The sequence below is a fragment of the Acomys minous genome (assembly GCF_964271855.1).
Source record: "Acomys minous genome assembly, chromosome: 13".
Classification (NCBI taxonomy): domain Eukaryota; kingdom Metazoa; phylum Chordata; class Mammalia; order Rodentia; family Muridae; genus Acomys; species Acomys minous.
Window position 1 is genome coordinate 10330820 of NC_140495.1, and position 144179 is coordinate 10474998.

The following is a 144179-nucleotide window of genomic DNA, read 5'->3' on the forward strand; positions in this document are numbered from 1 at the left end:
GTCGGGCTGTCATGTCCCTTAGATTTCTTTCTATACAACCACAGTTTCCCCCACACCCCAGGATGAAAAGCACATATTGTTGAAACGTATATACCAGTTACCCTCAAGAATACCACATAACTTGTTATCTTACCTGTTGTATTTCTAACAGTGTGTTTTGGGCTGGAGAGATGGCCCAGCTGTTAAGGGCACCAGCTGCTCTTCCAGAGGACCCAGGTTCACTTCCCAGCACCCACATGTGGCTCATCACGTCTCTCATCCATTTCTGATGCTCTCTTCTGACCTCAGGGGGCACCAGGCACACACATGGCACACAGACACATGCAGGCAGAACACTCATACACACACAAAAATAATAAAAAAGTTTAAAAATGTGCGTTTGGTGTGAAGGCTTGAGAGAGTCAACGTAGTTTTGCCTGGGATGCTTCACAGATGACATTTTCATTTACGCCTGCTCCATCAACTCAACACTGGTGAGCTGGCTCAGCAGGCAAAGGTGCTTGCTGCTGATCATGACCACCTGAGTTCCATCCCTGAGACCCACAGGCAGAGAGACCAGACTACAGCAATTGTACCCCCCCAAATAAATAAAACATATGAAACATCAAATTTATCCCCTGGGAGGCCTTCAAAAAACATTTTATGTATGTGTGTGAGAGCTGGTCCCAGAGGAGGCCATCATCACCTTGAGTTCCAGACTGTTGCAAGTTGCCAGAGAGGGTGCTGGGAACCCAGTTCCAGTTCTTTCTCTGGCTGAGGAGCAACTGCTAAGCTATTTTTCTAGCTTCTGAGGGAGGCCTTTTTAAAATGTAAAAATAAATTGCTTAAGTACCCTTGATCATACAAAACAAATTCTGTACGTTGACTACACATTCTTCCATAATGATTTGTGGCTTCACTCTTCAATTTCTTTTCCTTCTGTTCCCCTACTTGCCTTTTAAGGTCTGATATGGGACACATGTGCTTTGGTTTGGGAGGCTCTCCCTCACCACTCAAGTCCTCTCCAAGGCATCTGCTCAAACTGCTCATCTTCTGGGAGAATGCTTCTTAATTTATCCTGCTTATATGTTCTTCTAAGAGATTTGTTTTACCTTACTACCGTCGGTCCTTACCTGGCTGACTGTGGGAAGGTGGGGGCTTTGCGTTGAGGATCTGCACACATAGTGGGACCTTCAACAGTAGTTGAATTGACCCATCATACATCACAAGACCCCAAGGGCCTCAAGGTCTGGCCTCATAGGAGAAAGCATAACAGAGTATTTCACCACGGGGCTGAATAGTTATTGATCTATAAAATTAGTTATAAGTAACAAAAAATAAAATTAATTAAAAATATTTAAAAAGAAAAATAGAACACAATCTAAAGAGAAATTTAAAAGTCTTTTTGAGCCAGGTGGTGGTGGTGGCGGTGGTCGCGACGGCAGCGGGGCACGCCTTTAATCTCAGTCTTCAGGGAGGCAGAGGCCGATGGCTCTTTGTGAGTTCGAGGCCAGCCTGGTCTACAGAGTGAGTTCCAGGCAGCCAAGGCTACACAGAGAAACCCCGTCTCGAACAAACCAAACCAAACCAAAGCAAAGCAAAAAGATCAAAACCAAAATCTTTTTGAAAGTTTAACCACCACGTAGGCAACCGCCGGATCGCACCGCGCAGGCGCCGCAGAGGCGAGACCAGGTGAGCCACGCCGTGGTGGCACCGTCACGTGACTGAGCGGCGCGCCCCTTCGACTGCGCCTGCGCGGGGGCTCCCGGAAGTGGCCGGCTCGAAGCGCTGGCGGCCCAGTCCGTCGGCCCGTCGGTCCGCTTGTCCGCTGCCGGTGCCGAGCGCGCCTAGGCCGTGGTCGCTGTCCCTCCGTCTCTGCGGCCCGAAGCGGCGGCCGGGCGCTCACTATGGCGTCGTTCATCTGGGTGCAGCTGAAGAAAACCTCGGAGGTGGACCTGGCCAAGCCGCTGGTGAAGTTCATCCAGCAGACGTATCCGAGCGGCGGCGAGGAGCAGGCCCAGTACTGTCGCGCGGCCGAGGAGCTCAGCAAGCTGCGGCGCTCGGCGCTCGGCCGCCCGCTGGACAAGCACGAGGGCTCGTTGGAGACGCTGCTGAGGTGGGCGCGGGCCGCGGGCGCTCCCTCCCAGCGCCCCCGCTTCCCACCCTCCCTCTCCTCCCAGCGTCCCCCTCCCCCCCCCTCCCCCGCCCCCCAGCTTTGCCTCGCTCCCTTTGCCTCTCCCCCGCGCCTGGCCTTTCCTCTCTGACTCAGGCCAGCGGCGTAGGTGTGGTCAGCATTCTTTCCCGGTGAGAGGACTTGTATCCCTGCCCTCCCTTCCGGGTGGCTTCTGTCAAGGGCCGGTTTACCTGAGAAGACGTCGGCCACGGAATGGGTCTCTCTCTGGTCTCAGCCGTTTGACGGGTTTTCACTTTTTGCGTCTTACAACTCAAGTCTCTCTCTCTCTTTTTAACAATCGCTGTTTATGGCTTTCCTGGGCCACATCCAGATTTCCTAATAAACAGGGAAGTGAAAGAATTGGGACACTGGATCAAATGTTGGTTACTCATTACTTGAAATAAGTCATCTTCAATCCACATAATCAGATGCAGATCGACAGTTGTGAAAGTTAGGAGCCACAGTCATTTGATAGAAAACTTGAGTGGCGGACCACTCAGGGCTTGCTTAAATCTTTTGATGGGGTGTGCACCCATGCAATACATTGGTTGCAGTTGATGAGAACGCTGGTACTTAATGATGACAACGTTTCTGTGGTACCTTATGGTCCAATATCCTGGAATATGATATTGTTTCACGTAGGAGACACTTGCGTATTAGGGTGCAAGTGCAAAAATCATGAGTCAAGTAGCTTAGACGAAGATGTTCTGAGAACAGAGTTACCTAGTGACATTCCTTTCTTAGTTTTGTCATCAGTAGAGTTCCTGTTTGCCACTGTGTTTCCTTCGTAGGTGAGAGCCGGCAGTTGATAGCTCCTGCCTTAGTTACAGTGGCTCACAGCTCGGGGTAAACGTTTATCTGCTATGGAGGCAGACTTCCAACAGTTCTGCCATGAAGTTTTAAAGTGGATTTGCATTAAAGGGCCCTGAGTTTTCGTAAAACAGTAGGGAATATCTCAAAGCACTCCATTGTAGCTGCATACTGCGTGTTGTCTACGGTCATCACGTGTGGACTGTGTATTCAGCCACTGTCTCACTTTATACATATATCGTGTGTGCCTCTACGGCAGTAGCTCCCAACCTGTGGGTCGTGACCCCTTTGGGGAAGCATATCAGATGTTTACATTATGATTCGTGACTAGGGAGGTCACAGGGAGTAGCACTGAAGTCATTTTATGGTTGGGGTCACCACAACTTGAGGACTTGTGTTAAATGGTTGAAGCATTAGGGAGGCTGAGAACCACTGCTCTGAGGGAAGTGTGGCCTTCACCTTAAGAGTCTTTAGACTGAGAGTTCCAGGAATTTGCAAGTGATCTGTTAGATGCCTAAGGCACTGGATGCTTCCTTGGGTTGTCGACTTGCAAAATCTGAGTTCTGCCCACTGTGCCATCTCTACGTATGCTTACTTTTAAGGAAAGGATTATAAATGCACTATTTCTAAGAATGTTCAATCTCTCACCCTCTCCCTCTCTCTTTCTTTCTCCCTCCCCCTCCCTACTCCCCCCTCTCTCTTTCTGGGTGTGTGTGTCTGTCTTGCGTGTTGCGTGCATGCCTTGGCTTACATGAGGTCAGAGGACAGTCTATAGGAGTTGGCTCTGTGGATAGGCTTGGTGGCAAGCATCTTCCTGTACTGAACTTTTTGGTGAGCTCTGAAGAGGTGTTTATTTCTAAACTAAAATCTTTAGAGATTTTTGTTCTTATTTATTGATTTGTTTATGTGTATGAGTGCTCTACTGCATGAACACCTGCAGATCAGAAGAGGGCATCAGATCACTTTATAGATGGTTATGAGATACTATGTGGTTGCTGGGAATTGAACTCAGGACCTCTGGAAGCGCAGACAGTGCTCTTAACCACTGAGCCATCTCTCCAGCCTGAGGTTTTTGTTCTTTACAGTGTTATTTCCCATGCTGGATTTGTTTTGGGGGCCATCTTTCAGACATAGCATATTGGCTTTCTCAAGCGGCGCTAAACTTGCTTAGGTCTCCTACATTGTTAGGTATGTACCTTAGGCTAGAGTCCTGATATGTCTAAGTTTCCGTGAATGATAGAGAGACAGGTGTGGTATGCTCTGCCGTTTTGATAGATTTCCTTCCTAGAGAACTTTGGTACCTGAGTCAGAGGCGGAACTGGAGGGTAGCTAGTTAGTGGTGCCTGCTCCCTCTGTGGAAGTACATAGTCTTGTATTTGGCTCTCTAGGAGCAGTGTTTTGCCTGTGGTAACTAGTTAGCCTTGTAGGCTTTCTCTTGTAAAGCCATAGCTGATCTTGTTGTGTTGGAATTTGCTCCACGCTGGTTAGACATTTTTGATTTCCATTGACTGCCCTTCCTTGTCACCTCTCAGAACTTGTTCTAAGGCAGCCATCGCATAGTTTGTGGTCATGTAAATGTAGAATATTTGGCCTCCTCTCCCCATGCAACTGAGGTTTTGCTAGTTGACTTCAGGCAGTGGAGGAAGAGTTTTGGTGTAATGGTTTTAGTATATTCTATGCAGTCATTCTTTTATGCCTTTGAAACAAGTAATTTCATATCCTATTTCCTTCCTTGTTTACTTTCCAGAAGGGGTCAGGGTTAGGACTAATGGGCTGCCTGGTTTGTTCTGTTTTGGTTTTGGCTGCCTGTTTTTTGTATGACCTGCAAACACCACCTGGGTGGGTTAGCACTGTGAGCCTTGGTGGTCTGTGGTGTTCTGTGCTTCATTCTGCCCTTTGCTTCCAGTGCTTTTCCTGTTGCCTGTGTTCACACCACAGCCACCTAGACTTACTATGCTGCCACCCACACATTGGCTACTCTAGTCAGTTGTGGTTGGCACCCCAGTGAACCCGCCTGGAAGTTCACAGTGAATTATTTTGTTTCCCCAGAGGAGAGGAGAGTACACTGGGATTTGGGTGAGAAACACAAAGGGAGAAAGCTTTGTTTTGCTCATGATTTCAGAGGCTTCTGATCTGTGGGTGCTAGTTCAGTTGCTTTGTGCCTGGGGTGAGGTAGCTAGAGCAGATGGTGATGGCAGAGGCTGCTCACCTCATGCAGCAGGGAGGTTTGGGGAATGGGGATAATGGAATATGAAGTGGAAAATATGCACCACAGAACAGATATGATAAGGACAAGTTTATTATATAAGCATGGGGAGAAGGAAGGGGGAGCAACTCAGGGAAGGAGGGAGAGAGGGAGAGAGAGATAGAGAGAGAGAGAGACAGAGAGAGAGAGAGACAGACACAGGAAGAGAGGAAGAGAGAAACAAGAGAGTAAGAGAACAAGAGCGAGGGATGAAGTGGGTTTGTCCTTTTACCTACTGGCAGGTAGGTAATGACATCCTAGGTTGCTAGGCAGACTGGGGCAGAATGCTAACAGATAGCCAGAGAGGAGAGGGCCCTTCCAAGGCACGCCTCCAGTGAGTGATCCTTGCCATCCAGCTAGACACTACTTTCTAGTAGCCTGAATTGGGCTATAGAACTCCACAGTGGGTTAACTCATAGATGAGCATTTCCTAATCCAGGCAGCTCTCCATAGCACCACCGGCTGGAGGCTAAGCCTTGAACCAGTCAGTTTTGGGGTGACACTTCATATCCAAACTAACTATGGCAGATGCTGGCCAGGTTGGCTAGCTACTTCTTTCTCACTTCTCCTGCAGACTGCACTTTTCAGAGAATATCTCCAGTTGATGGGAGTTGAGGGGCAGGGGCAGGAGCAGGAGCAGAAGTTTCTTTTTTGTTCTGTAAGCGCTTACACACTTTTCCCTTTCACCAACAGTCTAGAATATCCTTTTTCTGAAAAAAAAGTTTGCCAATTCTTGGTCTATGTCCCGCTTGTCCTCACTATGGCAGGTACATCTTCAGGCTCTGTTGCTTCAGGCCTCGCTGGACCCTCTTAGGGCCTAGGGAAGGGAGTGAAGGCTCCGAGTCAGATATGTAATTTATTGACCTGAATGTGTAGTGAATATCTGATACTGGGCCTGAGAGTTGAGTGGTGGCCAAATAATGTCAATGTCATTTAAAAAAGAAATTGAAAGTAATTTTAAGTATAATGGGTGTTATTTTTCATTGTTATTGTAAGACACCATGGCAGAGGCAACTTAGAAGGATGGATTTGTTTGAGCCTAGAGCAGTGGCTCTCAACCTGTGGGTTGTGATCCCTTTGGCAAATCCCTGTCTTCAAAAATATTTACATTATGATTTATGACAGCAAAATTACAGTTATAAAGGAGCAACAAAGGTAATTTTATGGTTGGGGTCACCATAGAATGAGGAACTATATTAAAGGATCACAGTGTTAGGAAGGCTGGGAAGGCTAAGACTGCTGCTCTAGAGGCATGAGCTCCTCACCATCGTCAGGGAAGCATCAGGCAAGGCAGCCGGTGCAGCAGGCTGAGGGCTCACATCTTGAACCACAAGCAGGCAGAGAACACACAAGCAATCGTGAGAGACTTAGAAATCGCAAAGGCCACTCCACTGACATGCTTCCTCCAGCACAGTAGCACCTCCTAAACCTGCCAGTCAGCATCATCCATCGGGGACCGAGAGTTCAAATGCCTGAGACCATGGGGGACATAGGAGACATGGTCACTACCACAACAGTAATCCGTCAAAAGGTTTTAATACTTAAGATTTTGTTCCTAGGGGTAAGGGCCCTTTCTTACATAACCCAGCCATGTCTTTCATAATCAGGAAGCCGCCTGACTTCATCTGTTCAACTCACGTTTTGCTGATACTCCAATAGAGAGGTTTACAGGCCCAGGCTCTGCCTCCTGCCAGTGCATTGCTTCAATTGCTAATGCTTCTTGAAAGTTCTTCAGTTGGAACAGCTCTCCTTTTGTCTTCTGAACTTTGCCTTTCCTTCCCTTTTATGGTTACTAGGAATCAAATTATGCAGGGGCGCAGCCGCTCTAGGCTAGTGAACTACATCCCACATATGACCTTGGCAGTTTTGAAGAGCACAGGCTAGTTACTTTGCAGAATGTCCCTTGATAGGTGGTTTCCTCTCCCTCCTTACCTCTCTCCCTTTCTCCCTTCCTTTTTCTCTTTTCTTTCTTCTTCTTCTTCTTCTTTTTTTTTTTTGAGACAGAGTCTTTCTATGTAGCCCTGGCTGTTCTGGAACTTACTGTATAGACCAGACTGGCTTCAAGCTCACAGAAATCCTGAGTGCTGTGACTAACGGTGTGTGCCACCATTACCCGCCCCCGCAACCCCCTTTGGTAAGGTTTTGTGTCTTATTTCCTTGTGGCTTGGGTGTTTGTGCCCAGATGTACCAGTGTGCTGTGGTGCATGTGATAGCTTGGATTTTCACTACTTTGTTAAGGTATTGTTTGCCAGGTTCCTGGACCTTACAGTTAATGAGTATGTTAATAAAGGTATCAAGCTTTTATTATTATCGCTTTCTTTTACTGAAGCTGGCCTCAAACTCTCTGTTCTTCCAGTCTCTGCCTTCCCAGTGCTGAGTTTACAGCTGCACAACACTGCCTCTAGCGTATATAATGCCAGGGATTGAATCAGGGTTTTGTACATATTGCTGGACTGTCTCAACCTGTCAGTCGCCCAAGTAACGACACGGAGACTTTTTATTAATATGAAAGCTTGGCCTTAGTTTAGGCTTGTTCCCAACTAGCTTGTATAACTTAAATTAACCCATTTATAATAATCTGTGTTCTGCTCCTTGGCTCCTTACCTCTCCTCAGTACTGGTGCTTGTTTCCTCGTCTGCGTCTGGCTGGTGAATTCTCCATGCCTGATTCTTTCCCAAAGATCCTATCTCTGCCTAGAAGTCCTGTCTAGCATCTCCTGCTTTTTCTATAGGCCATTTAGCTTTTTATTAAACCAATCAGAAGGTGATGGAGAAGATGTTTACAAAACATTGAGACAGGTGATGCTTCCTAAAAATAATAATACCAAATTCTGGACAGTACTCAGCCCTCTGCTGGTACAGAAATCCACATTTGAACAGTACAAAGACAACCTCCACACAGTGCACAAGAGATTATCCCAGCAGTACATACAAAGCTTTGATTATTTTAGTATCCATTGATGGATATTATTACAACCAGATATATAATGTAGGAAAAGATTTACTAGTTGCCATTACACAGTCACCTGTTTTTAGTCATCTGTTTATTTATTTCACAAGACTGTTATTCAGTGCATTGTGATTTTTCATTGTGGTTTGATTTGTTTGTGTGTTCATCAGTATGGGTCTATGTATATGTGTGTACACTCACAAGGTCAAAAGGCAACCTTGGGTGCCATTCTTCTGGTGCCATCTACCGTGTTTCTTTTTCTTTTTGGTTTTTTGAGACAGGGCTTCTCTATGTAGCCTTGGCTGTCCTGGACACTCTTTGTAGACCAGGCTGGCCTCGAACTCACAATGATCCGCCTGTCTCTGTCTCCCAAGTGCTGGGATTAAAGGTGTGAACCACCACGCCTAGTCTTTGTTTATTTTTCTTTAAAGTTTATTTATTTACTTATTTTTTTAATTTTGTGCACATAAATGTTTTGCCTGCATATATGTCCATAAGCCTGGCTCCTATGGAGACCAGAAGAGGGCACTTGTGTTTTAAGATGGGGTCTCTCACTGACCTAAAGCTTGTAGAGTAGACTAGGCTGGACAGAGAGCTTCAGGGTCCCAGATAAGCTGAGGTTACAAGTAGGGCATCGACCTCTCCTCATGTTTGCTTGGCGAGCACTTTACTGACTCAGACCTCTCCCCAACTCCTTGTCTTACTGTTCTCCTCTTGACTGTTAGGAGTTCCTTAAAACTAGTTCTTTGTGGTTTGTTTTGTTTTGTTCTTTATTTTTCATGTCCTCATCACTTTCTGGCTTTAGTCTTTTGTTTTCCCAGTTTCATCCATTTCTCTGAGAAACACTGGTGCCTCCTGTTAGTGCAGGACATTATTTGTCTGGTGTGTTTTTTGTTCATGGCTTCAAGGCCCTCTCAGCATATATATATTAGGAAATGTATAGTACACATTTATAGTTGTTCTTATTTATCTCTACAGTGTTAAAAATATGAGTTGACATTGATACTTTTAGTCCAGTCCAGAATCACAGTTTGTTTCAGCCCTGCTCCTTCCAGGACTTAGGATTCTTTCTGCCGACAGTGAGGTAAATGGCTCCCATTAGCTTCTGTGTTTACAGAATGGCTTAGTTCTTTTAATTTGCAGCCAAACTTATTGCCACTCCAGTCAGACATGTTATTTTCTGCCTCTCATTTGCCTTCTCACAACTTTCCCCCAGAAGTAGTCATTGGAAAGTTAGTCATGATGAAGATGGGGGTATGTGGCAAAGAGTAAGTGAAAGGAAGCGGTCAGCTGTAAAGCTTAGCTTTGACCCTCCATCCTCCAGCTACTGTTTAAAGGCTCACCCTGAGTGCAGGCGCTCGGGCTCGGGGTGATTTGCTGCATTGTGTGAGAGACTGGCTTCTGTGTGGAACATACACTGCAAAGAAAAAGAAAGAAGGCTTTTGGGTTGGCAAACTTGAAATAGATGCACTTTGTGAGCTTTTGGGAGCTGCGTGTGTCAGAAATGGACATGCCTAAAACGTCTGAAAGTGGTAGATCTGTTGTTAGTTAGTTGACTAGATATGTGAACTTGTCCAATGGACATAGACTTCAGTCAACCTTTTCTAAATTTGAGACAGGCTCTTACTATATAAACATGGCTGTTATGGACTTGCTATGTAGAAAAGGCTGGCCTCACAGAGATCTGCCTGACATCGCCTCCCCGGAGATGGGATTAAAGGTGTGAGCTGTCACATCAGGCCAAAAATAGTCATCTTAATAAAGTATTGTAGGGGGCTGGAGAGGTGGCTCAGAGTTTAAGAGGACTGGCTTTTCTTCCAAAGGTCCCAAGTTCAATTTCCAGCAACCACGTGGTGGCTCACAACCATCTATAATGAAATCTGGTGCCCTCTTCTGGTGGGCAGGTGTACATGCAGGTATTGTATGCATAATAAATAGATCTTTAAAAAAAATAAAGTATTGTAAGAAATACAAAGTTTTCAAGTATGTGTTTGTTTACTTTTACTGAATAATATGAAGTTAATATTTGTCTGTGGTGGTAAGCATTCTTGTTTTTTTTTTAAAAATATATTTTATTAATTTATTCATGTTACATCTCAATTGTTATCCCATTCTTGTTCATTTTTAATTTGCCTCTTCATTGTGCACAGTTTAGTGTGTGGTATAATTGTTAAAAGATTGTGTTTAGTAACCTTAAGTGGTTAAATTGGATCTGTAGGCCACTGTAATTGGGGACAAATATTCTATTGCTGTGAGGAGACATGGTGACTGAGGCAGCTCTTATAAAAGAAAGTGTTTAACTGGGGCTGGCTTACAGTGTCAGAGGTTTAGTTCATTGTCATCATGGCAGGAAGCATGGCAGTGTGCAGGCAGACATGGTGCTGGAGAAGGAGCTGAGAGTTCTACATCTAGACCCACAGGGAACAAGAAGAAAGGGACACTGAGGCTGCTGGCTTATGCTTTTGAAACCCCAAAGCCCACTCCTAGTGACACACTTCCTCCAATAAGGCCACTCAACGAGGGTACACTTTCCAACCCCTCTCAAATAACTGCTATTATTTAATGACCAATTGTTCATTCTCATCGAAACCACCACAGATAGTTTTGGTATATTCCTTTAAAATTTATATCATTTTAATTTATGTATATGGGTATTTTGCCTGCATGTATGTGCACCATATGCGTACCTGGTGCCCACAGAGGCCAGAAGAGGATGTCAGAGTCTAGAAGATCTCCTGGAATTGGAGTTACAGATGATTGTGAGCCACTGTGTGTGTTCTGGATAGAACTCAGATCTTCTGGAAGAACAGCCAGTGCTCTTAGCTGCTGAGACATTTAAGTTGGGTTTGTATAATAAATTCATGTCATTTTACTTTGCTAATAATTAGCCTTTCTCTGTTTGTTTTAGGTATTATGACCAGATTTGTTCCATTGAACCTAAGTTCCCATTTTCTGAAAATCAGGTAAGCTGTTAATTTTGCTATAAAGTTATGATTGTTAGTCACCCATTTCCTCTCACCTGTGGTTTCCTTTCATTGAAGTCAACGATGTGTTTTTACTGTGTTTAGGCTTCTGTCTGATGTGAGTCTTGTCTTCCTGAAGATTATCCTGAGTTTTCTTCATGTTCTCAGTCAGATTTGAAGCTGTATAGAGCGTTAATCTGTATTTTATGTCAATGGGATCTGTTTATAGATGAAAACAATCTGCTCTTTTCCCCTTTGGTTTATTTTATTTTACTTTTTGAGGGTTGAGACAGGTTCTCTGACTGTCCTGGAAACCAGGCTGGACTTGAACTCATAGAGATATGTCTGTTTCTGCTGGGATTCAAGGCATGCTGCCACTATGCCTGACAAGGTCTTTTGTTTGTTTTTAGTGTTTTTTTTTTTTTTTTAAACAAGGTCTCTTTTTCCTTTCTTTCTTTCTTCTTCTTTTTTTTTTTTTTTTTTCTGAGACAGGGTTTCCCTGTGTAGCTTAGCTGTACTGGACTCACTTTGTAGACCAGGCTGACCTTGAACTCACAGTGATCTGCCTGCCTCTGCTTTCCAGAGTGCTGGGATTACAATCGTGCACCACTGTGCCTGTTGAGACGGGGTTTCTCTGTGTAGCCCTAGCTGTCCTGGAACTCACTCTGTAGACCAGGTTAGCCTCAAACTCACAGAGAACCATCTGCTTCTGCCTCATGAGTACTAGGATTAAAAGTGTGTGCCACCACTCCTGGCCCATTCTTGTACTAATGGTTTTGCAGATGACATTATCATTTGTTGAGATTCGCTTTAAGGTAGTCCAGAGTGAAAGGTGTGTGTACATGTGTGATGATGGGAAAGGCATCTGGAGTGGATGGACTCAGAAGAGTACAGGTCGAAGCTGCTGGGAGTTCGGGGTATAAGGAAATGGTATGTAGGAGTTGTGTGTGTTTGGAGGATTTCCTAATTCAGTTTAAAGATTTTTGTATTTTATTTTGATAAATTATTTAAGTAAAGCTAAGTTCTTTCAAAGTTTCATATAGGTCAAAGTTATTTTAATGTTAGGGAGAAAGCCACGTGTGGTGGCACATGCTTTAAATTCCAGTATTTGGGAGACGGAAGCAGGAGGGTCTCTGAATTCAAGTCTAGACTGGTCTACAAAGTTCTAGGATGGCCAGGGCTAGGCAGAGAAACTCTGTCTAGAAAACCAAAAACAACAGAAAGTCTTAGGGAGAGGTGTAGGTCTCCCCACTTTTTGGGAGGGGGGTACTAGCGATTGATCCTGTGGCTCCTAAGCACTCTATCACCATATTACACCCCCAGCCCTCTTTCTGCCTCCTGTTTTGAAGCAGGACCTCATTAAGTTGTTGAGGTTGGCCTTCAGCTTATGTAGCCCAGGTAAACTTTGAACTTGCCATCTTCCTGCCTCAGCCTCCTGAGTAGCTGGGAGTAAAAGGCCGTGTTACTAGGCCCAGCTAGTTTTTCTATTAGGTGAAATTTATTTTTATTCATCTGTAATCATGCGTAACTTGAATCTTTACAAAGTAGCTGTATTGTATAACTACAACTCAGATCAAGAAATAGAATATTATCTTATTCTTTTCTCTCCCCTAAAGCATTCTCTTATGCCTTAACAATTATTTTATTAGTGTAAAATTAATTGTGAAGCTTCACAGTTTCCATTTTGAATGCTACTTCTAACTGTAAATTCATTAAGTTGTATAGTTTTTGAGTCTGGTTAATTTTGGTATGATATTTTTATTTTTAAGATTTTAAAATAAGAAACTATATATATATGGCCATATGTGGTGTTGCATACCTTTTTTCCAAGCACTCAGGAGACAGAGACTGACAGGTTTCTGTAAATTCAAGACTCGTCTCATCTATATAGTGAATCCTTGTCTCAAAAAAAAAAAAAAAGACTATTTTTTAGTAGCATGTAATTGCATATATGATGTATGTGTATGTCATATCTGCATGTGGAAGCCAGAGGACAACTCTAGGAGTTGGTTCTTTTCCTTCCATTTTTGTATGTATTTTGGACATTGAACTCTGCTTGTAAGGACTGTGGTACAAGCTCTTTATCTGCTGAGCCATCTCGTTGGTCTAATTTTTTCTACTTTTGTTACAGTGCTTTTCAGTTTGACCCACCAGGAAACCTTTCAGTGCTTTATTTCCTTTCCTCTCATTATTTATAAAGGCCATAGAGGGGCTGGAGAGATGGTTCAGCCATAAGAGCTGTTCTTCCAAAGGTCTTGAATTCAGCAAACACATGGTGGCTCACAACCATCTACAGTGAGATCTGGTGCCCTCTTCTGGTGTGCAGGCACCACTGTATAAATAATAAAGAAATCTTAAAAAAAAAAAAAAAAGGACCACACAGGCTGGTTGTGGTGGATGCCCATAATCTCAGCACTCAGAGGCAGAGGCAGGCGGATCTCTATGAGTTCAAGGCCAGCCTGGTCTACAGAGCAAGTCCAGGACAGCCAAGGCTAACACAGAGAAACCCTGTCTCAAAAAAACAAAACAAAACAAACAAACAAAAACAGAAAACAAAACAAACAAAAAAAAAAGAAGAAGAAAAAGAGATTATTGGCTAGAGGTGACAGCTACACAGGTTGAGCTTTGTCTCCTTACTGGATTTTTCTTCAGTACTTAACAAAGTCCAAAGAGGTAATAAAAGTTTTTGTTTCTTCTCATTCACTTTAGATCTGCTTGACGTTTACTTGGAAGGATGCTTTTGATAAAGGTTCCCTTTTTGGAGGATCTGTAAAGTTGGGTATGTAATTTTTAAAAAAAATTATAGACTTAATGATCATTTTTACTGTTTATAGATTTTTAAAGTTGCTCTCTTAATGACTCCTTGTGAATACTACAGTTGTTTTTTTATTTTAAATCTCATTTTCTTTTTTTGACTTCAACTTCTAATCCAATGTAATTTCAAAATATTTGCAGAGCCCATGCCTTGCCAGGCACTGTCCTAGTTACAAAGATGCATGAGCCAGTTGTGTCCAGTTTGGTTGTAAAGACAGCTATCTCACTGAAATGTACTATGCATACATATGTGTAGGGTGCACCATTTGATGATGTTTTGGTCCATGGGAGACTACATGTATGATGGTGGTCATGTACGATTGTTGTCTGGTGATATTGTACCTGTCTTTGTATAGTTACATGCACAGCAACAAAATGCTTAAAGACTTCAGAGCTTATGAAGTCATTGAGGTATGGCTGTAAAATCTCATGAGAGCTCAGATGAACAATAAGTTAATTTTACCTGTAGAAAGCAGGCAATGAGTTAGGCTTTTTAGACATCATAATTAAGGTCAGAAGGTGAAGATGTTTTTAATCAGCCAGCACAAGCTTTAATTTCCTCATCTGAAAAATGCAAATAGTATTTACTTTATGGAGTTACTGTATAGGTAAAAAAAGTGAAAACATTTAGTCTTTAAATATTTCATTAAAAAAGTTTCAAAAAAAAAGTTTCAGTGTTCATTAAGTATTAGTTGCAATAAGTAATTAAATAATACTGCTACTATGTATAAACTATAATATGTGTGTACATATATGATATACCTATTTTTATAAATATTATATGATGTGCATATATTTTATATAGTAGATACATATCTACTACATAATGGCCTATATTATATATTATATAAAATATATACTAAATATTTTGTTATTACATACATAGATACACTTAAGTAAATATTTTGTATATACTAAATATTTTGTAATGTATATAATAGATACATAGATGCACTTAAGTAAATATGTGTATAGCTTTGTATAAAGGTGAGGAAGTAGGAATATTGTATATTATGTTATATGTTCTATATAAAATGTGATCAGTTTCACCTATTTGTGAACATGGATTGTGAAGAGGTACAAATATACTCTTGAGTTTGTACTTCCCACTTACATATTAATAACCAGTCATTGTAATTATTTTCCCAGGTACTATGGCCAGGGCTTCATAAGTATCATGTTACTGAGTTCCCCAGTAACCCAGTAAGGAAAGACACTTTCATAGCTAGTTGAGTATTTTGGCTTGGAAAGCCGAAGTGACTGCAGGTGAAGGGTGTGTGGCTGGGACGTAAAGGAGCTGAGATAGGAGCACAGAGAACCTGCCTCTAGAACTAGAGAGGCAGACCGTTGAGAGAGCTGTGAGAGATGGTGAGACTAGACTAGGCAGTGTACATGGTTCGAGAAGCTTTGGGCTTGGAAGAACTTTTGGGAAGTGAAATTGACTGACTCTGCTGCCTGTCAGAGGGGTGAGGAGGAGCTGAGGATTGACTCTTGAGATTCTGCCTGTTGGATGTTCAGTTTATGGTAGGTTGAATTTGGCTTTTCTGTGACCTCTGTAAGCATTTCTCTGACATTTGGAAATAGTAGATTTGAAGCTCAGAGAGAGAGAGAGAGAGAGAGAGAGAGAGAGAGAGAGAGAGAGAGAGAGAGAGAGAGAGAGAGAGAGAGGTTAGTTCTAGATTTGGTAGCAGTTAGTCACTAGTGATAAAAATTCATCCCCTCTGATAGATTATAGGCAAAAGCATATAAAAACCAGAACTATGGTGCAGTCGAGAAAAAGTGTTTGGGCCATGGAGCACACAAGAAAAGTCATTCATGGTGGAAGTGAATATTACATGTTCTCAAGGTGATGCTGCCCAGTGGTTCTGACACCTGGTTGCATGTTAGGACAATTGGGGGACGTGCTAAAGAGGAATATGCAGTATAGTGTACTTGTGCCACAGAAGGAAATGTTGGGGTGGGACACTTGAGTAACCCGCCCCTAGCTGATGGGTGATTGTGCAGTCCAGGTGGGGCTAAATGGCCTGGGTTTGGTAGGGGAACATCTGGAAGACGCCAGATTGTGCTGGGCGGGTGGAGGATGTGTATGAGGAACTGTAATCTGCAAATGTGGCTTTCTTTCTTTTCTTGTCTTTCTTGCTTTTTTCTTTTTCTTTTATTTTTTTGAGACAGGGTTTCTCTGTGTAGCCCTGGCCATCTTGAACTCACTATGTAGACCAGACTGGCCTCGAACTCATAGAGATCCGCCTGCCTCTGTCCCCCAAGTGCTGGGATTAAAGGCGTGCACCACCACTCACTTCCCAGCAAGTATGACTTCCTTGTATCAGAAAGTTTACAGTTATGTTGAGGGCCAAGGCAGCACTGTGAAGAGCTTGGAGCCAAGGTGAAGAAAAGGTTTAGTGCTGTGTGACTTGGCTGATCTGTAGCTCAAACTGAGGAGCTGATGACAGGGCACAAGGGAAACATGAGTGAGATGGTTGAATGGGAGGTCAAGTTCCTACAAGTGGGGAGCTAAAAAGTAGAGTGTAACTGAATACAGGAAGAGGAGGCAGTTTCTGTGCTTTGACAAGTCTAACTGTGTAGTTCTGACTAGCCTGTGTAGAACAGGCCACAGGGTGAACGTTGGTCATTTCTAGTAGCAAAAATTAGAAATTGAATTTCTTCAACAGTGTCTTACTGCACACTTGCTAGACTCTGCTGTCCTTTTAGAAGAGCAAGTGACCATGCTGGCATGTATGTGGTGGCATGCTAAACTGTGCGTGTAGAATACTGAGTTCTGCAGTCTGCATTGTACAACTTTGAGGTCCTTTGCTTTGGCCTACTAGAGACACTTGATAAAAAAACCTGTTCCAGTTCCTCCCTGAAGCTTGCATTCAGGCAGTCTGAGCATTTGTAGTGGCAATTTATGAAAACTTGTGTTTAAGCATGCCTGTAATTATTTGTGAAAATAGAAAAAAACTGTTTGTTTCTAAGAGATAACATAGTAGATGATTTAAATTTTTTCTTTTGTAGTTTGTTTTTTAGCAATTGTTTGAATTTTGAAAAACCGTTTTTATTTATAACTTAGTTCTTTCCTTAAAATAAACAGGGTAGAAGAAGAGATGTGGAAACAAGAACAGTGTTGGATGCTAGGAAAAAATGTGCTCTGTCAAAAAAAAGAGCTTTTTTTTTAAAAGCTGGTTTAAGTTTAGATGTTATAGGAGATACCATGACGTTAGAAAGATATGAGGCCTAATTAAAAGAACAAAAAATAATGAGAAATCTCTCAGATATGAGATAGCATGAAAATAAAATGACAGATGACAGCCTGGGCTAATGATATTTATGAGAAATAATAGACAACGCTTATCACTTGTCTGTTTAGTTGTAACACTTAATTCTTCAGCTCTTAGAAGTTTTAAAAAATACTTCTTTGGTGTCTCTCACCTGCCCCTCTGATTCCTTTTATTAAAAAAGATTTATTTATTTGTTTGTTTGTTTGTTTATTTATTTATTTATTTATTATGTATACAGTGTTTCACCTGCATGTCAGAAGGGGGCATCAAATCCCATTATAGATGGTTGTGAGCCACCATGTGGTTGCTGGGAATTGAACTCAGACCCTTTAGAAGAGCAGCCAGTGCTCTTAACCTCTAAGCCATCCCTCCAGCCCCCCTCTGATTTTTTATTAGTCTGATGTTGGTGGTTCTGAGTCTTCTTTCCCTTCTCTCCCTCTTCCCTCCCACTTCCCTCCCCCGTCCTTCCTTTTTTTATTCTTTTATTTTTTTTTTTAAAGAAATGCTAGTAATCCAGATTTAAATTTATGTAACTCAATTACTTAAAAACATCCTGTTTGGATTTGGTCATGGCCACTACTCTGTAACCCTGTGCTACTCCATGCATATTCTCCCTTAAGGGTGTTAGCTTTGACTTGCTGTAATTGTCTGCACTTACTCTGGGCTCAGTTATTAGTTGGCTTTGTTTTGAGATAGTGTTTCATGTAGTCCAGGCTGACCTGAGCTTCTTATATAGCCAGGCAGGACCATGAAGCCCTGACCCTCCTGCCTCCATTTCCCAAAATGCTGGGCTATAGAGGTGAACACCACCGTGTCACCTTGATCATTTATTTTTATTCAAGACCTCCTCACACTATTTACTATTTTGTGTTACTTTGTTTTCAGGTAGTTATTTAGAATGTGATTGGAACAGTTGAGTGGGGGTCAAGAACAAATAGAGAGGTGCTGACGACTTCATGGTCCTACTGTGTGGAGTAGATAGCTGTCATGCTGCTCTGGGCCTCTGGGCCAGGCTGCGTACTGTTCTGTGTAGGCAGCCTTCTGATTGTTTGGCCTGGTGATGTGTCTGGTGAACTATATATAAGTTGTTGGAAGTAGCTGGGAGCTATTAGGTCCCCCTGCCCCCCAAATGGTTTCTCTGTGTATCCCTGGCTGTGCTGGATTCACTTTGTAGACCAGGCTGGCCTCAAACTCACAGTGATCCACCTGCCTCTGCCTCCGGAGTGCTGGGATTAAACGTGTGAGCCACCACGCCCGGCATAGCTGGGAGCTATTGTAGATTAAAATAATTTCTTTTTTCTTCCTTTTTTTTTCTTTTCTTTTGAGACAGAGTTTCTCTGTGTAGACCAGGCAGATCTTACAGAGACAGTTTTCTATTGGTTCTCTCCTCAGATGACTCTAGCTTGTGTCAAGTTGACATAAGACTAGCACACTTTCAGTACTGTGCGATCACTTTGCCATCTGATTTTAAAGCTCTCATCTTACAAAACTGAAGTTGTACCCATTAAACAGTAGCTTTCCATCCTGCTCTTGTCTCTGAATCTTACTGTTGTAGGTGCTGCATAGAAGTAGAATTGTATGCATGCCCTTTTAAGATGTTTGAAGAAACACAATGCATAGGATTACCGTTTAACCACTTTGAAGTATGTGGTTTTTTGTAGTGCGAGGTACCTCTAAGACTGAGACACAAAACCTACTGACTCCTATCTTTGGTACCCACTGCCTTTGTACTTTGTATCTTTAAGACTTTGACTCCCTTAAGTATTTCCTGTAACTAGAATCTTAAGTATTTTTGTGACTGTTTATTTCACTTAATGTAATGTCCTATAAGTTTGTCTTTTCAAAAAAATGTGTTTTAAAAAATTTTTTAAATTTAAAATATTTTTAAAATGAAAAATTAAAAAATTAATTTAAAAATTTAAAATTTAATTAAAACTTTAAAAAAGATTTATTTATTATATATACAGTGCTCTGCCTGCATGTGTGCCTGCCCACCATAAGAGGGCACAAGATCTCATTATAGCTGGCTGTGAGCCACTATATGGTTTCTGGGAATTGAACTCAGAACCTCTGGAAGGGCAGAGTCAGTGCTCTTAACCTCTGAGCCATCTCTCCAGCCCCTAAAAGTTTGTCTAGGTGTAAGTTTCTTCCTTGGTGGTTGACTAATAAATACTTCATTGTATGCATATACATTACTTTATTTATACATCCATTGGTTGATGGTCCTCAGGTTGCTCTTTGAGTGTAGAACATAAGTGTAGAAATTCCTTGATGCATTCAGTTCTTTTTAGCTTATACCCAGGAAGGGATCTCTGAGTCATATGGTAACTTATTTTTAAATTTTTTTGAGGACTCACTGTTTTCCATTATCACTCTCAGTATTTTATATTCCTTCCAGTAAAGATTGCAGTTTATCTCCATTATCATTAACCCTTTCTTTTCTTTTTCTTTTTTAAAAATTAAATAGCCTATGTTGATGGATGTGGGGTGTGTGGAAGACCATCCAGGAAACACTGGCATTGATTCAGGATTATGTTGATGAAGGGCTGGTTTAAAGTGTGTGTGTGTGTGTGTGCGCGCGCGCATGCACATGCATGCACATAAAACATGCATTGTGGGGGGTGACGATAATTTGAGAGGTCATGAAAAGTGGAAATGATAATATTTGAATTTAAGTAATTAAGGAAAAAATAACATGAAAATGAGTTTTATATTTTGAACCTGGCTATTGTAAAAATATGGAAACAGAGAGAAAGGAGAGAAAGAATAATTGATTCATCTTTTGAGTTCTTGAGGATGGACATAATGTGGGAATATGGACAACCAGCCTGCAGTAGGTGAGCAGGCAGGTCCTGGGGAAGCCCGTGGGGTAGAGGCCATGGTACTTCTCATTTAAACATTGTTTTCTTTAGAAAAAAATAATGATATACTTTTCCTTCTCAATTTTTTCCAGCTCTTGCAAGCTTAGGATATGAAAAGAGCTGTGTGTTGTTCAATTGTGCTGCCTTAGCTAGCCAGATTGCAGCAGAGCAGAACCTGGAAAATGATGAAGGATTGAAAGCCGCTGCTAAGCAGTACCAGGTATGCAGAAAAGCAGTTCCTACACAGGGGCACACTGGGCGCAAGGAGTGATTGGCGTTAGGTGATAGCTGCTGCCTTCTTCATGACAGAGCTCCGGGAAAGTCATGCTCTTAAGTAAACTGATCCTTGCTGTTGACTTCAGCACTTGTTCTATGGCCCATGTCTGTTTTCCTCCCTGTGTACACCCACCTAGCACCTAGCACAGTGCCTGGCACATAACAGAGGCTCAAAGAACGTTGATTGGACAACAAAGATGAATATATGAAAACTTCTTATAAGTAAATAACTTCATTCAAAAAAGTCTTAGACATTTGTATGTGTGTTTTTTCAGGGCAAGACACATCCAAATTTTCAGTGACAAAATTAAGAACTTTTGGCAAGAAAATATGTTAACCATAGACTTTGGAGAAGTCATGTTTAAATGTAGTTGGGCCTGGAATGTTCTGACAATAACTATCTTAGGGAATAACCGTAGGCTAATATGACATGCTGTTTTGTGACAATTTATTATTTATTCAGTTTTTGTTTATTTTTTTCAGATGAAAGATCTGTCTGTCTATTTATATTAAAGTTTCATTAAAAAAGTGTGTGTGCGTATGGTTGAGCGTGTGTGTGGAGGTCAGAGGACATCTTGTGGGAGCTGATTTCTCCTTCCACCATATGAGTCCGATGGCTTGACCCCAGGTTGTTAGGCTTAGTGACAGGCAATTTTACATCCTGAGACATCTTGCTGGCCCATAATAGTCTTGTTAATATACTGACTTTGAGTTTTGTCTGTGTGGCTTACCAAGGTAACACACTTTAAAATTCCAGACTGATTCCCCCCCCCCCTTTTCTCAGCTTAATTTTTAAAAAAAGTAATTTTAGTAGTCTCCTCAACAATATAGGAAGAAAAATGTAAAGGGGAACATTTACTAGGACATTCTAAAGACCAGATAGAAATACTTTCCAGTGGCATTGCTGGCCCCCAGAATTTACCATATGGGGCGTCTCCTAAGCCCAGTGTGCTTATTTGAAAGATGACTTTGAGATATAGGCAGGAGTGTTTCCATAGTAAGAACAGCTGAGTAGAGGCTGGAGGAATGTCTCAGTCAGTAAAGCACTTGTCTTGTAAGCTCAGGGACCTGAGTTGATCCCCCAAATCCGCATAATAAATGCTGGCCTTGGTGGTATATGTTTGTAATCCTGTTCCCTGGGCTCTGTGGCCAGCCAGTCCAGCCTAAGGGGTGAGCTCCAGGCCAGTGAGAGGCCCTGTCCAAAAGGAAGCGGGTTGTGGGCCTGAGGATGGCACCAGGGATTGTCCTTTGGCCCACATGCATGCGCACATGTATGCACATGTAGATGCACACACTCATACACTTGTATACACACATGCACACGTGCACACACACATAGCCATTTCAATAGTGTTTTATCTCTTCATCAGTTCCTAGGTAAGTTTTGAAGAAGTGTATCTAATAAATTAAGTTTGATCACCTTTTGCCATTCACTTACTTTACTCTCCCCTGTAGTCTTCTTTGAATCTTGGTTAAATTTTTTGTTGCTCTAGAATTGGGGTGAGGCTCCATCTATGAATGAGGTGCTTTAGATCCCAGTATGGAACTGTATCTATAATTGGCATCCTTTCAATCAGCATGTAGAAGATGTTTGTGTGTAATAGTAGAAAATTAAGTCTCATTGTTAAAGATTTTTTTCCCCTCTTTTTCTAGTTTGCTAGTGGTGCCTTTTTACATATTAAAGACACAGTTTTATCTGCCTTAAGTCGAGAGCCTACTGTGGACATATCTCCAGATACTGTTGGGACCCTCAGCCTCATTATGCTGGCCCAAGCTCAAGAAGTGTTTTTCTTAAAAGCCACAAGAGGTAACTCCAGTTTCTTCTTTACTGTTGTTACATATGAAAACAAGTACTGGGCTTTTGTACAAGACAGTGATTAGAGCACAGTGGGTTCCATGTAGGGACGGGTGGTAATGGTCATTGAGTAGTTGAGCTCACTTCAGAGGGAGAGTTACCTGGAGGAAGATGGAGTGCTTCATGTGGTAGTGGCTAGTGCTCTGCTGTGGGATGGCTATGGGACTGCTGCGTTTGAATTCGTCAAGAATTATTTCTTTTAAGATTATATTTAAGGGTGTATGTAGGTATCTTCTCTGCAGGTACAAACAGGGGCATGGGTCCTTTGGGGCTGGAATCACAGGTGTTGTGAGTGGCTTGATATGGGAGCCAGGAGTCTTTCTTCATGACTGAACAGCAAGTGCTCATAAGCATTGAGCCATCAAGTAGTCCTTTTAAAACTAGATGGAGATGTAAGTTCAGGCAGTGTTCTTGGTGACTAGGAGGATGAGGACAGTAAAGGTATGTGAGTCAGTATGAGAGGTAGCGTGTACACTGCACAAGTACAGAGAAACTGAAAGTGCAGAAGTGCAAACACATTTTTTTCTAAGAGGCATCTTAGTTGGGTGTGGTGGCTCCTGCCTGTAGTCACTACACTTGGGAGGCTGATACAGGGGATCACCATGATTGTGGGATAATGCTAGGTTGCCTAGTGAGTTCCAGGGTAGCCTGGCAACAGCCCGAAACTTTATACACACACACACACACACACACACACACACACACACACACACACACACCCATTTGTGGTTACTCATGTCTATAATCATAGCAGGTAGACGCAGGCTGAGTTGGAGGCCGTCCTTGGCTATAGTGTGAGACTACTTTAAAAACAGGTGGTGTGCAGAGGGAAGAGAGAAGCAGCTTATGTGGAGACAGAAGTCATATACCTCAAAATTCCCCTTTTACTTTACAATGCAGTGTTCTCTGGAGTAGTCACAGAACTCCGTAGCCATCATCACCACCTTTTGTTAGGGTATCATCACACCCAAGAATAACCGTCAGGACTCACTCCTGTACTTCTGTAGCTGCTAGCAGCCATTAGTCTATTTCTGTGGTGTTCGCTTGTTTATGGAATTATGTTTATTTCTTTAGAAACAGGCTAATGTAGTCTTGGCTCGCTTTGGGACTTGCTGTGTAACCAAGGATGGCTTTGAAGTTTTGGTTCTCCTGGCTTTATGCCCATTGTTTTGCTACTTGTGGAATAGTTTTTGTGCAGAAGACTAATTTTCATCAATATAGATTTCTTTAGACAGACGTATAAAACTTTACTTTTGTCTTTTTTTCCTTAAGTGTGTATGGGTGTTGTGGTTGCTGAATGTATGTGTACAGCTATTGTGCTTGGTATCATTGGGGGCCAAAAGAGGGCCTACCATGTAGGTGTTGAACTGAGACTGGGTCCTCTGGAAGAGTGGCCAGTGCTCTTAACTGCTGAGCCATCTCTCCGTCCCAGATGTATACTTTTTTTTCTTTCTTTCTTTTTTTAAAATCTCAGTGCCTATGCCATCATTTAGGGGTTATCTCATTCATCTTATTTTATTTTGTGTGTGTGTGTGTGCTTGAGGGTTGGGGAGGGGAAACAATGCTGGCACATGTACGCCACTGGTGCTTATGTGGAAGTCAGAGGGCAACTTTCAGGAGTTGGTTCTCACTTTCCACTGTGAGTTCTCGCTATCAAAGTTGTGCAGTATACACCTTTACCTGCTGAATTTGTTGCTGGCCCCTGTCGCATTTATTTCAGCTATAATGATCAGTTTAACATTTTATTACAGACAAAATGAAAGATGCCATTATAGCGAAGCTGGCAAATCAGGCTGCAGATTACTTTGGTGATGCTTTCAAACAGTGTCAGTACAAAGATACTCTCCCCAAGGTCAGTTACTGTCTTCAGAGATAGTTGTTATTCTGCATGTGGGAATATTTTTATGTATGGGAAACAAGTCGAAAAGTATGTTTTAAAGAGAAGCATTTGAAGAATAGTTTTTAGAATGTTTCTTACTGTTCTCCTAGGGGATGTCTTTCTGTTTACTCTTCACTAACCCTCTTCCCCCTGAGCTGAAACTCCTCCGGGAACTTTGATTATCCTCAGTCACTGTGTCATTCTGGCTCTTGGTAGTTTTGGAAGAAGCTGGTGACTCACATTTTAAGTCATTGTCCTGTTTTCTTAAGGATGAGCCTTAAAACACAAAAACAGACATGAAGAAAAAAAAAGGAAAAGAAAACTTAAATTCATCTGATTCCTTGACTAGAATTACATTTTACCAACAGAGATAGGAAATTTGGCTTGTGATGGACATCTAGGGAAAAGCAGCTGTCCTGACCACTTGCCACAGGGAATGCTGTTTGAATGTGAGCTTTTCTGAAGGGGTAATAGAAAAGACTGTTCAGAGATGACTTATAAATGACAAAGCATGTGATCATGACAGTGGCACGAAGGATGTTTTAACTGCTCTCCCTCACAGTTGGTCAAGAAATTAGTTATCTGTGGTGGTAAGTGATGTTTTCAGGAGAATCTGTGAGTTTACATTATCCAGGGATCTTCATAAATTATGAAACTGCAGAAAAAATAGGGTACAGTTAAAAATAGACCCAAGGTTCCCGGCAGTACATGAGCAGTGGAGAGCCAGTGTCAGGATGTAGGGGTTTAAGACATTCAGGACTTGAGAGCCTTGCTGGGCACTTGTCTGGCACCTAGTGCACTGGGTCCCATCCACAGCACTGCTACAGTCTTGATGCCCCAGTTTAGAAGTTTGCCCAGGACCTTTGTGTGTTGGTACCATTACTCAGAACATCTCTCCATGTTTAAATGTCACATCCTATCACATCAATAATTCAGTCCTGTCACAGTCTAATCACAGTCCTGTCATTTCAAAGGCTTGTCAGCCATCTCTGCAGGTTGCCTGGGTCTTCCTGGAACATCTTTACCAAGATGGTGTAGCCTTGAGTACCAGCAGTTTCAGACTGCAGTGACTTTGAATTTCTCCTTTCTCTAAGTCTCCTGAGGTATTGTCACACCAGTTCTAACTGGATATCTGCAAGAAGTGCCTCAGAATGCTGGTGTTTTCCCTAGCAGACAGAAAACACTCATGGTAGTAATTCGGCTCCTGATACAACAATTATTTAGTATATTTATTGGATTTTAAAAAAATACCATGTGCTTCAGAAAAACAGTGAGATTGCAGGGTAGGATTTCACATTTTGGAAGAGCCCCTACCAGTATAGTGGCTTCTTAATTCATGTGTTTGGATTTAAGTGTATTAGACTATAGTTATTTCAAAAGTAAATTAGGACAAAGTTATACTGTATCATCACAGTTAGTCATTAGTGCATTTGTATGCCTGCAATGTACTTTTGAATATATAATACTGAAATGTTAATATTTATATACTAAGTCATTTTTTATTGGCTACCATAATCTTTATTACAGTCTTGTAGTATCTGAATTTAAGTGAAAACTCACCTTACTGTCTTTTGTCTCTTAAACATGACGAAGCAGTCAGCCCTAGAGCAGTTTCATTAGTGTATGTGAGTAATGGTGGTGTAGGCACCTGAAGGCTGGGCAAGGGTTTAAGAAAGCCTCTAAAGCCAGGTATTCCTCCACGGACTTCCCAACTCTTCCCAATGCATGCCTCCCTTTCTTCCTTGTAAACAAAATGCTGATCTTCTGATTCCTTAGAATGAGCTTTAAAAAAACTTGAATTGGCTTCACTTAACAGTTTAAAACAAACAGACAGATAAATTCTAATTTTAACTGAAAGAAAATTGAATTCACAGATGGCAATTCCTGTAAAAGCGCAAGGTCTTCTCGCTCACACCTAATGACTAACCTATCTAAACGGTTCCTGGGTGATTGTAATTTCTGTCTCCTTCTCCTTTCTCTTCCTGCATCCTTGTTGTCTGTGATGGTTTGTGTGGTTGGACTCTCCCCTGGTCAGTATTTTTATTTCCAGGAGGTATTCCCCACGCTGGCTGCAAAGCAGTATGTCATGCAGGCCAATGCTGAGTACCACCAGTCCATCCTGGCCAAGCAGCAGAAGAAGTTTGGGGAAGAGATCGCAAGGTTGCAGGTGAGTCTCTTGGTGATAAATGAGTGTCTTGGTGATATCCTTTTCCTGAGGGAGACCCAGGTTTGCCTTTAAACATTTTTCTCATTCATTGTCTTTACCAGCAGAGTCAAGTGATGGTTTTCATCTTTATATTTGCAAAAATCTTACATGTTATCTAAAAATTCCATTAAAATTTTTATTCTGTTCTCTTATTTATCCATGCTTATTTTAATGTAAAAATGTTCTAAATTGAGCCGGTAGTGGTGGAGGGGGTGGGGTGCATGGCTTTAATCCCATCACTTGGGATGCAGAAGCAGGCAGGTTTTTCAGTTTAAGGCCAGCTTGGCCTACAGAGTAAGTTCCAGGACAGCCAAGGCTGTGCAGAGAAACCCTGTCTTAAAAAACAAACAAATAAACCAACAAACAAAGAAAAAAGAAAAAGAAAAAAGTTCTAAATTAATTGTCATGTCCAAGGAGATATGTACTCCTTTACTTGTGTGGTGGTAGGCTTGTAAACTGGAGATTATACTCCACAGTTTGAGAGTGATGTGGGTTTATGGACTCTGCTCTTTTCACTGTGTGATTCTTTTTCTTTTGTATTGTATGTACGGGGCAGGTGCTTTTGCCCTTCCCTTTGCTGTGTGCTGTCTCTCTGTCTCTGTCTCTGTCACTGTTTCTGTCAGTCCTTGTCTATCTTTGCCCCCCCTTGCCCCCCCCCATGTGTGTGTCAGTTTTGTGTCGTGTGTGGTATGTGTATGTAGAGGCCAGAGGTCAGTATCAGGGGTCTTCTTTAGTCTTTCCACCTTGGTTTTTGAGAAAGAGTTTCTCACAACCAGGAGCTCATTGTTTAGTGTCTCTGGTCCCCCTGTCCCATACCGGGAGCTACGGTGGGAACGACAGGCTTTGTAACCAGGCTGGGCGCACCTCCTGATCCCCCTCCTCCAACTTCCTGAAATGTTGAGGTTCTTAGTATACTTCACCATGCTCTGCCAAATTTTAGCTGTTATGAGAAAGCTCACAATTTAGAAGTATTGAATGTAGCACGTCTTTTTAAACTCTGTTTTATTTGGGGTTCCTTAATGCCTCTACCTCCCTTCCAACCCCTCAATCGTAGGTAGGAGAGAAAGGTTAGAAGGGACAGGGAACATAGAACTCTTTATACTTAGTTCTGGCTGATTAGGGTCATAGGGTTCTTTGGGGCAATATTAATCTCAGTCACCAGGATATCCCCCAGCAGCAGACTTCTTTCTCTGTATATCTCCTCAACGCCCCACCCCACCCCCATCATCTTTCTCATCCTCTCTGTCTCTGGTATTTATGCCCTCCCCAAGTCCTTAGAATTCTACTAACTGCAGCTGGCAAAGACCACCCCCTCTGGGAGCTGCATGAGTCAGTTATCAGCTATGGACAAACTAAAAGTAGTTCTGTATCCCACACTTGGGATTAAAACAAAAACCTGTTTACATAACTGAATTTTTAAGGTAAGATTTCTCTGTGTAGCCTAGGCTGGATCTTGAATGTTTTCTCTTTTCCTGGCTTACTTTTTTTTTTTTTTTTCTTTTTTTGAGAGTGTCTCACTGTGTAGCTGAGGCTGGCTTTGAATTCCTGATACTCTTACTGCAACCTCCTCCTCAGTGCTGTAATCACACCCATACTCTTGTTATTTGATGCTGTGGATTGAACCTAGGGCTTTGTGCATGGTGGGCAAGCACTCTGTTGGTGTAGTCTGTGGGTGATGTTTTCAACTGTGTTTTATTTGATTCATTCATTTCTTTCTTTCTTTCTTTCTTCCTCTCTTTCTCTCTTTCTTTCTTTCTCTCTTTCTCTCTTTCTTTCTTTCTCTCTCTCTCTTTCTTTCTTTCTCTCTTTCTTCTCTTCTTTCTTTCTTTCTTTCTTTCTTTCTTTCTTTCTTTCTTTCTTTCTTTCTTGTTTTGAGTCAGGGTTTCTCTGTGTAAAGACAGATCTGGCTGTCTTGGACTTACTTTGTAGACCAGGCTGGCCTGAACTCACAGAGATCCGCCTGCCTCTGCCTCTCCAGTGCTTCCTTGAATTTTTTCATTTCTAACATTTTTGTTTGTTTTTTCTAACATTTTTAGTTTATTGGTTTTTCTCTTTTCTTTTCCTTTCTTTTCTTTTTTTTTTTTCTTTTTTTTTTTTTCATTTTTTGGTTTTTCCAGACTGGGTTTCTCTGGAGCCCCAGCTGTCCTGGATTCACTTTGTAGATGAGGCTGGTCTCAAACTCACAGAAATCTGCCTGCCTCTGCCTCCTGAGTGCTGGGATTAAAGGTGTGTACCACGACGCCTGGCTAGTTTATTGTTTTTTTTCATTCATGGTCTTGACTTTCTCATCTGTGTTGCTGGCTTTTTTTTTCCCCTAGGTTGTGAATTAATTTCTTCATCTCCTTGATGTGTTCTATGAAGTCATAGATCATTAAAAATAATAATTAATTTACTTTGTGTATGTGTATTTTGTCTACATGTATACCTTTGTACCATATGTGTGCAGTGCCCTTGGAGGTCAGAAGAGAGCATCCAATACTCTAGAACTGGAGTTACAGTTGTGAGCTACTATGTGGGTGCTGGGAACTGAACCCAGCAGTTCTGGGTTCAGCAGTTCTGGAAGAGCAGATAGTGCTTTTAATTGCTGAGCCATTCCTCCAGGCCATTTGTAGAAATACTTAAAAATATTTTTTATTCTTCATTTATCCTAGTATTTATGTTATAGACTTTTAATGATTAAAAAGAAATATGTGTACCAGTATGTGCCTTTGTGTGGGTTTGTGGGTATAAGTTTAGTTGCCAGCAGAGGTCTGGAGCAGGAGTGATAGGCAGTTGTGGAGAAAGATGAAAAATACCATAGATGTAAGAAGCAAGGCAGAGAAAGAGTATGGGATGTTAGGAAGTAGAAGAGTAAAACATAAGAGATTAAAAGAGATTGTTTAATAGTGAAAAATGCATAAATAAAATTGGCTATGTATAAGAAAAATAAAAATAAAAACTGGTTTTAAGAGAAAAACAATAAAATTATTACAAAACCCACAAAGACAATAAGAAATAAGCCCTTCCCCCCCAAAAAAAAGAAGAAAAAGAAAAAGGAAATTTGCCAAAAATAATTTTAAAATATTCCCAACAAAATCAGATAAACTTAAGCAGGGGGATAAAAATGGAAAATGTGATATTTTCTGAAAAGAAGACAAATACTACCCAAAGATGAAGGGAAACACATGACAAAACCCTAAGTAAATGGCACGTGGCAGTGATGTCCTTCTTCATCCTCTGCAGGGTGGCTTCGGGCGTGTCATTAGCTGACTGTGTGGGTCCGCTGAGCTTGAATTGGATAAGTGACAACTGTGTTCCAGAGCTGCTTTCACTTGAGTCACTTTCCTCTGTTTCCTACCAGGGCGTTTGCCAAGTAACTGGAGCTCTGTAGCTGTCATCTGGAGATTGCCCCGTTCCTGTGCACTGTGTAGCTGATAGTCCAGCTGTGGAGTGCCCCTCCAGTATGTCGATAGTGTGGCCAGTGAGCACAGCACTGATCTCCATCCTGGTGTACCTGTCTCATTCTTTAAAAAAACCCATTAAGCATTAACTATTGCGGTGGAGGGGTGTGGCTATAGATGCCAAGCAGTCTGCTGGAGCTTCACAGTCTAGCTGCTATGACCATGTCCTCGTGGGTCCATCAGACCCTAAGGCTGAGCTCAGCTTCCACCTTCCTACTTCTACCTGCACTGTTTGGCCTTTCATAGACGAGAGGTCTGGATCTTTGGGATGGCTCCTGAGGCTTGTGTCTCACCTTGTGGCAGGCTGACTTTAGGCTCCCAGTTCTTGCTTCTTGTTCTCAGGCCCTCAGGGTCGCTCAGTTTTATAGTAGATTTCCTCTTAAGGTGGACACCAGCCATCATGGGTCATGTCAAGTGAAAAAAATGGAGCTCCCCCTCTACTGCTGCCACTCTCATCAAATCTTGCACCTGGATTTGAGGCATTTGAGAAGTGTGGGCTTGTTCTGAAGCAGAATTGGCAGTCTTTCACCAGGGGCTTCCAGGACAGGAATAGTGTACTGTTTGAGCTTTCTAGCTGGCCTTGAATTGAGTCCATTTGTTGGTTTCTGGTATGCTTCCTCTTTCTCTCTTTGGAAGAGTCTATGTTTGTTTTCTTGACTCTTTAACACACAGAGAGGCATTTTCTAACTGCCTCTTCCATAATTGCCTAGCTTTTTTTGGTCTGTTTTTCTATCATGGTTGCCTCCTTAAAATTTTAATCACTGCTGGGCCTGATTTTAGTTTCTTTAGCATGTTATTTTCATTATTTTTGGACAGTACTTCCTTAGTAAATTTGGAAAGTTATAATGCTCTTTTTTTTTTTTTTTTGAGATATATAACCTAGGTTGACTTCAAACTCACTATGTGATTGAGGATGGCCTTGAACAGATCTGCCACTTTTCCCTTCCCAAGTGCTAGGATTAAAGGCATTTCTCCTCCTCCTCTACTGCTTAAACACTACTTGATTCATGTCTTCTTATGGATGGATGGCTCATGGTCATGCCATGTGAGATACTTTTTTACTTACTTTTGTATAATATGGCTGATTTTCCTGACGGCTTTCAGCGGCTTTCCAGCACGGTTGTATATAGGTTCCTTTGGTCTTAATAGTGTAGGAAGGAATCTTCCTTGATACCCGTGCTTCCCATTTGAGCTGTGGCATGTTCTCTGGGTGCTGTGCTCTTCTGCCTTATAATCCCTCTCTTCATCTAATACTATCTGGTAACCTCCCCTTAGTACTGGGCAATCTGACCCTTACTCTAAGGATGAGGCTCCTCACTATCCCATCTTTTTTTGTGCCTTCCTGTTAAGTTGGTCACTTGGTCTTGCTTTTGCCTTGGCTGAAATCTGTTTTACAGTGGTGCCCATTGTTTCCGATGTGATCTAAGCAGTTCCCACTAAGGATGGTGATACGTGCACTCCACTTTTTGTGTTTTCAAGATGCCTGAAATCAAGGTTCTGTTGATGGAAGTGTTCAGTAATTTACAAATCAGATTTACATGTAGTTAAGCTTGTATTTTTCCTAGTTTATAATGAAGATGTTTGTTTCTCTATAGTTTTCATATTGATCTTAGGTGTTTTAAAGTGCAGTGTACATTTTCTATGTTGTTAATAAGAGTAGATTTATTTCCTCTGTTGCTTCTTCACATTAAGGGTTGTACATCTATATTTGCTGCATGGATTTCTGTTGGTTGTTACTTAGGAGATATGCACTTTAGTAACTTTCCCGGTAGGTAAATGCACCACCTGCAACTAAGTTCATTCTCTATCCCTGTGATCTTGTCTGATTGCTTGCCATGTCTGTGATCAAAGTGATACCAGGCAGCTCTCGATTTCCACCATTGGGGATGTTACATGCTTATATTAAACATAATACCAACTTAGGGAGTCAAGAGTTTTGTTATGTTCAAAGAACAGTTCTGTTAAGATAACAAAAAGAGCTGTGCTTGGTGGCACACGCCTTTAATCCCAGCACTTGGGAGGCAGAGGCAGGCAGATCTCTGTGAGTAGGCTGGCCTTGAGTTCACAGAAATCCACCTGCCTCTGCCTCCTTGAGTGGGCTGAGTAACTCTTCATGACTCCAGCTGCTCACCAAGGGTGGCTTCTTCAGGTTTCTGCTCATGTGAATGGTGTGGAGAAGGGTGTCTCTCTGATCAGTGACTTTTGTGGTTTCAAGACCCTTGTCCTAGGGAGTCATAAAGGTGTTCAGAACTTCTTAATTACTGTTAATAGTTATGTAGCTTGTGGAAAGAACATCCAACCTTCACTAACGAGGTTATGTTAATTGGCTCCTAGCTTACTCTTACTGTCTTGGCAGTTCACTTATGTATTTATAAGGATGTCTGCTCTTCCTTTTTTATTATTAGGTATTTTGTCATGGAATTTCCAGGTTATCCTGCCAAGCACAGCACTGGAAATCCGAGAATTTAAAAAGTGCTTGGTAGGGGCTGGAGAGAGGCTCAGCCGTTAAAGGCTAGACTCAAAACCAAAAATATAAAAATGCTTGGTAGAGAAAGCATTCACTTTTAAACAAACAAACACTGTCTGTGTAAATGTTTTTCAGCACGCAGCAGAGCTGATCAAGACTGTGGCATCTCGGTATGATGAGTATGTCAACGTGAAGGACTTTTCTGACCGAATCAACCGTGCCCTTACTGCAGCAAAGAAGGATAATGACTTCATCTATCACGACCGCGTTCCCGACCTTAAAGACCTAGATCCTATTGGCAAAGCCACGCTTGTGAAACCCACTCCCGTCAGTGTGCCCATCAGCCAGAAGTTCACGGGTAGGTCTGTTGTCTCCATGCACTTCAATAAACTCATGTTTTCTCCAACTTCTTCCTTCCTTTTTTTCTTGTTTTTTGTCCTCACAAACCCTGAACATTACTTGTTTTCCCCCTGATTTTCGAGACAAGGTTTCTCTGTGTAGATCAGTCTGGCCTCAAACTCAGAGATCTGCTTTCCTGTGCCTTTTGAATGCTGGGATTAAAGGCATATGCCACCACCACTGCCCGGCTCCTGTTTTTCATTTTACATGAAGAAAATGGTGCTTTGGTGTAGCCTTTTCTTTCCTGTAGGCTGATCTATGTGGTTCGTATAAAATCTCACCTTCTTTGTCTAATACTCAGAATGTAACCTGTGTTGTATTGATGTTGTTTAAAGAGGCGTGGGACTAGACATGGTGGTGCACACCTGAAGTGCCAGCACTGGGGAGGCGGGGACAGGAATGAATTTGAGGCCAGCCTGGTCTATGTAGTGACGTCTAGGCCTAGTTTGTCTATAGAATGACTGAGACAAACAAACAAGCCACAGCTGACTGGATCAGAGAGAGAGGGAAAATTAAGTGTTGTGTCCTCTGTGAAGTTTTCAAGGGGAAAAGTAAGTAACGAAGCGTCTGTTAAGTTAAAGCCCGATGGGATATTTGAAAGAGGATTTTGCTAAGATTGGGACTTTAGGCAAGCCTTGCCATTTTGCTGGCATATTTGTTGCATTTGTTGAAATATTTGTTATATTTAAGATACTGTCACTGGGCCTGGAGGTGGTGGAGCACACCTTTAATCCCAGTGCTTGAGAGGCAGGAACCCTAGTCTACAAAGTGAGTCCAGGACAGCCAAGGCTACACAGAGAAACCCTGTCTCAAAAAACAAAACAAAACAAAACAATAACAACAACAACAGCAACAAAACAAAACCAACCAACAAACAAAAGACACTATCACTGGAAATAAAATGGTTATTTATTTGTATACTTATTCATTTGAGATAGAGGTCTCATGTAGCCTAGACTGGCCTTCAGCTAACTCACTCAGTAACCTAGGTTGGCCTTGAACTTCTGATTCTCCTGTGTTAGCCTTCTAAGGGCTGAGATTACAGGCATGAGCCATCTAGGTATGGTTACACCTAGATAAATAATTTTAAACCAGGATATTTTTAGGGTAATATTTACATTAGATCTGTGTTATAGCCTTTCTTTGATAGTATGGCTATATGTAATATATGCAATATTTGGTACCTGCTAACAGATCTCCTGGATAATATTTAAGTTCCTGGGGAAGAGTGATTATTTAACTTATTTTTATTTAATAAACAGAAAGTGTTTACCATGTGCCAGTGACTGTTAGCACTGACAAATAAGTACTTAGTGTGTCTCTCACAGCAACACTATGGCACAGGAGCTATTATAATGCCTGAGCTATGATGAAGATGCTGAGGCTCAGTTGAGTTTTTTCCTCAAGGCTACATCACTAAGAGATGATGGGCTGTGACATGCATTCTGTCTAATTGGCAAGTGAGCAGTACCACCAAGATCCCTCATGTATGATGACTTAAAATCGTCAGTAAAATGAAGGTCCAGAATGAAGCTTCCAGTGTAGTGATGGGAATTGTAGGAAGTGAGTAGTCATGTCTGTAGTTTGAATTGGTCTCATATTAATTGACTTGGATCTTCTTTTCTGTTGTAGATTTGTTTGAGAAGATGGTCCCTGTGTCTGTGCAGCAGTCCCTGGCTGTGTTTACTCAGAGGAAAGCTGACCTGGTTAACAGATCAATTGCTCAGATGAGAGAAGCTACAACTTTGGCAAATGGGTAGGTGAGCCTGGCTTTCAGAACTGACTTAGAGGTTCTCAGATTTATGTTCTGAATCATTTGTTTTTGTTTGTTTGTTTGTTTGTTTTTAAGTTTTTTGAGCTTGGAAATGAATACCAAGCAGATATAGACATACAAACATGTTCCTTTCTTGTGGTTATCTTATTAAGAAGCCTCAGGTGAACTAGAGTTGGAAGGAATAGAGTTACAGAAAAAAGGTATGAATATGATTACTATTTTGTGTTTCAAAAGATTTATTTGAGGCAAAATGAGTAGAAATAAACTCTTTTAAGATGCATGGTTCTAGCTGGGCATGGTGGTTCATGCCTTTAATCCCAGCACTCAAGGAGGCAGAGGCAGGTGGGTCTCTGATTTTGAGGCCAGCCTGGTCTACAAAGTGCATCCAGGACAGCCAAGGCGACACAGAGTAACCCTATCTTGAAAAAAAAAAAAGATTTATGGTTCTAGCCTGTTATCAGGTGGCTCAGTGTTTGCTGCTAAGCCTTATGCCTTATGATTCAGGTTCTGTTCCTGGGACCCACATGGTAGAAGGAGACTTCTGTAAGTTGTCCTCTGACCTCCATATGTGTGCTGTGGCATGTGAGTGCCCATGTGCATACTCAACAAAAATAAATGCATGTAATAAAAGACAAATGGAACCATTAGGTACTGTAAACCAGTTTTTTATTAGATTAAGAAAATATTTCCTGGTTTAAAAAGTTAGCTATAATTGACACATAATGAAACTATTCATTTAAAATGTAGTTCATTCAGTTTGATAATTGCATATAGCCATGAAAGTACTACAAAGAGAATATAACCCAAATCAGTCCTCATGCTCATCCCTTTCAGTCCCTCTGTCCTTAGTTCCTGGTGACACTCGTGTGGTCTGTGTCACTATAGATCAAGTGTACTCTGTGCAATTTGCCGTAAGTGTAACACTGTAGTATGTATGTACACTGTGTACATCATTGTTGGAAACAGTATGCACCATGCATGCCTCTCACAGTGTATGCTGCAAGTGCCATGTGTGTTAGTCATTCTGCTCGTTGCTGTGCTACAGTACCTACAAGAAAACGTCCTTGTGTAGGGAGGCTGTGGCTGGGAGCAGCTGGCTGTGGTAACAGGAGTGTCAGATTGCATCGTCAGGAGGTAGAGCTGGTCTGTCACCTCCATAGCTTGCCCCCCCCATCCACTTCCTCCACAAAGACCTCACCTTATAAAGGTTCCACAACCTCCAAAACAACGCCTCCAGCTGGGACTGGGAACCTATGGAGGACTCGGACCATTCCATCTATACATGCGGTATTTTATCACTATGACAGAACACTGTGAAAACTACCTGAGGGAGTGTCTTAGTTTCTTACCTGTTAAAGTACCTTGACAAATCTTAGAGTTACAGAGGGATGGGGTGGGTAAAGGCATGGAGGGTGCTTGGGATTAAAACGAGCGGCCTTTTATGTGTTACATGCATTTTTACCACTGTGTTTTTCTACCACTTTTAGTCATTTATTGCTTTTTCAAAATGTACATTTTCCTGGGACCAATGAGATACTTCAGTGGGTGAAGGAATTTGCCTTCAAGCCTCATGACTTGAGTTTGATCCCTAGGACCCACATGGTAGAAGGCAAGAAATGAATTCTGCAAGTTGTTCTTGGACCTCCACATGTGTGTCTTTCTCTTGATATAAAGAAATTTAATGAGAAAATTCAAATTGTTTTTTAACAATCTTTTAAAAAAGATCTACTTAAAGTATTTTATCATATGTTATATTATAAATTAATATATTTTATGTATATGAGTATTTGCCCACTTGTTTGTATGTGTGCCATGCATGTGCAGTGCCAGTGGAGGACAGAAGAAGGTGCCCAGATTCCCGGTGGCTGCCTTTACGGATAGTTGTGAGCTGCCGTGTGAATGTTGGGAACTAAGCCCAGCTGTGCCCTCTTCAAGTGCAGCAAGTGCCTGTGACAGCTGAGCCGTCTCTCCTGACCATTCTTGTCTTTACAGAGTTCTTCATGGATTTTGGATGCAAGTCCTTTGTCAAATATGTACAATTGCATATTCTTTTTTCCAGTTTTGACTTTTCATGTTTTCACTTAAAAGTGATTACATGAATTTTGCCTCTTTTTGTTGTTGATGAAACGCTTGTATTAGTACCGTCCTTCCCTCCGTCCCTCTGTTCTCCATCCCTTCCTCTCCCCCTCCCGATGCCCCTTTCTCCCTTCCATGTAGGTAGGCTTTGTGTAGACCAGGCTGGATTTGAATTCACAAAGATCCGCCTGCTCTGTCTCTGAAGTGCTGGCATTAAAGGAGTGTGCCCCCACTGCCCGGCTCCGGCTATTTCAGAGGCGGTGTAGACTTACCATGACACATTTCCTGTTTTACAGGGTATTGGCTTCCCTCAACCTTCCAGCAGCAATTGAAGATGTGTCTGGAGATACTGTACCTCAGTCTATACTTACCAAATCTACATCTGTAGTTGAACAGGGAGGCATCCAGACTGTCGACCAGCTGATAAAAGAACTACCTGAGTTACTACAAAGAAATAGAGAAATCTTAGAGGAGGTATGTTTGAAAAGATTGGCTTTCCAAGTAGAAACTGTTATCTTGGTGTCCAGTAGGAATTAGGACTCACGGGATTCAAGGGAGTCAGTGCCTAGTTGAGATCACTGCGCCTTATTTGCCTTTGGCTTCAGGAAGATTTCCATTGAGGGAGAATCATTCTTAAGGAGAAATAAATGCATGTTAGTTAAATTCATATGGCCATTGATGGCTGCACACTAGTAAACTATGGAATCAAACGACCTGTTCAGGCGTAACACTTAATAATTAGTCATTTCTTTTGTTGTGTATAGATATCAGGTTCTGTATTAGATATTAGATTTTTGTTTTTGTTCATGTAGTCCAGGTTGGCCTTGATCTCCTTCTGTAGCCAACAGTGACCTTGAACTTCTGATCTTTCTGCCTCTATCTCCTGATTTCTGTGATTATAAGTGTACACCCTCACACTCAGTTTATGCAGTGGTTGGGGATTGGACACATGGCTTTGTGTATGCTAGGCAAACACTTTACCAACCAGACCTACACTGCATGTTTCTTAGAGAACATGTGAGTTGAGTTAAGATTTTAGGGGCTGTGGTACATTTGTTAAACTAAGAAATGAGTACATTGTTTTAACATCATTATTCAGGTTACACACACATGCACACACATGCACTATAAAATTCAGTACCTTGCACCTGTTAGGCCAGCACTATACTACTGAGCTGCCTCCCTAGATGAACTTTCTGTCATGATATACCTCAGATTTCTACAGCAAGAGTGTAGTACTTTTTATACTAAGCTGGGTATGGTGCCTTCACAACTATAATGCCAGCACTGGCAAGGTAGGAAGATCACAAACTTGAGGCTAGAGTCCAAGCCATGTGCGTACCATCAGTTAGTGCTATTGAAATATTTCTACCTTATTAGTTATCATCTCTATTGGGTATAATCATTTAAAAAAAAAAAACAGGCCTGGTGGCTGTCACCTATAATTCCAACACTTAGGAAGTGGAGGCAGAAGGATTGCAGAAGGTTTGAGGCCAGTCTGCTCTATATAGCAAGTTCTAGGCCATTCAAGGCTGTGTAGCAAGACACTCAAAAAACCAAATTGATCCAAACCAAGTGAACAGCTCTCTCAGATCACAACAATTAAAAATGTTGAAGTTTTTTTTTAAATGCTAACAATGCTATCTCAAGGATTTTTGTTTCCTTTTCTAAAAGTCACTAAGAATGTTGGATGAAGAAGAAGCAACTGATAATGACTTAAGAGCAAAGTTCAAGGAACGCTGGCAAAGGACTCCATCCAATGACCTCTATAAGCCTTTACGAGCAGGTAACCATAGCACAGATGAGTTCATGCAAGTAAATTCTCACTTACTCACCATATATTCTTAAAATTTAGACTCTGTTGTAAACTCATTTTTACTGGCCTGTGTATGAATAATGGAAACCCAGTTATTTCTCCTTGATTAACAAACAGTAGTGAAACTCATCTTGGCTCACTGTGTCGAGTGGACGTAAGCTGACCCTGTGGGCCTCAAGCTTTTCCAAGCCCCATGTATATTTTAAAGCCATGCATGAAGTGAAATGTATGATCTTGTAGTTCCTTTTTGACTTAGTAATGAATCCCAGGTGGATAAAAGAAATGAACCTTAACAGCTACTTTGAAATAGATTATGCTTTCCAAGAATTCAGTTATTAAGGTTTGTGCTTTCAGTAAATAGTATCTTCATTTTGGCTAGAGACTTTATTTCTGTTAGATATTTCTAAAAATAGACCTACCTTTCTTTGAAATGAAGTCATCCTTTGAGAAAGGAGCACTTTTTCCGTGAGTTGTACCTACCTATTTTGGCATGAATGACTTTTTTCAGTGTTTGTTAGTTGTAGACAGAAACTAGACAAATGTCTGTTTTCTGTCACTGTTTTCAATACCACTAACATTAACCAAGAGACACCAAACTACCATGCTTTGGCTCCATAAGTAATTTTGTCTTTTTTTCCCCAAATGAAAACTGTAGTCTGTTGTCTAGTGAACTAGGGCTGTAGAAGGGAAGGAGGGCCACCCTGAGAGCCAACCAGAGTTTAAAATATAACCAGCCCCATCAGTCTGTTGAGTTCTGGAAACTCTTTTCCCTAGAGGGAGCCAAATTCAGAGCGGTATTAGATAAAGCTGTGCAAGCAGACGGACAAGTGAAAGAGAATTACCAATCCCATCGCGACACCATTGCACTTCTGTGTAAGCCGGAACCTGAGCTGAATGCCGCCATCCCCTCTGCTAATCCAGCCAAGACCATGCAGGGCAGCGAGGTGAGAAGGTGAACTTGATGTGGGTGGTCCTGTGTTTATAGAACTGTTTAAGCCGCTGTGTACAATGGCGTGCCAAGATCTTACTGTTTAACTTGTAAACAAACAGTGCAGGAGTGGGCCAGAGGTGTAGCTTCATGTAGCTTGCTTAACTTGCACGAGGCTGTGGGTTTGATTCCAAGTATCACATACTTATGCACACTCACACAGACACATAAATACATGTAGAAGTAAGTGAAGGTTGTCATGTCTAAACTAGCATTATATACATAGTGTGATATAATATTATTGGTTAACATTGTTATAATTTTCATTTCTTTAGTTCCTTTTGGAGCTGGGTACTAAGTTCTAGGTTCTTCATATGGCAGCAGTATTCAGTCAGTTTTTATAAAAGAAGGAGGCTTGGAAAGAATAGAAACTTTCCTTAGAGTGAAAAAGATGGGTAGCCTCCTAACTGTAATTTCTTTGTGATTTTTCTTCTGCTTTCCATTATATTCCAATTGCCTAGGTTGAAAGGAAAATTGGCAAGGTATGCATATTAGCAAATGTCAGCATCATGATATTTCTAATGATGGCAGGAAAGAACCTCTGATTAGGAAAGTCCTAAAGAAGAGAAAAAATGCAGGTGAATGTAGTAGCAGGACAGGATAGCTGCTCCCTGGTGCACAGGAAATACGCCTAGACAAGAAAAAAACACTGTTTGAAAAAGAAGCCTTTCCTGGGATTGTAGATGTCTAAAGTTGTTGATCCTCTTCTTTATTTCTTGTTGTACAGAATAATTTTATATATTCTAGCAAGACTTACTCTATGAGATACTGGGTTAAGTAGTATGAAAAATTAGCAAATGAATCATAGAGAGCCTTTATTTATCTCAGTTTGTGGTCCAGCGTGGAACATTAGTCATGTACAAAGATGACAATGATACGTATGTAATAAGTTTATAAACTCAGTAGGAAAAGCATAAGGAGTTGCCGTTGGGATTTAGACAGGGCTCTTAAATTTCAGGAGTGTGTGGCACACTGAAACAGAGGGAGAAGAAGTGAACACACGTAAAGGTAGTTCCAGGGCTGAGTTAGCCTGAGTATACTGAGAGGTGGTAGAGGGTGTGGGGAGCAGGTGCTGGGCAGCACTCCACCAGCAAGAGAGGGCTGCAGAGCTGACCATCTGAGGGACCCAGGTCTACAGGACTGACGGGCCAGGAACATCAGCTACGTGCCTGAATGTGGTCAGAGCATAAATGTTGAAGAGCAGGGAATGTAGACATGAGTATACCTCAGGGAACAAGAACAGGACCCCCCATACCCTTGCCCTGCGGTGCTGAGGGTTAAACCCAGGGCCGGGTGCATAGTCATTCGGGCATTCTACTACTGAGCTGTGCCTCCCACCCCCCCACCCCGCCCCGCCCCCCCAGCTTGCCCCTAACCCCACCTTTTTTTTTTTTTTTTTTTGGACACATGGTCTTTCTGCATTGCCCAAAGCAAGCCTTTAACTTGGGGGATTGAATCTGGGGCCTTGTGCATGCTGTAAGCATGCTATTAAAGAGCTGCATCCCTAGCCCTTTGCTTTTTTTTTAATTTTAGAGAAATATTTGTGTAGCCTAACTTCTTTTTTTATTTTTTACTTTTTTTTCTGTGCTGGGGATTGAAACCAAAGGGTTGTTATATTCTGCAGTCCCAGCCCATTGGTGTTTGGTTGATAAATTTATATGGATATTGTCTTTTTATTTCCCTTTAATGGGAAAGCAAAAGTAGTTTGTGCTAAGCAAAATCAGAGTTAGTAAGCCTTTATTTGTTGGTATTTTATTAATTTATATTAATAGGTTTTTTTTGTTAATCTTTAATGTTATTTCACATACTAAGTTATTGTATTGAAGCTACATTTCATGACAGGTGGCAAGAAAATGTTCAACACACTGTATTTATGCTTCACAAGCCTCTTTTAATTAAGACAAGCATCATGTATTATCAAAGCTGTTTCAAACTTTTACCATAAAATTTGATGATAGTTTACCCAGAGTGTTCATGGTAACAACCATTTGGAAATCAGGCATGGTGGATCTCTGTGAGTTTGAGGCTAACCTGGTCTACATAGCGAGATCCAGGACAGCCAGGCTGTATGATGAGACTGTGTTTTAAATATGTGTTTCTTGTTCTTTTTCTTTGACTCTTTTTGTTTGTATTGTCTTATTCCAACTTGTTTTTATTGTTTGCTTGTTTCTTTTATTTGTATTATTTCTTAGATGCCTGTCTTTCTAAGGAGAGGGCATGGCTCTGGACGGATGGGGAGGTAGGAAAGAGGGGAAATGGTAATCTGAATATATTGTATGGAAAAAAATTTTTTTTAAGTCTTAGAAGTATTTATTGGACATTTTTCTTTTTGATTTGAGACTTTCATATATGAGTATAATGCATTTTGATCATCTCTTTCAACTCTGTCCACACTCCGAATTCTTCCAGTGTCCCCTCCCCAAATCTGTTCTCTCAAATTTGTGTCGTCTTCTGTAATTATTATCACAATTTAATTAACTGTCCTAATACGTACTCCACATGTAAGATAGAAAATGTGGAGTAGATACACAACAGAATTCTCTTTTTCCTTTTCTTTTGTTGAGAATATCCTTCTCACATACAGTAGATCCTGATCATAGTGTCCCCTCCGCTACTCCCGCCGGCTCCTCCTGACCTTCTCTCCCTTTAGAACCACTCCCTTTTGGTCTCGTATTATAAAAGAACAGGCTTCTAAGAGAGAACAACTAAACATGACAAAATAAATATAATAAGGTGAAGCCAAAACTATCATATGAAGTTGAACATGGCAACATAGCAGGAGGAAGAGTTCCAGGAGCAGGCACAAGAGTCAGAGGTCCACTCTTTCTCACAGTTAGGAGTCCCATAAAAACACTAAGCTAAGAGCTGTAATATATATGCAGGGACCTGGTGCCGACCCATGCCTGCCCCGTGTTTGTTGCTCCAGTCTCTATGAGCTCATATGCATCTTGCTCAGTTGATTCAGAGGGTCTTGTTCTTCTGGGGTCCTCCATCCCCTCTGACTCTTAAAATCTTTCTACCTCCTCTTCTGAAGGGAGGGGTTTGATAGAGACCTCCAATTTAGACTCTCTCCACATAATGTCTGGCTGTGGGTCTCTGCATCTGTTCCCATCTGTTGACAGAGGAAGCCTTTCTGATGACTGGGTAAGGCACTGATCTATGACTATATTAGAATATCATTAGCAATCTTTTAAAAATCTATTTTCAATAAAAGATAAAAAAAAAAAGCCAAACATATAGCCATTTATTGAGTTGATAAAGTTTGGTAACATACACTTTGCCCAGAAGCCAAAGTTTGATAATAGAAATGTTTTTCTATGGTGAAGAAGTCTATTGCCTACTTCCTGTTAGTCTTTTTGGGTGTCTAGTGGTAGAGTGAAGACTAGTGCTCAGACTGCTGGCAACCTGTACTTGAAGATCCTGTAACTCAGGCTGCCTTTAGATTTGCTGTGTAGCCAGAGATACCTTGGACTTCTGATCCTCCTGCCTCTACTTCTTAAGTGCTGGGATGACCGCTGTGCTTACCAGAGTGTCTGTTGGACAGAGCCTTGTCCATGGTGCTGAGCTAGTTCTCTATCATGGGGAATCCAAGCCACGCTTGGGCACTTTATAGATTGGTAGTCTACCCTTTTCTCTTGGTTTTTTGTTTTTTGGTCTTAGATTTACTTTTATTCTGTTTTAATTATGTGCTGGTGTGTCTATCAGTATGTGGGTAGGTGCACATAAGTGCAGATGCCTCAGGAGGTTAAAGGCATTGGATCCCCTGGAGCTGGAGTTAGAGACAGTTGTGAGCTGCCCTATGTGGGCTCTGGGAACTGAACTCAAGTCTCATGAAAGAGCAGCAAGTGCTTATCATCTCTCCATCTCCCTCTTGATTTTTCAACTGGAGACTGTTTATCAACAAGTGTTGAGAGGCCTGCATGCTCATCACCATGATGAGAGCTGTGTTGTACACCAGTTACTGTGCTGAGCATGGCGACCTTTGTGGAGGGAAAGCCTTCTGGCTAGCTGGTGTAAGGCCCTGTTTCTCCTTGCTGTTCGTACCTCATATTTACCTTCTCTGAAATATTTGGGAAATTGATACACATCATGTCCCTAATGTGTTTGTAAATGTCATAAAGGGTTCCATAATCTAAGATCCAACTGACAACAAGCTTAAGGGGCCAGTCTACCTCTTGTTTGTATATGACATGTAAGCTAAGATTGGTTCTTACAGTTTTAAATGACCATGAAATAGAGACTAATGAATGTTTTTTGTTGTTGTTGTAGTAACTTAGTCAACTCATTGATTTATCTGCTGTCTGAACCTGCTGCCCCTTCCTTCATAGACTTTAATATTCATTAGAGACTGTGACCAAGCCTGTTGCCAAAGGTTACTGTCTCCTCATCTGGGAAGAAGCACCGGCAGCTTGGGGGTCTTGTTCCCTCCTCCATCCTTGCACTTCTGTCTCTGTGCTGTGGCAAGAGTGGTCCTCTACCTTCCCTGATCTGTCAACTCCATCCTACCCCAGGAATTTTACATTTGTGTATTTTTTTAGGGGCCTTCTACCCTACCATGTCTCTTCCTTAGTCTCAGATATCAGCCTTTCCTCCGTCCTTGTCATATCGTCCATCCTTGTCAATGAAGGGAGGGCTCTTAAAGCTGTAGTCACCTACTGAACAGTAATTAACATGCAGATTCAGTAAGTTGTCCTGAACTTCGTGGGACAGTAAATACTGGCAGCTTAATTTAATAAAGTTATTGGGTTAGTTGCATTTGAAAGCTGATTATAAGCAGGTGTATTGGTAATAGCAAACTTAAACCTGTAACACAGCATTTCGAGGGCTTAGTTGGAGGATGGAGAGTTCAGGGCCATCCTGGACTCTGTAATGAGATGCTGTTAAAAGATAAAATAATTGCAGCTATCTATAAGAGAGAAATAAGTTCATTAGACCTTTATGTATCTTTTTTGTTAAGACACCCAGTTTTTAAAAAAGATTTATTTATTTATTATGTATACAATGTGTTCCTACCTGCCAGAAGAGGGTTCCAGATCTCATTATAGATGGTTATGAGCCACCATGTGGTTGCTGAGAATTGAACTCAGGACCTTTGGAAGAGCAGCCAGTGCTCTTAATTTCTGAGCCATTTCTCCAGCCCTGACCTTTATGTATTTTGTTTTGATAATTTGGTAAGCCTCAGATTTCAGTTTATAAGCATATTTAAACAGTGGTTTTCTTGCTATCCTGGCCATTTATCTGTGCAAGCAGTTTAATCTATTTTTCTCGTTATCCCCTTTCTTAAAATTAGGGCAGTATTGTGCAGTCTGAAGTATAGCTAAACTAGTGTATGTGACCATTAATTATTAGGCCCCTTTAACACAAAGAAACTCTTGGTCTTTGTGTGATATTCACACAATCATAAAACTGTTGTTTGAAATTATATTTTTTTTTCAAAGACTTAGAACCATGGTATTCTGAAATAGCATAAGACTTGGTAAGTAGGATCTTAGTCCTTAATTTCCAAGGTTAGAAAGTGGTATGCATGAGTCAGGAGGTGAAGGAGGCTTTCGCTGTAAATAGAGTTGACTCTTAGAATCTCTACAGTTCTCTGCTGCTGTGTGCAGTTCTTCACTGGAGAGGAACCTGTGTCCATGTGAGGCCTTTACATCAGCTCTTACTGGTAGTCCACTAGTGGGGGGTGATTTGTTGTTTTAATTGAAAATCCCTGATTGCTCTGTTTTACCAATAAAGGCTGTGCTGAAAACCTGCTAACTCAGAGAGGCAGAGAAAGCACCCAGCTGAACTTTTTGCTCAGCTCACATCCCAATGGAGGAGGCCCAAAAGGCTCACTAGCTCAGCTGACAACCCAGGAGGAAAAGGTCAAAGAACCCAAGGCCAAAGGCTTGGTAGCTCAAAGCCCAAAAAACCAAAGGCCAAGGAGCTGAGGAGCTCAAGAGCCAAAGAACTAAAATCCCAAGAATAAATCCCAGAGGGTGTCTTGAACACCCCTCAAGTCAAAGTCCCTCCTTCTCTTTAATCTCTGTCAGTTGGTTCCTTGCGCTGTGTCTTGACCTAGAGCTAACTTTATTAAATCCTGTGTATAGATAGCTGTTGGATTAAAGGTGTGTGTAAGACTGGCTGAACCACATCTTAATCACCTGTTTACAATAAACAAAGTTCTTGGATTAAAGATGTCTTAGGGCTCAACCACAAGAAATGGATTTACAGTTCAATCTTAGAGATCACAGTGGGATCAAAGACAGATTTTTACAGTTTACAATCTCAGGGATCACAATGGGATCAAAATCCTGTAAGAGTGGTTCGAACCATCATTTAGGCCTGCTGTTTGGTGAGAGGATCTGAGTTTCTGTGCTGTGTCACACAGTGTGTCTGCAGACAGTGGTGCTCCAGCTGTGGGACCTAGCTTGTTTGCCCTTCTGCGGATTTCCATTCTTCCACAGCTTACATTCATTTTTTGGCTGATGAAACATGAGGATGATATCACTTCCTTTTTCTTCCCTCTTTTCTCATTCTGATGTTTTTGTTAGCCAGACAGTCTGCACAGAGGTTTTAAAACAAACTTACTCCATTATCACCTTAACAATGCTAGTAGAAAATTAAAAATTTTTTGTGTGTGTGTGGTGTATGTGTACATGCATGCATGAATGTGACCACATGCTTACATGTGCATGAGCACACGCTTGAGGAAGCCAGAGATTGTCCCTGGGTGTCTCCCTCTATCATGTCTTCCTCCCATTTTTTGAAATAAGGTCTCAGTAAGTCTGGAGCTCCATGTTGTTTGGCTTGACTTTCAGGGCAGTAAGTCCCTGTGTCCCTCTGCCCCTTCCACCTATCACTTCCCCCAGCGCTGGGGCTGGGGTGGTTACAGGCATGTGCTACTGTTTCCAGCCTTTTTTCTTTTTTAAACATGGGTGCTGGAGATCCAAACTCAGATCCTAATGCTTAGAACCATTGAGCCATCTCCTCAGCCCTCCTGATATATAATATTTTTTTAATAATTTAAACTTATATATCCTATTTCACCTTGTCAAATAAAAATTAGTCACATAATTAAGAAGGTAGCTTAAATTCACTAAATAAATGAGACTTTAATTTCTGATCTGTTTCATATATATATATATATATATATTTTAATTTGCCTGAGTACTTAGATTTCTAAGCCTCTGATCTGTGTAGTTGAAAATGTGTTAAATGTTTGCAGTTGTACCATCAACCTCAGGTGCCAGGTCACAGTGCTGCAGAGTGGGCTCCGCTCTGTGCAGGGATTACAAATCTTGAGTACCAGGGAATAATGGATCACTTTGATCTTCACGGTTGTTCTGAAACCCGTATTATTTCCATCTTACAAGTGAGAAGATTGCCCTTTCCAGGAATTCACCTGTAACCAAGTCCACTCTGCTGACTCCTGCTATTCCAGTGCTTTCTTTCTTCCCTTCTTTTTGAAACAGTGGTTCTGGGCATTGAATCCAGGGTCTCATGCATGCGAGGCAAGCTGGAAACCATGACCTGTATTCATAGCCCTGAATTTTCTTTTCCTGTCCATTCCACCATGCTCTCTAGAACTTAATATGTAGTCCAGGCTATCCTTGAAGTCAATAGTTATCCACCTGCCTCTGATTCCCAGTGCTGGGATTAAAGGCGTCTAATACCAAACCTAGTTTGAAATACTTTCTTTCCTGTAACTTTGACTTTGGTAGGTCTCATTTGTTTCCTATACTAAAGCTTTATGTTTTGAACATACAAAAAATGTTTAGGACCCACAGTGCAGTGCTCAGGGATGCCTTACCACTGACCATGTATGTGTTTGCTGTTTAGGTTGTAAATGTCTTAAAATCTCTATTGTCAAATCTTGATGACATAAAGAAGGAAAGAGAGGGTCTTGAGAATGACCTGAAGTCCGTGAACTTTGACATGACAAGCAAGTTTTTGACAGCTCTGGCCCAGGATGGTGTGATAAATGAAGAGGCTCTGTCTGTCACTGAGCTGGATCGGATCTATGGTGGTCTCACAGCTAAAGTCCAAGAGTCTCTTAAGAAACAGGAGGGACTTCTAAAAAATATACAGGTAAATTTATATATTTAACAGGAAGTGTGTGGCAGACCTATGACCATTGAAGATTGTCAAAACGAAGAATTCACAGAGTAAAGCATGGTGTATCTATATAGTTTGCAAAAATGAAGGGTCTTTACAGCCCAGACTGGCCTGGAACTCACTGTCACTGTGACACAAGTGGGTCTCACACTTGCCATCCTTGTGTGTTTCCCTCCTAAGTGCTGGGGTTATGAGCAGCGTGCATTCTTAATGGCTATATTCACCTGGTATGTGTGAGGCCCTAGGTTCAGTTCCTAGCACTAGAACAAAGCCACTTCTCTGGCTAGGGTGCTGCATGCTGTTTCCTTTTTATTTTTCTTGTCATGTGTAAGGAAGAATCAGAAATAGTTGGACTCCTTACTGCCTGCAGAATTGCCTGGCAAAATCATACAGACTTCACTATGCATTTATGCATCAGTTTGGACTAACAAGACTTGAGACTTTGCCTTTTTATCAGTGAATATGCAGATTTCTATAATGGTATAACGTATCCTAAAACAATTTTTGTCTTGCGTGCTTTTTGTGTTATAGAATGATAAGAAATGGTGACCATTATTGATTGTGTTTTGATATCCATTGGATTTTTTTGATATTTTTATTTAAAAGTCAAAGTAATATACTGACACAAAGCAAATTCCAGATACTGCTTGTAATTTTGCACACCAGCATTCATGATAAGCTAGTTGCAAGAGAGAGCCGTGCACTTGTTGTATTTTAGCTATTTGATATGGTCTCACTGTGTATCCCTGACAGGCTTGGTGGTTTTAGAGACCTGCTTGCCTCTCTGCCTTTCCAGTGTTGGGATTAAAGGTGTGTACACCCAGCACAGTACAAGTATTTTGATTGGCTATCAAGATGGCTCAAGGGGATAAAGGTGAATGGCAGCAATCTTGATTGCTCAGTCCCTGGGCCTGTGCAGTGGAATCCGAGAACCAGTTCCTGAAATTTGTCCTCTGACTTCTGATGTGTTCTGTGGCATATGAACACCTGCACGCATACATGTATATTCAATAAGTAATAAGTGAAAGAAGATTTAAAAATACTTTAAGCTGAATTAAATTGATAACAAATACACATTTTGTGTGTGTTTGTCTGTTTTTGTGTTTACCAAGGTCTCCCACCAAGAATTCTCTAAAATGAAGCAGTCTAATAATGAAGCTAACTTAAGAGAAGAAGTTCTGAAGAACCTGGCAACGGCGTATGACAACTTTGTCGAACTTGTAGCTAACTTGAAGGAGGGCACAAAGGTATTGAGGGCCGAGAGCTAATGCGTACAGATGGAAAGGAAAATGGGATGCTGTTGATATTTCTGGGTGGCGCAAATACTGTACTTTTGATTTGGTCTTAGTGCCGTTTGCTTTTGTGCGGCTTGTAGAGTGAGAACTCTGGGGAGGCAGCAACATCTTGGTGGGCCTTTACATTTTGTAGGCAAGGGGCTAACATGCTGCAGATAGCAGGAATTAGAGTTGTCTGAAGTCAGTGGTATCTTGTTAAGGGCTGGTTGGGACTGATCTTGGTAGAAGGGGACGTGTGGCTCTGACCTTGTGTGCTGTCGGGTGGTGAGGACTGACTTGGACCTGCCTGCGTGACAGGGTGCTTTCCAGCTGTGTCCGAAGTGCTCTCGTCGCTCTGCCTCACAGGGTTTCTGTAGTTCTCATTGCTTTGCTTTTGAGACAAGGGATTTTTAAAATGTTCAGATGTAAAGTTCCTTTCAGTTCTCAACTCCATAATGGTCATTGAGTGAAGTTGCTGTGGTGGGATGCAGCATTTCTCCTCAGTAGGCCTTTGACTAGAGAGCACTGGAAAGCCTTGGATGGGACCGTGCAGGGCCATTCATTGACTCAGGGCTTTGTACAAGCAGGTGCTGTGAGGGTTCTCAAGAGAGTCTTGGGCATTATCTGCAGTGATGCCTGCAGTTTTGTAGTTAGTACTCACCAAGACAGTAGATTTAGAGCATCATGTAATAGTTGGTTTTTGTCTAGGGATTGGGAACATGTTCACAGTTGTACAACTTTTAACTTATTGTCATTTAATATTTTGTGCTAGTATTCTCTGTAAACACGAGCTCATTAGTTTTATTTCCTTACCAATCTTAGGATATTCTTAGTACTAAGTTAACAGTTGATAGTATGAGTGTATCTTATGTGATTAATCTCAGCTTCTAGATTTAGTTAATTGATAAATTACTATTAGATTGTATTTTTCCCTAGATTGCTTTTTAACTTTTTACTTGTATTTGCTCTTTGCTTATAGTTTTACAATGAGCTGACTGAAATCCTCGTCAGGTTCCAGAACAAATGCAGTGACATAGTGTTTGCACGGAAGACAGAGAGAGATGAGCTCCTGAAGTGAGTTTGTTCTGTACATGAGACTGGACTTACAGCTACTTTCTTGTGTCTGGGGTGAACTGGGTGGTGCTGATGCAGCAGTTGCCCTTTTCTTTCTGAGTGTTTCAGAGTCATAGGGCATCTTGATCTGGGATGAAAGAATGAGAATGAGTAGAAGCCCCACATGTGGAAATACATCAGAGTACAGATGTGAAAAGGCTCAGGAGTATTAATTTGGGGAAGACAGGTGAACACTTCAGAAAATAGCACAGCCCCTTCTGCAGGAGCCATAGAGAAAGTGAGGCCTGTAATAGGGTACTGATATTGCAAGTAAGCCAGAGAAGTTGGCCCATATTTACACAAGGATACCGTATTTATGATGTGAGTATGTGAGTAAGGGAACAGAACTTAGCCAACTTTGACTGACACCTTAGGGGAGGTGCCCATACCTGGCACGAGGCCTTTTGACAACTAGAACACTGTCATCTGTGTAGGTTATCCCCAATTAAACATATACATATATATGTATACATTCATATACACATAGGTACATACATACATATATGCACTCATGTGGATATACATCTACATATATCTGTATATTTAGGAAGCTTATAAAATTGTATGGTTCTGGATGGCTCTTTCAGATATCCCTAGTATTTAGTTATCCCTCTCCCACCCCTTGCTCTGCCTCACCCTTCCATTACCCTCCCTCCTGATTCATGCTCCACCATGTCACCTGTGTCTGTTCTTCCTACCTCCCTTAAGATCTTTCTTCTCTCTTCCTCCAGCGGCCCGTTTCTAGTTTGCTGGCTTGTAGTTTCCAAGTAAACACACAAGTCTAAAGTGACCATTCCACATTGGTCCTTTCTGAATCTGGGTGACCTCAATCACTATAATTTTATCCAGTTATGACCATTTGCCTGCAAGTTTCATAATTTACTGTTAATTGAAATCTTTTAATTAAAGGCAAAGCATTTGAAAGAATTGAATGCTTTTTTCACTTGTATTTCATTTTCTTTTCACAAGAAACACTGGTGCCAGTGGTGGTGGTCGGTGGGCAGAGCAATCGTGGTATTTTTCATTATTGAGCTGTGACTTAGTAGCTTTGATTTATATCATTAGTAAGGGTGTAGGAAATTTTCATTTTCCCATGAATATGTTAATTATTGGAGTATATTAAAGGGAAAGTCTTATGTTAAGGATGGATATATATATGTGAGATATTTTGAAGTCTGACCTTTAGAGTGTTAATAGTGACTAAAAACTCTACATTTGTAAGCAGTACTTACTTACAATAAGTACTTAATCTTTTTCTTTTATTGAAGATAGTAGGTCTAATTTATCTTTCACCTGAGACCCTTTTTGAGAATGAATGTGTGGGTGGCAGGTGTGAGCAGTGGCTGTGATAAGGACAACTAATTGTGACTTCAGGACTACTGGTCCTACTGCAGGTATCATTCGTCCCCCGAGAGGCTGATTGCTATCGTGCCACTGGTGTGTGTGGACCTTAAAATCCATGACATTTTTGAACTTGAATGAGTTAATTTGAATTTACTGAGGAAACTTTGAATTTGAAGATACTTTAAATTTATCATTTAACACTTTTATGTTTTGGTGTCTTTTCTGTGAGTTTATTCTAGTGACAGAGTATCTTAAAGATTACCCTAATGACGGATGACCTAGTGACAGATTAACCTAGTAATAGTTATCCCTGGTGACAGATGACCCTAGTGACAGTTAACCATAATGATGGATAACCTTAGTGACACATTGTCCTAGTGCAGATGACCCTAGTGACAGATGACCTAGTGATAGTTAACCCTAGTGGCAGATGACCTTCGTGACAGATGACCTAATGACAGATTAACCTAGTGATAGTTAATCCTGGTGATAGACAACCCTAGTGACCAATGACCTTAGTGACAGTTAGCCATAGTGACCTTAGTGACAGTTAACCCTAATAATGGAAACCTTAATGACAGATTATCCTAGTGGCAGGTGACTCTAGTGACAGATTGCCTCATTGACAGATGACCTTGATGACCCTAGTGACAGATTACTTAGTGATAGTTAGCCCTAGACAGATGACCTCAGTGAGAGAAGACCCTATTGACAGATGACCCTAGTGACTGATGACCTTAGTGACAGTTAACCCTAATGACAGCTAATTTTCGTAACAGATTATCCTAGTGGCAGGTGACCTCAGTGACAGATGACTCTACTGACAGATGATTCTGCTGATAGTTGGTTCTAGTGATAGATGAACCTAGAGACAGATGACCTCAGTTACAGAGGACCCTAGTGACAGATGATTGTAGTCATAGACAATCCTACTGACAGAGGACCTCAGTGAGAGATGACCCTAATGACAAATGACCTCAATGAGAGATGACCTTAGTGAGCGATAATCCTTGTGATAGATGACCCTAGTGGCAGGTGACCCTAGTGAGAGATGACGCTAGGGACAGAGGACCCTAGTGACAGATGACCCTAGTGACGGGTAACCATAGTGGCAGATTACTCCATTGACAGATGACTCTAGTGACATTGTTACATTATCTTTTAACATAAAATAGTTCAGTGCCACTTATCTTTAAATAACAGGTCAAAATTTGTTCTAGAAATGTACACAATGATTAGCATAATTAGCTCTCATCTTTGTTTTATTTGTTGTTTGTTTGAGACAGATTTTCTGCTACATAGGCAGGCTGGCCCCAAATGTGCAGTCTTTCTGTCTCTATATCCCTGGTGCTTGGATATATTTTGTGTGGGCACTGATGTCATACCCTGATTGAAATGTTAGCCAAATGATTTGAATGGGTTGTAGTTCTCTGACAATTGTGCTAATAGCTTTATGTTTTGTAATTAGCTCTTGTTAGATAGGAAGCAGACTTTTTTTTTGGTTTTTGCGAGACAGGGTTTCTCTGTGTAGCCTTGCCTGTCCTGGACTCTCTTTGTAGACCAGGCTGGCCTCGAACTCAAAGCGATCCGCCTGCCTCTGCCTCCCGAGTGCTGGGATTAAAGGCGTGCACCACCACGCCCGGCCTAGGAAGCAGACTTTTAAGCCTGCTGTCCTCATTAATACATTCCTTATTTGAGTTGTAACTAAGGTGTCTGAGAAAAATCTACCCTTTTAGCTAGGTTTTAGAAATAGAATTAGGAGGCATATTTTACTTCATATGTGAAGAAAAGCAAAAAAAAAAATGGCATATTATTGGTGCTTTTTTTATGGTGTCAGTCTAACACCCTGTCTTTCATAAGGGATCTGCAGCAGAGCATCGCCAGAGAGCCCAGTGCTCCTTCCATCCCTCCCCCAGCCTATCAGTCCTCCCCAGCAGGGGGACATGCAACAGCTCCTCCAACTCCAGCTCCAAGAACCATGCCGGTGAGTAGGCCAGGCCTCTGCTGCACCCCTGCAGCTGGTAAGTTCTGAAGGCTGCAGTGCAGGGAATTGGTGGTTCCCACCTGTGGCCAGGGCCCAATCTTCAAATGCCGTCAGTGTGTAAACACTGCGGTACTCATGAATTTTCATCCTCCAAAATGGTTAGGCTGAGTGAAACACCACCTTTAGAATGGACTTTCCCCTTGCAGATGAATAGTGATGGAGAAAGTGCTCAACCATGTCCTCAGAAATGGCTGAACAAACTTAGAGCATGAGTTGCAGATTTTGAGACACCTCTGTTTTCTAAAATACATGGAAGACAGGAGGGAGTTGTAGATGAGAATGAACAGTTCCTTATGGTCTTTGTATGAACCTTGGCTTGAATTTGGATCACAAAAGCAGCCACAGGAGACCTTTCTTTCAGGTAAATAGGGAATCTTGGATTTGGACTGAATATTCCCAGTCCTAGGGAACAGCTTGATTGTTTTGGTGACTTGCTAAGTGTTGATGTCTGGAGGGCTGGCACCATGAAACTAGCAGCTTCAGATGGTTTTACAGATGCATAGGAGATAAAGTAGTGTTAATGATTGCTGAATTTCATTGCTACATGAGTGATTGTAGGCTTTAAAAGTTTTCACAGGTTTGAAGACTTTTGTAAAAAGAATTTGGGGCCTGACAGTAGGCCCAGCATTGCATCTGCCTGTTGGTGGAGGCAGCATGTGGCTAGACGGCAGCACCAGGAAGAGCGGTGGCCTCTACCCTACTACATTTTAGAGTAGTACACTCATTTTGAAGAGTATTCCAGACACTGCCCACCTCCTTCAGTTTAGTTCCCGTCGGTTTGAGGTGCACACTGCACACTCTGTATCACTGCTTGTGTCCTCTTCCAGCCTGCTAAGCCCCAGCCTCCAGCCCGGCCCCCACCTCCTGTGCTTCCGGCAAACCGAGTTCCTCCTGCTGCAGCTGCCCCAGCAGGGGTGGGCACTGCTTCTACAGTGCCGCAACAGACCCCTGGCTCTGCTCCCCCTCCACAGGCTCAGGGGCCACCGTATCCTACCTATCCAGGATATCTCGGGTAAGGCAGTGACACCCTTTGTCACCAAGAACTGACTGATTTCTAGCTGTGATTTAGTCTTTACAAACAGGTTCATCCCTTCTCTGAACCAGGCCTCATGAAATTAGCCATGTTGTCAACTTGCCTGAAATTAAAAATCCTGTTATAATTACTTATTCAAGTAGCTGAATAACTATTTCCTAGGTATCTAGGATATATATTTTTATTGTTTGTAACTTACATTTATATAAACAGATCTATTCTGTGTGAAATCTACAGTATATGTTCCCTGGCTGCCCTTATTTATGTGAAGCATATCTCAGTATCTAATAAACTGAATAGAAATGTAGACAGTTATGTATCCATCCATTCATCCATTCATCCATTCATGGTTCTGGGAACTGAACCCAGGTCCTCTGGAAGAGCAGCCCGTGCTCTGAACCAGTGTGCCATCTCTCTAGCTCTAAACAGGAACATGTTTAGAGAATTAGATTGCCTAGTAGTTAGATTGAACATTATTGTTTTCTGGGTAATGTTAAAAGTGTGATGTCCCTAGCGGGTGTGGTGGCGCATGCCTGTAATTCCAGCACTCGGGAGGCAGAGGCAGGCAGATCGCTGTGAGTTCGAGGCCAGCCTGGTCTACAAAGCGAGTCCAGGACAGCCAAGGCTACACAGAGAAACCCTGCCTCAAAAAACCAACACCCCCCCCAAAAAAGTGATGCCTTTGATATAGTTAATGGTAGGAGTGCCTTTTCTCTGTATCTTGAAACAAGTCCTTTGTCTTGCTTTTCTTCCCTAGCAGAACAAAAATAAAAGAAAATGGCTTTTGTTGAAAATTGACTTTAGAGGGATTGATTTACAACTCAATGTTTTGTTTTGTTTTGTTTTTTCACCATCAGGTATTGCCAAATGCCCATGCCCATGGGCTACAACCCCTACGCATATGGCCAGTACAACATGCCATACCCACCGGTGTATCACCAGAGCCCTGGACAGGCTCCTTACCCAGGAGCTCAGCAGCCTACCTACCCCTTCCCTCAGCCCCCGCAGCAGTCTTACTATCCACAGCAGTAATGCTGCCACGTGCTGGCTGGCTCAGGTCGGAGGGACAGGACAGCAGCTGCCATCAATGTTCTAAGCCATGCTCTGGTCACTTGAGCAGACCTTGCTCTACCGATTGACATGGATGATTTCTGTCTGTGGCTAAAAGCTGAAGGCTGGGCTCCACCTCCACATGTGATCACACTTGTGAGATTCTGCTGCTGCAGTATAAATACTAGGTATAATAGCATTTGAAAAAAAATTGCAGTTTATAAAACATTGACAATGAGAAATTAAACCTGCAAGTGAAATGTTTGAAATTAGCATACTTTATACTATGCGGTTGGGACAAAGATGGCTTAAGTACTGATATTTAAGGAAAAAAGTTTTCTTCCTCTTCTGGTTTATTGATTTAGCTTAATTTCTATTATGATATTTTGCATAATCAAGGCATTGTAAATCTTATAATTTAAAAATAAATTACTTAAGAACAGTTGTCATTGTTATGTTTTGTCATTGGTTCTCATTGCTGTCTAATTCCTTTCTGGTATTAGCCACATATTTTGTATGTTCACAGGTTAAATGTACTGTGTTGAAATGCGTGAGCAGTGCAAGTTAACGATCAGGTTCAAGGTTTCTGTACGAAAGCCCAAGGTGTAGCACCACAGTTTATCTGTCATATGCTGACTAGTAAGCTCATTTTGATATTTATTTTCAAAAGTCCTATAATGTGGAAGATACACACAATTGTTACCAAAGATTCCTCAAATAAATATAAAATTTAAAAAGTATATTTTTAATGTTTTATTGTTAGATTTTCCAAGAAAATGATGCAAATTCTGGTAATAATTCATGTCCCCCACTCATAATCTGGTTAAAATGAGCAGCTGCCATCAGTGTTGTCTGATGTGGTAAAATCATGGAGAAATTTCCCTGTGCCTTTCTAGTCTCTGGTTCCATCCATTCTTATCCTGTAATGTTTAATTAATGCACAGTGTGTTTGAACAGATCTTAACCTTTCTTTTAAAATTGCTTAGTATTTTTTTAAATTTTTGTGGCTCCTGAAAGATGAGGTTATTTTGTAATTCAGAGAGCTACAGGATAATTGTTGGGGACATGTGCTTTGCTGCTATACAGGCCTCAGTGACAGTGAGGACATGCATTCTGGACCAGGATGCTGTGCAAGCGAGAGTTGTCCTGGGTCTCGGTGGGGTCTGTCTGTGTGCAGTTTGTGCCTGCATGTTAGGTGTGCGGACAGATTGCTAAGCTGTGTCTGCTCTCTGAGTTTAATGCTGGCCTTCTCTTGCACTATCGTCACATTTAAATGGCATTGTCATTCGGTCACTGTTGCTGTCAGTGACAACCGAAGCTGGTATTTCAAATGTAAGGCTGAAGATACGATTGTAAAGGGAGTACATTGGTTTAAATGTGTATTTTAAGCAACTTACTTTGTTGTTGTATGCAGAAAACACAGTGACGTGCTAATTCAGTATAAATGACTGATTGCTGCAATATGGACATTGACTAAACCTTGGCAGAACTAACAAACATATCATCGCTCAGCTCCAATGCTCTGGATTACTCAGTGCATACCGATGGGTTTATCGAGTCCTCTGTAAATGGCATTTAAGTTCTATGTCCCCCCTCCCCCACTGAGTATCTTACGCTGACATAAGACATCCCCTGAGTTAGGGAGTTCCTGGACTGCTATCTACTTACAAAACAAACACCAAAAGAAAAGAACAGAAAAAAAAAATGGCCTGAATATTCTCTTGGGGGAAGGCAGATGGAGGTCTAAAGGAAAAGGTAAATGTGTCAGAGAACCAAAGGGAGGAGAGGTCAGGCCATTCCTCCCAGCTTGGCCCCTTTGGGAGGCCTCCCTTTTGCCAGGTCTCTAATCCTTTAAGTTGCTCAGGATGTCCCTCTGGTCTTGGGTTAGGCACCATTGATCTGCAATGCTAGTTTGCCTTCCTAAGCCTGTCTAGTTTGACAAGGACTGGTGGAAAGCCTCTTCCTGTGCCTACTGTCCTTCCTAGAAACCAGATGGCGGCCGTCACTGGGGCGGGTTTGCCAGCATGCTCTAACCCTGTGCTGGGTTTGCCGTGCTCTTCAGAATGCACTGCAGAAGTTACTATGCATGATGCCGTTTACTTGGAGGTAGAGGGTTCCACTCTGGCTCACGTATGTTATCCCGTGTTTATAATTAGACTTTCTGTTACCTTCTTAAATGAAAGTATCTGCCCACAGGCCATTTGTGCTGGCTTCCTAAGCCTGTTATGAAATGGATTATCTGCCGGCTACTGAAACTGCTGAGAAACAAGTCAGAAGTGGGGAAAAGCCATCCTACTTGGATTTCCTGTCCTCAGAGATTGATGGCTTGACCACTCGGTGCGGTCCATCCCTGAGCTTGAGAGCCATTTCTCTGCTCCTTGGTCTCTTTCTTAGTGGAGAAAAGCAGCCACATGTCACTGCACAGCAAACAGTGTCTCTGAGACCCCGGAGGCCACACTCCAGCATCCTTGTAATCACGCCCCCATCCCAGTGTAAGTGTGAATGTCACAGTTGTATTCCCACCTCTGTCCCAGCCAGCTACCTTTCTAGTCAAAACAGATTTTTTTTTTAAATTGAGATTTACAGTTTGCAAACATTCCTTTGTATACATTTTCCAATTGTATGAACAGGATAAAATAGTAAACAGGCCTCAGTTTGCTAGTGGGAATTTTTAAATCCCCGTGGCATATCACTTCTAAGACTTGATCAGTTGTTAGTTGACTCATAGTGTAGAACAGGGCACAAGCTGGACAAAACCTTCCCAAGAGGAGTTAAAATTGCTGGTTTAAATACAGACTTTAAAACTGAATGGAAGAGTAAAGAAGGAAAATTATATTTTTAACAAAAGAGAATATTCAGGCTTTATTTCTGGTATGAAGTTTATATTTTTAAGAAATATATATCCTATATTATCACACCAGAGATTTTAGATTCCTTTCTGATTACAAACATTGCCGGTAGTTGGGTTATATTTTTATTGTATTCATTTCTCTTAGGGGGAAAATTGTAAAGAAACAAAAAGATTCCAGATGAATGTATCCTAGAAATAAAAGTTGAAAGATTCTTACTTCTGTGGAGTATGAATTCTTATTTAAAGTGTTTCTCCTTCAGCTTCATAGTTTCCACGGTTGCCTTTCCAAGTGGTGGGCTGGGAAGAAATGCATAGGCCTGCAGAGGGAAGCCTGTTAAGTTTAATAGCTGTCTGTCTCCTCGTTGAATTGTTCTGGGTAAACTGTGCTTTTCCTTCATTAGCAGTTTGGCTGCAGCTCTTTGAGACGTGCATTTTCTCCTAGAGACATTTTTAAAAGTCCAATTTTGGGAACAGGTCAACAGGTTGTTACAGTATTCATTTAACTGGAAAAGGAAGGATGATGAATGTGTTGTTCTTCCCTCCCCTTCTTTATTAATGCATGCTGATGACCTAAAAGAATACGTTTAATTACGGCATTTCATACATGTGTATCACGAGCTTCGATCACGCCCTCCCATTATCTCCTTTTGTGATTCCTCCAGGGACAAGGCTCAGGAGTCACATAGTCACCCTTCTTTCTCCCTTCCACTTCTGCCTTTTTTCTTTTTAAATTAGATTATGCATATGAGAGAAAACATGAACATTTCTCTTACTTTGCTCAACATAATGAGCTCCAGGTTCATTTTCCTGTAAATGACACAATTCTTTTTGGCAGAATAAAACTTGATCAGTTGATAAGCACCAGTGCTGATTCCATGACTTGACTGTTGTGAGTAGTGCCTTAGTAAACATGGGTCCAGGCACCTCTTCTGTGTCTTAGAGTTCTTGAGGAAGATATACCTAGGAGTGCTATGGGAGGGTCATATGGTAGTTCTAATTTTAGTTTCTTGAGTTTCCTTTTCACAGCAATTGGACATTTACAGAAAACCGAGCAAAAAGCACAAGGGGTTTCCATCTCCTTCCACCCCACATCAGTGGTTCCCTGTCTATATGCCTGAATCTATACTCACGCTAACTGAAGTTCATTGTTCACATCAGGATCCACTTTTGTCCTGAAAGACAGTTTAGCCAAAAGCATTATGCAGAATAGATTTGCAGTCTCCGAAGTCCCTGTGTGTCAACTGCCTTCCCTCCCTCCCCCTTCAACCATTGGTCTTCGTACTGTCTCTCTAGTGTTGCCTTTTCTAGAACGTTAGAGTTGCGGTTGGAATGACCCACTGTGTGATAGCCTTTTGAGGCTAATTCCTGTGTGTCTGTTTCCCCCATGCCCTTTCATGGCTCAACAGCACAGCAGGTGGATTTACCTGGCCATGCCACAGCCCAGCTATCCATTCGTCTCTTGATGGGTCTTGGATACTTTTAAGTCTTGAGACGAAACATTCTTGTACACGTATGTGTGACTATACAGTTTCAGTGTTATCTGGGTGAAAAATCTCACTGCAGCTTCTAGATAGACCATAAACCACTTTGAAACATTGTCATTTCCCACAGTTTCTTTACTACTTTTGTATCCCACCAGCAATATGTATTTCTCCTCATCATTCTCAGCACTTAGTATTATCTGTTTTCTGGATGTTAGTCATTGGAATATATGTGTGTGATATTAAGTCATTGCTTTGAATTCATAATTCACTGAAGATGCTAATTGGCCTCTCATTTGCTAATATATTGATGTTTGTGGAAAATTTATCCATTTTTAAAAAAGATCATTTTGTTTTATGTGTGTATTTTGCCGGCATGTATATATGTGCACTTCGTATGTGTCCCTATTCTCCCTGGAGGCCAGAAGAAGACATTATATCTAGAACTGGAGGGAAAGATGCTGTGAGCCATTGTGTGGGTCCTGGGAATTGAACTCAGGTCTTGTGCAGGAGTAGCTGGTACTTTTAACTGCAAAGTCATCTATCTATCTGTCCCTGATCTCACTTTAAAAAGAAAAACTGAGTCATTTTCTTACTGAGTTTTAAGGATTCTGTGTATATTTTAGATGGAGTTCCATTATCAGATGTGTTTTGTACCCCCCTCCAAATTTGGTAACTTACTTCATTCCTATGTTAACATTCTTCAAACTTCAAGTATTTTATTTTAAAATGAGTATATTATAGGAATACACAATATAGATAGTAAAGTTAAGAAATTGAACTTTTTTTATTATTAAAAAACCCTTGGTAATAAAAACATCACCAAGCTTCCCCCCTGCCCCCACCGAGACAGGGTTTCTCTGTGTAGCCTTGGCTGTCCTGGACTTGCTTTGCAAACCCAGGCTCACCTAGGTTTTCTCTTCCTGCATCCTAGGAATGTTTTATAGTTAGTGTTTTATATTTAGATCAACATTGACAGTTGATAGTTTTTTTAAAAAAATATTTATTTTTATATTTATGTACATTGGTGTTCTGACTGCATGTATGTGTGCGTGGGTGTCAGATCCCCCTGGAACAGGAGTTACAGATAGTTATGAACTGCCATGTAGGTGCTGGGAATTGAACTCAGGTCCTCTGGAAGAACAGCCTGTGCTCTTAACAGCTGAGCCATCTCTCTAGCCTGAAAGATAGTTTTTCTTTTCTTTTCTTTTCTTTTTCTTTTTCTTTCTTTCTTTCTTTTCTTCTTTCTTTCTTTTCTTCTTTCTCTTTCTTTCTTTCTTTCTTTCTTTCTTTCTTTCTTTCTTTCTTTCTTTCTTTCTTTCTTTCTTTCTTTCTTTCTTTCTTTCTTTTTTCCAAGTGAAGAATTGTAGGCTGAGGTTGTTTATTTTCAACGTGAAACAGCATTCTCTCTTTTCCTGAACAGTTGTCAAGAGTTCCAGTGCATTCTTGTTGAAGTGCCGGTAAAATGAGCTCACCTCTGACTTTTAAGATCTCCAGGTTTTCTGCAGTCTGAATACAATTTACTGAGGCTTTCGCTGTTCTTTGAGCTTCATTTGTGTTCCTGTGTCTTCCCAGAACTTTCCAGCACACTGCTGTGGCAGAGACAGGGTTTTGTGTAACTATTTAGCCCAGGCTGGCCTTGAACTCCTGATCCTCCTGCTCAGTGCTGACCCCTGTCTGCAGGCTTGGGGATTCCAGGCATGTGCCTTCAGTGGTGGCCTGCTCTTTGCGCTCTTTCCTGATTTGGCCTTCCCACTATACCTGTGGTCTCAGCTGCCTCACAGTTTGTAGACACCCTGTTCCAGTTTTGCATTCTCTTTCCTTTTTGCATTCCCACTTGGGAAGTTTCTGTTGATAGCCTTTCTAGGTTGCCAGTGGTTTAGTGTACACCTCAAATCTGTATTCAATGTGCTAGCATCTTGAGCGGTGCTGGACATGGAACCCTGTGCTTCATACATGTTAGGCAAGTATTCTATCACGGAGCTGTATTTCCCAGCCCAGGTTTCAGGCTACTGGTAAGCCTGGCCAAGTCCGCTCAGTCTCTCTTACGTGGCTTTTGGTTTCCAGCATTTCCTTTTGTGTTCTTTGGCTTCCAATCTGTGTACTTATTCTTGAACGATGTCCATTTTTTTTCCCTACCAGAACTCTTAGCATAGCAATTATTTAAAGTTCACAGTGAAAGCGTTGTCTAACCCTTGCCCCGTGTGGGTCTGGTTCTAGTAAGGCTTTTGTTTTTTCTGACTCTGCCTTTTAGCATGCCTTGTTGAAAGAGAGGCAGGGCGTATATTGGGTAAGGGAACTGAAATAGAGAACTGTAGGGTCAGAGTTAATGCTCCTCTGGCTTGGCCGCCGTGTTTACAGACTTCATTTAAGAACTGTTGTTTATGTGTATGTACGTGCGTCTGTGTCTGTGCCCAAGGAGGTCAGAGCAGCATCGGCTCGCTGGAATTAGAACTCCAGGCAGTTGTGAGCTGCATGATGTGGGTCCTGGGAATTGAACTTGGGTCCCCTGTAAGAACAATATGTGCTCTTAACCACTCAGCCATTTTTCAGCCTCTTCATTTTTTTTTTTTTTAAGTGCCTTTGGTTTCCCTAGGAGCTTCTTACATTAGGCCTGAGAGTTACTTCAGCGGTAGCACTTTGTGGTCACACAGGAGCGCTGTTGCTGTGCTGAGTGGGTGAAGTCTCCTGGGAAGACCCTAGGTCTTAAGCCTATGACCCTGAGCTGTGGTCTTTGACAAGTGTTCCTCATCTTGTTTTTCTTCTTTAGGTGAGGTGCTAGCATAGAAGGGGCTGGCATTGGATGCTCCTCCTATAAGGGCCACTCGGATAGAGGAGACTGCTGAGGCAGCCACTGTCCCCTCCCTCTTGCTGGATGCATGAAGAAACCTTTTTTCAAATGGATCCTGGAAGTAGCTGTCATGAGAGAGCATGTGTGTGTGTGTGTGTGTGTGTGTGTGTGTGTGTGTGTGTGTGTGCATGTGTGTGTGCATGCTCGTGTGTGTGTGTGTGCGTGCGTGTGCGCGTGCGTGTTTGTGCATGCGTGTGTGTGTGTGTGTGTGTGTGTGTGTGTGTGTGTGTATGTGTGTGTGTAGGGCCTTAGGACTGAGCAGCAAGAAGCTTTACCTCTTAGGTCAGCCCATACCAAGCTTCTAGCAGTTTGTTCATTATTTGTTTCTTCTTTTCTTTCTTTCTTCTTTTTTTTAATATATATATTTTTTCATTTTCAGGGTTTCTCTGTGTAACAGCCCTGGCTGTCCTAGACTCATTTTGTAGCCCAGACTGGGCTTGAACTCATAGGGATCCTCCTGCCTCTGCCTCCAGAGTGGCGGGATTAAATGCGTGTGCCACCATGTCTGGCTTTGTTTCTCGATCCTGGCTCCCATGGCACACACTCACAGTAAGACATGTCTGTATTCACCTGTTCGTGTTCTTTTGGGCGTGTCTGTTCCCCAGTGAGCTCAGTTCTTGGATGGATCTACAAGGAGTTGTTGGTCTTCAGTTTGCTTCTCTTATTCCTTATAAGAGTGAAGTGGCCGGAGAGATGGCTCAGTGGTTAAGAGCACTTACTGCTCTTGCAGAGGACCTGGATCCAGTTCTTAGCACCCACAAGGCGGCTGTTCACAACTGGCTATAACTCCAGCTCCAAGGGATCTGATGCCCTCTTCTGGCCTTTGTGGGCACTGTACACATGTAATGCACTCAGCTTACACACAGACCAAAAGCTCATACCCATACACATAAAATTAAAAATAATAAAAAAAGAACAAAATGAGTGACAACTTTTAAGCTCTTCACAGCTCAGAGTGGAGCTTAAAAGTCTTTTTCTAGGATGTGATTTTATATATTTTTGGTGTGTTTGTGTGTAGGATAATAGAGGCGAATGTGTGTCTTACTCAGGGTGACTGTGATACACCACGACCAAAGCAACTTGGGGGAAAGAAAGGGTTTATTTGGCTTATGCTTCCACATCACTGTTCATCACTGAAGAAAGTCAGGACAGGACAGGACAGGAAGGAACTCACACAGGGCAGGAACCTGGAGGCAGGAGCTGATGATGCAGAGGCCATGGAGGAATGCTGCTTACTGGCTTGCTCCCCATGGCTTGTTCAGCCTGTTTTATTATGGAGTCTAGGACCACCAGTCCAGGGATGGCCCCACCCAAAGTAGACTTGGCCCTCACACATCAATCTCTAATTTTAAAAATGCCTTACAGGCTCGCCTACAGCATGATGTTATGCAGGCATTTTCTCATTTGAGGTTCGCTCCTCTCAGATGATTATAGCTTATGTCAGGTAGACATAAAGCTAGCCAGCATAGTATTGTCAAGTCCACTTGCCTTGTGTTTCTGTGCAGACCAGACATCAGTGCTGGGCATCTTCCTCTCTTGTTCGCCACTTTGTTTATTATTTTTTAAAGTTGATTTTTTTTATATGCACGGGTGTTTTACTTATATGTATGTCTGTGCAGCATGTGCGTGCAGGACCTGAGGAAGTCAGAAGACCATGTTTTCATTGCATCCTGGGAATCGAACCTGGGTTTTCTGGAAGAGAAGCCAGTGCTCTTAACCACCGAGATATCTTTCCAGCCTTTCCAATACATTTTCAGATGTGGCTGTGGTATCATGTGATCTGAGACCATCTCTATTGATCTCTCATTTTCTCCATAGCCAGGAGCTGCTTTGTTTAATCAATACCTTGGCAGCCACTGTGCTTCAGTCACATAGCAGTGACTTGCTTGGTGACTGTGGTGTGCTTATAGAGCCTGACAAAGGTGATGTCACTCACAACCATACTCTAAACAGGGGGCAACTTAACTGGGAAGCTGAGCAGCTTGTCCAAGTTGTGTGGCTGCCCAGGAGCTGGGCTGGGTTTGGGTGGCTGTGAACCTCCTGTGATGCTGTTGTTGCTCCTGCATTGACAGGTAGTCTGAGCTCTGTGGGATTTCAGCATGCCTTGACCATACTATTCCAGGTCCCTTAAGACTTTAGCTCAACAGCCACTTCGGAGGTCTCCACTTACTTTGCCTCACTTTATGGGAGTAGATGAATCGTGGCCCCCAGAAGATAGTGTCTGAGGTTGGGGTGTGGTAGAGCTGGGCTTTCAATATGATTAAATGTTCAAGCTCTTAAACTTTCTCTTTCCTTGGAGCTTATTTATAGGATGGCTTTTGCTCCTATCTATCCATCTATTCTGTCTGTTTGTCTGTCTGTCCATCCGTCCATCCATCTATCCATCCACCCATGTTTTCCTCTCCTTAATCATTCAAAATTATATGTTGGGGGCTGTAGATGAGTTGGTGGAGTGCTAGCCTAGTGTCCACAACCCCCTGGACTAGATGCCCAGCAACACACAGAGCTGGTGCCTGTACTTACAAAACTCAGGAGGTGGAGGTGGGAAGATGAGAAATTCAGGGCACTCTTTGGCTAGATAGCAGGTCTGAGATCAGTCTGGACTACTATTGAGACTCTATCTCTGTAGACCAGGCTGACCTGGTCTTTTTTTTTTTAAACTTTAAAAACAAATTTTTTTTTTTTTTTTTGGTATTTTGCTGCATACCTTTAATCCCAGCACTTGGAGGGAGAACAGGTAGATTTTTGTGAGTTTGAGGTAAGCTTGTCTACACAGTGAGTTCCAGGACAACCAGAGCTACACAGAAAAACCCTGTCTACTTATATTCTAGGTTCTACAGATACAGCTCTATGCCCCACCCTGGAATTTGCATTTTGAGTGAGAGTGAGGTAGAAAGAGAAAGCTTGAAGGCAAATACTCGTATTAAAAGATACGAGGCAATGATAGCCACTATACTATAGCAACCTCTCATTGTGTGAGGTGTGGGCATAGTAAGAGCTGGCTCTGTGGCTCACAATCAAAGATAAGGCTCAGAGTGGGTGGCTTTTTGGCATAGTGGTCTTGGGTCATTTCTAGAGGCATTATGCTTGTTGTGAGATGAAATGTCCACAGCTGAAGGGACAAGGTGTGGCCGTCGAGGGCGGCACCTGCACCACTGTGGCTGACTGTGTGAAGACCCAGTGACCCCTGGGACCATTTCTCATCATCCCCGAGGATGTGCTTCAGAGCCAGAAGCCAAACACTCCAGGAAATAAAGTAGGTATTTCCTGTGTATCTCAGTTGAAGGGCTTCAGGTCATAGTCACTTCCTGCATCAGGCCATCTCTGATGGCAGGCGTATTTAGTAGTAGTAGTGTGTGAGCATGCACTCACGATGTGTGTGAGCACATTGTAAGTGGGCGGTGGCTCCCATCTGGATGTCATAGGACACTGTGTGGAGTTGGTTCTCTCCTTCCACCTTTACGTGGATCCCAGGGATTGAACGCAGCTCATCAGGCTTTCATAGAAAGCATCTTCAACCCTGACCCATCTCACCACCGAGACAGAAGTAGTTCTGCTGTGAAAACCTGCTCTTCAGCTTGCTGCTTCGGCAGTACTGAATTCCCGTGGCCGCAGTTCCACAGGTAACCACAAGATGGAGACATCTCACAATTTATGTTTTAAGACCACACAGCAGGGATTTTATTCTTCTGGCCTCTTAGCTCTTGTTCTAAAATTGGTTCAAGTTTTCCTTAGAGTTAACAGTGTGATTGGAGTCCTGTGATGAGGCTCTGTGGTGGCGCCCCACCAGGAGCTCAAGAATCCTTGTCTTGTGAATCCAGGAAGGAGAGATGAAAGAATGAATTTCCCAGGGCTAGGTGAGAACACGAGGGTTAGTGTTCACAGCTTGTGCCCGCACCTTCCCCCTCCCCACTCCCCACCCTCCACACACCTTGAAGAACAGAGAAGACACTTTGCTAGTTTGCTATGGAAAGGACCAATCAAGACAAGCACGGAGCTGTAGGTTTTCTGTTAACTCAGCATTGGTGAGGGTGAGGGGAGTGTGTGTGTGTGTGTGTGTGTGTGTGTGTATGTGTGTGTGTGTGTGTGTAAGAGAGAGAGAGAGAGAGAGACAGAGACAGAGACAGAGACAGAGACAGAGAGAGACAGAGAGGGAAAGAGACAGAAAGAGTGAGAGACGGAGAGAGAGAGAGAGACAGAGAGACACAGAGACACAGAGACACAGAGACACAGAGACACAGAGAGAGAGAGCAGGAGTATGGGGGTGGGGTGGGCCAGGCGAGCATGAAGGAAGGTTAGGGGAACGTTTTAAGTGGACAGAGGCTGTGATCCTGTACTAAAAACCTGAGGACCCAGCCAGGCTTTCTGCTTGGTTTTACTGCTTGCCCCTAGGGCTGATTTTAATGGGAACAGTTTCACACAGTGCCTTGTCCCTTGTCCCCGTCAGCACTTAGGTCACTGTCTTTACTGCAGGGCACAGAGGAGAGAGGTCTCAAGGCATCTGAGTGCAAAGAGCAGCAGCCACTTCTACAAGTCAGCATCATTTGTTCAAGGGACAGCTCTGCAAAGCCTGCTTGGCCCGAAGTAGGTCAGGCTGGAGGAGAGCGGCTGGGTGTGTCTGTGTGTGAGGCGGCTGTGCAGACGGCTCTGAAACATTCCTTCAGTTGCCCGCTTCTCCTTAAGGTCTTTTGGTGCCCTTCTCTCACCCTGTACCAATGATGAGTGATCTCTCTCTCTCTCTCTCTCTCTCTCTCTCTCTCTCTCTCTCTCTCTCTCTCTCTCTCTCTCTCTCTCTCTGCTATTGAAAGCTGGCTTTCCCAGACTCCACCCTTGACGCTGGGACCTTTTAGAATGCTTGGTGCATGCTGGGGCCTTGTGAGTCTTCTGAGACGTGCCTACTGTGTGGTAGCTTACTGTCTTCTCTGAACTTCAGTTTTCTCACATATAAATAGGAATAGGGGCTGAAGAGATGGCTCAGTGGTTAAGAGCACTGCCTGTTCTTCCAGAGGTCCTAAGTTCAATTCCAGAAACCACATGGTGGCTCACAACCATCTGTAATGCAATCTGATGCCCTCTTCTGGCATGCGGATTCATGCAGTTAAGGCACCCATACATATAATAAATACAATTAAAAAAAAAAAACCAGGAATAATTTTGTTCCTGACATTACCAACATCACAAGATGACAGCATGCGTGCAGAAAACAGACCACACAAAGTGTACACAGTCAGTATGGGGCCTGGCTGTGGGAAGCAAGTACTAAGGATGTGAGCTGCTACTGTACCCTGTGTCGCTTGATGGTGCTCGCATCCTAAATCCAGTGAACCTAATAGATGTCCTTCCCTAAGGTTTCCAAGACTGACTTTGTGAGATGACATATGACAAATGGTTTAAGGGCACAGGCCCTCGAGCTGCATGGTCCATGTTAAGTCTCCATCGGACAATTACTGACTGGCTGCAAGCTTTAAGTCTGCTATTTGGTGGTCTCTGTGTTTCAATGTCCAACCTGTAACATGACAGTAGTTAGGAGTCAGTGCGAAGCACTTAGCACAGGCCCTGGTGGACTGCAGCCACTCCACGGAATGCTGTTGCCAACTCATTGAGGGTTCTCCGATGATAAATTTAAAAGGCTGCTCGACAGCGTAGGGCAGCCATCTCATGTCTCTGGATGCAGCTTCCTCAACACAATGGGGAACGGAGGGAGGGCTGAGTGGGCAGAAGAGCTATAGTGGGTAGTGGTGGGGTTGGAACGGTAGATCATGGTGAGGATGGAGGTGGTGACGGTAGGATGAAGGTGAGGCAGCGCAGGTACCATTGGTGGGGTGGAGTGTACTGGAGGAAGAGATGTTGGTGCAGGTGTGATAGCTCCAGGGTTGCTATCACTTTACTCACAGTCTCTGAAGCTTCAGTCTGTGGAGGTTTGGCTCTGTGATGCTCAGCTCCTGGGGAGGCAGCGCTTCATGATGGTAGGAATGTGTGGAGGAGGCTGGTCCCTCAGCTCAAGTTGCCAGAGCCTCCCTAAACAGCACAGCCAGATAAGGAGCAGATAGACACTCAACACACAAGCCTCAAGTCAGAGTGTGACAGGTGATGGAGGTGGTGGGTGACTGCTGTCTGTGATGGGATGGCAGTGGGGTGTTGGTGGATCAGGGATGATGAGGGACTGGTTTGTGGAGGGATGAGGATGGAGTAGTCACTACTGGAACTGTGGGGAGGTAGTGTGGGGTGGGGTACTGCCTGTGTGGTGAGGTAAGATGGCCCCTTCTCTCTGCTCTGGAGAGGTCACCTTCAGGAACCCAGCTCCTCAGGCTCCCAGCTACCTTCTTGGAGGTCCTGGTGTGTTGGCAGCTACATCAGTTTCTATTCATTGTCTTATTTATTTATGGGTATTTTATTAAAATAACTGATACATTAATAATTATTTTTATTTTCTGTTTCCATGTGTGTATGAATGTTAGTGTGTGTGTGTGTGTATGTGTGTGTGTATGTGTGTGTGCACATGCGTGCACAGGCATGCACTTGTGGAGGCACAAAGCTGAATGACAAGGTTCATCTTTGGCCTCTCTTCCTCCTTATTCACTGAGGCAGAGTCTCTCAATCAAACCCAGAGCTCACTGATATGCCTAGTCTCACGAGCCAGCTTGCTCAAGGGACTCCCAGTGTTTTCCTTCTGAGGGTGGAATTCCAGGCAGACAACCACACCCACCCCACATGTATGTGGGTTTTGGGGGGGACCCCAAACTCCAACACTCATGTTTGTGTGGAAAGCGATTTAGCCACCGAGGCATCTCTGTAGCCTGACACATTTATTAAGCGTTTTAAACATATTTATTTTATGTGTATGGATATTTTGCCTGCATCCAAGGATGTGTGCCATGTCCGTTCCTGGAGCCCCGGGAGCTGGAATTATGGGGAGCTGTGGGCCGCCATGTGTGTGTCGTGACTCAAGCCCCCGGTCCTCTGCAAGAGCAAGTGCCCCTAACCGCTGCGCCATGTCTCAGCCCACATACCTCATTTTACAGTCTCATCTCACCCTCTGAGAAACCACAGACATTTTAAAGATACTGTTCAAATATTTCTTGCAACACGCCTTTGATGTGGGGTCAGGTACAGGAGCCTCGCTTTGCAGGTGACAAAATTGAGGTTCGTCACCAGGTCTCATGTATTTTAAAGAACTGTGAAGTGGCTCTGGTTTATAACCCTCTCTGGGCTGGAGGAATTATTTTTCATTGGAGGAAAAGGCCATTTTGTTCCATGCCCCCCTCTCTCTACGATGGAAGAAGAGATGCCAGCAACAACAGCTGTTTCTTTCCTCTTTCCAGGGAGCCTGGCTGAGTGGCTTTGCCCTGTTCCAATGAGTGACCTGGTTTTCTTTGCTGACAAGAGCGGTACTGAGGTGGGGGGCTGAGCTGCAGAACAGTGGGGGCATAGAGAGCGACATGCACTTTTTCTATGAATCTTTTAAGAGTGAATGCTGTTTGTACTGCCCTTGCCAGCTCAGGAACCATTTTACCATTTTGGAGGGAGACAAGAAAGAATGAAAGCGAGAAAGAGAGAGAGAGAGAGAGAGAGAGAGAGAGAGAGAGAGAGAAAGCCATAAACACTTTTGTTATTTCTGATCACTCAAACTTTTTTTTTTTCTTCACAGTCAGTAAAGCTGAGAAAAAAAGATCACATTTTCCTTGGTGAGAAAAGCTGCAGTTTCTTCCGGAACGCCTTTGAAGAGAGGGGCTCGCTGCAGTTCCTGTCCTTGGAGATAGTGCATTGTTGGAGCATGAGCTGTGACAAAGGCACTGAGCCTTTGAGGTGGTGTTTCAGCGGAAAAATGGATGAAAGGTCCACCACACAGGGGCCATTCATCTCTAGTGAGTGAGTGATGTCCTCAAATGCTAATTGTGTATGTTAAACAGAAGCCACAGGCTCCCAGCAGTTTTCTGGTCCTGTTTGCAGATGTTTTACTGAGGTGTTTAAGCCTCAGGATTCTTCCTTTGTTGCCTGTGAGGACTGCTCTTGCTGTTGTCCGCTCATTAACTTGTGTTCCCGTTAAGGGCCTGAGGTTGCAGTCCTCTGCTTGCAATAAGCAGGCGAGTGCCATAAATGCCGTCAGGGGAGATGGCGGAGCCTCAGGGGTGGTCTCAGAAGTTGAACAGCGCCATGGCAACTTTGCAAACTTAAAAACAGCACACAAGGCAAAAAACAAACCAAACACCCCTCCCAAAGCCCCCCCCCAAATTAAAAACAAAAAAGAAAACAAAAACAAAAACAAAAAATCCCAAAAAACCGAGGAAGCCACGGGAAGTGCTGAGTGAGTTTCTTCCCCTTCCTGTCCTGGGGTTCCTCATGGGTTGCAGGCTGGAAAGGAGGGAAAATACAAACCATGGAGTGGTGCTTGGTTGGCATCCTCAGAGGCCTGGCTGGAGGCTTGCTTTGTGATGTCTCAAAGGACTCCCGGTGTGGTCTGCTCTGTGCCCTCCTTGGTTAGGTGCCTGGGACTTCAGCTGTCAGAAAGAAGTAGCCTTGGCACCAGAGAAGGGAGTATCGGGGTGGAGTTGTGCACCCCTGGAACTGTAGGGCACCGCAGGGTGTGCTGCAGCAAAGGGTGGTCCCGAAAAGGAATAGACGATGCTGTATGTGAACAGATGTCAATGACCCACCCAAGGCCACCAGGCCTGGGCCTGGAGTCCGGGTTGGATTCCTAGCTTACTCCACCAAAGGAAAGTACAGAGTGTTGGAGGAAAGAGGAACTGAGTTTATGAAATGATTTGGGCATGCGACTTGGGCTCTATTCTGGGTTAGTATTTCAGAAAGTTGATTTGGTGGGTAGGTATCTTGTATTGTTCACAGTCCTTGATTTTTTTATTTTTATTTTTATTTTATTTTATTTATATATTTTTTATTAATTTATTCTTGTTACATCTCAATGGTTATCCCATCCCTTGTATCCTCCCATTCTTCCCTCCCTCCCATTTTCCCCTTATTCCCCTCCCCTATGACTGTTCCTGAGGGGGATTACCTCCCCCTGTATATGCTCATAGGGTATCAAGTCTCTTCTTGGTAACCTGGACTCTAGATGAGAGAAGCATGGGAGAATAGCAAAGTAGAAGGATCCAGAGGGTCCTAGACACCTACAAGTAGAACATTATGATAGGCAGATTTGGGCCCAGGGTGCCCAAACTAAGGCACCAGCCAAGGACAATACAGGCGGTAAACTTTAAACCCCTACCCAGATCTAGCCAATGGTCAGAACATTCTCCATAGTTGAGTGGAGAGTGGGATATGACTTCTTCATGTACTCTGGTGCCTCACATTTGGCCATGTCCCCTGGAAGGGGAGACCTGGTGGCACTCAGAGGAAGGACAGCAGGTTACCACAGTCCTTGATTTAACCTATAGGTCTAGACTCAGGAGGATGTGGGATGCAGGAGCTAATGTTGGGAGGAGCAGAAATGGCTCACTTTAGTCAAGGGAGAGGAAGCCTGCCCCTCCCCCTTTCATCCCCACCTTTTTCTTTTTTTTTTCTTATTAGACTTCCCAATCAACGCTGATATTGTGACATAGCTGTGGGTCTTGGGGACATCACAGTCTAGCAGGGAGCAGCCTGGGTGACTACCAAACAACCATCTCAGACATGCTCTCCCCTCTCCCTTCATCAAACTGCCTGGGATCTGGGCACTTGAGAGACAAGTAGGAGTTTTCTGGATCAACTGGGTGGTATTGAGGATTCCAGGAGGTGGTAGACACAGTAGGTCCGGATTGGAGAAATGAAGGGGGCTCAGGCCCAAGGAGTGAGGCAGGGCCAGCAGGTGAAGGGCTGGCAGGTGTGAGCAAGGAACTTCCGGGTTCTTCTGAGCACTCTGCAGCACCCAGAGCAGGTAATGGACAACTGTTTATAGAGTTGGAGTGTTGGGTACTGAATTACACTACCTTCTTGCATATTCCACCTTTGTTTACTTATACCCAGGCCATGAAGATGAGCTGTGTGTGGGGTAGGCTGCCAGCTTCCCCGGAGAGTAGATAGCCCTGGCAGTCGGCAGTCACGGAGCGGGAGGCATCCCATCGTGCTTTGCAGAAGCCGCAGGACATGCTCTAAGGACCTTTCTTTCATTCCCCCCTTCTCAGCACCTCCAAACGTCCCCTTGTGCCAACACCCTAGTTGCTTCTCTGGCTAGTATCAGATGGTACACGGGAGGCAGAGTCAAACGGAGCTCTGTGAATTGGAGGTTAGCCTGGTCTACATAATGAGATCTGGTCAGCTAGGACCACAGTGACTCAAAAAAAAAAAAAGTGACAACTGCTTCTACATTGAGAAATGTGTTTATCACATTAAGGATCCACCAAAAACTCTATTTTTCTTCTGCTCAGTGTTGGGGACTGAGCCCCAGGCCTCTGGTTGCCAGTATCTGCCATCTGCAGTGTCACATGAGTCCAGTATCTGGCTAGAGTTAGATCTCACCATCAGGCCAAATTAAGCCATTCCTGGACCAGAAAGTGGTGTGACCACAACATGCAAACAGGACTCTGTCAGTGAAGTTACATCTGCAGCACCTTGTCTTAGTGTACTTGTGTGTGTGTGTGTGTATACATACATATGTGGGTGTGCAAGCCAGAGGAGGCCAGACATCAGCCTCAGGTGTCTTCTATGGTCGCTCTCCACAGCATCTTTTGAGACAGGGGCTCTCACAGAATCTAGAGCTTACTCATTGGCTAGACTGTCTGACCAGCAAGACTCCAGGATCCACCTACCTCTGCCTCCCTAGAGCTAGGTTTACAGGGGTGTTTGACCTTGCCTGCCCGTCACACAGCTCACCATGATGAGAGCTCAGGCTCTCGAGGTTTTGTGGCAAGCACTTTGTTGGTTATTTCCCAGTCCCTCTCCTAATTTTTAGGGGGGATGGGTGTGGGTAGAGGTGGGGGAGGGGGGGGATAGTGCCTCCAGCCCTTTGTGCTTCATTTTCTCCATTATTCAGCAGACGTAGCTGAGACAGTGAAACTCCCAGGGTCTGTGTGTTACCAGCACTTTGAATTAGTGGCCTAAAAGAAATTTCAGCCCCTTGGGTAAGGGACAGGAAGCTGCTGCTGGGGCCGGGCCCTGAGGACATCAATGCAGGGATGGTACTTGCTCAGAGACACTCTGCTTGCTACTCAAGTGACAGGAAAGGTCACAAGGTCTACTCTAGGACTGCACTGCTGGGAGTGTTTTCTAACATACAGGTCTGGCGTGACCTTCCTTCCTCATGGGCAGAGGGAGGTACCGTTTAGCATTTTGTTGTTGTTGTTACAGCAAAGGATGGCAAGCTGGCATGGGAACTCTCTTCCCTGCTGGGCCATTGAGGACTGGACTGGACACCTGTGGCTGTAGGCTGTGCCACAGATCAGGCCCTGGGCCTGTGGACCTCAGCATCTTCAGGATGTCCTCTCATGTTGTCCAGGAAGACAGGGGCTGGGGAGGCCTCAGGAAAGAGGATGGCTTGAGCTGGTGTGGATATCAGGGAAGCTCCTGATTAAAAAAAAAAAAAAGGCTGCAAACAGGTCCCCAAACATGATAGGATGCTCAACAGATGGACAAGAATGTCTTGGATGAAGTAGCCACAGGGGTGCTGTGTTGTGGCAGAGCCACCCTGCCATACCGCGCTTGGCTAAAGTGTCCGGAGTGTTCTGTTTTCTCTGCTCTATCTCTTTGAGTTCTCACAACAGACCTGAGAGGCATGAAGCACTGCTGCCCCATTTCACAGGAACCGTACTGTGGCGCAGCCATGTTGAGTGACCTGGCCAAGGCTCTCCGTTAATAAGCAACCACTAAAGTCCGGATCATGAGCATTAGATTTTGAAGTGGGTAGTGATGTCAAGGCCACTCTTAGCAGTCCTGGAGTATGGCAGTCAACAGTTATTGCACGCCTTCTCTGTGCTCAGCACCACCCTAGTTAAATTATCATGGCAGTCAAGTCTGTGCTCTTTCACCCTCCCTTCAGGAATGAGAAAAACACAGGCCTCTGAGACACAGACTGCGGGAAGCCCACTCAGGAGTAGGCGGGAAGATGAGTCTCAGACCTAGAGGGACCGAGCATGCCGTGTGCAGGACCATGAGGCAGCCACAGAGCCAACACCACCCCCTGGACAGTGCTCCATTGCTGTCTGGGGGCTTCTTTATTACCCCTCTTGGCCGTCAGACTACCTGGGTTCCATCCTTTTTTCCTATTAAGGGGACAGGAGTTGTGCCATCTGCTTGTCTCCACAGCTTGTCTTGGTCTCTTCAGTGGCTGCTGCAGCGCTCTGTTCACATCGTAGTCTACTGATGATGGTGGCCAGGATTGGAAAAACCAATCTCACAGCTCATAGTTGCCTGGGGTTCCTGGGGCCTGCGGAACATTCTCTGTCCACTGAATTTTATCTTTCCCTGGCCGTGTCTACTCTGTCTAAATCTCACCCGTCTCCTGGTCTGCAGATCTCAGAAACAGGCAACACAGTTGTGATGGCCAATGTCAACTTGATTTGGCTGTGGGGTTCTCAGCATTTGGTCAGACTGCCCATAAACAGCCAGTTTTTGTTTTTGTTTTTGTTTTTGTTTTTGTTTTTTTTAAACAAAGGTACATTTCACTCCATCACTCATCTCTTCAAATGTCTCTAGTTGGATCTTGTAACTTTCAGAGGCTTTGGAGCTGCAGTTTGTGCTCCATGCCCTTGGCATGGAAGTTGAGTGGGGAAGCGTTTCCCCATTCAGGTACAGTGGCCTTGAAGCCCAGGGCCTTGGGATGGTACTTAAATTGTTCATTGCTTTTGGGGTTACTCGTGCTCAGGGCTGGCCATCCCCTGGAGGATGGTGAGAGGGTTCACTCTGTCTCCACATTCTCTGGTGATGTGCTATGGTAGGTGGACCTTGTCTCTGAGGACCCCTCTGCCACGTGCTTGGAGATGTGGCTTGCCACTTTCCTGTATCTTCCCGGGGGTAAGGGGGGAGAAATCTTGAGGTATGTTTTCAATCTCCTTATTCTACTGTTGCCCCTGTGAATCAGGGTCACCTCTGTTTCTTGCCTTCTAATGAATGCCTTTGTGCTCCGGGGTGGCAGAACCATGTCACATGTGGTTTCTCCGAGGGAGGTGATCGTCTATGAGTTGTTATGAAGGTTTCTCTCTTACAGGTTTAGAACCACTTAGGACAGTAGGGGACCCTAAGGTGGTGGTCGGGTAGCCAAGCAAGAACTCGGCAACGAGAAGAACAAAGCTTGAGGCCCATGGAAGGTTTAGAACTTACTCACTTCAAGAAGCTCCAACCTCTGCTCCAGGGGTCCCTCAGAGTCCTGTGGAGTGTCCTGAAGGACCCAACATGGGAGAGGAGGGAACGCTGGGTGGAACTCAGAAGGGGCCTCCTGAGGCATTTGTTACTTTATATAATGGAACCAATCTACAATATCGTTGTTAAAAACTTTTGATGCAGGGTCTCATGTAGCCGAGGCTGATCTTGAACTTGCAATGGTTGACGATAACCTTGAATTTCCAATCTTCCTGCTCTTACCTCCTGAATGCTAGAACTGGGGGTATGTACCACCACATCTGGGTTCTACAGCGCAGGGGATTGAACTGAAGACTTCAAGATGCATGCAGCCCACCAACCAGGCCTCATGCCCAGCCCCTTGGTACTGTCACTTGGAGAATTCTGATGCTCATATATTCGGGTATATTCTTCAACTGAGTTCTCCTCTCTTCTTATGTCAAAGGCAACCTCAGCCCAAAGAGACTCATTTGTGGCAGAGATGGGACATGAACTCAAGTCATATGTGTAGTTTTTTTTTTTAGTTTATTCAAATACTTAAAGCCATACGTGTTACCATTTTTGCAAGTGCATATGGCACCATGTTTATGCATGGATCATGGATTTTTTTTAATTGGATGCCACAGCCATGAGTTTTGTTTGCTATAAAAATTGTTAGGAATTTTTATGGTTTGGAGTTTAAAATTATTATTATTTTTATAACTTAAGAAGCACAAGGTAAATTGGACAGGCCTATGAAGACGTTGAGAGTTTTTTTTCCCCCATACACAGAGAATTGAACCCCTAAAGAAAATGTCCTAATGGGGTTAATAAAGGCCAGCATTCCTCAGAGAACTGCGAAATTAATCTGCCGGTTCAAACCTCGGCGGGGTTAATGGAAAGCGTAAAGCAACGGTTGTGCATATTGAAGTGTCTATAAATAGCTCAGGATCCTGAACTGCCTCCTGAAGCTGCCACAGCTTCCTTATTAACTCCGGCAGCGGCTTGCCACGCTAGGATGAGACTTGAATTCATTCCAGGGGCATCCAGGAGACCCCTGCAGGACCTCTCAGCCATGACCAAAGAGAGGGTGAGGGGGCAGATGGCAGGTTGCCTGGTTATGAGTGATGTGCAAGGTCCTCTTGTAGTGAGTGCTGAGGGGTGTGAATGTGTGTGTGTGATAAAAGGAGAGAGAGAGTTTGGTTAGAGTATAAAGCTTTCCTGGAGGTTATTTTTAATAACCTTCTTACTTATTCAATATTTTTGGTGTGGATGTGTGAGTGTGTGCATACACATGTGTGCATGTGTGTGCACATGCATGTGGGAGCCAGAGGAAGACCGGAGACACTTTATCTTGTCTGATGCAGATTCTTCACTGGCCTGGAACTTGCCGAGTAGGCTAGGCTCACTTGCTAGCCAGTCCCAGGGATCCACCTGTCTCAGCCTCTCCAGCAATGAGATTTTAAGTGGGTGCCATTATGTCTTCTTCCAGCTTTTTTAACAGTGTGTAGATTCTGGTGATCAGACTCAGGTCCTCATGAGTGTAAGGTAAGCACAGTCATCTTTCCAGTTCCACATCCTTCATATTTTCTTGATGGCAGGATTTTATGGAACAGGGCATGGAAGTCTTAGATACTGACAGCTTGTAGCCCCCCACTTTTCATGCGGGGAGTCCTCTGAAGGCCTAGGGAGGGCAGGTAACTTGACTGAGACCATGGCTCCAAAGAGGACCTGGCTTATCCTCACTAATCTTCCTCTACATTTCTGAGTGGCCTGTTTTGCCTGGTTTTTATCTTTTCTGCTGCCTTGGGACCCCCTTAGATAGATAGGACTGGCCCATTTGATATTAATGCCCAGTGGTTGGCAAAGGGTCTCGGCACAGTGTAGGTGCTCAGAAAAATTGTGAGTAGATTGACTGAATGAGGGAGAGCTTTCTTAGGAAATATTGTCCAAGAGTCAATTTTTCTTATAGAGAGACAGGAGAGGTAATAGAGAGAGAAAAAAAATATCTGAGGCAGGATGTCATTATGTAGACCAGGCTGGCCTTGAACTCACAGAGACCCACCTGCCTCTGCCTCCCAAGTGCTGGGATTAAAGGCGTGCGCCACCATCATGGATGGAAGAAGATTTGAACAGAAGCCAGGGGACAACGGTGCGTTGGCTCTGCAGTGGTCACTGCCACCTTACTTCCGGAGCAAGGACACAGAGGCCCTGGAAGACTCGACACCGGATTGAGGCATGTCCTCTGCTCAGAGGCCAGAACTGAACCTCTGTGTGTTTGGCCAAAGCCCCACTCCTGACATGAGGGCAGCTGTCCTGTTTGGCTTCCTTAGGGAAGGTCTAGCAGGCAGGACGACAGAGGAGGCATCATGGCTAAGGGCTTTGAGAAAGGAAACGGGACTTATCACCCGTTCAGTGCTGTCCTTTGATGTGTTGTCTACCATCAGCCTCCTCCTTGGTCCCCAGACACCTTGCCTAACTGCTCCTGCCATGGCTCCCTGCCTAGGTGAGGCAGCAGGGACTCTGTCTCCGTCACGGTGGAACCAAAGGCACTGGGAGAGAGCCCAAGTGAGTCCCTAAGCCTCAACTCTACTCCCTGTCCCTCAGCACTTCTACCCAGAGAACAAAAGAGCAGGTCTGGAAGCAGACGGGACCGGCTCGGTGCTGCAGGGAGAGATGTTATTTTTGTATTTGTGACGCTTTGGGCTGCAGCTACTTACAATTTAAGAGGACAAAAAAGAAAATCCTCCATCAACCTAACCCATCCTTATGACAGGGAACGGCCGAATGCTTAGCTGCTGACTGCTGTTTTGAGGGTCATGGAGACCGCCCTCAGAGTATGTAAAAAGGCCAGGCTCACAGTTCAGGGGCCCTTAGTCCTCTGCCATGATGTCACTCTGGAGGACAGATGGTAAGGGAGGGCCAGGAGTGTGCACCTGAAACCAGAATCAGAGCAAGGCAAGCACACGTGAAATCCTGGGGCAGCGAGAGTAGCCAGCACTCCTCGCAAGGGCCGGGTCACCTACTGGGGCCTGGATGTCCAGGGGCTGCCAGGGGCCTGTGACGCCTGAGCCCTGAGGTCTGGCTCATCTCTTTGCTCAAGGCTTTGATTGATCTCAGATTTAATTTTGCCTTCTAGGCATTTCTGACAAAGCCCCGAGCAGGAAAACAATATTATTTTTCTTTTCTCTTCGTGAAAAAAGAGGGTAGGACCTTGCAATCATTTTCCTTTGTGGGAGAGGATAAATTGAGATGTCTGTGGGCAGGAAGGGATAAAAGATGACGGTAGCTAGAAGATAGATTCCCCAACTATTGCAGCTTCAGCCAAGCAACATAGGTGGCACTGGTAGTTGTTTTGTTTTTGTTTTTGTTTTGTTTTTTTGTTTTTGTTACTTTGACACAAAGCAGGATCACTTGGGAAGCAGGCACCTCTAGTGAGGAATTGCTTCCACTGAATTGGCCTGTGCATGCATCTGTAGGGCATTTTCTTGATTAGTGTTTGATGTGGGAGGGCCCAGGCCAATGTGGGCAGTGCCATCCCTAGAGCAGGGCTGAGCAAGCGATGGAGAACAAGCCAGTAAGCAGCGTGCTTCTTTCCTCCTTCCGGGTTCCTGCCTTGATTTTCCCCCAGTGACGGAGTGTAATCTGCAAGCCTAAATTACTACCCGGACAAGTTGGTTTTGGTCAGTCAGTGCTTTATCGCATCAACAGCAATCAGACCAGGACAGAAATGTTGACAGAGAGTGGTATGTTGTTGCGACAGACCTGACCAAGTAGCTCGTAGGCTTTGGACTTTGTAGTGGGAAGAAAGTGAAAGATTTTGTAGTTTTGGGCTGGCAAAGCCATGGAGCGCTCAGGAACTCAGGAGCTCAAGGAGCTGTTGGACTTGGAAGACAATGCTGAGAGCAGTGACAGTGATGGAGACCTGGCTAGGGACACTTCAGAGGGAAGTAAGAGTCCCTTAAAGATTCTACTGGGGCCATTCACGGGACATTTTGGGTTAAGAATCTGTGAGTTGCTGGGCTGTGGTGGTGCACACCTTTAATCCCTGCACTCGGGAGGCAGAGGCAGGCGGATCGCTGTGAGTTCGAGGCCAGCCTGGTCTACAAAGTGAGTCCAAGACAGCTAAGGCTACACAGAGAAACCCTGTCTCGAAAAACCTAAAAAAAAAAAAAAATCTGTGAGTTTTGATCAGCTCGGACTGAGAAAGCATGTGTGATCAAAGAGAGAGCGGCGTCCTTGAAATGAAATCTCCAGGGGATTATTTATGCAGGGTCATCACGCAGGAGCTGTGGTCTAGAGAGGAGGCCAAGGCTGCATCTCAAGTTGCCAGCCCTACCTGATAATATTCTAAGGGTCTCCAAGATGCTACTGGTTTTGAAGGCGCTGAGGAGGAGTCACAGACAGCAGCTGAGGCTTGGCACCACGTGCCAGGGGTGGAGTTCCTGTGGAGAGGCCAGGAGGCTTCCGGTGAAGCTACAGCTAGGGGAGATCCCAGCATACTGTCAATGCGGGGGGCTGGTGGGATGACCACTGAGGACAGTGGCTGCTGTGGGATGGGGCCAGCTTGAGCCTGTGTAACAAGCTGCATGCGCTGCCGCTGTTGGCAGAGCCAGGGTGGTGGGGCTTACCCAAGCGCGTTGGAGCCCAGAAGACCCTGAGGACTGGGCAATTTACGTTGCTGAGATGGGGACTTTAATTTGTCAGCAAATTGGGACCTCAGCTTGGGAACTGGGTAGGATTGTCCTCTACCCACCTGTCTTGGAAGAGGTGCCACCAGAGGGAAAAAAGCTCCCAGGGTCAGGGATGACTAATTTCACAGCAGTCTTCCCAGGTAGCATTTGAAAGCAGAGGGGGCAGCTCGCCTGCCTGTCTGTCCCTCATCCCTTCTTTCTAACTCCTGGCTTGTTCTGAATAAAGAGTCCACTCTTTGGGGTCAGAAACACCCCTCTCTTCTAATAATCATCATCTTATAGAATGACTCCACAGAACAGAGCACTGGGGCAGGGCTGGGGCTGGGTTGTTGCTTTCCTATGGCTTAAAGGTGACAACTCAGTGTTACCCACAGGGCTGTCCTATGCCTTCTGTGTCATTGGGTCATATGACTGTCCACATTTTTTTTTTTTTAAAGAGGAGAAAAAAAGGACCCAAGGGATTCAGTGTCTTCCTCAAGGTCACACTCTCAGTAGAGCTCTCAACCTGCCTTCAGCTCAAACTGCTGGTGATGTGGCTTGCTGGTTCTAGCAGGCTGTGACCCATTTGTCCTGTGGAGCTGTGCAGAGCCCTGTGCCGTTCCGAAGTCTGAGCTGAGGTTTCTGCGTCCTTAGCTGCACTTGTAGCTCTTTGCTCCAACAGTGTCTCAGCCTGTTATAGATGCAGAGCCTGGCAACCCTGACTGTTGCATCAGAATCCGCACTTCAATTAATCAATTGCCTTTTTTGGGGGGGCGGGGCAAGCATCTCTGAAGGTGTATGTGTGTGTGCGTGCATGTGAAGGTCACGGGGCAACCTCAGCTGTCCTTCTTCAGGTCCCATTCACCTTGAAGTTTTGAGTCAGGGTCTCTTACTGCCTGGGAACTTGCCATGTAGGCTGGGCTGGCTGCTCAGTGAGCCCCAGGAATCTACCTGTCTCCATCTTCACATGGGATGGGATAAGCATGTACCACATATGGCTGGATTTTTAAAAACGTTGGTCTGGGAGCCAAACTCAGCTCCTTGTGCCTCAAGGCAGGCACTTTATCAGCTCAGAATCTGCATTTCGATTCCTCTCTCTCTCTCTCTCTCTCTCTCTCTCTCTCTCTCTCTCTCGGATCAAACCTTGAGCCTTATGCCTAGCAAGCAAGAGCTAGCTATAGAATATCCATTTTAATAAGATCTTCTTGTGATCAGAATGCATCTGAAAATCCAAGAACTGCTGGAGATGGGTCCTTCTGAAGGGAAAAAAGCTGGAGGCCAGCTGCGGGGGGGGGGGACGCGGAACAGATGACACAGCAAAAGGCTACATGTTAGTTGTCCTTGGGGGGGGGGGTCAGAAATAGAAATTTCTCTGCAAGGATGGACCAAGCCAAACCTACCCCTAGTATGTATTTCCAGGGCAACACATACTCGAGAGTAGCTCACAGCAATGCTTCAGCAAGTCTGGAGTCAGTGGTCATGACAGTGTTTGAACGCTAGATGGCAGTGGAAGGACACTGGAAGAAAGTTCGCTAGGCAGTTTCTGCTGTTACCGTCTAGGGGTAAGGCAAGATGATAAGGGGCATGGGGTGGGGCGTGGGGGCAGCTGAGCACAGCTGGGCCATGAAAGGAGATTGTTGGGGGTGATATGAAAGCAACTGAGACATCACCAGCAAGTCTCGGAAGGCTGTTTTGTGGAATGAGAGATCTGGGCGCTTGTAATTGCTGCCTTTTTCTCCCCCCCTGTCCTTTTCTCTTTCTTTCCTCCTTTTTTTCTCTTTTGCCTCCTAGCTATGTTAAACACACACTGTCTCCTCACAGGGGAGGGATGTCAGTAGCTGGGAATGGTGCGGAGAATTAAGTGTGGGTAAAAAGTTCCCAACACACTTGGCTCAGCTGCCGGAGGTCAGGGGAAGCAGCAGCAGACAGTTTGCAGCACCCGTTAGTCAAAGCCAGGCTGCAGGAACGAGAAAGCCCTTTCTTCCGTGCACCGCGCCCTCGGGATGAGCCTGCACACCTCTTAGATGGGGGCGACTGCTGACTTTGTCCCTGAAAGAGTAGAGGGAGAATTTTTAGTACATAGCCCCCACCCCATGTCCACCTGTTTGGCTGACCAGACTGGGAAAAAAAATATACAGGTTTTCTCTGGTTCTCAAGATTCACCACAGGGCTGGGCGTGGTGGCGCACACCTTTAATCCGAGCACTTGGGAGGCAGAGGCAGGCGGACTGATGTGAGTTCGAGGCCAGCCTGGTCTACAAAGTCTGTCCAGGATAGCCAAGGCTGCACAGAGAAACCCTGTCTTTTTTTTTATTTTAATATTTTATTTAGTTTTAATCTATGTGCATTGGTGTGAAAGTGTCAGATCTTGGAGTTACAGACAGTTGTGAGCTGCCATGTGAGTGCTAGGAATTGAACCTGGGTCCTTTGGAAGAGCAGGCAGTGCTCTTAACTACTGAGCCATCTCTCCAGTCCCAACCTGTCTTGAAAATACAAAAAAAAAAAAAAAAAAAAAAAAAAAAAAAGACTCTCCATTCTTCATTCTTCTTGGGTACCCAGAGGCAGCCACGTTAGAAGAGCTGGGGTCCACCTCTGGGCTGGAGGGACTTGGCTTCTAACAAAAAGCAAAGGCAGGCGTCATCAACCCCCAGACCCGGGGAGTCATCTAACAAAACTGGGGCTCTCTATTTTAAAAGATTTAATTTTATTTTATGTGTGTGGACCTTGTGCTTGCCATGTGTGTCTACGCACCAGGTATGTGCAGTGCCCATGGAGGCCAGAAGAGGGCCCCAGACTCCCCTGAAACTGGACTTACAGATGGACTTGAGCCACTATGTGGGTGCTGGGAAAAAATTTGGGTCCTCTAGAAGAGCAGCCAGTGCTCTTAATTGCTAAGCCACCTCTCCAGCCCCTAAACCTGGTCTCTCTAACTTATGGTGCTTGGTTCAAGGAAGTCTATTTGGTCAATGGAAATAAGAGTTTGAAAACTTATTTGGGAACCCATTCAAAAAAAAAAAAAAAAAGCAGAGCTATTTCCTGCCTATTTGGTGGCAGTGCTGTCCGAAATAATCTGGGGTCATGACAGATGGACGGTGACACTGGTTTTTAGAGACTTCAGTGTTCAAGGTTAGAGTCTGAGTTTTTCATGGGACTATTGTCTTGAACTGAAATTGAGGCTTGGCCAGATTGCTGAAGCTGCAGGCATCTGCAGTGTTGGCAGTGGGGTTGTGGGCTGTAGAATGGCTGTGAGGATGTGTCTTAGCCCTCTCTTGTTGGAGACCCAGAGAGATCCACTGAGCTCATTTTAGCAAAGCCAAGGCAAGCAGTCGCACGCCAAGCACTGTGCTGAGGACCAAGGAGATGGGGTGTGAAGTAAAACTTTAATCAGTGTGTTCCTCCCTTCTCCTCCGTCCACCCCATCATTTCCTTTCTCTTCCTTCTCTCTCCTACTGTCTTCCCTTTTCCTTCCTCTTTTTCTTCTATCTTTTTAATTTTCAACATTTTTTTTTTGTTTTAAGTAGCGCAGGCTGACCTCAACATGCTGTATAGCTGAAAGTGACCTTGTCTCTCTCTGCCTCCTCAGTGCTGGGGTTACACTAGTCGTCAGATGGGTTTCCGGCCTTCACACCCTGTCCACATGGTCCAGGGACGGAGCTTCCACGCATGTCAGGTGAGCACTCAACCAACTGTGCTGCAACCTTAGCCTCTCCTGACCCTGCTAAAAAATTCTGAACTAGGTGTAGTGGCACACGCCTTTAAACCCAACACTCAGGAGGCAGAGGCAGGTGAATCTCTGAGTTTGAGGTCAGCCTGCTCTACAGAGAGTTCCAGGACAGCCAGAGCTACACAGAGAAACCCTGTCTCAAAAAAAAAAATCTGATGCTATTTTAAGTGCCAAGGAGGATCCTGCATATACCAGGTGAAGATGAGTAACCAGGAACTTGGGGACTCCAAGGACATATTTGATCACTTTTGTCCTTCCCTGAAGGCCTCAAGACAAGTACTTTGAGACTTTAAGAAGAAGATTTCTATTTTATTATAGTAACTTGCCTTGTATTTTGAGAGAGAGAGAGAGAGAAAAAAAAAAAAAACAAACCAAACTAGTTAAAGGTTTTCAAATTTTTTTCCAGCCTGAGGAAATATACCTTCTGCCACAGAAAAGCTTGAAAACACCCCAGGAAGGTGCTATTCAAAGCTAATCACGACTTACAGCGGGCTGTCCTAGCTCTCCAACGTCTGGGTTTTTGCTCTCTCGTTAAGGTATATTGCTTATGTTTTGTGGGCAGAAAGAAATGGTGAATTAGTAAGTGAAGCTGTTACTGTGTTTTCTGGGACATTGCTCGAGAACACAGGCACACTCGTATAGGCAATGATATGAAAATCCCATGCAAATTAGGCCCCATTCCTCTTCATGGGGCCAGGGCTGGCCAAGTCCTCTCCTGTGGTCCTTGCTGACCTATAGGAAGAATTAGAGGCCCGACATTAGGCACCTGAAGTTTGCATATAATTGGGCTTCCGGGCCTCTAAAATCTTACATTTTCTTCACAAACACTGGCATCTGCTGCTAATTAAAGTATCAGGGTATAATTATACCCTTTCTTATTAGTAGATATGGAATCTGACAGTTGCTTAGATACAAAATAAGCAAGTGCAGATTGCGTTCTGCGCCCTTCACAGGCTGGGGAGGCAGAACAACATAGTTTTCAGAGGCCGCGTGTAAACGAGTCTTGTTGCCCAGAAGATGTAAAGTTCTGAGTTAGGATGGGTGAATTTGCCCTTCCAACAGATATTAGTCCCCATCTCTGCTCTGCTTGCATTTGTTTCTATTGCTCCTCACCCTCACCCCTGCACCGCATCCTAAACACCAAACAGCAAACAGTTCTTTCCAACCCACACACAGTTCAAGCTGTGGCCTCACTAACAGCAAGGCAGGAGGACAGGGATTTCTCTGGTGAGAAGCACTTGGCTTGGCAGGGCCTTGTTGGCTCTGGCTTGGCTTGGAGTGTGTCAGAGACCCACTGTGGGCTCAGTGGTGTGGGTCCCCTGTCTTTTTGACACATTGTTTGTTCCTGCTTGGACTGGTTCTCCCACAATTCCACAGAGGTCCCCCTGCCAACCATCTAGAAAGTCTTTTCTGGATGTTTGGCCTACTTCCAGCATATGGCATGGTATAGGGGTGTAGAAAGCTGCTTAAAGTGAGCAATGGGGAAAATTTTATATATATATAAAATTTTGTTTGAGAATTTCATACATGAGTTTACATCAGTCCCACCTTTCCCTCTCCCTGCCTCCAACTCCTCCTGTGTCCCTCACCCCAACTCCTTTGCAAATTCATGACTTCTTTTACTTTAATTATTATTGTTACAAGTCTGGGGAACATTGGTGTTTCAATGTCAGTATTGGCTATTCATTTCTCAGGATATTATGCATGGTTAGATGAAGGCTTGGTCCTTCTATTACCATTATTACTGTAATTATATTGCATATATAAGCACACCCTGCGAGGTTTATTTAATGTTGCTCTTATGTGTTTGTGTTTAGGGATGACTACTTGGGACCGGATAACCTAACAAGGCTCTTTTCCCCGGAGAAGACTGATTCTCCTCCTCTTAGCAGCCACTAATTACCTGAGGCTCTTTGCCTAGGTGTGTGTGTGTGTGTGTGTGTGTGTGTGTGTGTGTGTGTGTGTGTAGTGTGCTAGCTAGATTTCAGTCAACTTGATACAAGCTAAGGTCACTTGGGAAGGAAGAATCTCAGTTGTGAAAATGTCACTATCAGATTGCTTGGTGGGTGAATCTGTGTGGTCTTTTCTTGATTAATGATTGATATTGGGAGGGTCCATCCTACTGTGGATGATACCAACCCTGGGAAGGTGATTCTAGGGTGTATAATAAGGCAGGCTGAGCAAGTCATGGGGCGCAAGGCAGTAAGTAGCATTCCTCCATGGCCTCAACTTCACGCTCCTGCCTTGAGTTCCTGTTCTGGTTTCTCCTCATGAAGGATGGTAAGACACAAGATGAGATAAGCCCTTGTCCTTCCCTTATCACACTCACGGTGGTAGGTCTTGTTTAGGTGATCATATTGTTAAGATTGCACGGGTGCATCCCTGACATAGATAGAAGGCGCCATAGATGCTATCCTGGTCCTCCGGTTCTTACAGTCTTTCTTCTCTTCTTCCACACTCTTCTCTGAGCCTCCTGTGTAGAGGTTGTTTGTAGACGTGTCAGTTGAGGATGGGCATCCCATGGTCAGTTGTTCTCGGCATTTTTAGGCCAGTTTTAGGATACAATGGACTCTTGATGCTCCAGCACGCAGTATTGTCTGTGGCTACAGTGGACTTGAGATGCAGCACAGGAGACTCCTGAGCCGGTGAAGTCTGTAATATTTACTGTCGGCCACTGGATCAGGGTGATCATTGCCTGGGGTTAGCCTGTAAGCCTGGGGGTTGTGGATGGAGGAAGAGGAAAGATTTTAGGGGGGAGAGTGAGGGACAGGTTGGCCAGAGGAAGAGACTGGCAGGAAGCCTGTGAGCACGTTGTCTTCATGCTGGCTGGGTGTGACGACCCCCAAAGCCCATGTTCTCTTGTGACTCTGATCAGTGCCAGCAGAGAACGAGGCCACAGTTGTCTCTCAGGCCCTGTGCTACTCCTTCTCAAAGGACGGTGTCTGTTGTTTCTTAGTCATTGCACATCCTTAGTCTAAATTGTCCTTTCTTTGTCAGACATGAAGTTTTGCTTGCCAGGCAGTGTTTGGGTAGTAAATCTGTATGTGCGAGCGAGCATGAGTGGCCGTTTGTTTTGGAAAGCTAATATTGCCCATCTTCTGGCATCTATCAGCTGCCCCACGTCTTAGCCTCCCAGGCTGTGTTGACCCCCAAGCCTGTGAAAGCCACAGCTTCCTATCTCTAAACTCCTCACCAGGATGGAAGCCCTTTCTTCCCAGTGAAGTGCCTTTGTGATTAAGCTGGAAAGGATGCAATCAGCCTAGTTAAAGCCTCGATAATCCACTTGATCCATCCCAGTTATCAGTCCAAATCCCAGAAGGCATCGCCGAGGCTGGAGCTTCATTTCTTTGGGGGTTTGCAGAAGCACACCCTGAGCCTATAACACCACCACATTCGCCTATTATCCACCTAAATTCTGAATTAGAGTCTAATTTCCTTTAAACTGTACTCTCTGGATTGGCTGAAGCCTCTGGCTTCCTTGAGGACACACACACACACACACACACACACACACACACACATACACACACACACACACACACACACACACACACGCACACACATTCATACATACACACACACAATGCCTGGCATTCTCTGATGGGTATTTAGGGGGCTAGGCTTTGCTTTGTGAGTGACAGTGAGTGACCAGCACTGTTTAGAAAGGGGCTTTGAAAATTATAAGCAATATGAAGGTTTTGGCCTTTCAAGTCAGGTCAGCAAAGTCAATGATCTAGTCTGAAGGATTTGTTTATTGTTAGTTTTTTGAAATTTCATGTCTATGAATGTTTTCTCTGCATGTATGCCTGTGCACCACATGCATACTGTACCCGAGAAGGCCAGAAGAAAACTTCAGATCCCTTGGGACTGGAGTTACAGACAGTTATGAGCTGCCACATGGGTGCTGGGAATTGAAACTGGGTCCTCTGCAAGAGCAGCTGGTACTGTTAACTTCAGAGCCATCCCAACCCTCAGGAATTTCTTTCTTTTTCTTTTTCTTTTTTTTCAAGACAGAGTTTTCTCGTGTAGCCTTGGCTATCCTGGACTCGATTTGTAGACCAGGCTGGCCTTGAACTCACAGCAATCCACCTGCCTCTGCCTCCCAAGTGCTAGTGACTAGTGATCATGTGCAGGGACTATGCGACCTCCTGTGCTCTTTCCTCCCACCTCTCTTCCCTTTTCCTAACTCTTCCTTCTTTCTTTCCTTCTTTCCTTCCTTCCCTCCCTCCGTCCCTCTCTCCTTCCTTCCTTTCTCCCTCTTTTTGGTGTTATGAGCTGGGATCTCACATAACTGAGGCTGGCCTTGACTTTGCTTGTAACCTTGAACTCCTGACCTTTGTGTCTCTACTTCTCTTGCATCTGGCATTGGTTTACTTCCCCTGCCCTCGCCCCCGCCCGCCCCCCCCCCCCCCAGACAGGGTTTCTCTGTGTCACCCTGGCTATCCTGGACTGGCTTTGTGGACCAGGCTGGCCTCAAACTAACAGAGTCTCAAGTGCTGGGATTAAGGGCGTATACCACCGACTGACTTTTTTTTTAAAGGATTTATTTATTATTTGTATAGTAAATATTCTGCCCCCATGTGTGCCTGCATGCCAAAAGAGAGCATCAGATCTCACTATAGATAGTTGTGAGACACCATGTGGTTGTTGGGAATTGAGCTCAGGACCTTTGGAAGAGCAGTCAGTGTTCTTAACCTCTGAGCCATTTGTCCAGCCCTTGTTTTACATTTTTAAGAAAGGATTATCTCTTTGTAAGCAAGGCTGGCTTGAAACCCACGTTTCTCTTATAGACTCCCATGTGCTGGGGTTACAGGTGTGTGCTACTGTGTCTGTCTGTCTCATAGTTTATTCAGATAAAAGGTTTCATCTCCTTTTTTGTTGGATAGTAAAACATAATTGTAAAAAACTGTGGTAAATTTTTTCAGTTAAAATTTATCCAATTTTAAATATGTTGTTTGATAAGATCAAAATCCAAAAGAAAGAGATACATAAAGAAATATGTACATACAATATATAAAGGAAGTAGGGTATCTTCTACCCTGGGAGATATCTCAGAGACATCCTTCAGGGTCTATGCCAACATGCCTGGTTGCAAATATGATGCCAGTTTCTTTCCTTCCTTGAGTCAACACCTTGTTCTGTGCCTTTGTGGCTTCTTCTCTGAAGAGCTGGAGTTAAATTCCTTATCCCACAATGCAGGGTAGTCTTCTGACAGGCTATGGCCAGTGGAATGTGGTAGCTGTGACCAAGCGCCAGTTCTGAGCCTACGTAGGTGTCATGGGCATCCTTTCTTTCCCTCGGAAACAGTCTGAGCTTCCCACCATGCAAACAAGCTCAGGCTGAGCTCAGAGGATGAGAGACCACATGGAGCAAATCATCCAAGCATATGTAAGACCTGTGAGGATCAAGGGTACTGGATGTGCATAGTCGGCAGTTAAGAGGCCAGGATGAGCAGAGAAGACAGTGGTAAGGGAAGAGCTTGGGGGGGTGGTTGGGAGCCTGGTCAATCACAACCGGGAGTTGCACATGTAGAACTGCAATGGTTGAATACATATGCAAATTACCAATAAATTCAGGTATGAATGACCAACCAGGGGTTGGAAAGTGGGCACAAGAAAACCTGTCTGGTCCTTGAATCAAATCTCATATTGCTCAGTGACAGGCTCTGCCAACAATGAGCAGAATTGGAGAAGGTCAGGTGAGTGTCTCAGGGTTTTCATTGCTGTGAAGAGACATCATGACCATGGCAACTCTTACAAAGGAGAACACTTAGTTGGGGCTGGCTTATAATTTCAGAGGTTTAGTCCATTATCGTCATGGCAGAAGCATGGTGGCATGCAGGCAGACATGCTGCTGGAGAGGGAGCTGAGAGCTCAACATCTTTATTTTTTATTTTTATTGTTTTTTTTTTCAAGACAGGGTTTCTCTGTGTAGCCTTGGCTGTCCTGGACTCACTTTGTAGACCAGGCTGGCCTTGAACTCACAGCGATCCACCTACCTCTGCCTCCCCAGTGCTGGGATTACAGATGTGCGCCACCACGCCCAGCCTGAGTTCTACATCTTGATCCTCAGGCAGCAGCAGGAGACTGTGTGCCACCCTGGGTGTAGTTTGAGAGTATATAAGACCTCAAAGCTCACTTCCACAGTGACACACTTCCTCCAACAAAGCTGTGCCTACTCCAACAAGGCCACACCTCCTAATAGTGCCATGCCCCAGGGACAAAGCATTTAAATACAAGAGTCTAGGGGCTATTCCTATTCAAACCAGGACAGTGGGCAAGCCTGATACCTGCCTGATACTTGCTGTTTTCTTTTTGTATTTGTGATTCTCAGTGCACCGATGAGTTCGTGTATCGAGTGTTGACCCCTGAAACATGCACAGAGGGTTCACTCACAGTCACATGGTGATTATCTGCACGGAAATAAAAATGAATGAGTCTCAGAGACTGGTGTGGAAAAACACATGAACCAAAAACTACAAATAGCAGATTCCAGCCTGTGCGCTCAGCAGCACTGTCTTCCCTTTCCTTAGCACGGTGAAAGTGGTTTCAGATGTCCCTGGACTTTGTTAATATGAAGGTATCTGCTGTGCTAGAGACTCTTGGTGTATAATGCTCTAAAGCAGCAGGTCTCAACCTCCCTAATACAGTGTCCCTTTCATACAGTTCCTCATGCCTTGGTGACCCACAACCAAAAAATTATTTTTGTTCCTACTTCATAACTGTGGCTTTGGTACTGTGACGAATCATGTTTGGAGGCGGAGGCTTACCAAAGGGGTTGCAACCCACAGGTTGAGAGTGCTGTTCTAGATAATGTTGGTTCATGGCTCTGCAGCATAGCAGTGATTCTCCTTGTACAAGTTGGCTGGAACACCCTCAGCTGGATGTCACATCACATGCGGGCAGTTTGTGCCCTGGTTTGTGAGTATTCTAGTGGGTCTCACTCACATGGGTAAGTGGTTGGCGGGCTGATGGCCGAGATGCTTCAGTTCTTCCCCATAGTCTTGTATCTTTCAGGAAGCTATGGTGTAGGATATTTAATCACATTGTGAACTCTGAGATTGTGAACTGAAAAAAAAAAGCCTGTTTCTCTTTGTGGTGTGGTTTAGTCCTAGCACATACCTTTTATCCAAGAGCTTTCTGTAAACAGGCTTAAATAAAGTTAACCGTAGGTTAAGTGATGGAGCAAGCAACTAGTTGACAGGAAGTGAACATGGGAAAAAAAAACATGGAGGATGAGAGGAAGTCCAGAGGATGGATAGAGCGAAACACAGGAAGTAGGAACATTGAGTTGAGGGTCTTTAAGACAGTGTGGAGAAGGACATCGGTGGAATAGGAAGGTCAGCTGGGTGCCCTCTCTGCCTCTCTGAGCAAGCTGGTTTTCACCCCAGTGTCTGGCTCCTGAGTCTTCCTTGGTAAAATCAAATGATTGGGATTCTCTTTCTTTATAACAACAGGGCTAGCTGTGATTGTTCTCATATGGTCCCTTGCCTGGAAGAGAGGGCAAGCCCTAATATGAACATGGCTTGCTATCTCCTCTTCTTTGCCATACTTTTTGTTAACACTCCATTTATCCAAAACAAGTCCCAAGGTGAGTCCAGCTGCACAAAACTGGGAAAAGACTCCATTTCCTCCCTGTTTCTGTCCTTGTTTATGTTTACTTAAACAACATTGCCAAGAGAATTATTTATTGAGTTTTTGAAGTGGAGGACTGAGCCCAGGGCCTCATGGTTACTAAAACAGTACTCGACCAATGAGCTACACTCCCATCCCAGAAGAATAGTTTTATTTTTTTTAAAAGTATTTCATTAGGTATGAAGGTTCTAGTAATTCATGTGGCTAAGGCTGACATAAACCTTTAGGACTTTGTCTGTATTATATATCATAGAAATTATAGGAAGTCATTTTTAGAAATCATCTTGGACAGTATGATATAAGTTGACAACTAATTTTCCTATTCTTTTTACATTTTTAGCAGTGTTGTGTTAGTTGGACCCATATTTGTATTTCAGCCACAGACAGTTCGTATGCAGCAAATTGAGGTCCCTCTTGGAAGGTCAAAGTCAGGAAGACAGTATGACATTAGGGACGCTCTAGGCAGCTCCTAACAAAGACAGGCCATCTAGTTCTAGTCTGCTGTCAGGCAGGTAATAGCTTTAGGGGCAAGTCCATTGAACTTTCAGACTTTAAATTTCTTTTAAAATTATTTACTTCTTTTTAGCACGCAAGGTGTGTGTATGTGTTGAGTGTTATTACCCAGAGAAGCACCCACTGATGACCTCTGTCGAGATTTTCATGTAACTCTGATGGGTTTGCACTTGCCAGTACAGCAGTCAGTCTCAGAGCGCAGCTCCTCATCCTGATGGTTTTTCTGGTGCCTCCTCCCACTGCCTGGTCTTGGAGGCTTGCCATACACTCTGCTCCTCCCCTGTGTGACCTTAGGGCCTTTTGCACTCTCCTTTTGGCTTATTAGTTTGTGGTACCAGTGGGCACTTGGCTTATCTCACTCTTTGGATTTGACTTGAGGCCCTGAACCAGTTCATACCTTCTTTCTATCTGCCTCCAGACCTCTGGGTCAGAAAGTGCCTCACATGAGGTAGGACAAGCTCCCTTGGCCTTTCTGTTGCCCAGGTAATGAAGTCATGGTAGTGGTGGTGGGGATGAAGAGCCTCAGAAGGTTGCAGAAATGGGTTTCATGGTGTCAGGTGTGGTGAAGCCAGGGGAAAAATGGAGACGGGATGTCCCAGCTGAAGACCCCTGAGCCCAATACCATGAGCAAGCCATGATCTCAGGATGGAAGGCTGCCTTCTGTGAATCCCTCCAGTTAGGATGAGCTTCACATGGAAGTGAGGCTGGGGCCTAGGATAACCACGGCTGGCCTCAAACCCACTGCAAAGCACAGTCTGTTCCTCAACTCCTGCTCACCCTGTCTCCATCTCCCAAACACTGGGATTATAGGCATGGGTTACCACACTCACTTGGGTGCTATATCTCATCTCTATAGCCTCAAGCGCAAGATCCTTAACTGGGATCCCAGCTCCTTCCTCATCTCCCCTAGGATGACGCCTTTGATTTTCAGTTGCCCACCTTGAGTGGTTCTCAAGAAATGCCTCTCAGGGATGCTGGGGGTAGACTCACTCCACATTGTGACAGTGAGGTAAATTCTGTGATAAAAGGGAGATTTTGTCCCCCTGAAACCTGGGGTACATCAGGGCTTCTTTCCTGCCTTGTCCTTGTGTGGAGGAATGCTAAGTAAATGTATCAACCATCAATAAAGCGCTTTTTAGCCAATCAGCTGGGCAGAAGGACAGGAAGTGGAAGGCGGGACTTCCTGGAAGGAGGAGAAAAGTTTGACAGTTGGAGGAGGATGGTGGGAACTGGACGGGACTGGCCCAGGGATCATAGTGGCAAGTGTTTGGAATAGATGTGTGTTATAAGGTGTAGAGTAGTTTGTTTAGTTTACGAGTAGATTAGAATCAGTTCAGACTCTGCCCGTCAAAGGGCTGGCAGCTTTAAAGTATGTTTCAGTCTCCCTGTGTCAGTTATTTGCTTTGTAGGCCGAACGGATACAAAATACTGTAACAAATATGTTAGAATTGTGACATAGATATCAACAGACTCAAGAACAGTAAAATGAGCACACAGGCAGTAGAAATGGAGAGTAGGGATGGCCCGAGGGATGTTTACTGTTAAAATGGACTGGCTGGAAGAGGAGATGCAGAGGGTAGGCCCTGGGTTGGTACCCAGCTATGGTTTGAGTGATGAGCTGACCATGAAGAGGAGAGATGGTCACTACAGCTTTGAGCATCTGTCAATGACTATTAATGTCTTGATGTATTGATTCCTCAACAATTGTCGAGGGCCCCTGAAATGGTCCTTGACAGGACTTACTGAGAAACCTGAGATATCTGAGAATTCACAACATCTAAGATGTTTCTGCCTTCAAACAATGTCCCAGAATGCCACAGTTATCCCCCAAGCCTGTTGTTCCCAAGCCATTGAGGTGTAACTGGTGTGAATAAATGGCGAACAAGTTCCTCTTTGGAATGGTCACCTTCCACAGAGGCTTGATTGCTGTTGTTTTCCGTGGTCAGCTTGTTTTTGGCCTAATGGAACATGGATGGCCTCCATCAGGGGCTTGGGGGAAGCCTTCAGGATGCAGGAGTAGGGCTGCATGCTGAGCCTCAAGACCCAAATCCAGTCCCCACCTGCCTGCTTGGATAGACAGCTGCAGAAGGAAATCCTGTCTCTAGGTACCTGAGGGGATCTGAGAGGTCATTCTGCTTAGGCAGGATATGGGAGGAAGTCTGGCATCCTCACTTCTCATGGTCACAGGGATGCCTTGAGCTGTACATTTGAGAGATGACTGGCCCATGTGGAGAGATAGATTCTTAGTGCAGAAAAGAGACTTGGGACCTGGCAAAGAGTGAGAGGGAGAAAAGGAGGGGAAAAGAGCTGGAGGGAGTGATGGAGACAGAGTCAGAGATAGATAGATAAATACCCATAACTCTCCTTCCTCTGTTACTGAGAAGAATCAAGTTAATTTTAGAGAAATATAGTTTTTAGAGCATCTTTTAGACGTGCCTTCATATCTTAGTTTAATTGCTTTTGAAAGACAGTTTTAAAATGCATAAGATTTCTACTCTTTTAAAGCAGAGTGCCCTAAAATCAATTTATCCTTAAAAGACTCTTTTGGCTATATCGAGAGACATTCCAAGCACAGATGAAAGTCAGAGCATCATACAATGCACTCCGTGAGCTCACAAATAGCCTCACAGTCCACAGGCACCTTGTTTCATCTACACCCCACTTCCCTCTATTTCAGGTTCTGAAAGTTTATCTTGGTTCTGTGGACCAAAGGTGACCATTGTGAATGTCCTTACACACATATGTAGTGCCTGATCCTTTTTGGTGTATCGTCACAGCTGCCTCTTGCCCTCATCAGGACTCTCCCTAGGCTTATTGCCTGTAATCTAGTCTACAAAGGTATACAACTGAAGTGTTGCAATTCTGTGTTAAATAAGAGCTCATGAACTGGAGACTTTCTGTGATGGTTAATCATGAACGTCAACTTGAATAGATTTAGAATCACCTAGGAGATACGCCTTTCAGTGTGTCTGTGAGGGCTTTTTCAGAGAGGTTTACCTGAGCTGGGAAGATCAACTCTGAATGTGGGCAGTACCATTCCATGGACTAGAGTCCTAGACTGAACAAAATGTTGAAAGTGAGGGGTTGTGAAGGTGGCTCAGTGGGTAAAGGATTTCACTGTGCAAGATGAAAATCTGAGTTTAAATTCTCAGTGTCTAGGAGCCAGACACAGAACTGTGCAGTTACAGCTCCAGCTGTGGTGGGAGGAGACAAGTAGATCCCACGGGCTTGCCATTCATGCAGAAATGGCAAGCTACAGGCTTAGTGGGAGAGCCTCTCTCAAAAAATAAGGCGAAGAACAGTAAAGGGCACAACCAAGATCAAGCTCTGGGCACTACCTGTGCACACAGGGGTGAGTGTACTCCCACCCTCTCTCCCATATGTTCAAAGAAAAAGCCAGCTGAGCACCAACACTCATCTCTCTTTTCTGGCTTATGGGTATTATGAGACCAGCTGCCTCATGTTCCTGTTGCCATGGTTTCCCCTCCATGATGGACTGTGTGCTCTCAAACTTTGAGCCAAAAATAGACCTTTCCTTCCTTAAGGAAGGAACTGTCAGATTTTTTTTTTTTGGTCACAGCAGTGAGAAAAGAAATGAATATACTTTCTTCCCGACATTTTAATACTGGGTATGTCTGGGCCATTCATAAAGTATTTGGGGAGACTGAAATTTAGGATTTTTTCACTCTCTCAAATGTGGGGGTATTTTATTGTATTGTACTGTAGTATTGTTTCATTCTCTTTTAAATAAAAACCCATGATTCATAGATGCAAATAAATGGAAGAGCAATCATTTTTTGAGACATAAATGAGGGATTCTAAATATATGGTACATATCATTTACTGGATGATGAGGTTCAGTTTGTTCGAAGCTTCAGCACCAACTCGGTTCCTCTGTTCAAGGGTGGTTATGAGAAACTATATTCAGTTTTGAACCAAATGACTTCACACAGTTTCTGCATTTATAAGAGAAAGAGGACTTCTATGTTGTCAGGTCAACAAGATAACCCTGCCTGATACTGTGACCAGCCAATGTGTGTGATATTGTATCTCTAAGTCATCTTTTTGAGAGAAATGAGTAGCCTCCTGTGCTGGTAAACTTCCTGGGTCTTCATTGACAGGATAAAGATGGGGCTCTGTTACACAGAGAAACCCTGTCTTGAAAAAACAAACAAAAAATGTAGATAAGGTGTATAGAGTTGGGGCACAGTGAGGATTCAGTGAATGAGATTATAAAGACCAAGAAAATAATTTCATGGTCTTTTAAAAACAGAGTTTTATAGTCAACAGGAGATACCCTGATCTTCCAGATTTTTCTAGAACTTTCCAGAATTCCATGGCAACACATAAGGAGTGGGCATTGAAAGCAAATATTCTATAGACATTTTAACTAAACATAAATGGAAGCAAGTAGGCTATGCAGCTTGGTTGACTCTCCTCCTTTCTGACCACTTAGAATTTGTCTTCAGCATTTTCCTTGTTTTATGTTAACTGCTTTTTATGACCTTTGGTGACAATATGTCTTTCAGGATGAAACCAAAGGTGCACCATCAATCCTCACACAGAGGGTGCTCAAAATTTACTTCTCTTGGGGGGAACAAAACCACACTGAGAGCTGGTGTGGCAGCTACATCTGTAATCCCAGCACTGTGCATGTGAGGAGGGGGGTGTGGAGTGGTGACCGAGCTGGAAGAGTTTCTAGTTCCAAGACAGCCTTGGTTACACAGTGAGACTGTCTCAAATAAAGCCAAACTGTCAATGGCAGGAGCTCCTGGTTCCATGTTGTGGGATGTTGGCAGGGCAAGGATGGTGTATGTGTAAGAGTGAGCAAGTGCTTCGTGTGCATGCGCACAGCAGCCTTGTTTGAGAAGGATGGGCAACACTTGATTGTATTGGTGCCTATAGACTTTGGGCTCTGGACTATCTGAGGACAGAACTCAGTACAGGTGGTTATTGCAAACACAGTCAGAGGCTCAAGGTCAAGTGTCTAGAGTTGTTTAATCCTTTTCAGCTGCATGTTCTGTAGATTCAGAAGAACATCATCAGCTAAAGGCCAGCCTGCTGTATCTCAAGTACCACAGATTAAGTATACAGAGAGACAGGAATGACACATCTTGCTTGGCTCTTATCTTAAAAATGATCAATATCTATGTAGCTGTAACTTCCCCACATTTAACTAGAACATTTCACCTATATTCCTGCTTCACTGCAGGTGTTTGCATCAACTCTACCTCAAAAGGCTAAAATAACCTTTCCAGCAAAGTAATACTGCTGGGTTTTTTTTTGTCTCACCCACCCTCGTGGTCTGAGGGCCCTCTCTTTCAAAGAACTGGAAAATTATTTCATACTTAGATGATTTTTTTCTTCACTTTAAGAGAAAAAAATTCTATGCATTTAGAGTTAAAAGGATACAGATGAAAATCTGATAAAATGCTGAGAAAGTAGATCTGGATTCAAACACGTTATCTGTCTAAATAAGACAGTTAGAGATCCAAGGATGCAACTGATTCTCAATTATTAATGGTCTGCTGTGGTGGTTTTAATGACAAAGGCTACCATAGGTTCATATATTTGGATGTTTGGTTCTCTGCTGGTGGAACTTTTTGGGAGGAATGGGAGGTGTGGACTTGTTGAAATGTGTCTCTTGGGGGGCAGGCTTTGAGCTTTCAAAAGACTTATGTCTTCCTTAGTGTATTCTCTGTTTACTGTTTGTGATCAATACATGAGTCTCAGTTATTCCTGCCACCACGCATTTGCTCCACCATCATGGACTCTAACCTTCTGAAATCATAAGCTGAAGTGAACACTTCCTTCTATAAGTTGCCTTAGTCATGGTACTTTGTCATAGCAATAGAAAAGTAAGTAACACACCTACAAAGATTAGTCTCCCATCGTCTTAGTTAATTTCATGACATACTCTCACCCCATTAAGAAATCTTGACCCTAGCCTGAGTTTGGGGCGTGGCTCAGCGGTGTAGCACTTGCCTAGCATGTGGGAGATTCTGAGTTCAGTCTTCAGCAACCTCCAAGCTTGCTTTCCCTCACTAAAGTTGGTAAGCATGGTTTCCTAGTACTTAGGTAGTGGTAAACTGTATGGGACTACGTTGTGGCTTTATCTCTTTGCGAATGCCCAACTTAAGTCTTTCATTTGATCATACACTGCTTGTCTCCCAGCTGTGTGCTGTTGGCACCCTGAGGACCAGGTGAGTGTAAGTGGTGACTGGGTATAGATTTAGCTCATCTTCTTTCTGCGAGAGAAACTCAGCATTGTAGTTCACTCTCTGAAACTTGAAGGGCATGACACAAAAACCATCCATCCATCCATTCATCAATCTATCTATCCACCCAACCATCCATCATCCATCCATCCATTAACCACCCATACATCTATCCATCAACCATCTATCCACCTATCCATCCATGCTTTATCCATACATCATCCATCCATTCATCCACTCACACATGTGTCCATCCATCCACCCACCCATCCATCCATTCATCCATCCATCCACACACTCACTTATTCAATATCCCAAGAATATTGAAAAAAAAAACCTTACCTTAATAAGATTGCTGGAGGCTTGGGCAGTCTGATGACTTGAAAGGAGGATGTCATTTAAGTCAAAAGACACTGTGAGTAAAATTTAGAGATCCCTTATAGAGGCTTCATCTAGATACAGTTAAAGAGACAAACACATCTGAAGTGCATGTTTTGGTGACTCTTTGTGAGTGTGTTCCACTGTGTGACTACTACTTTATCTCTTTGTGAATGTCCAACTTAAGTCTTTCATTTGATCGTACTCCGCTCACCTTCCAGCTGTGTGCTCTTGGTACCTGGAGGACCAGGTGAGTGGAAGTGGTGATAAAGGTACAGAAAATTTCTACCAGCTCAGAAAATATCCTAGCTCACCTATACCCCTTTCCCTTCACCCTGCCTGGAGATAACGACCATTCGGACTTGTCTGCATAAATCAGTTTTGCCTGATTGTGGGCTTTGAAGGGCACTGGCCTCTTTCACTCAAACTCTTGACTGTGAGAGTCATTTTTATGTTGCCATGTCACCGGCCTGTCCTGTTTTATTGGCTTGATTTATTCTTTTATGCTGGCTACAGTTTTTTTTTCATCTTTCTGTTCATGGACAATCCAGTTGTTTCTAGCTTTGTACTATTTTGCATAAAGCTGCTTGAACATTTGTGTACACGTATTTTGATGAATACTCTTTTGCTGTTTTCTTGAGACATAATCTTGCTGTCATAGCCATGGGTGGCCTAGGAGTCATGATGTAGCCCAGGCTGACTGTGACTCTTCTCACCAACCACCGTGCCTCAGTTTCCTATATGCCGGCATTACAGGCATGTGCCAGCACTCCTGACTCTAATGTGAATTAAATTTAGGACAATAAAGAGAGCAAACAATTTTTTAGTTATCCAGTGTGAAGGAAAATGAAGAGCAATCCAAGACTGATGGGGTTTTGAGATTGGCCGCACCTCATCTGGATGGTCACATCCTCTGAGGCTCAGGGAAGGAATGGGTTAACTCTGCCAGGTGCTAGGTGCCATCTCTAGCTTATTCATAGGTAGGTTTCTTCCAGAGAGGAAGTTCCTAATGGACTGTGCTGGAGTGTTTGCCAACTTCACACAAATTAGAGCAACTGGAAAAGAGGGAACCTCAGCAGAGGAACTGCATCCGCCGTGTTGGTCTGTGGGCATGCTTGTGAGGATCTTGTTGATTGGCGATTGATGCGGAAGGACCCAGGCACTGTGGGTGGGGCCTCCCCTGCGCAGGTGGTCCTGGGAGCTATAAGAAAGCAGGCTGAGCAAGCCATGAGGAGCAAGCCATCTAGTGTTTCTCCTCAGCTTCTGCTCCAGTTTCTGCTCTGACTTCCCTCAGTGATGGACTGGGCATATAAGGCAAGTCTTTCCTCTCAAAGTTGGTCTTGGTCAGTGTTTTATCACAGCAGTAGAGAAAGCTAAGTAGGACATGCGCTTCACTGTCACTGGGGAACCATTGACCCTTCTGTGAGACCCTCCTTTATGGAGAAGACAAGACAGCTTGCCTGCAATGTAGGGCATCCCATATCTTCTCATTGAACTGATTCAAGACTCTGAGTAACAGAGAAAACAAAGGAGTCGACGCTGCCCTGTGTCCAGTTAGTTGTCAGAGTTTCCAGTCAGCAGATCTTTGGTACCCAGAACTCATCTTGTTGGTTCAGTGTATGTAGCGACATGCAAGGCCAGTGTCTCGTGACAGGCAGTTTAATCTTACCTGCCTGCTGTGAGCTACACTCACCGTCCTGGAGAATTGTAAAGTGGAAATTGTCTCTTAACACTGATAAACAGTAAGGAGGAGGGAAAAGCCCTGACAAAATATTACAACTTAATTGTATTTCTCAGCTGGGCTCAGGAAACCTGCTTCCTCCTCAGGCGAATGCTGTTTACCAACTCTCCCAGCCCCATAATAATTATTTCTTTAACCCATGGCGGGCTAGCACCTTCACTTGGGATGGCCTATCCTGCCAGAGAAGCTGAGCAAGGCCTTCTCAGGGGCTCAGGTGGCAGGTATAGCCTTCTTGGCTTCTGGCTGTGGGGGTGGCAGGGTGAGCTACCCCCTAGAACAGGGGTGGGGGAGGGGATGTAACAAGCCTTTCTGCCCGCCTTGGTTTTTCTGGTCACAGGTGTTTGCGACTCTAAATAAACGTGCAGTGTCAGGACTTAGCGTCCCATCAGCTGAGGCTTATAATGAGGGCTGAGCAGGGAAATAAGATCAGTTCCTCTCTGGGCACTTGTCATTATGTTGGATGGACCCAAATTCAGGCCTCATTACAAACCTGGGAGAACTGAGTTTGAAAGTGGGAGAGACGGGGCTGGGGAGACCGGCCTGTCAGGGGACCCGAGAGTGCTGCTGCGTTTCTGGTTGGAGAGATGTCTCTTGGCATCCTGGGCAGACTTCAAGAACAATGCATTTTGAGCGTCCTTTCAGAACGGCATCCAGAGGTCAGAGCAGCGTCCAGCAGTGAGCCACAAGGCTTACCTCGTAGCGTGTCACCTGGGTGCCATCCGGTTCGGCATCTGTCTGCTCACTCATTTGCTCTCACGCAAGGGAAGCAGAGCCCCCACGTCCTCAGTGTAGTCGGTCCAATATCGGCTCTCCAAAACTGTCCTTCTCTGAACCTCAGAATGCAAACTTACCTGGAGGCACCGGTGTAAAGGTGTCCTACTGGGCCGGGGTGGGCTCTTTATCCAATGTGACAAGTGTCCTTTGAACAAGGCGAGAAGGTAGGTGTCGTGATGCGTACCCATAACCTGGCACTTGTGAGGTTGATGCAGAGAATCTCAAGCTCGAGGGCCAGCCTGGGCTACATGTACCGTCGAGACTCCATACCAAAGCAAAACAAAGAAACAGAAAAGGGAGACACGGAGGGGTGTATACACGTGGAGGAAATGTGACTATGTGGTAGCAGAGACATGAATATCTATGCCACGGAGCACGGGGGGTGGGGTGGTGGTCATGAAGAGCTGGGAGAGATCCTCCAGAAAGAACGTGCTCAGCCAACACCTTGCTAGTGGACTGTGACAGAATACATTTCTCTCCTTTCCGTCATCCAGTTTGTGGACAGGACACACACATACATACCATGGCTTCCAGTCCCAGGTCCTTCCCTGCTCTCATTTATTGCCAGCCCCTCCTCAGCTCAGCCTGGCCTCTTGAGGGCTGGTCACACATGTTGAACATGTTTGGTCCTCAGGGATCATCTTGCCTTTGCTGCCTTTTCGCCTAGAATATTCTCCCTTTGAGGTTCCCATGACTGGTCCCTTTTTTTTTTTACTTAGGTCTCTGCTCAAGTGTCACCTCTTCAGAGAACCTGCTGTAGATATCAGAAATGACATCTCCACAGGGGATGAAAGTAATCAGCTTATTATATGGGCATGTAAAGATGTCACAATGAAAACCAGTATCTCTTGCAGTTACTGTATGCTATTAACATGGAGAAAAAGAAAAACAGTATTTTCTTTGTCACTCTCTACCCCTTTACTATGCTTCAGTTACTTGGAACTTACTGTCATCAGCGTGTATACGTGATTTTTTTTTTCTAGCTTCTCCAACCAGCCTGGAAGTTCCAGGCAGGTAGGGACTTGTTACTGCAGCATTTACAACATGTATTAATAGTAAGTGTTTGTAAGTGTTTATTGTCACTATTACACCATGGTAGGCAAGCAAAAGTCAAGCCGGCTCCTAGACTCTCCATTCTCATAATGATGCCATGGATATGGTATGAAAAGCCCTGAGGGAGGAGAGGACGGAGGGGCTCACACAGCCTGAGTGACCAATGTGAATTTCTTGAGATTTCATTGGGGACCAGGAGCGTGTGCAAGGTGTCATGATGCAAAGATGTCCGAGGAGGCGGAGAAGGTGGCTGTGGCTGGGAGTCTCAAAGCCAGGGTTGGACGACTGAGCCACCTTCTGCATTGTTGGTCAGGCAGAGATCCCGGTTCTAATCCCAAGGGGAATGAGGCAGTGAAGGGGTCAAAAGTGGAAGAGCAGCAAGATGGCGTGGCCATGGTTTCACTTGTGCTTTGTGAAGCCCGCTCTGGCTGTGTTGTGCACTCTGTGGGCGTGACCAATTAGGGATGCTTCCCAGATGGGTAAGGGGAGGCCAGGTTCCAGAGGGCAGGACCTGGCAGTGGATCGCAGTTAGTGTGTGCTGTTGTGAAAAGAACGCCTGACAGGAGCAACATGTCTGTAGTCAGGGAGTGAGAGGTATAAATGCTGGCGATCAGCTAATGCTAACTTTTTTCCTCTTTAATATCTTATTTTTTATTTTTGGTGAGACATGGTCTCACTACATAGGCCTGGCTAGCCTGGAACTCACTGTGTAGGCCACGCTGGTCCTGAGTTCCCAGAGTTCCTCCTTCCTGCTCCTGGCTCCTTCCTGCTGGCGGCATTCTGGGCATGTGCCAACAGGGCCGGCCCAAGTTCTTCTTTATATTCATTCTGACTCACTAGACCGCGGGATGACATTGTCTGGATTGAAGATGGGTTTTCCTGTCCTCAGAGGCGTTCCTGTGGTGGTTCTAGCTGCTGTGAGTTGGCGATCACGATTAACCAAGACAGCCTGGGGATGTGCCGTCCGTACCGAGGGCTCTTGTGTTCTGGCATAGTAAAGGGGTAGAGAGTGACAAAGAAAATACTGTTTTTCTTTTTCTCCATGTTAATAGCATACAGTAACTGCAAGAGATACTGGTTTTCATTGTGACATCTTTACATGCCTACATGCCCATGTAGGAGTGGGATGGATCAAGATACTTCCTCTAGAATAAAGGAACACCAGAGAAACCGTATGTGTCTGGACATGCGTGTGAGAGTGTGTCTCTGTGTGGGGGCTGAGAGATTTTATAGCCACTACAGTTTCTGTAAAATTAGGGGCTTCTACCAGCTTCCACCAGGTGGACAGTAGAGGTGTCCTGTGAGACCTATGAAGATGGGCAGCACTGGTGAAGTTTGTGCCCTGTAGTTGACTGCTAGGTTGGTGTTTCCTTTGAATCAGGGGTTTTGTGTCTGTGCCTTGGACTTTCCCTCCTGGTCCAATACTGGGTTTAGACATGTGACTTGCTTTGGCTAACGGCTCTTGAGTAAGCACAAAGCTAGCAAGGCTGAGCGAGCATCTATGGACAGAAGTTTCTCTTGCGATCCACCCTCAGAGGCTAGTGGCGCTGCTGTGAAGGAGTTCAAGTCACTCCCTAGTGTTGCAAAACAAAACAAAACAAACAAACAAACAAAAAACCACGGGGGACACACTTTAGGAAGACGGGAGGTGTTTTGGTTTAAATGTCAAGTGTTCCATGCAGGCTTATGTCTTTGAACTCTTGGGCCCTAGCTGGTAGTGCTGAGGGAGGTTTTGGACCCCTTAGGAGGTAGGACGGAGCTGGAGGAAGTAAGTCAATGAGGGGTGTAACTTAGCCTGACCTCCTGGTTCCTGATTCATCCCACATGAGGAAGTAGCTTCGAGGGCTTGCTGCCAGAGCCATTATGCTCTCACTATCATGACGGGATCCACCTTCAATGTGAGCCGGAATAAGCCCTCCTTCCCTTGTCATGTCATAGCAGAGAGAAAAGTAAGACTACAGTGGCCTACTATGAATCCCCCACCTTCTTGCCACCATAAGTCTCACCATAGCCGTGCCACATAAGTCACCATAGCCATGCCACATAAATCACCATAGACATGCCACATAAGTCACCATAGACATGCCACATAAGTCACCATAGACATGCCACATAAGTCACCATAGACATGCCACATAAGTCACCATAGACATGCCACCATAAGTCACCATAGCCATGTCACATAAGTCACCATAGCCATGCCACTATAAGTCACCATAGCCATGTCACATAAGTCACCATAGCCATGCCACACAAATCACCATAGCCATGCCACATAAGTCACCATAGCCATGCCACTATAAGTCACCATAGCCATGTCACATAAGTCACCATAGCCATGCCACACAAATCACCATAGCCATGCCACATAAGTCACCATAGCCATGCCACATAAATCACCATAGACATGCCACATAAGTCACCATAGCCATGCCACCATAAGTCACCATAGCCATGCCACATAAGTCACCATAGCCATGCCTCATAAGTCACCATAGCTATGCCACATAAGTCACCATAGACATGCCACCATAAGTCACCATAGACATGCCACCATAAGTCACCATAGCCATGCCACCATAAGTCACCATAGCCATGCCACATAAGTCACCATAGCCATGCCACCATAAGTCACCATAGCCATGCCACCATAAGTCACCATAGCCATGCCACCATAAGTCACCATAGCCATGCCACCATAAGTCACCATAGCCATGTCACATAAGTCACCATAGCCATGCCACCATAAGTCACCGTAGCCATGCCACAGAAGTCACCATAGCCATGCCACAGAAGTCACCATAGACATGCCACCATAAGTCACCATAACCATGCCACATGGAGCTGCACCCAGCCATACCCAGAGACAAGGAGGTGCACACGATTGCTTGGGCTAAGTTTTGAGTGGCTTGTGACACCGTATAAGGTCACGGCAGCAGAATCAGGTGGTGGGGTAGCTTTTCTGGTGGGCTCCTTGTGGGGGTGTCTCTCCAGCAGACACCTAGAGGTCCATATGCCTAGAAGTATTTTTTCTCCTTTACCCTGCCTCCTGGGGTGGCCTTGTGGAGGGGAGTCTGTCTCAGTGTTCAGGTGGCATCAGAGAACAGTTACTGGGGGGATCTTCCCTTCCTGAGGTCCCTCTTGGATTTCCCCTTCTCTGCTCGTCCCTGCATGCATCTGAGCCTGGGTTTCCCCCTCTGCCTGGTTTTTCCTCTTTTGTAGCGCAAGGAGCCTGCAAGGCTGCAGAGGCTTCTGGGATCTGGCTCAGGATCTGCATTAGAGTCTATCTTCACCATTTTCTTTTGTCCCCTGTCATAGCACTGAGCAAAATTAGCTCTCTGTTTGAACTAACAGGTTCGGCCATCGTTAGCTGGGTATATTATATAATAGACTAAAAATGCTATTTGTGGGCCATTGTCAGCCAAGATAGGGGACCGACATGGACACCTCCTTAATTATGCGGCATTAATGATGTACTAACTGCAGTTGGGGGACACTGCAGTTTTAGTTCCAGCTTTAATTCTGTGCTGTGTTGTAGAAAACGCTAATGAGTCCAGAAATTCTCAAAGGTCATAATCTGAATACATTTTCTTTTCTTCTTTTTAGGGCAATGGGAATAGGATTTAGAACAATGAAAATGAAATTTACTTCATCATTTGACTAACCATATCCTCACTAATTATACTGAGGTCCGTTTTCATTCACCGGTCATTTGGACAGCTTTGTTTGTGCTAGATTTCTTGTATGGCTCCCATTTCTGAGTTCTACATAGTTGTGTGTGTGTGTGTGTATGTGTGTGTGTGTGTGTGTGTGTGTGTGTGTGTGTGTGTGTGTGTGTATGATAGTTGCTTACCCTATTGATTATGAGAAATAACTGGGGGAAAAAAAAGTCCGCCCAAATCCTTACGATATGAAAAGTGCAAATTTAGCAGGAGCGGCATTGAATTTTCCAGGGAGTCATTTATCATCCTTAGAAAGTTTTGGTTCTTTGCAAATAAAAGAGAGAAGGAGTGGTAATTGTTCTCCTTAGCTAATTGACAGAACTGTGTCAGGAAACGGAGGCATTTCAGCGCTGCCTCCGATGATGACATTTGAAGGTTGTTCCTGTTCTCTCTGCCCTGCTAAATTAGGCAGTCATTATTTCCCTGTGCATCTTTTTAATCTAATGGTTGCTTCTCCCTGCAAGCCCCTCCATTAGCTTCAAGATCCAGGTGGAAATGTGGAAACAGAATGGGGAAGCTCAGAAAGGTCAGTTGCGTGGGACTCCTAAATTTTACGGTTCTGTCCATCAGTCGGAGAGAAAGGGGCATCAGTTTAAATTGCAGTCAGGGGAGCTTGAGTTATATGTTAGGAAGGACCTTTTCATTATTTCAAAGGAGCTCAGAAGGGCTGAAATGCTTCCGGATTCGGAGGACAGGAATGTCCACATTGTGCCGGGAAAGTGGAAGCCAATAAGTTAGAAATGGCAGACTGTGGTGACCAAACAATTTCTCTCTTCAGGTGACTTCCATGGGGACAGGAGGCTCCATTGACTTTCAGGGTTAATGACAAGCCTCCCCCCCCAAACAGTGTTTTTCAGATGGAGATCTTATACCATGCCTTCTGATGAGACGTTAATGAGACAAGGGCTGGATTAAGAAAATTGATGCTCAGTTGACACCAGACATTATAACCCAAATGCCAATTTGTGATGGACACAGTGCAGACCAGCTGTTGATAAAACTGTATGTCCTCAGCAGGACGGAGCAAAAGCCACCCTCAATGGCACTTGGAAAACAGCTGGCTTCCCTGTGGTAGTGACCACACAATTCTGAGGCTATTTGATATTCCAGGAACACACTGTCAGATCTGCGTGTGCCACTTTAGTGGAGCAGTTCAGACTCAGCTACGGCTAGCCAGCAGAAATGCCCTGGGTCATGGCTCTGGAGGCGTTGAGGCCCAAGCCTGAGTGTCTTCTGTGGCCAAGAGAAGAGTAGATGAAGAGAGGGGGAGGAACGGGAGGAGGAGGAGGGGGAGGAGGAGGAGGTGGAAGGCTAGGGGAGGGAAGCAGATAGACAGACAGACAGACAGACAGACAGACAGATACACACACACACACACACACACAGGGGTGGGGTGGGGTGGGGGAGGAACACACACACACACACACACACACAGGGGTGGGGTGGGGTGGGGTGGGGTGGGGACTGAATTCATTCTTTTAAAAATGCTTTTTATTAATACATATTGTACACCGTAACTTTCTTTATGACATTTTCACACATGAATGTAATGTATTTTGAGCATATCTACCCTGTTACCCTTTTCTGTTCCCCTATTTCCCAACTAGTCCCCTTGTCCCTCCCTCCCTCCCTCCCTCCCTCCCTCCCTCCCTCCCTCCCCTTCCTTTCTTTCTTAGCACCCTCCTCTTTCTCTCTTTCTCTGACCCAGTGAGCTTTATTAGAGCTGCGTACAGGAGCTTGGGTGAGGTTTGCTTACCATCTTTCCCACAGCTACAGCACCGAGGGACTTACCCCCCCCCGCCCCCCCCGCGAGGGGCCCCAGGAGGTCAGCCATCCTTGCTCTCACTTCCAAGACAGGAACTGATAGCTATGGAGGGTTTAAGAGTGCAAAGGCCAATGGTCACATCATAGCCAGAGCCCATGTTCTATGAATTTATTCTTTCATGAAGAACCCACTCATACAATAATGGCCTTGGCCCATTCATAAGGCCAGAGCCCTGGTGTGTGTGTGTGTGTGGGGGCAGTCACTTCTTAAAGGTCCCACTTCCTCACAGTATTACACAGGTCATTAGATGTCAACCTGAGTTTGGGAACAGACAAGCATTCAAACCACTGCAGTGACAAATTGCTATCTGTGCTCAGGCAAGACCTTGGAGATTTTTCTGCCCTGAAATGTCTTTCTACTGCACCCTCTCTCCTGTTTCCCCAGAGCAGCTATCAGCAAGGGCAGGTAACATCTTTGATTGAGGAGAAGAAGTCAAATATGCCTGACGGATGCATGCGGGGACACTTCCTGCTTCCTGTTCCTTCTAACTTAATTGAATTCCATATAACATGCAGGGACTGAGAGCAGATCTCTGTGGAATTATAAAACGGAAACCATTGCTTAAAAGTGAATTCCTAGGGTTAGCAAGAAAGCGAAGTGTGTAAGAGTGTCTGCAGTGTGAGCATGAGGACGTAGGTGCAATATCCGTACCTATAATTTCAGTGCTGGGGGCAGTGGGTATGATGGCAGAAGGATTGCTTGAGCTGGCTTGCTGCCAGTCTACTCCAGGCTTAGTGTTCGAGACTCTGCCTCAAGGAAATAAGGCAGAGAGTGACAGAGCAGGCACCTGCTGTCCTTCTTTGGCCTCTACACATGTGCACACATCATATACACGTGAGTGTGCGTAGACATACACACCCTCCCACACCCTTAAATTATTCAATCTGGGTATGGTGGCATATGCTTGTAATCTCAGCAACTGGAAGATTGAGACAGGAAAATCATGAGCTAGCCTGGGCATATGCTGTCTAAAAATAAGCTTTAAAAGCTATATGAAAAAAAAAATCAAGCTGAGCATAGTGGCTCACACCATTAATCCCAGCATTCCAGAGGCAGAGGCAGGCACACATCTGTGATTTTTGAGGCCATACTAGTCTACATAGCTAGCTCCAGACCAATCAGGGTTATACAGAAAGATGCTGTCTCAAAAAAAAAAAAATCAACAGTCTTTTGTTCTACAAAGACAAATTTAGTTATATATCTTCTTCCTTTCACTTTTTTCTCCTTCCACAAATTTCCTTTGTGTCCTCTGCCTGGGGTAGGATCCGTGTTGATGACAACCTGTTACCTTCCAAAGTTATCATAAAAGAGGGCCTGGACATAAAATGCTGACCAGTCGGGCGATGGTACCCATCGCACCATCCTTGCTTGAGTTTTTTGTTCCTGGTCCTCCTCTACATGGGGAACTGCACCAAGGATGCGTGAGAGCAGCAGCGAAAGACAGAGGGGCTCTTCATTTCTACTCTTATCCATCCCCACCCCTTTTCCTTTTAATGGAGCTTTGGCATTTAGGGGCCATGCCCAACAGGAACCTGGAGTGCATTCATTGCAGATGAGTGCCCGTGGGCACATCGGCGTGTGTGGTTGCCAGAAAAAGAACGAATCAGATTTCATTTCTCTGTCTAGCTTTGGTAGCATGACTCATCTTCTTAGCCTACAACTGAGACGTGGTTGTTAAAACAGTAACATGATATTTAGAGGGTAATTTTGATCAAGGCTGTCATAATTTTTCTTTCCTGAGTAAGTCTGTATGTCCTTTGTTATAACTCTAATTATCTTGCCAGTTACTGAGAAGGAATGGTAGGCTAGAGGCTATTTAAATACGAAACCAAAGGATTGACATCAGCGGGGAGGGAGTGACTTTGATTTTCTAACATGTATTTTAATGTCATATAAACTTACAGCTTATTTTCTTCCCTGAAGACTATCATTATTCTTATTCTATTTCACCTTTATATTTATCATTGAGGACGAAAGTCGTTCTCATCTCTTTTGTCCTTATCTAGGCTCAAAACAACCTAAAATAAGATGCCTAAATGCAGATACCAAGCTATGGGGCTGGGGCTGCAGATCAGTGGTGACCACTTTGCTGGTTCAGACTGTTGATTCAAAGCATAGCAAGCCATGCCTGTCTTCACCAGAGCACCTGTGGCTACCCGCAGATAATCCTTAAGATTGGGTCTGCTTAAGGTCCACCATAGAAGGAGGGGCTGGAGAGGGTCATTACACCCCTACTCAAGGCTCAGTCACTTGGTCCTGCTGCACCCTCCCTCCCCCCCTCCCGCCTTACCTGTCTATAACCCTATTGCAGCTACAAGTTCTCACAGAGGCTCTGGAGTATATGCAGATATACAGGGTAGGACCTTAACTGAAGGGGACTCCATCTGTGCAGCTATGAGGATGGTAGTGTAGGACTTGCAGTGATATGGTTATTTTGGGGTCACCCATGAATCTTATAAACAAGCTCAATAAGTTCCTTGGTTCAGTAGCCCAGATTTGTGTGGGATTGCTACTTTGGCCTGTCATGACTGCCTTGTCTGAGGGGAGCAGGCTTTTAGTTATGTCTCTCTAGGAAAAATTGAGACAAGAAATACTTGCCTGTCATGTGCAAGGTTCCTGGTTCTATTCCTAATACACACATACACACCACACACCCACACACCCACACACCCACACACCCACACACCCACACAGAGTCTACCACCACTGTCATCATCATCATCACCACCACCATCATCAGCAGCATTATCACCACCATCATCATCAGTAGCATCAGTGGCGGCAGCAGCAACACTGCTTATCTAGCCCTGACTGGGCTCCCTGAAGCTGCAGCCTACCTCACGTTAGGGAGCCTGCAGAGACTTGGCTCTTTTCACACCACTTCGGGGATCACTATTAGCTCAACACACTAAAATAACACCATAGAGCTGCTGGGAGGGGCCAGGGAGACCACAGCCTGGGCAAGGCTAACTATTGCTCACGGCGATCAGAACAGTGGGTCCCTTCTCGGAGCTGCCTGCTGTTTGACCCTGAGGCTCATTAGCAGTGACTGTGTATCCCTGGGGCTGAGGGGCAGAGGGCACAGGAAGCTTGAGAAGAAGGCAGGGGGCTGTCTCATTGCAGAGTTCTACCCCACCAATCCAGAGTTCCCTTTTGGAGGGAGGGAGGGAGAGAGAGAGAGAGAGAGAGAGAGAGAGACAGAGACAGAGACAGAGAGAGAGACAGACAGAGAGACAGAGACAGAGAGACAGAGACAGAGAGAGAGAGAGACAGAGAGACAGAGACAGAGAGACAGAGAGACACAGAGAGACAGAGACAGAGACAGAGACACACACAGAGAGAGACAGAGACAGAGACAGACAGAGACAGACAGAGAGACAGACAAAGAGACAGACAGAGAGACAGACAGAGAGAGACAGAGAGAGAAACAGAGAGAGACAGAGAGAGAGAGACAGAGACACAGAGAGAGACAGATACAGAGATAGAGAGACAGAGACAGAGAGACAGAGACAGACAGAGACAGACAGACAGAGACACAGACAGAGAGAGAAACAGACAGAGACAAAGAGAGACAGAGAGACACAGAAGCAGACAGACAGACAGACAGACAGAGACAGAGAGAGGCCTCTGTGGGCCTGGGTTAGCCCTGTCTTCCCCTGCTAGGAGTGTTCTTTGCTGAGCACAGCACCAGTTCCTTCCTTGACTCCAACTCCCAGCTGCTGTTATATAAGATTGTTCTTGACAGACTATCATGGTGGCCTGCAGCTGAGCCCTGGCCCCACCCTTGCTTGTTGTTGTGGGTTGTTATTGAGCCATCTCCTACTTCACTTTAGACTAATTAATTTTATTGATTTAGTTGGAATCAGTATCTCACGTCACCCAGGTTGACCTTAGACTCACTATGTACAAGAGGACGGCCTTGGACTTGTTTCTGATCCTCCTGACTCCACGTTCCTGAGTGCTAGGATTGCAGGCGTGTACTGCACTACACCTGATTTATATGGTGCTGGGGATCGAACCCAGGGCTTCATGCATGCTAGGCAAATACCCTACCGACTGAGCTACAGCCCCAGCCCCACCCACATTCTTCATCTGTGAAATAGGAATAGCCACTGGATTTGCTATGAGTTCAGGTGGGACAGAACTGAGAGCAGTTAGGGGACGGGGAACAGCTCTGGATAGCATTCTCCCTGCGTATGCACTTGTGTGTTTAGCTCAGGGAAAACAGCAACACTGGACCAGTTGTGTGCTATGGAATGGAAATTTTGCGTGGCTTAACCCAGTATATTAGTGTGAGGTTTTGAGAGTTTCCTCACCTCTCTGAATTATCCACAAGAGACAGAAAGCTCACACACTTCCTTATTTTTTTTGGATCTGGGGAAATGTAGGTTCAGAGGTTACTTGCATCAAGTTGTAAGGGACCCAACCAGGGCAGCCATCCTCCCTGGCTCCCCTGCTCTAGCCCTTGGCCCTGAGGACCTCACTTGCAGATAAACTACAGAAAGATTGTAACTAAAATATATTCAGTAGCCAAGACAGATTCAACCCTGGACATCCCAGGCTGCTGTAAAGGCCTTCACCAGGGAACACTTGGCCCATCAAGCCAGCTTTCTCGAACAGGTGCTGCTCATGCTCCTGAAATGACTCAATGTTGTTGACCTCATTACAGCCTCTGCCTGCTTTGGGCTGTCTTGTATGCTTTTTGTTTCACAGACTTCTCAGTGTGCCTAGCTTGGGACAACTGGATGTCTAGGGATCCGATGCCCTGGCAAGGGGCTTAGGTGGTCTGCGTCAGTGTTTCTGTTCTGCGCTTGCTGTGGCTTGGGCAGCTTTCTCAACGCTACTCTCCACGTTTTAGAAGAGTAATTTTTCACCGTGGGCAGCTGTCCTGTGCACTATAAAACATTTAGCAGTGTCTCTGGTTTCTTTGTAATAGATGCCAGTTGCAACAACCCTAAATGCCAGACATGGCCATCTGGCTGTCAAGGGGGACAAAATCACCCCTGGTAGAGAATGACCTGACTCAGAGTATGGGGTGATAGAGAGCTGGGGGCCAGGCTGGACTGCTAGTGACATATTTTAGACTTTTTTTTGATGAGTTTGAACACACCTGAAGGAATTGCTTTTCTCTCATCTGCTCATGACAATTAGATAATTGATGACAACTAGATAATTAGGTAATTATGACAATTAGTTAAGAGGTGAGGATTCCCCCTCTACTACCGGGTCTGGTTTTTAAACCTACACTGGCCCTGAATTTGGGAACTTCCTGCTTCATCCTACTGAATTCTAGGATTATTTGAGCAGGAGATCCTCCTGCCTCAGCCTCCTGAGTGCTGAGATTATAGGCGTGCTGCAGCACTCCGGGCAGAGACAGTCCCATCTCGGGGAGTTCTGATGCTAATCGCTTATGAGCACAGAGATGTGGTTTTGCTTCCATCTTAGGTGGGAGGAAAAGACAGTCTCTCTGGAGACCAGGCTCTCCCAGTTTCCTGGCAAAACATCTGCTTCTTGTTTTTCTAGTGAATCACGGGGTTTCACATGCGTGCTCAGCTAATCAAATTTAACGATTCTAGACCCAAATCACATTATTGTTATTTTTTCAAGGCCATGTTGGAAGAGAGTGGCACAAACCCCGCCCCAGCAGCCTGGAGACAGTCACAGTCACTCAAACGCAGCCACTCAAACTCTGGGGAGCAACACTTTCATTAGCTGCGCAAGTGGCTCAGTCACAACACGTCACCTTGGCATTTATGAGATGAAATCACAGCAAACAGAAAGGGGACGTTTTCCATAAAGAATAATTTAGGAGCTTTCCAACAAGACAGGACCTTCACTGCGGGGAAGGCAATGAAATGTGTGTCCTGTATCCACCACCACTTCCAATGTAACCTTCGGATTGGGGGACGGGGAAGAAGTGTACACAAGGCTGCCTGCTGTTCCTATGTCACTAGTGGCACCTTGATGCCAGGGATTCCCAATAGTCTGGCTGTGACCAGCCTTTGATCTTAATGCTGTTTGTGGCTCTGTCCTTTCCCCCTTTCCTTATCCTCGGTGATCCCTGGTAGAGACTGGACACAGCTGTCATATACACGTATGTCTCAGATTAATAAAAATCACTGTGTGTTCAGTCTTTGCCTTAGGACTTTATGCTGCCTGGAGAAAAAAAAATCATGATTTTTTTCCAGTTATCATTTAATTGTGCTGAGTCACAAGCCAAATGACATTTCTTTTATTTTTCTTCAATTTATTATTTTTTATTATTTGTATGTGTATAATATATACACGTGTGTGTATATATATACGTATGTGCATGCAGAGGCCACAGGTCAACATTGAGAATTTTTCCTGATCACTGTCCATCTTTCTAATCTGTCTGTCTGTCTGTCTGCCTGCCTGCTTGCCTGTTTCTCTCTCTCTCTCTCTCTCTCTCTCTCTCTCTCTCTCTCTCTCTCTCCACCTACCTATCTACTTATTTGAGACAAGGTCTAGAGCCTAGAGGTTTGGGCCCACTCTGAAGGGTTTGAGTCCACAATGGTAGAGGAGAGACATCAGATGGCAGATACGGCTGTCTGGCACAGCAGCTGAGAGGTCACATCTCAAACCACAAACAGGAACCAGAGAGAACACACTGGAACACACTGGATGCCTCCAGTCTTGAGGTCTCCAAGCCCGTCCCCAGTGGCACACTTCCTCCAGCAATGCCACATCCCCATCCTCAAACACTTACCAATGGGGGACCAAGTATTCATATGCCTGAGAGTTACAGGAGGTACCTTTTCCCAAGCACTATACCTTCCATGATGCTGGCTTCTCATGGTAGGCTAAGCTACCCTCACTTGGTTCTTCAGCCTGACTACCGTGTCTTAATCCTCAGGCCCCCTGAATGTGTTTAAAGATACTTTATGACCAGGAGACCTTCCACACTAACTCTGATGTCATCACCCAGGAAAACTTAAGAAAGAAATAACAAACAACAAGGAAGGAAAAACGATGCAGAAGTGAGGGGGAAGATTTGGTCCCAGAGGAAGGAATCTGAACTTTACTGTCAAAGATAAAGGAGACAATTGGAAATGTGGGAATAAGTAAGAGACCTGAAAGCAGCAGCCCCATGGTATAACTGTTGGGCTTTATGCGTTTTTTGGCTGTGCTCTTTGAAGGCTAACAAGCATCAAGAAGAAAACAATGTTGGGGCTGAAGAGGTGGCTCAGCAGTTAAGAACACTTGACTGCTGCTCTTGTAGAGACCCTGGGGTTCAGTTCCCAACGCCCACACGGTAGTGCACACCTGTCTGTGACTCCAGTTCCAGGAGATCCAGCGCTCTCCTGCCTCCCATAGGCATCACACAGTCATGTGATGTAATTTGGTCATATCCTTCCAACACTACCTCCACTCAACTGCTCCTAGTGTCCCACCCTGCCTTCCTCCCAACTTCCTGTCCTCTGTCTGACGTTGAGTCAATGCATGGTGACTTTACATGCTGATGTGGTAGGGTGAGAGATGCTTCAACACATGTGCACAGTGTGTAATGATCAGGTCAGGGTAGCAGGCGTGTCTGTCCCCTCAACATTTTTCGTTTCTGTGTGTCGGGAACCACCCCAACTCCTTGCTTCTCGCCAGTTGGAAGTGCACACTGACCGCCGCCACCTACCATCGTTTCCCTGCTGGGTTGCTGAAAGCTACTGAAGTTATTTCTCCTGTGCCTGGACCTGTTAACCATCCTCTCTGCAGCCCGCCCACCGCAGACCTCCCAGCTTCAGGAACCACTCTTCTAGGCTCTGCTCCTCCGAGACCAGCTTTTTAAAGTTTCTATATGGGAGCGAGAACACACACCGTGAGTCTTTCCGTGTTTGACACTTTACTAGCCAGAAAGTGTTCTCGGCTTGTCACGTTGCCACAGAGCAGTTCACTCTTTTTGTGGTCAAACAGTATTCCATGTCCATATGTATCATGTTAATTCACCTATTCATACATGAGTGGAGGCCTGGGCTGAACTCATGTCCTGGCTGTTGTGTCCAGCACAATAAGAAACATGACAGAGACTACTGTCTCCACAACATACTTTGCATACAGACCCAGGACGGGGATTCCGGATCATTTGGTTTTTTTCTATTTAAAGAATTTTAATTAAATTTATCATTTCATTTATTTTATCTCTCTCCCTCCATTGAGGGAGACTCCTGTATATGTGTGTGTGTGTGTGTGTGTGTGTGTGTGTCTGTGTGTGTGTGTGTGTGTACACATGTGCATGGCATACATATGGAGATCAGAGGATATTGTGGGGGAACTCGGCCTTCCCTTTCCACCGTGTGGGTCCTTGAGGCTTCAGCACAGGCCATCAGTCTTGGCTGCAAGTGCGTTAACCCACTGAGACATCTTGTCCCATTCTATTTTCAGATTTTTTTCTTTTAAAATTGTATTTGTGGGCTTCTGCAGATGCCCACGGAGGCAGAAGAGGATGCCAGATCCCCTGAGTTGGCGTTGTTGGTGGTTGTGAGCTGTCTGACATGGGTGCCGGGAGTCACAGGTGCCCTCGGCAAGAGCAGTGCTGATGTGCCCGCTCTCTAGTTCCCCCACCTGCAGTGTGTGTTGAGGGTGTTTTCCTTGATGTCAGTTCTAATGTACACTTGCATCACTAGTGTGCAACGGTTTCCTGGTCCCTATGTGTGTGCTTGTATTTGTTAGGTTTTGGGAATGAGTTTTATTGTGGTTCGATTTTACATGTCTGTGATGACTAGTGATGTTGAGTACTTTATCATATCCTTGTTCGTCGTTCATGCAATATTCTTTTGATAAACAGCATTCATGTAAACTGGCTTATTTCATCAGTTTATCACTGTTGTGTTCTTTATGTTTTGGATATTAATCCTTTGCCAGTTGAATGGGAAATACCTTCTCCCATTCTCAAGTGCCGTGTCCAAGGCCTTGCGCGTATAACGTAGCTGATGATTGCATAACAGTCCTGAACGGGTGATGATGCTGTCCAAGTTTACAGGTGTGATGGATGCACTGAGAGTTCTGACATCTTTCTAGAACCCACCTAGTGTGTCACTTACCTCTCTGCTTATGTTAACAGGTTAAGGGGGGCAGGCAAGGGCTTATTTCAGCTCAGTTTTAGGGTGTAGTCTGGCATGGTGGGGAAGGAGCATAAAGAATCTGGTCCCACTGCATCCCACAGTCAGAAAACAGGAGAGCAGTCAGGAGAGGGGCTGGGCTGTGAGACCTTAGGACGCAGCCTTGCTCACCCTCTCCTAAAGCTCCCACAACTTCCAAACACAGTGCCACTAGCAGGGGACTTAGTGTTCAAACACATGAGCCTGTGGGGGGACCCTGCACATTCCCACCACACGGAGCTGAGAAGTGGTAAAGCTGTCGTACACAAGTGGTAGCCCCGTCTGTCAAGTTCTAAAGCCCCTGAAAACAGAGGCCCAGAGGTTCCTGTGTCTCTTTCCTTCAGGGGGAAAATTACTGAGACGCAGTAACTGAAACAGAAGCATGAGAATGTTAGAGTGTCTGCTAAGCCTCGTCCTGTTTTTCAAAATCTGAAGAAAGATGGGGGGGCGGGGAGGGAACCCAACCCAACCCAACCCAACCCAACCCAACCCAACCCAACCCAACCCAACCAAACAAACCACAATTTGAACAATTTATCAAATGCTCCTTCTCCTAAGATCAGATAGAAAACAATAAAACAAAACAATAACATAGAAAACAGCAGAGCCTGGCCTCAGAGGTTCTCCCAAAAAGTAGAGAAGTAGCTTCAGGTTTGTGAGTGCTTCTATTTTCTTCTGGGTCAAGGTCACCGATGCCTGCAGCGACATGGGGTACAGATACAAAAAAGAGGGAGACGGTGTGGGAGGTGGAATCGAGCACACACGGTGACAGTTTTGAAAAATGGGAAAGACACTGAAAACTGAAAGTGAATGTCTCTTGGGAGAGATTTTAATTTCCTTGTAAAATAATGAAGCAAATATCAGGAGAAAAGAAATCTATAATCACGTGGAAGGTAATAGAATCAAGAACAGTGAGCAGTTCAGGTTTGTAAACAAAGGTTCAGCCCAGAGCACCCAGCAGCATCTCACTGATGGAATTATGGAATTAGTATATGAAGGAAAAAAATGAACTTAATACATTTGGATTTTTGGGTAATACCCCAGGGAGAGAAGGTGTGATTAACTGAATGCAACATTTTAGAGAACTTTCTGACATCTTGTTGGGCTGGGATTTCCTTTTTGAAAAGTTACTTTTTAGTTAAGCTAGATTTTGCTAGAATTCCCGTGAGCACGTGGGCATCCTGTTTTGTATGGATAATTGTGATCTGAAACCTACAAAAATAAACACTGCCCTCCCTCACAGCCCCAAATCCTCCATGGAGACAAGAAATGACTGAGATTTTTCACAAATTCAAATGAAAAGACATCTTTCGTTTTAACTCCAGATGGATTATTTGAAGCCTGTGGGAACTCTGATGAAGATCCTATGTGTGACGTGCATGCGCTTATGAGTGTGTGTGTGTGTGTGTGTGTGTGTGTGTGTGTGTGTGTGCGCGCGCGCGAGTGCACCTGCATGTGCTCATGTCATGCCTGTGGAAGCCAGAGGTCAGTGTCAGGTGCCTCCCTCATTGCTCTCCGCCTTATTTAACATCTCTCCCTGAATCTGGAGCCGACTGTTTCAGCTAGCTGGCTGGTCAGTGAACCCCAGCATCCTCCTGTCTCTACCTCCCCAGGGCCAGAGTTACATATGCATGTCATTATGCAAGGTTTTTACATGTGTACTGGGGATTCAAACTCGGGTCCTTGTGCTTGTGCAAAAAGCACTTTAGCTGCAAAACCACCTAGCCAGTGTTGATACCTGTGTGCCAAAACCATTTTAGATTTATCTTATGTTTATGGGCGTTTTGTCTGCCTGCCTGTCTGTGCATCATGTGCACTGTGCCTGGTGCCTACGGAAGCTGGAAGAAGGCGTCTGATCCCCTGGAGCTGGAGTTAGAGATTGTTGTGAGCCTCCATGTGGGTACTGGGAACCAAACTAGGGTTCTCTAGAAGGGCAGGCAGTGCTCTTAGCTACTGAACCGTTTTTGGCCCTTAAATATTCTCTGTGATGGTTTGATGACACATCTATTGATTTTTTTTATGGCAAAACAGTGGAAGGTGCTGTGGATGTATTAAGAAACCCACAAGAAGATGTGGGGAGAGGCCTTGGATGATGTATTTCAAGTCAGACGACAGTGCTGAAGGCAAACATTTATGGTTTTCAGAAGTAATGTTAAAAGAACATGATTGTATTTTTATACGTAAGTAGAAATGGAAGCCATAAATGCACGGACTGGGAAGCAGTTAGTCTTTGTTGTTGTTACAAGGCAGATTGGAAGGGCTGGGGAGTTGGCTCAGTGGTTAGAGTGCTTGCTAATTGAGCATGAAGACTGAGCTGCATGTGGCCTGTGCACCTGTAACACACGTGCTGTGGGGGTGGAGACACAAGGAACTCCGGGACTTGAGCCTCCGACCCAGCTCCAGGTGGTGTGATAAACCCTTTGTCACAGGGTAAGGCAAAGAGTGCTATCCTGGTCTCCTCTGGATTTCTCAAGTGTGCACACAGGCATGTGTACTTTTCACATGTGTATGTGTATCACACACACACATTTATTACAAATGGAAAAATAGAATGGAGTGCATGAAGAAATGATCTTGGGGGATAAACCATAGTCTATGATGAATATTTAGTGTCAGGCAAGTGTGCTCAGCTTAAGGTGCTTTCACTCAGGGGGCAGGGACCCAAGAGGACTCCACTTTGATTCTAAAGATCACACACACACACACACACACACACACACACACACACACACTCTCACACGCATATGTGCAGGTGGGAGACAACTTTGGTGGCATTTCTTAAGCACGTTCTATTTTTTTGGGACAGTCCCCATAGGCTGGAACGTCAGCAGTGAAACTAGGCCACCTGGCTGGGGAGTCCGGGGACCCACCTGTCTCCACCTCCCATGCCACACGGCTCGATTTCCAGTGCAGGCCATCAGGCCTAGCTTTTTACCTTGGCTCTGGAGATGTGGACTCAGGCCCTCACACTCACAAGGCATCTTCCCAGTCCAAGCTTCTATTTGTTAAAATAGCACCAGCCCATCATTGACCATTTCAGTTGTGTCTTCTGGGAGTAAATGCACTTATATTGTGCAGCCCCCAACACCATCCGTTTCTAGAACTTTGTCTTTGCAATTTCAAACTGAAACCTTATACTCACTAAGGAGCGCTCCTCTTCTCTCTGTTCCTGCAACCCTTGCCAACCGTTATGGCCTGCGCTGTTTCTTATGACTCTGACTTTTGTAAGTGCTCATGTAAATGGAACCATTCAACACATGCTTTTTTGTGTGTGTGTCTGACTTATTTCACAATTAGCAAAGTGATTTCCAGATTCATCCACACCACAGCATTCGTTAGAACTGCCTAGTTCTCTGTGGTTTAGGTCAACCCAGATCCTATCCACAGCAGGCAAGGGCTTGGTCACTGACCGGATGTCCCCAGCCCTGATTTCCTTCCTTGTTAAGGCTATATGTGACACAGTATTTGCATATATATATATACATATATACATGTATACACACACACACACACACACACACACACACACACATATACACGCTACACTCAGCTTATCTATTTGCCTGTGGGTGGCCATTTAGGTTCTTTCCGCCTCTGACATCATGAACAATGGCGTCATGTGTCCTGCTCTACAGCTGTCTGTTGATGCTTGCTTTTTATTCTTCTATGTGTTTATCAAGGAGTAGAATTGTTAGATCACATGATAATTCTATCCATAATATTCTATATTTTTGCTCTATAATTTCTATGTTTCATTGTTAATTTTCCATAGCCATATATCACATGGTAATCCCTAGCCCTTGGGAGGTGGAGGCAGGAGCATAGGAAGTTCAGAGTCATCCTTGGCTGTATAACTAGTTTGAGGCCAGCTTGGGCTTCGTGAGACTCTGTCTCAAAAAGAGGAAAGCAAACTGTTGTGTGTTTGCTGTTGAGCTGTGTGTGTTCATTATGTATTCTGAACATTAACTTTCCATCAGTTAAGTGGCTTCCAAGTACTTCCTCGGTCCCACGGGCTCTTCTCACTGAGCTGACAGTGTCCTTTGATAGAGAAAGTTTTAGTTTTGATGAATTGCAAACTATTTAACTTTCCCTTTTATTGCCTGTTCCTTTTGTTCCCCACCTTAAGAAACCACTGCCAAGTCCAAGTTGGGAAGATTTACCCCTTTCTTTTATTATAAGAGCACCATACAATTAGTCTTAGGTCTTTGGTTAATTTTGGGTTAATTTTGTGCATTTTGTAAGGCAAGGGTCTGATTTTAGTCTTTGGCTGTCTTGGTACTTTTGTCAAAAACCATTTGATCAGAGGCTGGAGATGAGGTTCACCAGCATAGTGATTGCTCCACACATACAAGTCCTCGGTTCAATTCCCAGCACTGCAAATACAAACAGCTTTTGTTCACACCATGTAGGCTTCATTTCCGAGCCTTCTTCTACCTCATTGGTTCAAGTATCTTCTATATGCTGAGTGTGGATGTCTTGATTTTTGTAGATTTGTGGTAAGTTTTGAAATGAGCTTGAGACTCTCTAACTTCATCCCTTTGCAAGATTATTTTGCCTTTCAGGTTCCCCTGAGAATTCACGAGAGCTTTAGGATGAGGTTTTGTTTTGCATTTACAAAAGATATTACTGAAGTTGGCCATAGTGCCTCATGACTGTAACTCAGCATGTTGGGCACTGAGGCAGGAGACTTGCTATGGGTTTGAGACCATCCTGGCTATATAGTAAGCTCCAGATTTAGCCTGGAGTGCAGTATAAGACCCTACCTCAAAAAAACAAAAAAAACAAAAAACAAAAAACAAAACAAAAAAACCCAAACCAAACCAAAACAAAACAAAAAAGCAAAACAAAACACAACACAAATTTCCCACAAAGAAACAAAAAAATTTTCCCTACAAACCTTCTAAACCAAAATCAAAACAATAGTGTTTTATTGATAGGGGTTATGTTGAATTTGTAAACTGCTTTAGGCATTATCAACAGGATAAAAATGTGGTGGCGCATTCCTTTAATCCCAGCACTTGGGAAGCAGAGGTAGGCAGGTCGCTGTGAGTTCGAGGCCAGCCTGGTCTACAAAGCGAGTCCAGGACAGCCAAGGTTACGAAGAGAAACCTTGTCTCAAAAAACCAACCAACCAACCAAACAAAAAAACAAAAAACAAAAAAATGTATAGTTTTAAAAAATCCATATGCATGAGGTGTTTTTTCTATTGAGGTTTTCTTTAATTATTGTTAATAATGTCTTATTCTCAGGGTAAAAATCTTTTGCCTACTTGGTTGTTGATTTGTTACTGAGAGTCTCATCGTCATCATTATCTTCATTGTCATCGTCACCATCACCACCTTCTTCTTCTTCTTCTTCTTCTTCTTCTTCTTCTTCTTCTTCTTCTTCTTCTTCTTCTTCTTTGTATGTGTATTTTGCATGTGTGTATGTGCACCATGTGTGTGCCTGGTGCTGAGGAGGCCAGAAAAGGGGATTGAGTTCCTGGAACAGAAGTTACAGATAATTGTGAGCCACCATATGGGTGTTGGGAATTGAGCCCAGGTCCTCTGGAAGAACAGCTAGTGCTCTTAACCACTGAGCCATCTCTCCAGCCCTAAACGTATTATTGTGTTTGATGATTGGTAAATAGAATTGTTTTCTAAATCACCAGTCTTGAGCTTGGATTCTATCGAGTGATTGGAGACCACTCTCGGCAAGAGACGTCCCTGTTGTTGGATATGTTCCAACAGAGATAAACACTTACTTAAAGGCAACAAGGAAAAAATTGGATTGTAAACGTTTCCCTATAGTTCATGTGTTGAAAGTTTTGTTCCCTGATGGTGCTGTTGGGTGGTGATGAGGGATTTACACACTGGGGTTTGCCCTTGGCAAACAGGGGTAGTGCTGTACTGGCATGCCTTTTCTTCTCTGCCTCTAGGCCACCATGTGGTGATATTGTTATTCTGCTGTGCCTTGCCTTGTCACAGGCCCCAAATGATGGGTCCAGGGGACCATGGCCCTCTGAACCCGTGAGCATTGAATCGCCCTTCTTTTAAGCTGTTTTTCTCAGGCATATTTCCCCACAAAGACAGAAGTTTAGGGATTCTTGTTCCTTCTTAATCAAAAGGTCTTTAGTGCCTCACCTAACTTGGAAAGAAAAATCTGGCACTGGATGAGTGGATTTTGGTAAGTAACCATATAAGGCATTCCAAAGAGGGTCACTAAACTATGGTCTCAGCAGTGACCCATGAGTGGTCACCATGATCCGGACACTGTGAAGTACACAGATGACACATAAGGCACATAACTGAGTGGTACTTAGCCTTGGCTCTTTTTTTTTTTAATGTAAAGAAATTACATTTGTTTGTTTGCTTATTTCCCCTGTGTGTGGGTGAGAGAGAGAGAGAGAGAGAGAGAGAGAGAGAGAGAGAGAGAGAGAGAGAGAGAGATGTCTTCCTCTGTACTGAGGCAGGATCTGGATCTTTCACTTGAATCCAGAGACTCCCAACTCAGCTACTCTAGCTAGCCAGCTGCTCCCGAAGGAAATTTCTTGTCTCTGCTTCTGTTCTCCAGAATTAAAGGAGGGCCCTCACACCCACTCAGCGTTTCTGTGGGTGCTGGGGATCTCACTCCCGTCAGAGTCCCTCCTGAAGCTTGTCACTACTAGGACAGAGTCACTGAAGGATGAGCTGACCCTGAGTCTTCCCTGGGGCTGGTGCGCTGATGCCCCCCGCCCCCCCCCCCCCCCCGCTGCGTCCTGAATGCTGATCCTATGACTTGGTGCTTCAAAGGCCTTTAACTTTTCCAGGTTTCCCTGGGGCTGTTGTTTTTTTATTTCTCAGGGATATTTTTCCCCTCACTCACTATATGACTCTGTGTACCTCTTCTTTGATAACCAACTCATCATCTTTTGGTCATGGTCTTGGAAGCCTGATAAGCAGTGACAAGTCTTAACCTTATCTACACTTCTACAAATCTTAGACATTTTTTTGTATTTTCATATCTATATCTATCTATCTGTTTAAAATCTGGAGAATGACCTATATAATGAGATTTCCTATAGAAAAGAGCACACCTTTGCTTGGCAACTGTTTTTTTTTAAATTAATTTTTATTGGCACATATTAGTTATAGATGATGACAGCTTTCATTATGGCGCCCATACATGTAAATAATGTACTTTGATCGTATTCACTTCCTATTACCCCCTCTTGCCCCCTTCTCACTTCTGCTATCCCGTCTTCTTTCCAAGGAGTGCCCTTTCCACTTTCATTTTTTTTAAAGCAACCCAATGAGTTCAGTTTGTTGATTTATGTATTTTTATTTGTGTGTGTGTGTGTGTACGTGTGCACACACGTGTGTTTTTGCAGTGGTGTGCATGTGGAGGTCAGAGGACAACGTGCAGGAATCAGTGTTGTCTTCCACAGTGTGGTTCTGGGGATTTAACTCAGGCCTGTAGATGCGATTTTTAAAGCTCTATTTCATTTAATTTGGGGTTCCTAAAGCCTCTGCCTCCCATCACCCCAATCCCTTCCAACACTCAAAGAGCAGGTAAGAGAGAAAGAAGGATAGAGGGAGGAGGGGCCAGGTCTCTTAGCTACTTCCTGCTGGTTAGGGTCGGGGCAAGTCCAATCTTTGTTTCAGGATCTCTCTGACTTCTTATTCTTCTTGTGAAACTTCATGGACCGCAACCAGGAGCAGCATTGGGGAGCACCTGCATCCCTCATCTCTCTTGGCAACCGCTCTCTCTCTCTGAGTTTTGGCATGTATTCCCTCTCCAGAGTCCTCAGAATTAAACTATCTGCCGCTGGCAAGGAACCTCTGTCAGAACCAGCACGGGGCACATAGTCGGCTGCTGTGGACAGTCTGAGTCAGCCCCATATTCCATGTTTACATAACACAACTGAGTTTTTTAAAGACACCCCAACTTTCCACTACACAGGCCCTCAGCTTGGCGGGAGTGTCTTTACCTACTGAGAAACCCTCCCAGCTCCTGATGAGTTTAATTAGGGTTGCTTAGAGGAGCCTGGGCGAGATACTGGAACACGGGCGCTTACTGGGGCTATGCCACGGAAGAAACTGTAAAAGCAGTTCTTTTATAGGAAGGATCGGGCCGGCAAATGTGCCAACAGCAGTAGCCGGAGGAACAGCGATTACTGTACGATTTAATGAGCTAAAAATGTCCTTTTTGGCTATTAACTGTGTAGTTTGGATAATATGAGTTTCCCCCAGGAGGGCAGCAGTCTGATTAGGTAACTGTTTCTGTGGCCTTTTTCACACCCTCATCCACGCGCCCCCACATGCAGCGTGGGCGGCTGTGAGGATGGTGTAGTGGGTCCCAGGGGCAGCGTTACCTTAGTAACTTTTCTGGTAGCACTCAGCTCGCCGGCACGGAACTACAGTTTACAGGAAGCCATCTGTCTCTCTCAAAACAGTTCAGAAAAGGAATCCATTTTCTTTTCTATAAATCCTTTTTGTCTTGTGATGTATAAATCATGCCTCTGTAAGAAGCCCTCTGAGGTATCAAGTCAAGGCATTCTTTCAAAACATCATCTCTCAGCATGGCCCTTCCATGCAAGATAATCCCTTAAGGCTGCTGAAAAGGCAAAATTCATCCCGCATTCCGTTGCATTTCCCTGAAAGATTAATGTCAAGGCCACCTTTGCAATCTTGTGTGTGTGTGTGTGTGTGTGTGTGGCAAATGGTGATGGTGTTGGTTCTTCTCTGGAGTTCCTGGGCTTCTTTAACCAGTGAGATTTGTATGTCCAGCTGTGACGTGCTGTGGCTCGTGGTAGGATCACAAGGAGCCACCTTCTCCCGATTGTCACTCGTGGATGACAGGAGGTTTTGTCGCTCGTGTTGGAGCAGCAGGTAGCAACCACGGACTGGCTGGTGCTGGATAGTGGGGGTAAGATAGTGCCAGTAAGATTGGGAGGAGGCTAGACTTCACCCCAGAGTGTCATAACGCGCTGTTTCTGCTCCGCATTGGCCTTCTCCTCTCACCCACTTCCAGCGTCTCCCAGGAGTGCTCCCTCCATAAGTCATTTGGACATAAACGTCCTCCTCGGGGCTGGCTTTCAGGAAACCCTCACCTGAGTCAAACTCAAGTTGACCCAAAGACCTCACGTAGAGACTTTGCCGAGAAGCGGAGAAGCTGTGCTGTGTTTCTGGGGGTCGAGGTCAAATGCCCACTTAAGGAAACTGCAACCTCTTCAGCCTTCATAGCTTTGCTTTATGCATAATGTATGCCTGTAATCCCAGCACTCGGGAGGCAGAGGCAGGCAGATTGCTGTGAGTTCGAGGCCAGCCTGGACTACAAAACAACTCAAGGACAGCCAAGGCTACACAGAGAAACTCTGTCTCGAAAAACAAAACAACAAACAAACAAACAAACAAAAAGGAAACTTGAGCCTTCCATCTCTTTGTTGTCTACAGTGGCTGCGAGCAGGGTGCTTGTAAGGAATTGGACCTGCCTCCTTACTCTTGACTCTGCATGCTGCTTTGGTTTGCTGGTTGACTTTTTTCTTTTTCTAAAGAAAAGTTATTTGTTTACTATGCATGCAGTGCTCTGCCTGCATGTACACCTGCAGGCCAGTAGAGGGCACTATATCACATTATAGATGGTTGTGAGCCACCCTGTGGTTGCTGGGAATTGAACTCAGGACCTCTGGAAGAGCACACAGTGCTCTTAACCTCTGAGCTATCTCACCAGCCCTGGATGATTTTCTCAGGCATCATCTTGCTCTCAAGGAGTTTGCTCTTCACTGCCACTGGGAAAAAAGATGCTGCAGTAAGGCAGGATGAAGAAATTGACTGTGAGGGTGTCAAGATCTATGCACCAGGTGGCTTAGAAGCTTGAACAGTCATTCTGGCATGTGATAGCAAGGATCCATTTGATGATGAATGGATCTGAACTGAGCCTAGGAGAATTGATCAAGAGATCATATTTGGCTTAAAGCTGGAAGAGACATTGAGTTCTGCTGGCAGCCCTATTTGCTTGTATACCTGTGTGCCCACTTTCTTCCAATCAGACCTCACCTCTCAGTTTCTGTGTCCTCTCAATAATTTTATAATTATAAGCCTACCAATAGATTAACCCATTGATTAGGTGAGAGTCCTTGTGATTCCACCAGTACCAGAGCTAGTACCAATGGGGGCTTGAGTCTCTCTTGAGAGACATTTCTCAAAGAAAAACAGTCCACAGTCAAGGTTACTAAGATATTCTTCTTGTCTTGGGAATGTGAAGACTTGAGAGAAACATTTTTTCCCTGAATACAAAAGCTCCTTGTAGCATTGATGGACATAAAACCATGCATCAAAAATTGAAAACCAAACCAAACCAAACAAAACTAGAGTTAAGTATCCTTTGCTTTTATGTAAAACCCTGAAACGTTCACCCTGATCACATAGGACTTTGTTTGCCTACAGAGTCCAGACCCTGAGTGCTCCCTGGGACTGTGAGTTTACCCATAAATCACTGTGTTTGCAGCCTATGCGACGATGCAGGGAGCGGGAGGTGGTGGGGGGGGGCTGAGGGGCAGGGGAAGTTGAAGGTCTTGATTCTCCCAATGGGTGCAGTTGCATGTTAAGGATCCAGTAAAGTTCCATCGCTCTCTCTTTATTCTTCAGAGGAGCATCTGTTGATCCGACTTGTTCCTTTCTGCCTGCTGCGAACATGCTTCTTCATGGCCATTTTGTTTCCCATTGCCCCAAATTCAGCTGTAAATTTCCTTCTCTCCTGTTCTGTTCGCTGTGAGAAGCTGCTTTGGAGCTGGTGTGTTAGCTGTTTTCACGTGTCTGTCGGCTCCTTCTCAGCCCAGCAGGAACTCCCCCCTCCCCGCCCCCGCCCCGGATGAGCCCATTCTCCCCCCTCCCCCATCAGTGTAGTGTAATGTTCTCCCAGATGATCAGCAGAAGCCCTTATGTGGACTGTGTGGGGTGAGGCTCATGTGCCCTTGGAAGCGGCCGTTTTCTTCTTAGATTAAAGAATGGATCGTAAGCTTTCTGAAGTGACCTGCTGGTTGCTTATAGATGGCAGCTTTCTGTTCGTAGTTCATGTGCAGGGTTTCTAGAATGTGTACTTCTCTCAACAGTGAGATCAATCCTTGAAGCTGGGTGGTGGTGGCAGTGCACACCTTTAATTCCAGCAGTTGGGAAGCAGAGGCAGAGGCAGGCGGATCTCTGTGAGTTCGAGGCCAGCCTGGTCTACAAAATGAGTCCAGGACAGCTAAGGCTACATAGAGAAACCGTGTCTCAAAGAACCAAAAAAAAAAAAAAAAAAAAAAAAAAAAAAAAAAAAAAAAGGAAAAAGATCAATTCTTGAGATTCACAATAGTATCTTAGGGAGATTTTTTTTTTTTTTTTTTTTTTTTTTTTAAGACAAGGCCTCACTGTGTAGCTAGGCTGGTCTTGAGTTCATGTATTCTGCCTTAGCATCCCAAGTGCTGTGACACCACGTTTTAGCTTGAGAAAGAGTTGTCTTACTGAGCAGGAGCCATCAGCTTGCCTCACCACCCTTCTCATGACAGGGGACCATCTTGCCACTAGGTAGCTTTGAAAAGAGACAAGACTGGAGGGTAACTTTCTGCTTATAGCTCCAGTCTGGTTATATCTTTTGCACTGAGTGCTCTGGTGTATTGAATGTTGATACATTTGTTATCCTGTATTATTTGGGAGATATTTTGTCATCCAGGGCATTCCTTTTTCTTTAGAATGTTACTGTTCAGTTAACCAGTTCTGAGCATCAGCTATATGTTAGAAACTGCATATTGGAAAGCAAACATAAAAAGACAATGTTTATATGCCAATTTTTTTTTTATTGTAGCAAGAAAGTGTCTTGGTTTTGCTCCTGTTGCTGTAATAAGGCACCCTGACAACGGTAGCTTAGGGGAGGGAGGGTTCCTTTGGCTCAGAATGCCAAGTCAGTGTGGGAAAGTCGAGGCAGGAACCTGAAGCCGGTAGTCACATCACATCCACAGTCAAGGGCGGAGAAAGACGTGAATGCATGCTTGCTTCTGCTCCACGTGCCTTCTGTATTCTTATACAGTTCAGAATCCAAACCCAGGGGATGGTGCAGCCTGCATTCAGGCTGGATCTTCCCACATCTGTTAAGACAGTAAAAGCAACACCCCCACCAGGACGTACCCACAGGCCAAACTGACCGAGACAGTCCCCCACTATGCTACTTCCCAGGTGATTCTACACCATGTCAAGCTGACAATTAGAACTGTCCATCTCAGGAGGATGCATAGCAGCTAGAAACATCTTTTTTTTTTTTTTGGTTTTTCGAGACAGGGTCTCTGTGTGTAGCCTTGGCTGTCCTGGACTCACTTTGTAGACCAGGCTGGCCTCGAACTCACAGCGATCCGCCTGCCTCTGCCTCCTGAGTGCTGGGATTAAAGGCATGCGCCACCACGCCCGGCTTTAGAAACATCTTCTAGTGTGCAAGGCATCTATAAAGTGTGATGAGGGTGTGAGGGAAGCCATGTGACTGTAGACACATTCACAGCCAGCACTTTATCCCTTTTGCTTTATCCATAAACTACTAATATGGATAGGCAATTTTCTATCATTCACATCTAAATATTTTATAAAACTCTTTTATCAGCAGCGTTATTTACCAGTGTGCTTTCCAATTTCCAGAAGGATTTTCTTTCTGTTCTTGGTTCATGCTTCCTTATTTATTGCTCAGTTATCAGAAATCATTTGTAAGATGATTTTTTTTTTGGTACTTGTTAAACCTTGCTTTATAAGTATAAAGCTTATCATTGTGGTTAAGTTTCCGTAGTATTTCCTGCATGTTTCAAGTAGACACCTAATTTTTAATTATTTGAGATGCATATGCATATATATCATATGTATACCATATATATGATATATAATATATTTCAATTGTGTTAATTAAAACATATTCATCTTTGCTAATTTTTTTTGTCTCGTTCATCTATAATTTGCCAAGCGAGGCATGTAAAGACATTTTACTTGACCTGCTTTATCTAATTCTCCTTGGAATTGTTTTGATTCATATATTTTGAGGCTATGTTGCTAGGTAATATTTCTTTTGAGACTTTTTTTCTTGTGAATCATTGTTTTTGAGACACAAAATGTCTCCATTTATCTCTTATAAGTAAGGTGACAGTGTAATCTACAACCAAGCAGATACGTTGGGAGTGAACAGGGAACCTGGGGCGGTGAGTAAGCAGAGTCACTGAATTTTAGTGGGTAGGACCACGGCGATCCTGGAAAAGCTGGGCATTTTATTTTCATAGACATCTTCATAATATGTGTGCTTATGGCTTTTCACATACATTTTGTATTCGTCCATCGAAACAGATCTCCACTAACCCTGGGTATTACCGGGAGAATTGTAGAGGGGTTGGTGTAGAGGTAGCTCTGTAGAGTTGCTCTGCTCTGTTTTTGACGACATTTAAGTGGACAACTGGCTTGTATACATGTAAATAGATCATTTTATTATTATTGTAATAATGACGATGATGGTGTGTACTTGTATTTGCATGAGTGCATGTCTGTGCACCATGTGTGCTTGGTGCCCACAGAGGCCAGAGAAGAGTGTTGCATCCCCCGGGACTGGAGTTTCAGATGGTTGTGAACTACCACGTGGCTGTTGCTCTTCCTCTGGGAGAGTAGCCAGTGCTCGTAACTGCTGAGCGATTCTCCAGACTCCTCAATGTTTTTTTTTTATTCAAAGATTTAATTAAGGGCTGTATAGAAGGCTTAATCAATAAAGTGCTAGCTATGTAGACATGAGTTTGCGCCCCCCCAATACCTACATAATAAAAGCTGCATGCCATGGCATGCGCAGGTAGTCCCAGCAACTGAAGAGGAAGACACAGGAAGTTCCCTGAGTCTAGCCAGATCAGTGAGCCTCCAGCCAGGGAGAGACTCCTGCTTCATAAGATTAGGTGGAGAGTTTTTGACAAAGATTGCTGACACCAACTTCTGGCCTTTAAATGCATCTACACACTTCTGCACATACATAAACATGTACATACACACACACACACGCATACACACACACACACACACACGGAACATTATAGCTTTTGTCAGGGGCAGAGAATGAATTTGAATCCAGGAATTTGCTTGTAGAAACCCTAAGCCACACTAGACTTTCCGAAGAGGGAAAGGCCTGTCCAATAGGCTGTGATATACCCCTCTGCGGTCAGCTTATAAACTGGGCATTTGAATATTTCTTCATTCTGATCTCATCAGTAATGAAGCAGACACTGAAAACTTTTTTTTTTTAAAGATGTGCTGTGCTACCAGCCAGCTAAGTTAGTCATGTCAGGCATAGTTTTCAGGGTCTGTGTGGAGGCTTCCTGCTGATGTTGGGAATCCTCGTGGTTGCTCTCCATCCTATTCAGTGAGACAGGGCCCGTCTCTCAACTGAAGCGAGAGCTCAGCAGCACAGCCAGTGTGGTCTAGTCAGCTTGTTGCTGGGACCCCTGTCTCTAGCTCCTGAGTGCTGAGACTGCAGGTCGGCTGCTAGTCCCACCTGGCAGTTACATGGCTTCTGGGAATTTGAACTCCAGTCCTTTGCTTGCTTGGATATTTGCGTCCCTGAGCCACCCACCCCTCCAGCTCCTTATGCCTGGTTTAAAAGCAGAACTTTGAACTCTGTGTCTGGGGGTTGTCACTCATGCCGGTGGTGAAAACCTACCAGCAACCGTGGAAACGCCACGCTTTGCACTTTGGGGCCCTCGTGGAGGCTTTGCATCCTGAATCTTAGCAGAGAGAAGCTGCATTGTTGTTGTGTGTGCTGGTTGGGATTTGTCACACCCTACCCACGGTGTAGATTGTCTTGGCCTTGAAGGACCTGTGTTCCGCCTCTGTCTCCCTCACAGGCCTCGTCCACCATCTTTTGTGGGATGGTCAAGAAACCCAGTCTCTTTATACTTTGTAAGAATAGACTAAATCATAAGTAACTGTGGTCACTTTGCAGCCTGTGGTGTAATGAGCTCGTTAATTAGCTAGATTGGCGTTCCACCGTGTATGCACATGGCAGAACACTGTGTAGTACATGATGGACCCACACAATGCCACCTGTCAGATACTAGTCTGAAAAAGACACAAAACATACATGTAATGTGTGGGTTAACACTGGGACTGATTCCCCTTTCACCCTGAGTTAGTGTGGAGTCATGGCTTCCCTCAGGAGTAGGCTGTGGTCAAAACCCAGCATTTGATTAGATTCAAATGGGCCCTAGTACGCTTGGCATCATTTTTCAGAAGCACAGAATGACACTGTATTTTTCATGTTCTGTTTTATTTCCAACATTAGATTTTGAGGTGGAAAGCAACAGAACTGTCTCCTCTCTCTCTCTCTCTCTCTCTCTCTCTCTCTCTCTCTCTCTCTCTCTCTCTCTCTCTCTGTGTTCATGTGCCAATGTGGAGGTCAGAGAACCACTTTTCAGAGTGAGTTCTCTCTTTCCTCTCTGTGGGCAGAAATCAAACTCAAGTTGTTAGGCTTGGTAACAAACACTTCTCCCCTCTGAAACAGCTTGCTGGCTCCCAACCTTACCTTTTGGTGAAATATTTTCAGTCTATCAGTGTTGATTGTAACACTTCCTTTGTAATTTTCTTAAGTGTATGTAAGTATAAAATCATATTTTAATATTGTTAAATTTACAACAACCTGTAAGCTGAAGTAAACAATAACAAAATTAAAAAAAAATAGGTAATGAAATAAAAAATATTTCAGTGAGCCACATCTAAGTAGAAGCAAAATTGCCACCTTGATGATATGGGGCCTGCTGCAGATGACACAGTGATAATGATGGCATAGCTGTGGACACAGGCTTGGTGCTGGTGATGTCATGGCTGTGGGCACAGGCTTGGTGCTGGTGATGTCATGGCTGTGGGCACAGGCTTGGTGCTGGTGATGTCATGGCTGTGGGCACAGGCTTGGTGCTGGTGATGTCATGGCTGTGGGCACAGGCTTGGTGCTGGTGATATCATGGCTATAGGCACAGGCTTGGTGCTGGTGATGTCATGGCTGTGGGCACAGGCTTGGTGCTGGTGATGTCATGGCTGTGGGCATAGGCTTGACTAGCTTGTACCATGCATCAAAGATGATTCAGCTGTCTATTTTTTCCCAAACACAGTGAGACTTTAAGTGACCTGAAGAACCTCAACCCTCACTGGGCCCCGAGGGATCCTTTGAGCAGTATTTTTCTCCGGACTCTTATTTCATTTACATCTGGAAATTGAAAATTGCACCACTTGGAGCAAAGCTAGCAACTAGTGAACAGAAATGCAGGCATTGTGCTCTTGAGCTATTTTAGTTTTAGAATGAAAGCCTAGAAGATTTGGAATATAATGGTATTAAAAACATAAATATCAAGGAAATGAAGAGAGGAAAATTATTTATTTTCTTTTTGAGAATTTCATACACAAATACTATATTTATATTATTTCCACTCAGCCCTCTCCCCCTTCAGTTCCTTCTGTGTCTCCCCACTTCCTCTCAAATTCATGACCTTTTTTTCTTCTTGTTTACATTTAGAGTATTGTTTGGAGGTCTGGAGAGATGGTTTAGTGGTGAACACTTGCTGCTCTTGCAAAGGACTTGAGCTTAGTTTCCAGCACCCGTGATGGTTGGCTCACAGTTGGTGGGAACTCCAGTCTCAGGACATCTGATCTCCTACTGGGTTTCTGGGCACTTACACATCTATGGTATGCACATGTACACACACACACACACACACACACACACACACACACACACACACACGAGAGAGAGAGAGAGAGAGAGAGAGAGAGAGAGAGAGAGAGAGAGAGAGAGAAAGAGAGAGAGAGACTAAAATATATCTTTTGAGACAGGGTCTTATGTAGCCCAGACTGACCACACTGTAGGCAACAATAATCTTGAATTTCTGATCCTCCTGTCTCCACTTCCTGAGTTGCTGGTTATTATAGGCTTGCTTTACCATACCAAGCTAGGGAAGAAAATTATTAGAGGGATTTTTATTTGAAGATTTTCAGTTTCTACCTGGGAAATCAAGTATTATTCTACAAGTGATTTGGGGTTTCAGGACTGTCAAGTGACCAGACCAAAAGGCCACCTTGGGTGGGGCCACACCGAAGGCAGAGAGGACCAGGGGTCTAGTGATCTTCAGTGACCACCTTGGGCTAGGCAGGGCTTTTAGTGGAGACACTGGTCTCACACTACACTCCTTGTAAGGCTGACGAAGCTATAACTGTGCCACTTCCTTGTGGCTCTCAGTTCTGACTCTCCTGGACTTGATCTTAGAGAGCTGTATCCAAAGTCACATTCATTCTGACAAGTGTTTGCATGGCAGGCATCTGGCTGGTGTGGGGACACCAAGCCTTAACTTCAGGCAACACTAAAGGGCCAGTCAAGTTGTGGAGCCCTTCTAGAACCCAGCTGAGTCGTGAGTTGTGATTGCATTAGAGGCCAGCTTTCTGTCTGCCAATCTGTTGTTCCAACTCTGTGCCCTACGGTTGATCTCCTGGCAACACCCAGCCTACCTCAAAGAAGATGGTGATCATCAGAGAACCTCCTCATGGACATAGCTTCAAATGTCACAAATCAGCCACTAGGCAAAATGTCCTCATTTCGGCCACTGACAGAATTCTGCCTTAAAATGGGCAAGCTTGGATGCAGGCAGAATCAATGGCCAAACTCTGCCAAGACAGGGTAAGCAAGTCCTCAATAGTTCCCACCTCACAAATATGTCTGTCAGATATACTGGGCCAGAAGGCTGAAGATGATGCCCCAACTTTATAGAGAGTTTTGGGTGACTGATCAGGTAGCAAACTGTCTCTGTCATTTTTTTCACTTTGGAAGCTGCTAACCTGCACTCCCTATTTATTCAGGTAATTAATTTTATTCTTTCTCAAGTCTCTGATGAGGTTGAAGACCAGATAGTTTAGTTTTACAATTAAGCTTAGTTGTTCAAGGGTTAAGATGTTTTTAGGTGTAGATAGATGTTTTACATTGATAGAGATGAGATATGATAGATATTGATTTACATTCAGAATTGTAGACTCACCAAGATAGGAAAGATGTTTTCTTCAAGGTTGCCAAATACAAATAGCCAAAACACTATGAATGTAGCATTAATATAATTCCTGATTTTTGTGGCTCTTTTTGCTGTATACAGTTTATTTTATATATGTGTAATAATATAAATATATATAATAAAAATATTAAAAAATTTTGCATCTCAGAATCTGGTTCTAGAACACTCAATCTAAAACCAGTGTCAATGAGAGCCTTGGGTGGTGTGAATAGAACCTTCCCACTGTTTTGCCCCGGCTCTTGGCACAATGCGTGGTGCAGAATAGGGGATTAATAAACACTTGCTGAATGAGTGAATAATGAAGGATTTGAAAAACTCAAGAATGACTACTGTAATTCTGCCTTTGGATATTAATTTGATAATGGGTTGTGTGTGCGTGTGTGCGTGCGTGCGTGTGTGTGTGTGTGTGTGTGTGTGTGTATGTGTGTGTGTGCAATGAATTTATACTTATTTTCTCTGGTTTATACTTATGGCTCAATCCTATGCACTCTCTATAATCTTGAACCCATGCCTTCTGAGATCATCTGCAGGGTCCAGTGTTAGAACAACAGATTGGCGCACAAAAGTTGACCTGTAACACAATTGCAATTCACGACTCAGCTGGGTTCTGCAGGAGCTTGGCAACCTGGCTGGCCCTTCAGTATTGCTTAAGATGGACCTTAGTATCTCCACACTAGCCAGCTGCCCACCTGCTCACCTGCCACAGACACATTGTGTGGTTTTCTTGAGGGATTTCTAGGTGTTTCAAAGGAATCATGCAGCGATGCCGGTATGAGTCAGGCTTGCTGACTCCTTCCCCGTGTTCCTACCTAATAACCTTAGTTGAAGGTCCAGGCCTTCTGGCTTTCTGCTGGTGTCTTGAGCATGGCACATACCTAAGAGCAGAGTCCGGATTTAGGGGGCCTCATGATGTATCTATGCATAAAATGACAACAATTAGATTGAGTGAGGGGAGGAAATGCTTAGCTTCCTGATTGCTCCAAATTTCATTTCCAAGGTGTCCAGGAGCACACCTACAGTGCGGATGGGAGCATTACCATTTTAACGAGCCAGTCTCCCTGTAGTTTATGGCTTCCTCTCACCCACGGCAAATCTGATGGGCAATTGCTTTCCCTCTTAAGGTAGCCATTCTGGGATCTGAGATTGGGTCAGACTTTCCTCCCCACTGCCAGGCAGCCTCATAAACTCTGTTATGGCTCCTGCCTTTAATTGGAATTCCAGGCCATTAAGTAGTGGCCTAATTCGCCTGCCATGGACTGGTTCCCATACTGACTCTGTCAAAAGAAGCAAAGTAGACTTGGACTTCGGCCTCCTTTGCTATTTCCTTTCCTTTTCTTTTTCTTCCTTCCTTCCTTCCTTTCTTTCTTTCTTTCTTTCTGTTTTTTTTGTTGTTGTTTTGTTTTTTTTTTTTGAGACAGGGTTTCTCTGTGTAGCCTTAGCTATCCTGGACTCATTTTGTAGACCAGGCTGTCCTCGAACTCACAGTGATCTGCCTGCTTTTGCCTCCCAAATGTCCTTTGCTATTTCTTTCTTTTTCTTTTCCCTTTCTTTCTTCTTACTCCTTTTTTCCTGCTCCTTTTGCCTTTGGGACAGGATCTCATAATATAGCCCAGGCTAGCCTAGAACTTACTATGTAGCCCAAGATTGCCTCAAGCTCTCAGCATTTCCCCTGCCTTAGCCTCTCCAGTGATGTGATTTCAGGGATCTACCATTGCTTCTGACCACCTCCCATGTCATTCTCTGTCTGGTATGTATGTATGTATGTATGTATGTATGTATGTATGCATGTATGTATGAGTATATGGGTGTATGCATGTATGTATGTATGTATGAGTATTTGGGTGTATGCATGTATGTATGTATTCATGAGTATATGGGTGTATGTATGCATGTATGTGTATGTGTGTGTATGTAGGTATGTGCATGTGCATGTGGAGGCCAGACACAATGTCAAATGTCTTCTTGTGTCATTCTTCACCTTGGGTTTTGAGACAAGGTCTCTCCCTGAGCTTGGAGCTCATTGGTTCAGCTGGGCTGGCTACTCCACTGTCCCTGTGCTCTCGGTGCTTGTGCTACAGACTGTCCTCTGCACTTTGCTTTTATGTGGGTGCTGGGCTTGTGTGACAGGTGTCTTATCAACCGAGCCATTCCCTCAGCCCTTGTTGTGTTTCTTAGGACAATTAAACATGGCTTAAGGAGGGGAGGTGGAGAAAGACCACTGAACAGAACTGGGCCCTGGGAGGGAACTGTGTGCCCACTGCCGCATTTCATACACATGTATTTTACATGATCCAAGTAGGGGCAGAGCAGAGTTGACTTAGGGAAGATGTTGAATAGAACCCAGACCAACTAGAGTCCCAAGGATAAACGCTTTGGTACTGCTGTGTCCTGCACAAGTCTCTATAGCATGGGGTCAGGGCCCAAGAGAGTAGAGAGCTGGTTGAACACATGGCATTTCTTGTATTCAGTTTGTGGACCCTTTCCCATATGGAGAGTCTCAGGGGACTGTGCTGGCCAGGAAAGTCTTAATCAGGAATTATACTTCCTAGGCCAGAGGCACTAATTCAGGAAGCGTCTGTATCCAGTGGGAAAGGAGTTGCTGACCAACTTCCAAGTGAGTGATGAGCTTTCCAAATGAGAGGCCCATGGAGGCCCAAGGCCACCAGAGGCCTCGCTTGTGGTCCTTATCTGTGTCCCAGCTTCAAGTTTCTCCCCTGAGCCTGCTGTTGACATAGCAAAAACTCTAGCTGACATTTGGTTTGAGTCGCTGCCCACGGGCTGTCACTCTGTGAATCCCTTAGTCCTCCTGGATTCCTGGAACAAAGTTAATCTGCCACCTGCCACCTGGGTTTGTCACCTTTCGTTCCTGGGTTCTAACTGCTGTCTCCAGGGAAATAAAGGAAAAGATTTCTCTTTTGCCACCACATCCTCCTGACATCTATTATTCTACCCCTGGGCATCTGCCCCAAAGGGCACACAGCCTTGCAACACTGATCCTCTGCTCTGTATTCTGTAGTCTGAAACCACTTCTGAGGTGTTGACCTGCTCAGTTGTCAGTTTTAATTTTAGGGAGTAAAGAATCCCCATTGCAATGAAACAAACACTTTTTGCAAACTCCCTCCCTTTCTCTTTCTTTCTTTTGAGTGTATCATGCAGTCTGGGCTTGCTAGGTAGCCAAGAATGACCTTACATTCCTGATTCTTCTGCCCCATTTCCCTCAGTGTTGTGACTGTAGCTATGTGCCAGTGTATACTGTTTTAGGGTTCAAACCCCAAGCTTGGCCCATGCTAGGCAAGTACTTTGCCAACTGAGTTACATCCCAAGCCCTAGAAGCTGTTCCTTTAAATTAAAACAAGTATCTTTTTATTTTATGGGTAGAGGTGGTTTGTCTCTGCACCATGTGCATGCAGTGCTTAAGGAAGCCAGAAGAGGGCGCTGAGTAATCCAGAACTAGAGTTATAGATGGCTAGGAGCTGCCATATGGATGCCATTTGAAACTCATTTGGTAGAGCAACTGGTGCTCTTCACCACTGGACCATCTACAGCTCCACCCCTACAAGCTGTTTCTTAATAAAAAGATTATTGAGCAAATAGATTTTTTTGGGGGGGGGGAAAGAGGAGCTCACAGTGGACTCCAGGAAGAGGTGTTTTAGGGTAGAGGACTTCTAGGTGCCCTCAACTTCTGCATTTGCCCTCACCTGCAGAGGGTGGTAAGTTCCATCCTCAGTACTTCATAAACCAGATATGCTGATGGTCTGTGCCTGTAATCCCAGCATTGACGAGGTGGAGGGGAGAGGGTCAAGAGTTCAAGGCCATCCACAGCTACATAGGGAGTTCAAAGCCAGTCTTGGGTACATGAGACCTGGTTTTAAATAAAAATATAATAACAATGTATGAATATGAAAAATGTATCAAGTGTCTAGTTTTATTTATATGTCTCTAGTTAGCTGGCCTGGGTAAAGTTGGACAACTGCTTTGAACTACAGACCATTTTTGTAGTATTACCATGTGACGCATATATGTAGGAATTACAGTATGATGCATGTGTGTATGTATATATCACTGTGTGATGCATATGTACATGTATTACCATGTGATGCATATATATGTACATATATATTACTGTGTTATGGTGTGATGCATGTGTGTATATTGCTGTAGATCAGTTAAAGTAGACGGAACAACAGGTGCACAATGAGAGTTGGAGGGACATGGAGCAGGCACTACAGGAGTTGAAATCCAACTCTGGACAGCTGCTTACCCAGAATTCAGAAGGCTGAGGGTACACAATTGAAGTTCTTGGCCAGAATAGGCTATGAAGCAAGACTTTGTTAAGAAAATAATCCATCTCTGGCTTCATGACCAGTGTGGAAGCAGGGATTTAGCTGTTTCCTGTGTTTTGCCTTGCTTAGTTAGGTAAGTACACACACACACACACACACACACACACACACACACACACACACACACAAGCTCATGCATATGTGTTAATAATTTTACTTTAAAAATATCTTCTTTTTCTTGTTGTTCTCCTCCTCCTCCTCCTCCTCCTCCTCCTCCTTCTATGTGAATGTTTGTATGGCTAGTGCACATGAGTGTGGATGCCTTCAAAGACCAGAAGAAGGCATCAGATCACTTGGAGCTGGAGTTGTAGGCTGTTGTTGGATGCTGGGGTACTGGGAACCAAGCTTGAGTCTTTTGCAGGAGCAGTGTTGAGTCACCTTTTCATCCCTAGCTTATTCCCCCCCTTTTGTTGAATTTTTTCGTGAAAGGTATTCTGACCAGTTTCTCCCCCTCCAATCCTTTCTAGATCTTCCCCACCTGCCCATCCACCCAGCTCCTCCCTTTTTTCTCTGTCTTTAGAAAGCAAACAAACACTCCCCAACAAGAATTTAAAAAGAAAAAAAAGAACATAAGAAATAGAAACACACACACACACACACACACACACACACACACACACACAAATCAAACAACAAAATCCATCAAAACACTACACTGGAAACAATAATATACAAACAAAAGACCAGTAAGATGAAAACAAACAGAACCCCAAACAAAGCACTATGAAGCAAACAAAATCTACAAAACCACTACTGAGTTCATTTTGTGTTGGCCATCTACTGCTGGGCATCTGGTCTACCCATTGAGACCCTGTTAGAGAAAACTACTTTTTTCCTTTGCAAGTAGACATCCATTGCAGACAGCTTCTTGGTTAGGGATGGGATCCAGTGCCCATTTTTCTCTCTCAACACTGGGACCTGTGCAGGCCCTGTGTGTGCTGCCCCAGTCTCTCTGAATTAGTGTGTGCGTTGGTCCTATTCTATCTGGAGGACATGGCTTCCTTCCTTCATCCCTTGTGGCATTTGCAATCTTTCTGCCTCCTCTTCTGCATAATTCCCTAAGCCCTGAGTGGGAAGGGTCTGATGCAGACATCCCATTTAGGACTGAATGGTCCAAAATCTCTTCCTCTCTGCACATTGCCTGGGTGCAGGTCTCTGTGTTGGTTCCCATCTCCTGAAGGAGGAGACGTCTCTGATGACGGCTGAGCAGAGCGGCCTTACGAGTCATTTTATTGATGTGTTCCTTAGCAGGACAATAGCAACCTCTTCCTTTCCTTGAGCCTTTTGTTCTTCTATGTTTTAAGATGTCTGTGGTAAACCAAACAATTTACAGGGTTTTAGGTGGGCACATAGCAGAGGTGGAAGGTGAATGACAAATTCTCAATGGCTTATGGGGCAGTAATGATCTCCTTTTGAGGAAGGGGAAATATTTTTGCTTACATGAGAGACAGTGCATCGTATCTGGTTTTGTTGCTGTTGGTTGTGAAAGTTTCTGTGGCAGGCAAGCTAGGACGGCAAGGACATGAATTTGTGGAAGATGCGGTCAGGTGGTTCTGTGAGCAGACACTCTACTTTCCTTCCAAGGATGGAGGCTGGAAAGTGAAGTACATCATTTTCCCAAGAGCCTCTCTCTGCCAGGGCTTTGAGCAGTTGCTTCGGTTGGTTAGATGCACTCAAACCAAGCTAGAACCGAAAGAGACCCTGAGTCTGTTGTCCTGCTGCCTAGTTTTAAGTGATCATGGTCAATAAAGCCCTAAATATGTGCTTAGAAGTCTCTGTAGCGGCTAGACCTCATGGGCATTTCAAGGTAGTTGTGGCAAGAGTGGTGAGACACCTGGGCCTCAGTTCATTGGTGTGTTTCTGAACTCAGTGGTCTTATGGCTTGTAGCTACTGTTTCTCCAGCCCTTCCATGTTTGGTAAGTACTAGTATTCAATATTAAATGTCGTTTAGTTTGAAATATCTTGTGTGTTTCCTATAGCTTCGATGCACTGCCTGGTGAGTTCCTTACATGGATGGAGAGTCAGGATAATTCGCTGGCCCTTGTGGGCTGCCTTCAAGGATTCTGCCTCATCTCCACCCTTGCTTTAGTAATCTCCAGGGCTACTGACTTTCCGCAGTTTCCAGCACACATATGTGTTTGTTTCTGTAGGATGCTGTGCATCATGTGCACGCCAGAATAGCATGCCAGAATCACACCTGGCCTGGGAAGCACAGAACTCATGTCATACTATCCCAGCAGGCGTAGGTCAGGTCGGATGGCTCTTTGAGCTTCAGCTTTATCCTCTGTAGAGACTGGAGTCTTCCTTTGTGATTTCCCTAGGGGTTGCTAGGAGGCCACCACCATCAGCAACACCAAGTGTCGCTCACTTAACAGAACTTACTGAGAATCACCCATGTTGTAGGTTCTACATGAAACTGAGTGGGTCACCCGAGGGGCTAAGTCAGCATCTGCCCTTGACCCTCCATGGGCCTCTACCAGTCTTAGCAGGCACAGGAAATGCAAGCGAGCAGTGTAAGCACTGCAAAAGCTCGCCCAAACTTTCCACATCCTGAGATCTATCTGCGAAGTTAGTGAGGGGAAGAGGAAATCTATTCTTAGGTCCATAAATAATTTAGGTCAGAATATTCCAGGTAGCATAACATCATAGCCGAAAACAAACTCCAATTTGGATGGTTATGAAATGATTTCAATAAACATCTTTGCTAAAAACACAAGCATTTTAATTAGCTCATCTGTAACTCTGCAGGGCCTGCTGAGATATGAATATACATATATATTCACAATATAGATCATCATAAGTATGTTCCTTACTGGCTGCATTTCTCCTCTTTTCCTATTGTTAAATTTTTTTTTTTTGCACGTAAAATGTCTTTTACATTTTGAGTGAATGAAGACTTCTATTTATCTGTATCCCAAGGCTCATAAAAAATAGGCACACTTAATTTTCCGTGGGTTAGGGATAGCGTTCAGGAAGGTTTTGCCATCCCAAACTCCACAAGAACTTCCTGTGTCTCTTCATGGAGACCTACAGCTTCCTTGCTCCTGGGTTCTAGTGAGGTGCACAGAAACTGACCTTGGGTTCCCTGTTGGTAGGGACACTTGAGTATAAAAAGCACACTGAAGAGGAGTTGTGTGTTCACCAGGGTTCCCGAGAGGGACACAACTGGTAGTGTGGGTGTATTAAAGAATTTATTAGGTTGGTCTAGATGGTCCAACAATGGGTGTCTCTACACTGGAGGGCAAGAACCTGTTAGCTGCTCAGTCTCTGAGCTGGATGCTTCAGCAGGCCCAGGTTAGTGTTGGAGGCTTGGAGGGTTACTGGACAGTCATTGGTCTCTGGTCTATGTTGGAAGGTCAAAGAAGCTGGTATTTCATGGCAGAGAAGAATGACTTCTACTTCTTCTTCTTCTTCTTCTTCTTCTTCTTCTTCTTCTTCTTCTTCTTCTTCTTCATCATCATCATCATCATCATCATCATTATTATTATTATTATTATTATTATTATTATTAATTTATCAGCAGCTGCTGCAAGTTGTCTACAGAGTAGATGAACTTGCCAGCAAGGCATGAAGGCAAGCAGGCAGAAAGTAAGAGCTTTTGTTGCTCATATCTCCTACTATCTGGGCTGCCACTAGAAGGTGCCAATCACATGTAGGGTAGGCCCTCACACTCCAGTTAAACTGAGCAAGATGATGCCTCACATGTGTGCCCAATGGCTTGCCTGTTAGCTGTTCCTAGATCTGGCCAAGTTGACAACAGAAGTTGGTAAGACAGGGAGAAGGCAAATGAAGGAGAAACTTCCTTTCCAGGAAGGCTAGGCTCAGTTCTAGCTGGGCTTTGGGTCTCTCTAACCTTGTCTTCTCAACACGCCAAGACAGACTGATTCCCATGCTGCAGAGAGGGGGAAACCCAAGCTGTATGAGTAATTTTTACACAGCTCTTCAGTCGTCCGCTGAGCCCAGAACTTCAGCCTGCGAAAGAAGATGGGTCATGCCAGGGTTCGGTGTCTGTTGCCTTGAGTGACCCTTGAAGGCACACCAGGCAGGCAAGAGCCTTTGCGGGAGATACAGGGGAACAGAAGGGAGCACAGTGCAGAACGAGGTTAGAGGCAGAAGCAGAGAGAGAACAAAGTCAGCCTTGATGCCTGTTCAATGCAGAGCATCTTCCAGGGCCCTTGGAGTCTGCGATACACCCTCTGTGTGTGGATGCTCATGATTCGGAAAGCAGCGATAGAAAGAGCCTGGGTCAACAGACTTGCCCCAGTTCGTGGGCCCTTAAAGCTGCAGTTGAGCAAAGTGCATGGTCTGTGGAATGCTCCTGCCCCACATTTGGCATGGCATCTTTATAGACAGGCACAATTAATTTTCTCTTAGGGCCTCATGGTTTGACCCAAAGGTTTTGTTCATCTCCGTTGATAACTAAAGTTCTAAGTTGGCTACTGAGCCCAAAATGTCATTATTCATTAGGGAAAACATTGGTATTTCCTGTTCGACTTCCTCAGAACATGGCTGCGGAAGCTGGTGAGGTGATTCAGTTGGTAAGGTGCTTGCTTTGCAATCAACAGGACCTGAGTTAGAGCCCCAGAACCCGGAAGCTGTGGTGTGTTTCTGCAATCCTAATGCAGGAGAACTGGAGACAGGGAGACCGCGGGACTCACTAACCAGCCCAGCCTTCTTAGCAAGCCCTGTCTCAAGGAACAAGATGGGTGGTGCTGAAGGAACAACAGCCAGAGTTGTCTTCTGGCCTCTACACGTACATACATGTGTGGCTGCACACACACAAAAATGCACACAAATACA

At 44.3% G+C, this 144179-nt stretch overlaps 1 protein-coding gene across 2 annotated transcripts; it reads left to right on the forward strand.

Moving 5' to 3' along the window:
• Positions 1-1722: 1722 nt before the first annotated feature.
• PDCD6IP (programmed cell death 6 interacting protein) lies at positions 1723-58264 on the forward strand. 2 transcript variants are annotated; one of them, XM_084753225.1, is made up of 18 exons: positions 1723-2095; positions 11065-11119; positions 13829-13898; positions 20162-20289; positions 21999-22152; positions 23952-24052; positions 26115-26246; positions 32328-32550; positions 34224-34347; positions 36738-36915; positions 38116-38227; positions 39032-39201; positions 47064-47312; positions 48452-48586; positions 49593-49687; positions 52931-53054; positions 53942-54126; positions 55005-58264. In XM_084753225.1, the coding sequence occupies exons 1-18, from the start codon at positions 1887-1889 to the stop codon at positions 55177-55179; spliced, it is 2619 nt and encodes an 872-aa protein (XP_084609351.1). In that variant the 5' UTR covers positions 1723-1886; the 3' UTR covers positions 55180-58264. The 2 variants fall into 2 exon arrangements, with proteins under 2 accessions (XP_084609351.1, XP_084609352.1); XM_084753226.1 differs by having other exon boundaries at positions 1724-2095; positions 26130-26246.
• The last annotated feature ends 85915 nt before the right edge of the window (positions 58265-144179 follow it).

Excerpts from the sequence above, each read along its gene's own strand:
- PDCD6IP (XM_084753225.1), top strand. The coding sequence starts at position 1,887 with ATGGCGTCGTTCATCTGGGTGCAGCTGAAGAAAACCTCGGAGGTGGAC. Across the intron at positions 13,899-20,161 it reads TGGAGGATCTGTAAAGTTGG|CTCTTGCAAGCTTAGGATAT; the intron begins GTATGTAATTTT and ends AATTTTTTCCAG. Across the intron at positions 39,202-47,063 it reads AGACCATGCAGGGCAGCGAG|GTTGTAAATGTCTTAAAATC; the intron begins GTGAGAAGGTGA and ends TTTGCTGTTTAG.